General features: G+C 41.0%; 2 protein-coding genes, 2 long non-coding RNA genes and 1 pseudogene across 8 annotated transcripts; 3 read left to right on the forward strand and 2 right to left on the reverse strand.

The window, feature by feature from the left end:
* The first annotated feature begins 1,301 nt into the window (after nucleotides 1-1,301).
* On the forward strand, nucleotides 1,302-17,861 carry TICAM2 (TIR domain containing adaptor molecule 2). Of its 2 annotated transcripts, none has more exons than XM_082455806.1 (2): nucleotides 1,302-2,291; nucleotides 15,107-17,861. In XM_082455806.1, the coding sequence occupies exon 2, from the start codon at nucleotides 15,123-15,125 to the stop codon at nucleotides 15,756-15,758; it is 636 nt and encodes a 211-aa protein (XP_082311932.1). In that variant the 5' UTR covers nucleotides 1,302-2,291; nucleotides 15,107-15,122; the 3' UTR covers nucleotides 15,759-17,861. The 2 variants fall into 2 exon arrangements, with proteins under 2 accessions (XP_082311932.1, XP_082311931.1); XM_082455805.1 differs by having other exon boundaries at nucleotides 1,303-2,291; nucleotides 14,996-17,861.
* Nucleotides 17,862-19,259: 1,398 nt separating this feature from the next.
* On the reverse strand, nucleotides 19,260-56,225 carry LOC309657861. Of its 2 annotated transcripts, XR_014261928.1 has the most exons (6): nucleotides 55,789-56,225; nucleotides 43,318-43,431; nucleotides 31,869-31,937; nucleotides 30,961-31,102; nucleotides 20,527-23,537; nucleotides 19,260-20,217 (listed from the first exon to the last, which is right to left on the reverse strand). It is a non-coding gene; the product is annotated as an uncharacterized lncRNA (long non-coding RNA). The 2 variants fall into 2 exon arrangements; XR_014261927.1 differs by lacking the exon at nucleotides 31,869-31,937.
* On the forward strand, nucleotides 50,407-50,809 carry LOC309657856 (large ribosomal subunit protein eL39 pseudogene; annotated as a pseudogene). The gene has a single exon. The product of its transcript is annotated as a large ribosomal subunit protein eL39 pseudogene (transcript).
* Nucleotides 56,226-56,448: 223 nt separating the features above from the next.
* On the forward strand, nucleotides 56,449-76,795 carry FEM1C (fem-1 homolog C). 2 transcript variants are annotated; one of them, XM_082455781.1, is made up of 4 exons: nucleotides 56,449-56,631; nucleotides 57,478-58,195; nucleotides 72,381-72,467; nucleotides 73,921-76,795. In XM_082455781.1, exons 2-4 carry the CDS (start codon nucleotides 57,652-57,654, stop codon nucleotides 75,228-75,230), a joined length of 1,941 nt encoding a protein of 646 aa, XP_082311907.1. In that variant the 5' UTR covers nucleotides 56,449-56,631; nucleotides 57,478-57,651; the 3' UTR covers nucleotides 75,231-76,795. The 2 variants fall into 2 exon arrangements, with proteins under 2 accessions (XP_082311907.1, XP_082311908.1); XM_082455782.1 differs by lacking the exon at nucleotides 72,381-72,467 and having other exon boundaries at nucleotides 56,450-56,631.
* A 57,066-nt stretch (nucleotides 76,796-133,861) lies between these two features.
* LOC309657873 lies at nucleotides 133,862-142,331 on the reverse strand. The gene is made up of 2 exons (XR_014261940.1): nucleotides 138,340-142,331; nucleotides 133,862-136,718 (listed from the first exon to the last, which is right to left on the reverse strand). It is a non-coding gene; the product is annotated as an uncharacterized lncRNA (long non-coding RNA).
* Between the last annotated feature and the right edge of the window lie 1,848 nt (nucleotides 142,332-144,179).

Genomic DNA, 144,179 nt, shown 5'->3' on the forward strand with positions numbered 1-144,179 from the left:
ATGTATGTGAAAAGAATATGTGTTCTGAAATTGTATTGGGTGCCATAATCTGTATCTGTCAATGAGGTCAAGTTCATTAATCATGTTCAAATCATTTATATCCTTACTGATTGAGCTGTGAGTCTGATGGACATATGTAAGATATCCAGGGAAATGGTAGAGTAAGCGAAAGAGGACAGCGGATCAAGACCCTGAAAACACGAGCATTGAAGGCCAAGGGTTTCAAGGGTATGAAGCCACAGGAAAGACGTTTTACATGTCAGAGAAGCCATCTCTTTCCTGACTTAATTAGCACTCCTCCCCACTTTACTCTGCTTTCTTCCATTCATTCATTCTTTTCAATGAATGGATCTGAAATTGTACACAATGTCTGTCCTCTGTCTCCTGCTCTAGACTGCACAATCTCCATGAGGACTGGGGCCATCTTTGTCTTGTTCACACTGTATCCCTAGTGCCTTTAGAAGACTAAATATTTGTGGCGTAAGTGATTGGTGCATTTTCTTGACATGTATACTTGATAACTTGGGGAGAAAAATTTAACTTGTAACCAATTTGAAATTTTTTTTTAGTACAACGTGAATATTTATGAAGAACAATGCAAAATTTGGAGCAATTTAAAACATAAAATGAGACAATTCAAGTAAATTTGCCCTTGACATTAGTGACTTTAGGTTCACTTATGCATGTGATGTGGGTGATGAATGGGGAAGTAAATGTTTATCGCATTTGTCATTAGTGATATTTCAATGAAAAAGTTTGGAAAGCAGTGGTATGAAGGGTTGCCAGAGGAAGAGGAACAGGCAGAAGAGACTGAAAGAGAAGAATTTTAACAAGTAGGATGAGTATGAAGGCCCCACGGGTTGTTAATATCAAGGAACTAGAGTATCTGGAGGAGACAATGATCAACCTTGTCAATTGCCAAAGGGAGATTAGGAAATGAAGGGAAAATGAAGGCAACAAAAAGTACCAGATTTAGTAACAGGGAGGCCACTGTTTACCTGAAAAAATAGAGGGAGGAGGAGAAACCAGCTGTCACAGTGCATAATGAATTGTGTTGACATGATGCTTAATAGGGCATTTCACCAAGTAATTACTGTCTGCCAGTGCCACCTTCAATGGCCCATCCTCATGCTAAGTAGCGGGGGAGAGGAAGAGAAAATAACTTAGCTCTACCAGTAGTAAGCCTCTGAGATCCAGGTATGGGCCTTCAATTCCAGTGTACTATTCATTGTCTTCTCTGACGTTTAGTAATGGGGTTCTCCTCCTTTGGCAGTGAGTAGGGAGTGCCTGAAAAGAAGGCGGGGGGTGGGGTTGGGTGGGGGGTAAGTGGTTTCTGAACTGGGTTCTTTAGGAATAACTGGGATTGGGAGCCTGAGATAGATATGGTAGGATAACATATTTGGCTTTATCAGGCATTTTATCCTTCTTAGAATTACTTGGTTGCTTTCCTGTTCTCCCTAACTATTCTGCGGAGTTCCAGTCTGTTTCGGCTGTTCAAAAGAATCTGAGAAAGGAATCTTTCTCAAGGTGGCTTTTGGCTGGTGTTGAGAGTGGGGAGGTACTGATACGCCACCACCGCCAACCAGGGATGTGGTTGACTGCAGCAGTAGTCAGAGAACCCCAAAGAGAAAGGAAGAGCCAAGGGACCAACTTGGAGGACCCGGAGAGTCGCTGTACCTCGGGAAGGGTCTTAGAGGGTTTGTTTGGGTGAGACTGGCTGTTTCCTTCCTTTAGAGTCTAGGGGCTTCTGTTGTGAGCCCCGGGCTCCGCTGCAGGCTCCATGCTGGGCGCGCTAGGTAGGCGCGGAGGCAGCGACTGCAGCTCCCACGCCCGCACTCACGTCTGTAAGGAACAGACAGCTGAGTCCCTTTCCTTCCGGGCCTCCAAGTCGGGCCTCAAGGGACATTAAAAAAAACAAAACAAAACAAAAGCAGCGCAGGGACAATTACCCTGCGCGAGTTCCCCTCCTCCGCCCTCCCGCCCTCTCGCCCTCTCGCCCTCTCCTTCCCGCCACCCAGAGACTTCCAGCCTCGTAAAGCCCAGACTCCCTCCGGCGGGGCCGGCCTGCAAGGGTTAAGTGGCGGCGCGTCCCCGACGGGAGGGGGCTCGGCGGCCCCCTGACTTCCGCACGCCCCGCCTCGCGCGGCGCCGGGCCGCGGGCGTGGGGCGGGGTCTGCGGCGCGCAGTGGACCGGCCGCCTCTCCTTCCCGACCCCCACGGGAAGTCGCGCAGCGCTCGGCGGGCGAGGAGGACGGACCCGTGGCGGAGGTGCTGCGCCGCCCGCCTCCCCGGCAAGTAGCGGGCGCCCGGGCGGGTGGGCTGGGGGCCGGGCGGGCGCGGGGGTGGGCGAGCCGGCCGTCCTTCCGGCAGAGTTGCCTCGCTGTGAAGGGAGGACCCCGCAACTCTCTCCTGTCTTGTAAATTTCATTTTGACTAGGAAACCTATCTTTTAGAGAAACCGCAGAACCCTAAGCAAAGAGCCCAGCGTCTCAGAGGGCTTAAAGGTTCTGTGGGAGCCTCCGCCAGGCACACTTGAGCCAGTGCTGAAAGTTTTGGTTTTGGTTTGCTGATTTGGGATCTTGTCCCAAAGCTAATTTGGATAGAAATAATTTGGGCTGGCAGCTGTGAGCTTGTTTTGTTAGTTAGGACCTCTCCAGTTTTTCATGGCAGTAAACTTTGGTTTTAAAAGTCTTTAAAAATAATCTTAAATAGTGCGTGGTTATAGAGATAAGCAACTTCATTTTATGTCTCACTGAAATCAGAAAGTAGATGGGCATATATAGAATAATGCCTTACATTCTCCTGGAACAAAGTAAATGTTATTCAGATGTCCAGCTGTATGTTGGATGTTTTGCACCTCATCTGTTGAATCATTGGCTCCCTGTGGTATTTTTAAATTTATTCGTTTAACAAATACCTGCTGATAAATCACTTGCCTTTAAATAATCCCCGCTAGACCAAATGTCTCCTCCTAGGTACCACCCATTTCTTTGTTCCCTTTTACTTAAAAGGACAAAAGAAAGAAAGAAAAGAAAGAGAACGAGAAAAAGGTCTTTGGAAGACTTGCCTCCAAGCCTTTATTTCTGCTCCTCCTGTTTCCTCCTCCACACTCTCATCTCAGGCTTTTTGTCTCCATCACCCCCATGTCGCTTGTGAAATCCAGTGTCTGTGTACATTTCCACCTCCTATGACACAGTTGTTCGCTCCCTCCTCCTTGATATTTTTTCTGCATTTGGCTTCCAGGTCACCACCACCTTCTTCTGCATTTCCTTTCACCTCACTGGTCACTCTTTCTGTGTCTCCAGGCTTTTCCTTCTTTTCTCAACCACTGTTAGACTGCCACAGTGCTTGGTTCTTGGCCATATTCTCTTTTGAGCCATAACTTTCTCCCAAGGCAATTTCTATCCCAAGCCATATTTCATGACTATAAATAACATCTATAAGCTGATGACTTCCAAATTTTTCTTTCTAGTTTTACTTCTGTCCTGAGCTCTAGACGCATGTGTCTAGCTATTTGCTCAACATCTCCACTGGGCAGTCTGATCAGCATTTAAATGTAGTGTGTCCAAACAGAATTACTGATACACACCCACACAGTCCTCTTCTGTTTGCCCCTCACTTACCTTCCTTATCACACACAGGAAATGTTACTGCCATTCAATGAGGCTGAAACTCTAGGGATCGTCATCGACTCCTCTTTTCAGCTCTGACCCCACATCCAAGCATCCAGCAAACTCTGTTGACTCTACCTTGAAAAGATAGCTCAAGTTCGACCACATATTATGTGCCCTCTCTAACACAAACCACAATTCTCTTTTACTGGACAACTGTGAAGACTCTGATTTGGTCTTCCAGCTTCTACCCTTGCTTCTCTATAGTGTTTCTCCAAACAGCAGTGGTTTTTTTAAAATCTCTAATCAGAACTTTCACTTCCCTTCAAAACCTTCTGGTGGCTTCTCATCAGAATCATAAAAACCAAATTCTTACAATGGCTCAAAGCCCTGTGTCATCTCACCCCTGACTGCTTCCCTGGTCTTATCCTCTGCTTCCCACCCGTCACCCACCCCCCGCCCCGCCCCGCCCCGCCCTCAGCTGGAGTGGCTCTGATCTTGCTGCTGTTCTCCTTGCCTGCAGCAGGCCTCTGCTAGGCCATGGCAGGCTGTACACCTTCACTTTTCTCACTCCCCTGTTCAGATACTGCCTCAGGGGTTACTGCCTTAGTCCTGGTAACATCTTGTCACTGATCCTCTGGGTTGGTGGCTGTTAGATACTGAACGCTGTTCTCTAATATTCCACGAAGCTTATGGCACCGTTAAATCCTTATTGGTTGCTAGGACTCTCTAATATTGAAAGTGCACAAGCAGCTTTCTCTTGAGTCTCACTTTGATAAGATGTACAAGTTTTCCCTTTTATAAAATGTTGTTCCTGGTTTGGAGAAGGTTTGCCCTTTAAGGCTAGTTCTCATTCTTAAATATTGAAAATGAAAGGGAAATACTCTGTTTACTGGAAAGAATATGCAATATTTTTTTTTCAATTCCTTTGCTTCAGTGGGAAGCAGTAGTCTCTGATTCAGAACCTTGTTGAGTGGTACCAGTAACAGGTAGTTTTAATGGGAAGAAGAAAAATGAAGGCACTTGTTCAGAGAATATTATACACATCTTTAAGTTGTGTAGTGACTGAGCCAGTGTCAGAATAACAAGAATCATAGCAAGATTCAGTTCTCTTTTTAAAATATGTGGGAATGGAAATGAAAAGCAATATTTTCATCTTCACGAAAAGCTGTTGGGAAATAAAAGACCGTGTAATTTACATAATGTTTATTTCTTATTTTAATCCCAAAGAACTAGCTCTGTGATGTTACCAGTAGAATAGGTACTATTAAGCTGGCCAAAAAGTTTACAGAAAAACCTGAATGAACTTTTTGGCCAACCCAATACCTTCCTCTCTTTTAAAAGAACAGAAAAAAAATTTTTTTCTCATTTCAGAGTTGGGATTTCAGATGCTTGAATAAACATATACAATAGAAGATTAAATAAAATTTTAAAATAAAGGGATTTGGAATATGGAACAAAGAGTAGGACGGTTAAAGGAAAGCCATGAGTGAAATCATGGTCAGATCTCCCGCCCCAAGCTTCTGTATGTTGATTAGACAGCACTCATCGACCTGGACCTTCCTAACAGCTGAGAAAAGAGACAGGCTCCACAGATGAAAAAGACAGTGCTCAGGGGAAGACCAGTTTGTGTATTTTTGTTTTTCTACCTGATGGAAGCAATTTTTTAAAAATTAGTTAAACATTTACTTGCTCAAGGATCTGTTTTAGGTACTGTGGAGATGAATATTCTGCCTTCTAGTATGTGTAATTAAGTAAGATATTGGAAGACCCCTGTTGGGTTTAGAGTTAGCAAATCCAGAAAATTTGCATATAGATTAAAAAAAACAAAAACAGGAGATCAAACAGAGTTAAACCTGGAGGTGAGCTCAACCCATCCAAAATGTGCAGATATGGCACATAAGGTATATACTATTTGAGGCATTAAGTGAATGTGACCTCTATTTAAAAACAAAATCTAGAGAATAATGTATTTACTAAGAAATCTTTTTTTTTTCCAGATTACATTATCATTGTAGAAAAAGGGTGTATAGATATAGATACATGTACATTCACACATCTACCATACACAGCTAACCAATGTTAACTTTTTGGTATACTTCATTCCAATCTATTTTCTCTATAGTTTGTTTTTACAAAGTTTTACAGTATATTTTATTTTATAGTCTATTTTTTTCACTTATTGTTATGGAAGCATTTTCTCATGTCGTTAAAATAATTCGTAACATTCGTAAACATCTTGATGATTTAATAGGGTTCAATCATATGAAGAATATGACATAGTTTATGTTGCCATTCCCTACTTTTTGAACATTTTGATTGTGTGCCTCCAATAGAATGTTGGCTAGCCTATGCTACTATGTACAAGTTCTCTGATAAGGAAATATAGTCATGTAACTCATACTTCAGAATTGCAATAAAATGTTTCCATAGATCCTGTGACAGGAGAAAGCTGAGCAAGTTTGAGAAACAAAAAAAAGACACACATGTAGGGAACTGGGGGAGCAGAGGGAAGAGAAGCACGAGATAAGCTTGGAGCTGAAGGAGCCAGATCCTGCAGGGCATCCTTGCCATATTAAGAAATTTTGATTCTAAGAGCAGTAGGAACCCATTGCAGGGGTGTAGATGGTAGTAATTTGATCAGTTGTATGTACTTAAAAAAGATCGTTGTGGCTGCTGAGTGGAGAATGGATTAGACTGACCAAGAGTGGCTATAGGAGACCGATTAGGAAGGAGCAGTGTAGTAGACTAGGGGAGAGATGTTGATCTAGAGTGAAAACGCAGTGGGGAGGGAAGTGGAACATTTTGAGATGGGTTTTGCAGGTTGGCTTGCTGACAGCTTGGAAGTGAAAGTGTAGGAATGGAAGGGGAAAGTGTCAGTGATGCCTGAGGTTTCTGGCTGTTGTAACTGGGCAAATGATGGCGCCATTTTCCATGGTGGAGAAGTCTGGGAAAATGAGGTGGAAGCTACCTCCCAGGCCAGCAAGGAAGACAAGTTAAAAGTGCTGTGCGATACATATTATAAGAAATATGAGCAGGATATTATGGGCAGCCGGAGGAGGAGTACTTAACTCAACCTGGAGATCAAAGGAAATGCATTCAGCCAAATATGACCCTGGAGCTGTATCTTGAAATGAATGTACCATATTTATATTCACACCGTTTTTAAAAATGTAATGTAATTTCTCATTAAAAAATCCATACATTTGGATAGGCTGGTCCCTATTCTGATTGAGTCAATAATTTGTATGCTAGGGATGATAAAGAGCTATCTGTTCAGCTATCTCTCAACTTGAAAAACTGTGTTAGGTCTTATATTTGGAATTGTCTAATTCATTCATTCATTCAGAAGGTATTGTTGAATGCTGTCTATGTGCAAGACTCTGGAGATACAGTGACAAGCAAGACAGATTTGGTGTTATCCTGATAGAGTTTACAGTCTAATGGGAAAGATGAGAAACTAAGCAGATACTCAAACATGTAATTAATTGTAGTGTGACTAGAGCCATGAAGGGAAGATATAGGGTTTTAGACTCCTACAGATCCCTAACATTTCTAATGCAAGCTTTGGTACCTAAAATGAAAAATACAGGCACTAGCTTAGTTAGACTGTAAGTATCAATGGGTAATATTTGATAATTAATCCTTTCCTTTATACTGGGCCTTTGCTATCCTTATGGATTCTGTGCAAGCCCCAAAAGAAGAAAATAAATAAATGACAGCTGACTCTCAGTAATGTTATTTCAGTAAAGAACAGGTGGATTCAAATTCTACCCATCCTATTCCTGAAGATATTGATCACCCTAGTTGGGATTTTATTTTAATAAAATATTTCCAGTGTGAAGAAGCCTGAAAGAAAAGTCTACGTGTTCCTTGTCTGGCTGGCTCAGGTCTATTCTGTTGGGTCCTGACAATGAATACAATGGGTGATACAGGCCACACGGCTCCTGTTGGAACTATTCAGTTCTGCCTCTGTAGCATGAAATTTGCCATAGGCAATACAGAAATGAATGGGCATGGCTGTCTTCCAGTAAAACTTTACTTATAAAAACAGGTGGCAGACCATGTTTTGCTGCTGACCTGCTGTAGTTCCCTGGCCTGGATTTGGATGTTGTATCAATCATAGTTTTGTTGCAGAGAACAGAGTCTACTATAGCTAGTTTAAGCAGAAACGTGTACATTAGAGGATATTACAAAATGTACAGTACCACTGGGTAAGTTGAAGAGCTAGAGTCCAGATTGAGTTTCTAGGAATACCTCAGACCACCACCTACCGAACTGGTCTAGTGGCGCTGGAGCTTTTTAAAAATTTATTTATTTATTTATTTTTGGCTGTGTTGGGTCTTCCTTGCTGTGTGCGGGCTTTCTCTAGTTGCAGGAAGCGGGGGCTACTCTTCGTTGCGGTGCGCGGGCTTCTCACTGCGGTGGCTTCTCCTGTTGCGGAGCACGGGCTTCAGTAGTTGTGGCATGTGGGCTCAGTAGTTGTGGTGCGCGGTCTCTAGAGTGCAGGCTCAGTAGTTGTGGCACACGGGCTCAGTTGCTCCGCGGCATGTGGGATCTTCCTGGACCAGGCCTTGAACCCGTGTCCCCTGCATTGGCAGGCGGATTCTTAACCACTGCGCCACCAGGGAAGTCCGGAGCTGGAGCTTTTGCCACAACCACGAAACCTCCTGCCAGATCAGCAAGCTGCCAGCTCTGAATCACACCAACCCTGCTAGAGTCTTAACCAGCAAAGTCACTGCCTCATGCTCTGCCTCCCTTCATATTTAACTCAGACTAGTAAGTACATCTGATTGGCAGAACTTAAATTACATCCAGAACCCTAGCTTCAAGGAAGTCTAGGAAATAGAGCTTTTAGTACTTGTGGTACAGGAAGTACAGGAAGGTTCACTAAAAGGAAGTTGGAATAAGTTTTGCATGAGCAAATCTGCAGGATCTGTTACAGAACGCCCCTTTGGCTACTTAACATCCGTAACTTCCCTTCTTTCCATACCTAAACCTCCAGACGATGATAGCAAGAAATGTGCTCTCTTCCAATATAATGCAGCCATCTCTGATAAAAAAAAGCAAAGTGCACACTCACCTTCTCCCAAAAAGCTAAAACCCAAAGTCCTGTAGGTCACCACATCATCTGCAGTATTCATCACAGACATTAGCCCGGGACCTAGCACCCTCAGGAGTTAGGTGGCCTCTCTCCTCTCCCAGGGAAAGGGGGAGTAGGAGAGAGAGCTGCCCAATGACCAAGAGGAGAACAGCTCGGCTCTAAGAAGCTCCCATCCATACTTTTCATTCTTTCTCTCTACTAGCCAGTTCCCTCCGTTTCGAAGCATTCTGAGTTTCTCCTCTCTTCATGAAATCCTCTCCCCACCCTATGTTCGTTTGTAGCTGTTGGCTTCTTTCCTTCTTAGCTAAGCTTTCCCCTCCCCCGCCCCCTCATCCTCATCCTCTAGACTCTTGAGCATACTGGTGACTCCCACCATCCCCTGGAACTGCTCCGGAGAACCTCAACGGGCTCAATGCCTTGGATGCTGACCACTGCTCGAGGTACTCCTGCCTTGGCTTCCGGATTCTGTGCCTGATTTTCCTGCTCCCCGGGTGCCGCTCCTCCCTCTCCTTTATGGGTCCCCCTCCTCCAGGTGCCCCTCAGGCATTGATTCTGTCTTCAGCTCTCTTCCTTCTCTTTTCTTTCTGCTTGTTTTCAGTTACAGATTTGAGCTAGTGTCAAGCTTTTATCTCCCATCGAGATGCTCTCCTCAGCCTCGGACCTACATGTGTTAAGTACCCATTGGACAGCTCCTGTTCCAGGTCACAGGCACCCTAAGCTCCCTGTGTCCCAAACTGGATGAACTGGTCAACTACATCCAACCCCCACCCTGCTTGTCTCAGCAAACGACTCAGCGAATGTAACAAGGCATAGACTTGGGAAGCATACTTGATCCTTCTTTCTCCGTCACCCTCCCAACCCCTGGCACCTCCTACATATCTTCATCTCCACCATAACTTCCTTAGTTCAGGGCTCTGCTTTCTCATCTAGGTTATTGTAACAGCAAAATGATCCTAATACACTGTGCCCTCTGGTGCTTCAGTGTTTTTTTTTTTTTTGCAAATGGTGCTCCCACTGCCTGGAAACCGTCCGCCTCTCGGCCTTACTGATGCAGTGCTCCCCACTGCGTGTCCATCCTGAGTGCTCTGGTAGCACCTGTTATTTGAATGAAGCACCAGTGCAGTGAGTCCTAATTATCTGCTTATCCTGGGTCCACATCCCTAAAACCCAGCAGGTCTTGGTGCAGAGTAAGTTTTCAACAACCCTTATTAATAATGACAAAACCTATTTATTAATTGAATTAAGCAAAGAAACTATTAATTTTGTATGTACTTCCCACAAGATGGTGCTATTCAGATAGGAAAAAGTTCTCCGGGGCTAAAGGATCCAAGAACTAGATGCCTAAATGTTTGTTAAATGTGTTACATTTCAGAGGCAGTGATTTAAACGCATAAGCTTTTTCTGTGGTAAACACATGGACAGGTTGAAAATGGTTTATGCATATGTATTTTATTATCAAGTTATTACTGATCATTGTTTTACTTACTGCTTTTTGGGAGCCTCTCTTCCCAAGTGGTCAAATTTTTTTTTAAATGGAAACAGTAACTCTTAATTCTAGGGCAACAAACTTTTAAGGAAGGTTGTATTTGGGTTTTTCAGAGATACAGGACCAATAGGTTTTATAGAGAGAGAGGAGGGAGGGTGGGAGATTCATTTTAAGGAATTGGCTCATGTGACTGGCGAGGCTGGCAGGTCCCAAATCTGCAGGGCTAGAAACAGACAGGAGATGACTTTGCAGTCTTGAGTCTGAAGGCTGGAAACTCAGGTGGAATTTCTATGTTGCCGTCCCAAGGCAGGATTCCTTCTTCTTTGAGGAACCTCAGTATTGCTCTGGCCTTCACTTATTGAGTAAGTTCCACCCACACTATTGAGGGTAATCTTTACTCAAAGTCTACTGCTTTATTTATTTTTAAAAATAGAAATATAGTTGATTAATACAGTATTATATTAGTTTCAGGTATACAGCATAGTGATTCATTATTTTTACAGTTAAAGTCTACTGCTTTAAATGTCAGTCTCACCTAAAAAATACCTTCAGAACGACATCTGGGCTGGTCTTTGGCCAAACAACTAGGCACCATAGCCTAGCCCAGCTGACACATACAGTTGACTCTCACAAAGGTCTTGGTGAGGAAAGTAAACTTTGTATGAAAGAGAAATTCACACTGATGTTTCACTTTTTAGTTTGGGACAGGGGAGAGAGGGCTGATGGTTGTAACCACCCTGAGGAACCTCCTGGGAAATTTCTGCATGGAGAGGGGCTGTCCTGGGATAGGACCCAACGGGTGCTGCCCTGACTGTCTTCCAGCCACGGAAGTCTTCTGCTGGGAGCAAGAGTACACACAGACACTAATCAGCATTGGGTAGGGCTGAGGAAGAATAATAACCTTGTGGACACGGTAATCTCACCCCAGTGGGCTCCATCCTGTATCATTTACACTACAAAATGAGATTGAGGTTTGGGGCAGTCCTAAGGAAGGGGTTTTGCTTCCTCTTTTACTGAGAACAATGAAACAGTCAAAGGGAACTTCTGCAGGTGTCCTGTGCCACATCCACTCACCCCCCTGTAGGCACACAGCTTAGTTCTGCCTTCTCTTATTGCTGCTAAAGTAAAACCGTAAAGTTTTCTTTGGCTTCTTTGTTATGTATGTAATAACAATATTAACTGCTAACATTTATGGAACACTCTTCTAAGCCATTTGATCTTTGTAAAAACCTTAAAGGTAGGTATTATAATTATCACCATTTTACACATGATGAAATCAAAGCACAGAGATATACGTGCAGTAATTTGTACAAAGTCTTGCAGTTTTTTTTATAGTAGGGCTGGGATTTACATTCAGGCAGTCTGATTCCGGAGCACGTAGTCTTAACGAGAATGGAATTTTTTATTTGTCTCTTGCATGCTCTGATTCTTCTTTATCTTCTTTCTTATTTCCTGTAACATCTGTGCACACTTGCCCAGTGTGCATATATGCCGTGCTGTTCTTTTCATCTTACTCCTATTGAATGTGGGGGGATTCCTTTGGCACCTTCTTTTGCCTAGATATACAGTGAATACATTCTGGACTCTCTTTCCTTCTTATCCTGGACCTGTTGATCTTCCCTTCAGAACTTCGGTTTAAGGGCTCCATCCTGATGGGTTGTATCTTTCCACATTTCTGTTGCCCTGAAGGGATGTGATTAGCTCAGTTGGGCTGTGGTCAATAGTAATTGGTAGTTTTGGTCTTAGATCTTTTCTGGGGCAAAGGATGGAGGTGGAGGTGTCATTCTGTCAAGTGAAAAGCAAAACAAAACCAAAAAAGGTTCAATCTTACAGAGAGCGATTTGGCCAAATCTATCACTATGACAAATGCATTTGTCCTTTGATACAGAAATCCTGTTTGGGGCAGTTATTCTGCAGATGACCTTGCACATAAATGACCTTTGTACAAAGTTATTCATTGCCACATTGTTCATGATAGTAGCAGACTGGAAACAAATCACGTATTGAAGAACGGGACAGTTATGGTACATTCACATGCTAGACGATTATGTAAATAAGAGGAGGTTCTCCGGGTGCTGCTATGGAAGGCTCTGAGGTTATATTACTAAGGGAAAAAGCCGTCTACTATCTATCTGTCTATCTACCTACCTACCTACTGCTGTTTGGCAGTGTATGTGTATATATACAGTAATACTTTGTTTTAAAAAAAGGAAAGAAAAAATATATGTATTCATGAGGAAATATTGGAAGGATATAGGAAAAACTAATAAAAGCGGTCACCAGTAAGAGGCCATGGGGGCAACAGGATGGATGGGGAAGACAAGGATGGGAGTGGGGCTTTTCCATATAAATATTTTCCAAGTTTACCCTTCTAAAAAAGTAAAGAAAGAAATGTCCACACACACACACACACACACACGTTTTTATTCCTGTGAACAGTGGTCCTGTGTGCCTCTCCCCTGCAGCCACCTTCACTCTCCTCCCGCTTAGCTGAGGGGAAGGAGCTGAAACCTCAGTGTTTTAACCCTGACGCTAACTGTCCCTGATGGAGGAGGAGAGCACGGAAGAGGCTTCACAGGATTCTCCGTGCCAGCCTTCTCCCCTCCCCTATTTCCTTCTGCGTTCCCCCCGCCTTCCTTCTGTTCTCTTTGTTGATGGAGTTAATTGGCTCCGGGTGAACACAGGTTCTCCCCCTTCCTTCCAGCCTTGAGAACGCCTGTGAAGAATCTGGACCACTTCCCCGTCTCTGACTCACGTGGTGGTGGGAAAGGCAGACCTCCAGCGCAAAGCTTCCCGCATCTTTTCCCCTTGGCTAGCTCCTGACTCTCCTCTCCAAATTAGAAGGTTATGGTGAAGTTTTCAGACATTGTCACTAATTTTCTCCTCGCTGGTCTGCTTCGGGTGGGGGTGGGCAGGAGTGCTTGGAAGTTGGAACAGCACATCATAGATTTCTGGAGTATTTTGCTGTTTTTTGCTGACCAGCGTTTAAGAAAAATGAGACGTAAAATTGTAATTTTTCTTCATAATGTAATTCTTTTGTTGTTTATTTTTGTTTATCTCAAAAGATTCTGTGTTTGGACTCAACACACCATTTTACCTTAGAAGTTTTCAACACTTTTTAGTGAAAATCTTTTATATTACTTCACATGCACTCATCTGCAGCAGCTGGTGATTAAGATAATGAAGTTAAGTTGGTTTAACAAACCTATCTCAATGAATAAGTGAAGATCATTTTAATTGACACTTTAATAGATTTCTCTGGATAGTTTTTTTTTTTTTAATTCAGGGGAACCTACTTTCGCAATTCTGCATAGTAAAACTTTTTTAATGATACAATAAAAAAGTCAGCAGTTAATCCTAACCAGTGAAGAGAGTCTGAGTTCATTTAGGTTTATTAATTGGGATATCGATAGCATTGGAGGGTTGTCATGCCTTAGACTACCACTTGGTGGCTGGCACAGTATACTGTGGATCAGAACCTGAAGTACAGACAGAATAAATGACAGGCAATAGCCAGCAATTCCTTCACTATTCACAGGCAGTAGCAAACCCTTTCACTCCTTATATACATTAGAAAAAAATTCCCTGTGTTTTTCCTTGTTTTTTCTTCCCATAACAGTTTTTCACCATTTTTGCTGAATGGTTGCTTCTAAACCTGACATATTTTGGCATATGTAGCTATGTTACTTAGGTCATAATGAATAAAATTCTAATTTCTTCTTGAACTCTGGTCTTTGCCAATGAACAATAAATAAAAATGCTTTAGAATATAGCCTATGGGCCCATAGTTTGAAAACATGGAATTTATAATTATTCTAAATTTTCTGTCTTTTGATAAAAAAGAATCCCCCCCTGAAACTGCCTGTTTGGGGGTTATATTAACAACACTGCCGACATTATCTGAAGATTTATTTAAATTAGATTCACATGGAGTACCTTTCTTTCACAGCTGATCTAATTCTTCCACTCTGAATTTAGGATTTTTAAAATAAAAGGAGTATAGACTACAATGATTGTTTGTTAATTTCACTGGCGAAAATCACAAGGCTTTGTTTCCAGATTTCACTTCCAAACCAAGATGTTAATTTCTCCCTAGGTGAATAAATGTTTTCGTAAGTATTCCCAAGATTAGCTGGAAGAGATATTCCTTACTTTTCACAATCCTTATTATAGTTTCTCCACCAGCCCCACTACAACACGGCCTGATCCTAGACAAACAAAAAAGCTCTGAACCCGTGACTTCTGGGCAACAAGTCGTTTGACATTTCAGATCTTCTCTTCTGAGTCAGTAGAGCTGCTTGCTAGCCATCTTTAGGATATCTGTATTCTGTTTTGTATTTGTGTTTGATACAAAAATAAATTTTGTATTTAATGTTGGAATATTCTGTTTCTTTAGGTTTTCGTGTTTCTAGCTTACACAGTAATTTGGTTATGGAGAAGTTGGATTTAAACGCCATATGGGTAGAGTTGATATGGTACCTTTTCTCTAAAATACCAAAGTAATTTATTTTAATTTGGAGGTTTATAGTGTGATTATAATACCATTTAAAATTTCCACATATCTCCTGTTATATTAAACTGGACCCTCTGTTTAACTTACCCTTGACTACCTGTGGTAGCCCTTGTGAAGCTCAAAAAAGACCAGTGATTTCATTTCCCAATGATCTGTTTGGCAATTCTTTCTTAGAGAACTTTATATTATAATCTTTTTGAGGTTTTCGGGGTGAATGAAATTTTCCATTTTTAATGTTTTGATTAAGTTTACGGTATTCTGCTTTGTTATTTCTCCTTTTAGAATGAAATGAAATGCTGAGAAATAAAGCTTTCCTATTCTGATTTGGATCTTTATAATGGGTATCGGAAAGTCTAAAACGGATCCCTGCCCTCTTTCTCTCTCTTGGGGTAGAAGCCACAGTGTGGATATGAGTCAAAGACATCACAAGTCAGATTCCAAGAAATCTGAAGAAATCTCCCTGAGTAATGCTGCTGCTCATAGCAATACAGCGGAGATGCCAACAGGGGAGCAGGAGGGAGCCAAGGGAGTGGAGGAGATGCCAGAAGAGGAAGAAGAAGAAGAGGTGTTCCTCAAGTTTGTGATACTGCATGCTGAAGAAGACACAGACGAAGCCCTCCGAGTCCAGAATCTGCTGGAAAATGACTTCGGCATCAAACCTGGAATAATCTTTGCTGAGATGCCATGTGGCAGGCAGCATTTACAGAATTTGGATGATGCTGTCAATGGGTCTGCCTGGACAATCTTATTATTGACCGAAAACTTTTTAAGAGATACCTGGTGTAAGTTCCAGTTCTATACGTCCCTCATGAACTCTGTTAACCGGCAGCACAAGTACAACTCCGTCATCCCCATGCGGCCCCTGAACAACCCCCTGCCCCGAGAAAGGACTCCCTTTGCTCTGCGAACCATCAACGCCCTGGAGGAAGAAAGTCGTGGCTTTCCTACACAAGTGGAAAGGATTTTCCAGGATTCTGTGTATAGGATACAGCAAGCTATATGGAAAGAGACCAGAAATACGGTACAAAGGCAATTTATTGCCTGAGATGGAACACACAACACACAGCAGGCTCTTGTTCTGTGAAACAAATGATTTATCTGCACTTGAGAAAGCAGATTTCTAGGAAAAGTTTAGATGAAAGAGAACCTTACTCTTACAGGAACTTATGGAGCCCAAGAAAGGTAAATTTCTGCAGGACAGTCTGTAGAATTGTACTTTTCGATGTTTCCATAAACTTGAAATTGTCAGTTTCAAGAACTCTGTTTCCTCTCACAGTTTTCCTAGTTCATGATTACAACAAAAGATATTTTAAATTCATATTCCTCGTATTGAACTTGATCAAAACCTTCTATGATAGACATTTAAAAAATACAATAACACTTTGATTTTGTTCTCAAAGGAACCGCAGAAGAAAATGGCCTCGAGCGATCCGACCGCCCTCACTTTCGAGGCACCTCTCATGAATGTTGCAATAAAGCGTTCCCGGTGTTGTCACCCAGAAATAGGGATAGCCAGACTAGAACATTTAGAATGTTGAGTGCGGAAAAATATGAAACCCAAAATAGATGTGAGACTGGTAGGGCTCTTTAAAAGAATCCAATCAAATGTGTTTCCTTTCTGCTGGAATTTGTATATTTGGAGGCAGTTCCCACCACTGATTAGTGGCCCATTTGATGGTATTGTGGTCAGGGACTTCGTGCCTGGTGTTGACATGACCCCTGGAGCTGGAAGCTCTCCATTGTTGGTCATTGTGTGTGACCAGGAGCTTCTGAAAGGTGTATGTATCCTTGGCCAGATGTTCTCCTTTAAAATCAATAACCTCTCCTATGGCAGCTGTTAAACATTCCTCTCTCACACAATGCCCTATCAAGGAAATATTTCTCAGCTAGGTGATCACAGAGCCTGACTCTGTGTGTGTATGTGTGTGTGTGTGTGTGTGTGTGTGTGTGTGTGTGTTGTAGGTCACTTTCAGACTTGGGATGGAAGTGGGAGATGCGTTTTCTGGCATCCTCTTCTAGTGCCCCACACTCATAGCAAACCAGAGGCCCCAAGCGGACCGGGTCCTGTCTTTCACAACCCTTCTGCCCCAGCTGAGGTTGAGGGAGAACCATCAGATACAGACCAGGGACGAGGCGGAGTGTGAATCAGGTCACGTTGTAATGAGAAAAGCAGCAGATGGGGATCAGGAGACCTGGTGGTTCTAGCCCAGTCTCTTTCACTGAGGATGAATGGGACCGTGGGCAAGCTATTTACCCTCCTTTATCTGTGAAAAGAAAGGATTGGATTGATGAATCTGTAAAGGCCTTTGTCCTCTCCCAGAATGTGAATAACTAGGAACCAGAAAAGGGAACAAGCAAAAAAAAAGAATTGTGTAACGTGATTTTATAATATAATAGATGCAGGAGGCTTCATATATATGCTCACAAAGAAAGGCTATTGTATATTTTTACAGTGTAATTGATTTCTAATGCTTCCCATTACACTTTTATAGTCACAGAAAAATATTACAGTACGTGCTTACTCAGATTTTTTTTTTTAATTTTAAAAATTTTTTCTAGGGACCCTTGAGCAAAAACATTCTGCCCTGTTTTTCTTTCTCTTTATTCCCACTTCTCCATATCCCTTTCTAACACTAGGGTCTGCTCACAGCTTTCTACAGTCCACCTCTTCATAGTCATGAATCAACACGTTTCATAATCCTGCAAATAAGTCAAACCTCCCCCACTACTAGTACTTATCAAAGATGAGATTCTTCTCATTGTGTGGTGACTTAAAAGTTCCCTTCTATCATATTAGCGTACTACTCACTTTTTTTTTCAGTTCTAATGATAAGCATTCATTTTTTTTTTTTTTTGCCACACTGCTTCCTGTATCTCCAATTTCATATACAAATAAAACATTAACCACCCGCCCTGCCTGCCTGCCAAAGTTGGAGCACTTAATGCTGGATGGTGATTTTTAAATAAGTGTTTTTATTTTTTACCTTTGACTAATAAGCTTATTTCCAAGTCCAGTGAAGATTGTGGAAAAGTGTTTTGAAAAGAGGCATCAATCTGTACTCCTCCACAGAGCACCAGGCGCAATGTCTCACTCGATTTGGAGTTACATATATATATTTTTATGATGAATAAAAATGTTAAGTACTGAGTAACTGTCTATGCTGAAATTAACTGTTGTAATAAGGGATTATCAAAATAGCTAAACTGAGGATGAGAAGAGGTAAAGGTGTGGCCCTGGTCGTGTGAGTGTGTGTATACGCATGTACACGTGTATAGATTCAGACTTACAGGGAAATTCTGTAAAATTTTGCCACATGCTGGAGAGCATCCATTTTGATCGTCTGCGGGTCTCATTGCCCACCCTGGAGCTTCACAGAAGAACCTGAGTTGTGCCTTGTGTGTCAGGATTCTTTCAGCTGTAAGAAACAGAAAAGCCAATGCCATGTGACTTTTGCACTATAAGGAAAACTTACTATCTAACCTAACAAGAGGTCCCCTAAGGTATGGTGCCTCAAAGGTGTCATTAAAAACCCAGTTCTTGGGCTTCGCTGGTGGCGCGGTGGTTGAGAGTCTGCCTGCCAATGCCGGGGACACGGGTTCGAGCCCTGGTCTGGGAGGATCCCATATGCCGCGGAGCAACTAGGCCCGTGAGCCACAATTACTGAGCCTGCGCTTCTGGAGCCTGTGCTCCGCAACGAGAGGGTCGGCGATGGTGAGAGGCCCGCGCACCGCAATGAAGAGTGGCCCCCGCTCGCCGCAACTAGAGAAAGCCCTCGCACAGAAACGAAGACCCAACACAGCCAAAATAAATAAATTAATTAATTATTTTTAAAAAACAACAGTTCTTATATACAGTGGAATATTGTGCCACCTTAAAAAGAAATAAAATTCTGTTACATGCTATGACGTGGATGAACCTTGAAAACACAATGCTAAGTGAAAAAAGACAGACACAAAATGACACATATTGTACGGTTCCATTTATATGAGTTACCTAGAGTAGGCAAATTCATAGAGAAAAAAAAGAGAGGTGACCAGGGGCTGCGGGGAGGGAAGAATAGGGAGTCATGTTTCATGGGTACAAAGTTTCTGTGTGGGATGATGAAAAAGTTCTGGAAAAGGGTAGTGGTGGTGGTTGTATGACATTGCAAATGTATTTAATGCCCCTGAATTGTATGGTTAAAATGGTAAATTTTATGTATATTTTACCACAGTAATTTTTTTAAAACCCATATGGTCTTTCCGTCTCTTTGCTCTGCCATCCTCAGTGTCCCAGCTGGGCTTTCCTTAGAGTTGTACTACGGCTGCACCAATGTTAGGCACAGATATTGAAGCATCCAGCCTAATAAGACAGTGGGAGTGGTTCACCCAAGTGAGGAAAAATATTTCTTCACTGCATTGTTGAAAATTGCTTATGGTGATAATAAAAAGCCATCTGACTTCTAATTGGTTTTATTATTATTTTTAAATTCTCTCCACCTGCATCCAGGTGGACTACTCCCATCACCTCCCCCCTCCCTCACTGTTGTGGAGTCAGACACCCTGGTTTTTTTTTCTTTGATGTTCACCGTGTATCTCTATTCTCAGTTCTATGGTATTTGAGTATTTACATTTTCATCTTTACAGATATCTTTTTAAAATTTTTAAAATTTTATATTGAAGTATAGTTGATTTACAATGTGTTAGTTTCAGGTGTACAGCAAAGTGATTGTTATATATATACATATATCCATTCTTTTTCAGATTCTTTTCCCATATTGGTTACTACAGAATATTGAGTAGAGTTCCCTCTGCTATACCATAGGTCCTTGTTGGTTATTTTATATATAGTAGTGTGTATATGTTAATCCCAACCTCCTAATTTATCCCTCCCCCCATTCCCCTTTCCTGTTTGAAAACAAACCATAAGTTTGTTTTCTATGTCTATGATTTTTTTTTCTGTTTTGGAAATAAGTTCACTTGTATCTTTTTTTGTTTTGTTTTTTTTTAGATTCCACATATAACCGATATTATATGATATTTATCTTTCTCTGTCCGGCTTACTTAATATGATAATATCTAGGTCCATCCATGTTGCTGCAAATGGCATTATTTCATTCTTTTTTATGGCTGAGTAGTATTCCATTGTATGTATGTACCACATCTTCTTTATCCATTCCTCTGTCGATGAGCGTTTAGGTTGCTTCCATGTCTTGGCTATTGTAAATAGTCCTGCAGTGAACATTGGGGTTTGAATCCCACCTGCGTCCTCTATAAATTGTGATGTTACACAAGACACATAATCTTCCTGGGTCTCAGTGTTCTCATCCAAAAATGAAGATAATAATGCCTCCCTGGTAGGGTTATTTTGAGGATTAGATGAAATAATACCTACGAGGTACTCACATAGTACCTCACACATAACTACCATACCAGTTCTATCCTACTAGAACTATTGTTGTGGCCTACACACATTGACTCTGCAACATGGGATGGGGCAGAGGGAAAATATAATTACCCACAACCTTGTTCTTTTTTTTTTTAATTTTTATTTATTTTTAATTTATGGCTATGTTGGGTCTTCGTTTCTGTGCGAGGGCTTTCACTAGTTGTGGCAAGTGGGGGCCACTTTTCATCGCTGTGCGCGGGCCTCTCACTATCGCGGCCTCTCTAGTTGCGGAGCACAGGCTCCAGACACGCAGGCTCAGTAATTGTGGCTCATGGGCCCAGCCGCTCCGCGGCATGTGGGATCTTCCCAGACCAGGGCTCGAACCCGCGTCCCCTGCATTGGCAGGCAGATTCTCAACCACTGCGCCACCAGGGAAGCCCACAACCTTGTTCTTGGAACCATTGTAGCTTGTAAGGAATAGATTTTTAAACAAAGAGGAAGCGAGATGCTGGGCCTTGTTTCCGTGTGCAGGACAGTTCCCGTCCAGGCACTGAACATTGAGAGGAGCGCCCTGATCTGCAGGGGGTGTGTGAGCTATAGCTGTTGGCGTGGAGGAAGCTGGGGGCAGGGTAAACGCGGCAGCGGGGCCCCGTGACTGTAACAAGTTAGGGAAGTTGGGCCATAGACTAGAAAAGCGGGAAAGTGGAGTCTAGAAGTGCCAGCTCTGAAGCCGGTTCAGGGGAGTGGCCCGGGTGCGGATGACTTAAGCTGTGTTTTTTTGTTCTTGATGCTCAGAAGAGGTAGATACAATTTGCATATATTTGCATTTGAGCAGGGTCACCCCTTTAACTCAGCCCTCTGCTGGGGCTCAGGAAGTGCCAGATACTTTTGTTTTGGCTGGGAATACAGGCTGGATGAAGCCTCGTTAGATCGTTTCCCCTCGGGATGGGTGGAGGGGTAGTGAGAAAAGCGCTCATCTGCTTTGCTCCTTCCTGCCCTGACGAACTGGATTTCTGCCCTGAGTTCAAGGTTGCTTGCTGGGCTTAATCCCTTCCAGTGCAAGTCAGGGCTGTTTTCCACTTCAGTCCCATGTCGTTTACTTTTGCAGGTCCTAAAGCCTTAGTCGAGCCTTGGAGTGGACCCAAAACCTGTCAGAGCCTCAGGCCTCCTCATGTAAGGATCAAGGGAACTAGTTACAGAAACAACTTCCTTGGGTCCTCCCAACCCATGCAGCTCATTCCTAAGTCACAGGCCTGCGTAGCTGGTGAGGTGAGATCTAACACGTCTGCCCTGGGTGTCAGCCCCGTGTCTGTGCCTCTCCAACACATCACACTCTAACACTGCCCGGTCTGTGTCACCTGATGAGCTGTCACGGAACATTACTGTGTACTCTGTACTTGTGGGAAGGGCTGAAGGGTGAGGAGGAGAGTTCAGAAAGCTGCCAGGCACCTGATGAAATGAAACCATAGTATCTGAAAATTGACGTCCTTAAAGCAATGACGGAAAGGAATGAATGAATACAAGAGACCAGTGTTTTTGTCCATGAAACTGATGTTTCTCAGGAGATTCCAAGTAGAAAGAAATGTGTTCGATTTTGAACACCTAGTGGCTAGATGGGAACAATATTCTTACCTAAATTTGTATTCCAAGTCATAGTTGGCAACCTGCGTTGACAATTAACACATTAGGTATGAGATGGGGTAAATAATACTTGAAAGTGCCATTAATTAATAACTCAGAGTACAAAAATGATTTGATGAAAAGCACAACAAGTTAACCTGCAGAGGAAAATAGAAGACGGTGGTGGCCCCCCCCCCCCTTTGCCAGTGCCCTGGCTTCCACAACTGTTTACTCCATCCTCTACCCTGGTTCACATCTCCCTCCCTTTCTGGCAGGAGCCAGAATAGTTCTGGGGGAAAAGAGCTCCTTTATTTGGTATAGCATGCCTCCCTTCTCTCCAAATAGAGTCAATTCTGAGTCATTTTACTCTGAGGTGAATAAATAGGAATGCCTTTGTTAGCAAATAACTTGCGTTTAATCAGTTTCGTAACTAATTGGGAATGTGCCTTCCAGCTACCGCCTCAAACAACAGGGTTCAAACAAGGAAATCTCTACAAACTAGCTTCTCCCAGGGGATTTCCGTGGTTACATTGGATAGGACATGTAACCCGCTTTCCAGATTGCTTAAGTATATTTTATAAATAAAAACACTATCACATGAATCTAAAATTATATTGGGCTGATGGTTGCACAAACATGCTAAAAACTGTTGAACTGTACACATTAAATGGGTAAATTTTATGGTCTATAAAATATTACTCAGTAAAGAATGAACAAACAAAACCCCACAAGGTGCAACAACAAAATGCTGTAGTGATTTGGAAAACAATTTGGCAATAGCTAGTGATGTTGAAAGTGACAATATCTTGTGAATCTAGCAGTCCCTCCTCTGGATTTGTACCCTAGAGAAACTCTCTCACAGGTACCCAAAGAAGCACATGTAAGGAGGATGTCTACTGCAATATTCTTTGTAATAGTAAAAAACTGGAAACAATCTAAATGTCCATCAGTAGGAGAACTCAAGAAATACATGATGGATCATATGGTAATTTTTTAAAATTTAATTTAATTTATTTATTTTTTTATACATCAGGTTCTCATTAGTTATCCATTTTATACATATTAGTGTATACATGTCAATCCCAATCTCCCAACTCATCCCACCATCTCCACCCCCGCCACTTTCCCCCCTTGGTGTCCGTACATTTGTTCTCTACATCTGTGTCTCTATCAGAAATACACGGTGGAATGTTCATACAGTTGAATACTATAGAGCATTTAAAATAAATAACAGCTACGTATATCAACATGGGTAAATCTCAGAAGCATAATGCTGGAGAGGGTACAGCAAGTTGTAGAATAATATGGACAAACAGATACCATTTATATAAAGTTATGAAATACAAGATGGCATTTTTTTAATGGAGACACACATAGGTGGTGGTATATTATTTCCATGCTTTTCTGTATGTTTGAAATAGTTAATAATCATTTTTTAAGTTCACACACACTGATGGTCATGTTAAGTCCTGGAGAATTTCCTTACACGTGCAATGATTTGAGGAGTGAAGAAAAGAGGAAGACTCAACAGAGAAATCAATCAATCACATGCTGGTACTAATAGGTTTCATTTTTTATCACCTACTGTGTCAGGCACTTTACTTCCATTATCTTCAATATTCCCCAGTTTCTGTATGGTTGGTCTTATTATGTCCAATATGAGTGACAGGAAACTGAAGCTGGAGACATAAGTCATAAGCCAAGATCAGGAGCTGGTAGTTAGTGAAGTCATTGGAATATCAAGTGGTCTGGCTCCAAGTCTTGGTTGTTCTTAGGCTCCATAATGCGACTTCTCAATGGATCTGTTTTCTCAAAGTGGAGAATCTTAGGAGAGGTCTGTAGTACAAAGAGAAAACCATGGCAATTTCTAAGTAAAAATAAGAAATGACATGGTGAGGTGGCCCTATTTTTAGTCTTCTTTGCCTGGTATGAATAACTCATGACTGGGAGTCAGGAGATACATGTCCTAACTCTACTGTGCTGCTGTCTAGCTAATGTTTCCAGTCTTCAGTCTTCAGGATGGAAGTTTTGACCTAAGTTTTGCTTTGGACTTTTGTTTTGTTTTGCTTTGTTTTGTTTGCTTTCTTTGCTCATGCTAGGTGTTAAATATGGTAAATGAAACACTGCTTTGATTTAAAGGGAAGAAGAAAAAATTAGAGGGACTGATAAGTCGGGATCACTTTTATTTCAGGAAAATTAGTGTTGCAAAGCTCCTGGATACATGTTACTATGTGGTTTTTTGGGTCTTTAAAACAAAAAGGTTGTTCAGCAATGTATGAAATATTAACTAAAGGAAACAAATACAGGACGTTCACATACACTCTGGTCTATGAGTTTCAGAAGGGCCTAGTTTCAACAAAAATTATTTTTGTAATGCTTGGATCATACTATAGGTAAAATTACGATGACATAGAATGCCGTATGTTTTGATGAGAGTGCAGCCTATGGAGCCACATTACCTGGGCTCAATCCTGGTTCTACTATTTACTCCTTGGGTAACTGGGCAAACTAGTTAAACTCTCCATGCTTCAGTTGCCTCATTTGTAAAATGGAGATCACAGTAAAGACTACATCTTAGATTTGTTGTAAAAAGTAAATGGGTTAATACAGGTAAAGTGCTTAAGAAAGGGGGAATAACCCTTTCATCCTGACTTAGCCCATTATTCAAGGCTGACTGCTAAGCTATTAGCTAAGCAATTAGATCCAAATCTTGATAGTTGCTCTATTTTTTCCCTTCCAGACCATATGGGTTCACTTTCCTTTGATAAGTTTGCCTAAAGCCAAGGAACAATCCGTCTGCCACTTAAACAAGAACAGATTTATTGCTTTTAACTTAAAAAACAAAAAAATGTCTGTAAAGATGAACTCCATCTTTGTGGGCCTCATCTACATGCCTCCTTCTAGCCCTGCCTGGGTGGCTGTCAGACTCAGAGACTGTGCTCTAAAGGGGAAGTAACAAAAGGATCAGTAGTCTCTGACCCAGTGACTCTAATACTTTCTTTGCTTCCCTGTGTTTTATATTGGCTAAAGAAAGGGAAGGCTCCCAGCCATTCATTCATTGGTCAGTCTAAGTGTGTGCTATAGTAGCTTCTTCATTCTTCTCTTCAAGCAAAGAGAGGAAGGTGAGGGCAGCTCTAGGCCTGATTGGAACCACTGGGGAGCTTCTGGCATTGGTTAGTGCTCTGCTATATGGTTGGCTTGGGGAGTAGATATTTCAGACTACCCAACAATTGGGGACTTAGAGGAACAATAGGTCCTGGTTACTATCCTTTTGCTAAGATATTTCTTTTATTTTTCTTTGTACTAACTCATTAGGACCCAAGCTGTTTTCTGTGATTATAACAACCTACTCAACTTTAAAAATTTAATGTAGTTCTATTTAATTTTTAAAATACGTAATATGTTCAAATACTTGAAAATTCAAAGGGTACAATGAAGCACTCCAGTTTCCATTCTCAAAGCCAGTTAATATCGTCACCTCTTTGTGTTCACTTCCAAAGATACTCGATGCATGTACAATCAATAACACATGTGCATATGTACATGATTTTACATCTATCTATCATACTTACCAATCAATCTCAGCAGTCATCCCATTTCAATACATGAGGCGCTTCCTCATTTCGTTATTCATATTGACTGTCTAATATTTCATTGCTTTGTTGTATCATTTCTTTTAACCAGCCCCTGTTGATGGGCTTTTAGGTTGTTTTCAATCTTTTCCATTACAATGTTCTTATAACAACCTTGTATATATGAAATTTTGTACATGTATGAATGAATATATCAGGAAGATAAAAGCCTAGTAGTTGACTTGCTGGGTTAATGAACATTTTTTGTGGATTTTGTACTGCCAAAGTGCTCTTCACAAAGGTTGCATCAATTTATACTGCCACCAACATTATGTGAGAGGGCCTGTTTCCCCAGATCCTTCCAAGAATGTGTCACCAAATGTGTCAATCTTTGCCAATCTAATAGGTAAAAGATAGCATCTCAAAAAAATAGTATTGTCCAAGTTTAAGTTGGCATTTTTGAAAAAAGTGAGGCTGAACACCTTTTCATATGTTTAAGAGGCTTTGGTGTTCCCTTTTCTGTGAACTATCTATGTACACCCTTTGCCCAAGTTTCTATTGGGTTATTGGTCTTTTCATATGGATTTCATATGAGTTCTTTATGTGTGGGATAAATTAGCCTTTGTCTATGATTTAAGCTGCAAATATTTTTCTGAGTGTAGGTTTTGACTTTGCTTATTTTTTCCCATAGAAACTTTTTTATTTGAAAATAATAGAATTTATCAGCTTTTTTTTTATCTGGGCTTTTTATTTTTTCTTTTCTTTTTTTTCACGCTTAGGGAGGATTTCCCCATGTGAAGATTATTAAAAATGATCCTCTGGTTTCTTCTAATACCTCTATGGTTTTGTTGTTCACATTAAAGTCTTTAACCACTATGGAATTTATTTTGGTGTAAAGTGTGAGATGTTGGGGTAATTACTTTTTTTCTAGTTGCTCTAACACCTTTTTGTGATAATCTATCTTTCCCCAATAGTTTTAAATTCCACCTTTAATCATATAATAAAAGTTCATGTACGAATTTTGGGTCTACTCCTGGACTTCATAGTATTTCCCGTTCATCTGTCAATCTGTTCATGCACACTTATCATATTGTTTTAATTATTGGCACCTTATAATATGCTTTAATATCTGAGAAAGCTAATCCATGCTTATTACTTTTCATTTTCAGAATTTTCTTTTCCTATATTTCATGAGTACGAAATATTAATTTTAACATATTACTATTAAAATATGTTTATATTGCTTCAAAAATCCTTTTGTACTTTCACATTATGGCTTAGTTTAAGAAGGTTTGATGTCTTTTTTTTGATGTATTGCTGATTTACAATGATGTGTTAGTTTCATGTGTACAGCAAAGTGATTCAGATATATTTATATACATTCTTTTTTATATTCTTTTCCATTATAGGTTATTATAAGATATTAAATATAATTCCCCATGCTATACAGTAGGTCCTTGTTATTTATCTATTTTCTATATGGTAGTGTGTATCAGGTAACCCCAAACTCTCAATTTATCCCTCTACTCCCACTATAGCAAGCATAAGTTTGTTTTCTATATCTGTGAGTCTATTTCTATTTTGTAAATAAGTTTATTTGTATCATTTTTTTAGATTCCACATACAAGTGATATCACATGATACTTGTCTTTGTCTGACTTACTTCACTTAGTATGATAAGAAGATTTGGTATCTTGATGATAAAGATATCATGTGTGTCTTCCTGTCTAGCAATATCTTATGCCAAAGAGCAACATGGATGTACTGTTCTGGGAGCTTTTAACAAAAATGACAAGCTTTTGTATGCATTATGTGCCAAGGTTTTAAAGTAGACCTTGTACAAGTGCACCAGTAATTTTTACTTTAGGACATTTTGACCCTCTGTGTTATGGTTATATCTCTAAAATTAATAGTAAGCATTTTAAATTTAAATATATTTATTAAGAACCTTAAAAATTCATATTCTAGTAGTGTTCCAAAGCAAGAAAGTAGAGATATGTAGAAATGTTATGTACAAGAATGCTTACTATAGTATTTTTTATAACAACAAAAATTGAAAATGATGTAAATGTATACCAGTGGAGGCTTGATTAAATTATGGAAATCTTTATCTTAAAATACCATTCACTGAGTCAAAATTTTTCTTTTCATAAATATTTATTACCATAAAAAATTATAATTTTAAATGAAAAAGCAAGAAACCAAAGTATAATTAGCATGTTTCTAATTTGTTTTTTTTTTTAATAAATTATTTTTGGCTGCGTTGGGTCTTCGTTGCTGCATGTGGGCTTTCTCTAGTTGTGGTGAGCGGTAGGTACTCTTTGTTGTGGTGCATGGACTTCTCATTGTGGTGGCTTCTCTTGTTGCAGAGCACAGGCTCTAGGCACGCAGGCTTCAGTAGTTGTGGCTCACAGGCTCAAGAGCGCAGGCTCAGTAGTTGTGGTGCATGGGCTTAGTTGCTCTGTGGCATCTTCCCTGACCAGGGCTCGAACCCATGTACCCTGCGTTGGCAGGCGGATTCTTAACCGCTGTGCCACCAGGGAGGCCCTCTAATTTGTTTTTAAAAGTTGAATGTGTATATATTATGTATTCTTTGAAAAAAGACAAGAAGGCAGTAAACCAAAATGTTAGCATTAGCCAGCTACAGGGTTGGATTGTGCATAATTTTAATTTTTTTGTGTTTTCTTGTATTTCCCCCTTTTCTACAAGAAGCAGTATTATTTTATAATAATGTAATTCTTAATGAAATCCTTAACAATTAGCTTTCATAACAAGGTTGTGTTTGAATAACAGGCATAGGAAGTGTATCAGTGGTTGAAAAATATTTTCTGAAATCAGAGCAGCCTATAAATGCTGAATGATCCTCCACTTTATGACATAGTCGCCTTCCTGAAAGAACTCTTACTGGAATCATGGTTCCACTATTGAATAGCTGATATATAAAAATATAGCTTTAAAAATGGTGGCTTAAGACTTCCCTGGTGGCGCAGTGGTTAAGAATCTGCCTGCCAACACGGGGGACACCGGTTCAAGCCCAGGTCCGGGAAGATCCCACATGCCGCGGAGCAGCTAAGCCCATGCGCCACAACTACTGAGCCTGCGCTCTTGAGCCCGGGAGCCACAACTACTGAGCCTGCATGCCATGACTACTGAAGCCCGTGCGCCTAGATCCTGTGCTCTGCAACAAGAGAAGCCTCCACTCACTGCAACTAGAGAAAGCCCGCGTGCAGCAACAAAGACAGTGGAGCCAAAAATAAATAAATAGATAAATAAATTTATTTTAAAAAATGGTGGCTTGTAGAAAAAAATGTTTAAGAAACACAATAGTAAAATTAAATGTGCAAAATTAGAATGAAAAGGAATCATTGGGCAATTTTATTATTTGCCAGTAGCTTGACTGCACACTTTTTGTAAAACAAAACAAAATAACAATGATAGAGAAATCAACCACTGTTACAATTATACTGTCAAAAAAAAGTCTTAACCATTTATAAATTAGCAAGAAGAAAAAGAGGCTAATTACATGATTGTGATGTGGATCATGAACAGGTGAGGACGCCAATATATGTTTGCCCTGTTTTTACTGCCACTGAAATACGTATTTCGTGTAGAGCAGCACCTGCTTCCCATAGCGTGTTTATATGCTCTCAGGGTGCGTGTTGTCAACTGTCTGCTGCTAATCCTGTGCTTTGTTTACTATCCTCAGACACAAGTAAACATGGAAACTTACTTGAACTCAATCCTAAGAAATGAACATTTCTTTTCAGTTGGTTCTATTCAAAATATTTATGGAATGCGTTTTCCCTTTATTCCAAAAGTATTTTATTGCTGAGTTTTTAAATGTTATTCCTGAATTTTCTAAGAACTTCACCTTATAAGACACATGGATTTTTTTCTGGAGTCTCGGGTAATTAACTACTGTGAGCTGAAATTTTGTTGACACATTAGTGTAAATTTTAATCAATGAAACAACATCAAGGTTTAAAATGAGAGAAGATTTACAGTAGCAACCCTTTGGGGGTTGGGGAAAATAAACATTTTCTTTAAATATATGTGGTTTTTATTCAGTGCTGAGCCTTGTCATTTAGGCCTTCCCACATGAGATTTTTGTAATCAAATGTTCTTCTAGGAAATGATGATTTTTCTGAGGTTGAGAAATAGGACTCATAGTTCTCAATTGTTGAAGTATAGAATTATTTCCACCCTCACCTACACCTTCATTCAGAATCTTTTATTGAGCACATACTATGCATTACACATTGTGCAAGAGGCTAAAGATATAAAGATAAATAAGACATGATCCCTGCTCCCAGGACGGTTCAGATGAGTGAAAGGCACAAGCCAGGTAAGAGTATGGTCGTAGTAACAGAGTAAACTCCGTTTACTGGGTATTGTGAACGACGGAAGAAGAGCACTTGGACTGAACAACCACCTAGAAATTTCACCCAGTGAGTGGCATTCTCAGTAGAATGGGGTAATAATGCTGCTGCTGATTGATAGCAAAGACAACAGTGATAACAGGGCCAGACATTGTGCTCAACGCTTTATATATACATTATCTGTTTAGGCTTTGCCATAGTTCAAAGAAGTAGGTGATACAATAATTTCCTTTTACAAATGAGGAAACAGGATGCAGAGTCTAGATACAAACCTGGGTCCATCTGATTTAGAGTCCAAGCCCTTAAAAAAGTTTGGGCTTTGAAATTCTGCATACTGGATTTGAATTCTGCACTAAACCTTCTAGCTGAGTACTAATTGGTAAATTACTTCACCTCTTTAAGCTTCCTTTCCTCCTTTGTAAAATGGCGATAATAATAACACCTGTGAACAATGCTGTCTGCCTCCTACCTGACAGCTACCTCTCCTTCCTTCCTTCCATGCTGATAGAGCTCACCTCCAATTATTAAGCCTGAAAATTCCAGATGCTTATGTTCTCAGTTGCCCTTGTAACCACGGCCTGGACACATGACCGAGTCTTGGCCTATAGGACCTGAGGGGGAAATCAATGGGAGGAACATTTCATCTCTAATAAAAATTAATGCTAGGAATCTACTTTCATTTCCTGCGGTGTGAAGCCCAATACTACTCTAGCCAACTTGCAATCCAAAAGAGCCGCCATGGACGCACTGAGGATAGCTTCTGGAAGGCGGTAAGCAGAGAAGTCCGTGTTAACATCATGGAGCTATGTGGAAAGTGCATTTTCTTCCTATTTAAACCACTTTTAATTGGACATTCTGTGACTCCAAATTTATTGAGTTTTAGATGAGCTAAGCTGTATAAAGCACTGAGTATAATACCTGCATAGAGTAAGCGCTCAAGATAGAGGGTCTTATAATCTTCTTGGTCAAAGTTATCTTAAAAGTTTGTAGCTTTTGATCATTAGTAAGATATGGAGTTTTCTCTCTTTTTTAATGACCATTTCTAGATTGACCAAATCTAAGCTTATAAGTAATATATAAACAAAATCATTGATACTGTTTGACTTCTCCAGGGATTAAGCATAGTGCAAAGTAACAACTAGGTGAGTTGGCACAGAGCATTGAACTATTAGATGAGCTGCTGGGTCAATCATTAATTGCTTTCCATGTCCGTTCTAAAACTTGCATTAAAGGATTATAGGCATCCTCATGAAGAGGCTTTTGTCTTTTTAAATTAAAATAACGTACAATTGACCATCAAGAACGCACCTGGAGCTCCACTTTCCACCACGTGAGGATACTAGGAGAAGTCATCAGTCTGCGACCTTGGAAGAGGGCCCTCACCTGAACTTGACCATGCCGGCACCCAGATCTCAAACTTCCAGCCTCCAGAATGGTGAGAAATACATTTCTGTTGTTCATGAGCAAAAATAAGAACACACCTGTAGTTAGACAAGGTAGGTTTTATTACTCACTGCAGAGAGAGAGAACATACATCATGGGGAATGATGGACCATCTCAGTAAAAGGATATTAGAAAGAATGTATTACAGGATTGGGGCTTTGGTTAGTTAATTTAGGGGAGGCTCTAAGGAGGTGGGGGTTTGTTCCAGATCAGAGGCTGTAAGAAAGGAGGAGCAATTCTATGACTGAGCATCAATAAATCTTATCTATAGAGAGAGGAGATTAGATGGAGGATAGAGTTGTAATTGGCTAATAAGTAGCAATCAATCATCTTGGCCAAATAAGGAGATGTTTGGCATTTTGCAGGTAACACAATGCCTTTGTTGCCGTCTGTGCTTAGACAAAATTATAAAGGGACATTATTTTATCTCATTTTATTATGGTCTTAGAGTAACCTTGCCTGAAGTTGATGTTCTGTGAGATGATTCATGTCTAACAGGAGAATAACATGGCCTCGCTGTGAGTATAAGGCAAGTTTTTAGATGTCAGGGGCTGTCATTTTTGGTTTTTTCTCAATTCAAAATGCAAACAGTATTAGACGCACACACGCTTTTCTATATGTAATGCTGTATTTTGAAATCCAGAACCAAAAACAATATGGAGATGGTACTTTAATATAAAGGGAGCAAAATACTGTTGTTGCTATTAATGGTCCATGTTGGGAAAATTCTGTAATTCTTTTTGGCTGCTGTAAGGAAGTTAGACTAGGAATACCCCAATAATAGCAGGAAAATACTTCCTCAGAAGGGGTGTAGTCTCAGACTGGCCACATCTTCCTTCATCCTAAGACAAAAGATAGAAAAGGAATTTCTACTTTATGTTTTATTCATTCACATTTATTTTTTGGCAATCAAATCCCAGCTATCATTCTTATTTTTCTTTTAAATGTGGTACTTACTTTTTTTTGTTTAATATTTATTTATTTATTTGCCCCAGATCTTAGTTGCAGCAGGCGTGCTTCCTTAGTTGCGGCTCGAGGACTCCTTAGTTGCGGCTCGCCTGCTCCTTAGTTGTGGCTTACTGGCTGCTTAGCTGTGGCATGTGAACTCTTAGTTGCGGCGTGCATGTGGGATCTAGTTCCCTGACCAGGGATCGAACCCAGGCCCCCTGCACTGGGAGTACAGAGTCTTAACCACTGTGCCACCAGGGAAGTCCCTGGTGTTTACTTTTAAAAAGACCTTTGTCCTTGGTTTCTCCCTTTCTATCTATTCTTGTTTATATATTTAACAAATGGTTACAAAAAACCATGATAATGATAATAACTTGTTAAGCAATGTACAGGAAATGGTATTATAAGTAAAGATGAGCTTCAGTTGATGTGTTCCAGTTCTGGAAATATTTTAATGCCATGTGGCCAGTTACAAACTGAAAATAAACCATGAAGACATAGGGGTAGGGATAATGATAAAAGCTGCAGTTAGATTCTGGATTAAAAGTTGGAAAATACAGGGAAAAGTCAAGGAGACACTTAATGAAAGCATTTTAGTAAGTGTCATTTCTGAAAAAAATAAAAGTAAATAGTGCTTGGATGATAAAGAGAATAGATGTTCAGCTACTGCCCCAAAATAAGCACAAAACTCTCTCTCACAGGCAGCACTCCTAATATACGTGATTTTTAACTTAGGATTTTCTTATTTTGTTTACATTGCAGAAACAATTTTCTTCATTCAGAAAAACTGTTTAAACACTCGTATTCTAAAATTTTGTTCATGTGAGAGATCTCGAGGGTGAGGATTACCTGCAAGCTTTCTCATTGCTTTGTTGTCCTTCTTTTGTGCCTGGCAATAGTAAGTTACTGATTGTTTTTTCCCCTTCTCTTCTGGAATATATTTAATTCAGATTTGTTTCCACAATAATAATTTGTAATCTATTAGAAACCTGTCTTGAATTAATATGCATACATGCAGCTCAGCAATAATCTGCTTTATGATATACCCGAGATGATAAGGGAAATGAACAGCATTTGACTGTTGCTGCCCTTCCACATGTCCTGACAGAGAGGATCTAGTGTGAAAATAGAGGAAGCTGGCTAATGAGGGAAGAGGAAGCTAGGCTAGTGGTTTGGTTCTACGGCTCTCAAGATGCTTGTCAGTGGGAAGTAAGAGTGAAGACACTATTGCTGGGCTTCTCAAACTTCATTGTGCATCAAAATGACCAGAGGGTGTGTTAAAACATCAGTTGCTGAGCCTTACACCCAAAAGTTTCTGTTTCCTTAGGTCTCAGGTAGGGCTGGAGAAATTGCAATTCCAGTGAATTCCCAGGTGATGCTGATACTGCTGATACAGGAACCACATTTTATTATATTTTAAAAATTTGTTTTATTGAAGTATAGTTGATTTACAATGTTGTGTTAATTTCTGCTGTGCAACGAAGTGATTCAGTTTTATATATATATATGTATATATACATATATATATACTCTTTTTCATATTCTTTTCTATTATGGTTTATCACAGGACACTGAATATAGTTCCTCTGTGCTATACAGTAGGACCTTGTTGTTTATCCATTCTATATAAAACAGCAGTTTGCATCTGCTAATCCCAAACTCCCAATCCATCCCTCCCCTATCCTCCGTACCCCTTGGCAACCATAAGTCTGTTCTCTATGTCCGTGAGTCTGTTTCTGTTTCATAGATAAGTTCCTTTGTGTCATATTTTAGATTCCACATATAAGTGATATCATATGGTATTTGTCTTTCTCTTTCTGACTTCCTTCACTTAGTATGATCATCTCTAGGTCCATCCATGTTGCTGCAAATGGCATTATTTCATTCCTTTTTGTGGCTAATATTCCATTTTATATATTGTATGTATCACATCTTTATCCATTCCTCTGTCGATGGACATTTAGGTGGCTTCCATGTCTTGGCTATGGTGAATAGTGCTGCTATGAACATCGGGGTGCATGTATCTTTTTGAATTACAGTTTTGTCTGGATATATGCTCAGGAGTGGGATTGCTGGATCATACGGCAGTTCTATTTTTAGTTTTTTGAGGAACCGCCATACTGCTTTCCATAGCGGCTGCACCAATTTACTTTCCCACCAACAGTGTAGGAGGGAGGAACCACATTTTAAAAAACCTTGACTTTTCTTGATAAATTTCTATCTGTTGAACCCCCAGCTGTGTGGGTTATAGGTTCCTCCTTTCCCATCTAACCTTTCAACACGCTGAGATAAGTTGGGGGTGACCTAATCTCACGTCCCCTCTTGTTGCTAGCTTCTGTTTCCTGGACCTCTTGTCTAGAGCCTGAGGCTTGGCGTCTTCTTAGGCTGGATCCTGACTAGTTTGGCAGGTTCTTTGCTCATGTCCCTGACCCTTTGTTTCTCTAGTATCTTAGCCTGGACTCTGGACCCTTGAAGCATCTTCTCTTGGCCTTCCCTCCAGACTGCCTCCCACACCCACGTGGCTTACGGTGCCTGACAGCCTTTGTCTGTCTGCATCAGCCATTCTTGGCCTGCCTTGTTCTGTTATCACCTAAGTCCCTTGTGGAACTTACAGAACTCTGATTTCACTCAGTTCCATTGCTGTGATGACCGTGATGAATTAGAGTTCCCCTGGGAATTCGAAGGACACAGAACTGTGTGATTTGATTGAGTTTGAAAGCAGGAGTATGTGGTTGTTAGCTGTTGTCATCATAGCTAATAGGACAATGAGAAATTGATGGTATGAATAATAATTGACTTCAATTATAGAAAGGCATACTTAACATTGTACATAGTCAATACATACTGAGAAATTGTGTTCGTTTTCTCTTGCTGTGCGGTAAATTACCACAAACTTAGTGTCTTCAAGTAACACCCATTTATTAGCTGACCGTTCTTTCTGTCAGAAGTCTGGAAAGCAGAGCTAGTCCACTTCTGGGAGCTGCACAGAGCTGAAATCAAAATGTCAACTGGCTGAATTCTCCTCTGGAGACTTAACCAAGGAAGAACCTGCTTCCAAGTTCATATGGGTTATTGGCAGAAGTCAGTTCCTTGTGGTTATAGGACGGGGGTCCTCCTTTTCTTGCTGACTGTCAGCCAGGGACCACTCTCCACTCCCAGAGGCCACTTGCATTCCTCTTCACAGGCTCTTTTTTTTTTAACATCTTTATTGGAATATAATTGCTTTACATTGTTGTGTTAGCTTCTGCTATATAACAAAGTGAATCAGTTATACGTATACATATATCCCCATATCCCCTCCCTCTCCCTCCCACCCTCCCTATCCCACCCCTCTAGGTGTTCACCAAGCACAGAGCTGATCTCCCTGTGCTATGCGGCTGCTTCCTACTAGCTATCTGTTTTACATTTGGTAGAGTATATATGTCAATGCCACTGTCTCCCTTCATCCCAGCTTATCCTTCCCCCTCCCCATGTCCTCAGGTCCATTCTCTTCATCTGTGTCTTTATTCCTGTCCTGCCCCTAGGTTCTTCAGGACCTTTTTTTTTTTTTTTTTTAGATTCCATATATATGTGTTAGCATACGGTATTTGGTTTTCTCTTTCTGGCTTACTTCACTCTGTATGACAGACTCTAGGCCCATCCACCTCACGACAAATAACTCAATTTAGTTTCTTATTATGGCTGAGTAATATTCCATTGTATATATGTGCCACATCTTCTTTATCCATTCATCTGTCAATGGACACATAGGTTGCTTCCATGTCCTGGCTATTGTAAATAGAGCTGCAGTGAACATTGTGGTACATGACTCTTTTTGAATTATGGTTTTCTCAGGGTATATGCCCAGTAGTGGGATTGCTGGGTCATATGGTAGTTCTATTTTTAGTTTTTTAAGGAACCTCCATACTGTTCTCCATAGTGGCTGTATCAATTTACATTCCCACCAACAGTGCAAGAGGGTTCCCTTCTCTCCACACCCTCTCCAGCATTTGTTGTTTGTAGATTTTATGATGATGCCCATTCTAACTGGTGTGAGATGATACCTCATTGTAGTTTTGATTTGCATTTCTCTAATAATTAGTGATGTTGAGCAGCTTTTCATGTGCCTCTTGGCCATCTGTATGTCTTCTTTGGAGAAATGTTTATTTAGGTCTTCTGCCCATTTTTTGATTGGGTTGTTTGTTTTTTTGTTGTTGAGTTGTATGAGCTATTTATATATATTGGAAATTAAGCCCTTGTCAGTTGTGTCATTTGCAAATATTTTCTCCCATTCTGTAGTTTGTCTTTTCATTTTGTTTATGGTTTCCTTTGCTGTGCAAAAGCTTGTAAGTTTGATTAGGTCCCATTTGTTTATTTTTGGTTTTATTTCTATTGTCTTGGGAGACTGACCTAAGAAAGATTTTTCTTGTTTCTTGAGGTAGGATTGTATTGCTATAAACTTCCCTCTTAGAACTGCTTTTGCTGCATCTCATAGGTTTTGGGTCATCGTGTTTTCATTGTCATTTGTTTCTAGGTATTTTTTGATTTCCCCTTTGATTTCAGTGATCTCTTGGGTATTTAGTAGCGTATTGTTTACCCTCCATGTGTTTGTATTTTTACAGTTTTTTTCCTGTAATTGATATCTAGTCTCATAGCATTGTGGTCGGAAAAGATACTTGATACAATTTCAGTTTCCTTAAATTTACCAAGGCTTGATTTGTGACCCAAGATATGATCTATCCTGGAGAATGTTCCATGAGCACTTAAGAAGAAAGTGTATTCTGTTGTTTTTTGGATGGAATGTCCTATATATATCAATTAAGTCCATCTTGTTTAATGTATCATTTAAAGCTTGTGTTTCCTTATTTATTTTCATTTTGGATGATCTGTCCATTGGTGAAAGTGGGGTGTTAAAGTCCCCTACTATGATTGTGTTACTGTCGATTTCCTCTTTTATAGCTGTTAGCATTTGCCTTACGTATTGAGATGCTCCTATGTTGGGTGCATAAATATTTACAATTGTTATATCTTCTTCTTGGTTTGATCCCTAGATCATTATGTAGTGTCCTTCTTTGTCTCTTATAGTAGTCTTTGTTTTAAAGTCCATTTTGTCTGATATGAGAATTGCTACTCCAGCTTTCTTTTGATTTCCATTTGCATGGAATATCTTTTTCTCCATCCCCTCACTTTCAGTCTGTATGTGTCCCTAGGTCTGAAGTGGGTCTCTTGTAGACAGCATATATACGGGTCTTGTTTCTGTATCCATTCAGCCAGTCTATCTCTTTTGGTTGGAGCATTTAATCCATTTACATTTAAGGTAGTTATCGATATGTATGTTCCTATTACCATTTTCTTAATTGTTTTGGGTTTGTTATTGTAGGTGTTTTCCTTCTCTTGTGTTTCCTGCCTAGAGAAGTTCCTTTAGCATTTGTTGTAAAGCTGGTTTGGTGGTGCTGAATTCTCTCAGCTTTTGCTTGTCTGTAAAGGTTTTAATTTCTCCATTGAATCTGAATGAGATCCGTGCTGGGTAGAGTAATCTTGGTTGTAGGTTTTTCCCTTTCATTACTTTAAATATGTCCTGCCACTCCCTTCTGGCTTGCAGAGTTTCTGCTGAAAGATCAGCTGTTAACCTTATGGAGATTCCCTTGTATGCTATTTGTTGTTTTTCCCTTGCTGCTTTTAATATTTGTTCTTTGTATTTAATTTTTAATAGTTTGATTAATATGTGTCTTGGTGTGTTTCTCCTTGGATTTATCCTGTATGGAACTCTCTGTGCTTCCTGGACTTGATTAACTATTTCCTTTCCCATATTAGGGAAGTTTTCAACTACAATCACTTCAAATATTTTCTCAGTCCCTTTCTTTTTCTCTTCTTCTTCTGGGACCCTTATAATTCAAATGTTGGTGTGTTTAATGTTGTCCCAGAGGTCTCTGAGACTGTCCTCAATTCTTTTTCATTCTTTTTTCTCTATTCTGCTCTGCAGTAGTTATTTCCACTATTTTATCTTCTGGGTCACTCCTCCGATCTTCTGCCTCAGTTATTCTGCTATTGATTCCTTCTAGAGAATTTTTGATTTCATCTATTGTGTTGTTCATCACTGTTTGTTTCCTCTTTAGTTCTTCTAGGTCCTTGTTAAACGTTTCTTGTGTTTTCTCCATTCTATTTCCAAGATTTTGGATCATCTTTACTATCATTACTCTGAATTCTTTTCCAGGTAGACTGCCTATTTCCTCTTCATTTGTTTCATCTGGTGGGTTTTTACCTTGCTCCTTCATCTGCTCTGTGTTTCTCTGTCTTCTCATTTTGCTTAACTTCCTGTGTTTGGGGTCTCCTTTTCGCAGGCTGCAGGTTCATAGTTCCTGTTGTTTTTGGTGTCTGCCCCCAGTGGGTACGTTTGGTTCAGTGGGTTGTGTAGGCTTCCTGGTGGAGGGGACTGGTGCCTGTGTTCTGGTGGATGAAGCTGGATCTTGTCTTTCTGGTGGGCAGGACTGTGTCTGTGACCTTATTATGATTTTAGGCAACCTCTCTGGTAATGGGTGGTGTTGTGTTCTTGTCTTGCTAGTTGTTTGGCATAGGGTGTCCAGCACTGTAGCTTGCTGGTCGTTGAGTGGAGCTGGGTCTTAGTGTTGAGATGGAGATCTCTGGGAGAGCTTTCGCTGTTTGATTACGTGGAGCTGGGAGGTGTCTGGTGGACCAATGTCCTGAACTCGGCTCTCCCACCTCAGAGGCACAGGCCTGACACCCAGCCAGAGCACCAAGACCCTGTCAGCCACACGGCTTTTGGGAAGTCTGAGGTCTTCTGCCAGCGTGCAGTAGGTGTTCTGTAGGAGTTGTTCCACATGTAGATGTATTTCTGATGTATTTGTGGGGAGGAAGGTGATCTCCACATCTTACTCCTCCACCATCTTGAAGGTCTCCCTTCACCGGCTCTCTTCAAACATCGCAGCAGCAGAATTTTTCAAGGCCGACAGGAGAATCTCCAGTCATCCATTGAATCCTGCCATGCTCTGAGTCTCTCTGACTTCTATCAGCCAGAGGAAACTCTCTGCTTTTGTGCAGCTCATGTAATTACATGATTAGGCCCAGCTGAGTAATCTCCCTTTTGACATTTAACATAACATAATCATGGGAATGATATCTCATCACATCCACACTGAAAGGGGAGAGAATTTGGTTATATATATAAGACTGAAAGACATTGGGGTAGAATTCTGACTACTGCAATCTACCCTGTCACCCTCAATGGTCCACATCTGTTCCATATGCAAGATACATGCGCCTCCTCCAAAGGTTCCTAAGGGCCTTATCCCTTTTCAGCATCAGTTCAAAGTCCAAAATCCCATCTAAATATCATCAGCTCAAAAGCCCAAAATACCATCATCTAAATCTGGTGCTGATGAGGCTCCTGGGTGTAATTCATTTGGAGCACAATCCTCTCTATCTGTGGGCCTGTAGAACTACAGAGACAAGTTATTTGTCCCCACACTCCCAACAAACAAAGGTGGGACAGGCATGATAACTGTTATAGGCATTTCACTCAAGAAGGGTGTAAATGGAAGGCACAAAGGAGTTATCAGTTCAAAGCAGTTTTGACATCCAGCTGGACCAACTCATTAGGTTTGAAAGCCTGAGAATAATTCTGCTTGACTCTTTGCTTTACTCTCTTGGCTCTTGGTTCTGGCCTCTGACTGAGGGTCACTGAGTATCATTCTTAGACTAATGCTACTGTAACAATGATTTGATTTTTTGTGTAGACTGCATTTCAAGTATCTTGAGGAATTCATGGCTGATACATGGGGATACATGATATATTAGTAAGCATAACCCAAATGTTTATTTATTTTATTTTATTTTATTTATTTATTTTTATTTATTTATTTTTGGCTGTACTGGGTCTTCGTTGCTGCATGCAGGCTTCCTCTAGTTGTGGCAAGCAGGGGCTACTCTTCGTTGCAGTGTGTGGGCTTCTCACTGCGGTGGTTTCTCTTATTGCGGAGCACAGGCTCTAGGCGCATGGGCTTTGGTAGATGTGGCACGTGGGCTTAGTAGTTGTGGCTCGCGGGCTTAGTCGCTCTGCGGCAGGTGGGATCTTCCCAGACCAGGGCTCGACCCCATGTCCCCTGCATTGGCAGGTGGATTCTTAACCACTGTGCCACCAGGTAAGTCCCCAAATGTTTATGAAGTGAATAAAATGGCACCCCAATTTTTAAGCACAATGATATTAACCACCCTATGTTAGATTATGAGTCATTTCCCAAGCAGTGAGCTCATACTCATGAGATGATGACTTCTAGGAGTAAGGAGCATCTATTAGGAATGGTCATCTGATAGACGATTATCTCAGTGATGAAATATGAGGAAATCAAAGAACTGAGAAAAAAAAAGTTTACAATAAATGCTTTAAACAAAGCCTACTAGCATTTCCTTAAGCCAAGTTTTCTCTAAAAGAGTCAAATGTCACCAATAAGAAAAAGCCAACCAAATGTCATGTAATTGGGTAGTCAAATAGTTAATATAAAATAAGAGCTCCCTAAGACCTAATATAGGCCCAGTGTCCAGCACATGGATGACTCTTTGGGGTTATTTTGGCAGTGGCATTTAAATCATACAACCTCAGAGACCTCTTCCACACAAGGCTGTCCTGAGTGTGACCCTTAGACAAAGTCATGAGAAGGCTGATATGGGCAAAAGAGAGAAAAGCTCTTTAGTCTAATGATTTGTAGCAGACAGAGGCAAGGTGAGGAAGAAGTTATAGTGATAATGTAGACAGTTTCATTCTTCACATGTTAAAACAATGGTCCAAGCCCACTGTGAGCACAGAATGTTCTTTGAGGCGTTTTTCAAGTTGCAGTTGTAGATTTGGGCCAATACAGTCATCATTTCTTGTCTAGTCTCTCCTGTGAACAAGGGCAAGTATTACAGTGGGTTATTGTTATAATTACTACAGTGAGAGGGTTGTGTGAAAACTCAGTTTGTAGTGGGAGAATCAGACACACTTAGCAAGCACAGATAGAACAAGAACTCTGGGTTCTGGCCTACTAGATAATCTAATGGACACCGTTTATTGAGTGCCTCCTGTGTGTAAAACACCGTGTTATGTGTTTTACAAATGTCTCATTTAGTTCTCAAAGCAATCCTTAGGCAGTAGGAACTTTGACCCCATTTTATAGTTGTAGAAACTGGGGCTCTGAGAGAGGTTGCTATTTGCCCAAGGACACACAATTAGTCAGTGATGGTTGCCTCTGTAGTACTCTGCATACTTTTCTCACAGCTTGCCCATTAAATTGAAATTACCTGTTTGAGTGTCTGTTGCCCACAACAGACTATAAAGTCACAAGGAGAGGGATTCTATCTTATTTCGAACCTAGTGCAGGCAATACATGTGTGTTGAACTGAATCGGTGGCCTCTAAAACCTGTGCTCGTATCTGGCATGATGTGCTAACTTCCTAAGCTTAGTAGCCGTGAAACATTATAAAAATGTGGCAGGGACATTATTAGGGCCTGGAGACAGAGAGAGTGCAGAGTTTTAGCATTAGAAGACCTTCTAGAAAGGACCTATGTCCTCTTCAGAAGAATTCATTCTCAAAATTCTTCATTCATGCAAATTCTTTTTGATAAGAAACTAACTCCATGGATACCACATAGAAAATTGTTGTAGAAATTCTCTTCCCCTAATTTCCTCCCCCGTACCCCCTCCCAGAGCACAAAGAATAATAACAGAAATTGGACAAATAGTTTTTTGCATGTTTTCTGTGTTCCTGTCACTGTGTTCTCTGCACAGATTTGGTGAATGGGTAACAAAGCACAGAATAGGTCAAATACCTCTACCATGATGTCTGCCATCTGGCTCCTAGGCCCTTTTTACCTTGTGGGTGAAGTGACCTGGGCAAAAAATATTCCGGATGTACACTGACCACCAACCAAGGCCTGACATCTAGGCCCTGCACTAGCGTGGACACTCCATGGAGGCCTATCACAAGGGGCAAGTTTCAAAGAGTGGAATTTCCTGGGTGTGGTATTTACTCAAAGAAGCCAGAAACAGCAAAAGGAAAGGGGTTAGTGCAAACCATAATCCGTATGAGGCAGCCACAGGTGTTCCAGTGGGACATGGTCACATGTCAGATCTGCAGGGCAAATCAGTCTGCAAATGGGCAGTAAATCCAGAAGCAGGAGTCCTGGAGGAGCCAGGAGTGGTGAGAAGGTGGATGGGAAGCAATGAAGGGATGCAAACCGTGAGCAGGACCCAGGTGGAGGCGTGCTCTCATGGGTGTTTCCCCAGTGGTGGAGGGACAGGCCTGCTAGCTAAAGGCTGTGGGACAGGTCCCAGAGAGGCAGAGTCCTTATAGGAGCCAACTATAAAGCAGAAGCTCAGCCCCAGGACCCGGAGACCCAGGGGGCCAGGAGGGCGGCAACTTGGAAAGCAAACACCCCTTACTGAGGAAGTACATGGCAGAGGCATGTAGCACCATTGTTCAGAACTTGAGTTCTGGAGTCAGATTGTCTGGATACCAATGCCACCTGCTGCTGACTGACCATGTGATTTTGCTTGAGTTACTCAATCTCTCAATCCCTCTGTTTCTCCATCTGTGTAATAGTACTCACTGTGTTTGTTATAAAACTTCAATAAAGCAACAATCCTAAAGCTTTTTTGCACAGCCCCTTACACACAGACACACTAAATAAAGGCTTACTGTATTGTCAGTAGCAGCAAATTATAGTACTAATTATCAACAAAGGAAACTGAGGAACAAATTGGAAACCCATGGTCAGCACTTGAACCCTCAGTGCTAGCTTTCAAGGGCCGCGCTTTGCATAAGATGCTCCAGATGCCTGGAACCACTTCTCCCTCCTCTACAACTGGCTACAGCTTCCATCTCCTTCAGGTCTCAGCTCACATATACCTACCCCCAGGTCAGAGGCTCCTGCTTTTCTGATGAGTAGACTAAGAACATTTGGATTTGTCTGCTCTGTATCTGGTTTGGTCTGGGAACTAGGGCAGAGTCTTCCTGCCCAAGGTCCAACTTGGTACTGGCATAGACTTAGAGATAAATTACATTATTGTAACTAAGGGACCCAGGCTGGTGATTTTATGAAAAAACACACTGTGGATGTTATTGTTTGTTGTGAGGTCAGATGAGGCAGAACTCTAACTGGTGGGGCTCTTCTGAGCAGGAAAAATATGGGATTCTAGCACTGAAACCTACTGAATAGATGCACTGGACTAGAGTTTGGATGTGTGCTTGTTGTGTTTTGAGAGGGAGGTAGAACATGGACAAATTGCTGTTTTTACTCACTAATCCAGAAGGCAGACCTTGAAATCTAAGCAAAAGGCTTGTTCTCAGGATAGCTTCTTGGCTATGGAGCCAGTGACTTAACCAGACAGTTTTCAGCATCGTGTTCAGCTTGCTCTCAGTAAAAGTGGAAGTTGATTTTTACTTGGCACCCTTTAGGCTAGCAGAAGCTGGACCTGGCTCTGCCCCATTTGTTTAGATTCGCGTTCTACCTGAGGGAAGTTATATGGCCACGCCATCAAGTTCAAGTTATTTTATGTGACTTCCTAAGATGCTCCATGACCTGACTCCTCCATAACTCCTTGCCTTCATCTCTCACCAGTCCCTGTTGCAGATTGGTTCCCAGCCATCTGGAACTTCTTTCAGCTCTTCAGCAGCCAGGCTCTCTCTTGCCTCTGAGTGTTTCCACTCTGCCTGAAATTTCCTTCGTTATCACTTCTTCATCTGTGAAAATTCCAACCCACCCCGCAGACTTCTGCTTAATCATCTCTGCCTCTGGTGGGCCCCCTTCCACTGCAGCCTGTCTCCCCAGCCCAAATTAGGTGCTTCCAATGCTCCAGGAGGACACATGAGACATGACCTTGCTCACGTACACTGTGCTCCCAGGCTCATTACTGGGCATAGCACAGAGTCACCAAAAAATAGGTGTTGAAAGAATGAGTGACTGGGGCTTCCCTGGTGGCGCAGTGGTTAAGAATCTGCCTGCCAATGCGGGGGACACTGGTATGATCCCAAGTCCGGGAAGATCCCACATGCCGCAGAGTAACTAAGCCTGTGCGCCACAACTACTGAGCCTGCACTCTAGAGCCTGTGATCCACAACTACTGAAGCCCGCATGCCACAACTACTGAAGCCCGCGCGCCTAGAGCCCATGCTCCGCAACAAGAGAAGCCACCGCAATGAGAAGACTGTGCACCGCAACAAAGAGTAACCCCTGCTCGCCACAACTAGAGAAAGCCTGCACGCAACAACGAAGACCCAATGAAGCCAAAAATAAATAAATTTAAAAAAAAAGAATGAGTGACTGAGTGAATCAGTGAATGAATGGATGGACAAAATATGCCTGTCCTCCGCAAATGACCAACAGAGGGCTGTTTTGAATAGGGACCTAGAAGGCGAGGGATGCTTTTGGTGTTCTTGGATTGGGTATGGTAGAATAAGGAATTGAAACCTGTCCGAAGGCATGGGAAAACACTTAAGTAAAATAATAAAATAAATAAAATAGTAAATTGACTTAGCCAAAATAAAATAAATCATGGTCAACTGATTGATTGTACTGAGCCTCAATAGAATGGATGCACAGCAGTACTCAGCTTCAAGGACACAGCTGCCAGCCTGCTCCTGAGGATTGCATCTATATTTCTCAAGGGGAGGACCTTATGTCTGTAACACAGATCTACCACCAATGTGAGTCTTCAGACAGTTTCTCAGGGGCGCTCCACAAGAGTACTGAACTTACAAAACTGATGCTAAGGGCCTTGTCCCCTTCTGACTAGGAATCATAACTCAAGATTGGATTGTAAGTATGGTGGGCTACTCTGGCCTTACGGGGCAGGAAGAGAGGCTGAGACTTAGCATGAGACCTACCTACTAGCGTGGGACTGGCTTTGAAGAACCAATTTAGCTGTGGAGAATAATGCCTGTAGAAGAACCAGACAGGAGCCACTATTACCAAGAAATAGCTCGGCCTCAGTCACAACTGGAGCAGCGACTTGCAAGGGGGTTTCCAATCAGAAGTATTGAAAGGTTGAAGGTGTGTTGAGTGGTTTTAGCAAGAAAGAGTCAAAGTGACAGGGTCCTCACCATCAGGGTTGAGTTCAGGGCTGGGGCAGGCCCCAAACATGGTGGGTCTGCCAGTTGGTGGCAGGAAAAAGAAGACAGAAACAGGTAGGATTGAGGACAGGGAAAGTGATACTGCTGTGGCACTGGCCTCTGCAGAGAGGGTCGGCAGTAGAACACGCTGGGCCCACGTAGAAAGGACCTAAAGGGGAAGTGGGAGGCACAGAATCAGTGGACACAGTCACTATCTGCACAGGAAGTCAGAAGGAAAGGAAGTGAGGTGGAGCTGAACCTAGGGCAGAATCACCTTACAGAATTCTACACCAGGACATAGTGGATTCCACTGGGAGGGCTGATGGCATGAAGTTCCTAGGACTGTAAATACCAGGGAGGTGTTGAAGGAGCTCTGGAATTTGGGGTCATCACCTTGGCAGAGGTAGAATCATCAGTAATGATTTATCCCAACCGATGGAGCAAAAAGGTCCTTTAAGCTGAGCATCCAAGGAGGTGGCTGGGAGCTCCTGAGTGGGGAAGGTGGGCGTGAAAGAAGGCAGCTTTGAAGTAAGAGTCTGGAACTGATGCAGGATGTGAAAACACCAAAGGAGTGAGGGTTGTGAAAGCAAAATTCATTTCCTGGGCTCTGTGAGAAGTAAGGCACCAGAAGATCATTTGGGTGTTTAGGGCCTGGCCAACAGGGACTTTGGAGTGGTGTCTGAGGCACTGTTCCCAGGGCTGGGAGAGAGGGCAGGAGTGCCCTAGACTCAGGTTGTGTGGCAGCAGGGGACCTAGGGGGACTACTGGGTTAGAAGCCATCTGATTCCTCCCTCTCCAATAAAGTGTGGCTCCTAAGACTTGGGTGGGGTCTCATATGCTTGAAACTGACAAGAACCTGGCCTGTCTGATATCAGTCTGGGTGATGACAGAGAACTCAACAATGGGGTTCTTCACCTAGGGTGGGGCTCATCGGGCTGTAAACCAGGTTGGAAAATTCCCCAATAAGCCATTCTCGAAACACTGCTGGGGTAACCCATCAGCCATAAAGCCATATCCTTGGGCCAGGGCTAAAGAATTCTATAGCAGTTTTGGGTTTTCTGCCCAATGGGTCCTACTGAGAAGACACTGCTGTAATTGGAGGAAACATGGCTGGGAGCCACACCTGTGATGTCACCTCTATTTTATTTTTTATTTTTATTTTTTCTGAATTTTCTGGTTAAGAAAAGATTCCTTTTTATTTTTCTTTTTCTTATCAGTTATCTATTTTATACATATTAGTGTATACATGTCAATCCCAATCTCCCAATTCATCCCACTACCACCACCCACCACACACACTTTCCCCCCTTGGTGTCCATACGTTTGTTCTCTACATCTGTGCCTGTGTTTCTGCCTTGCAAACCGGTTCATCTGTACCATTTTTCTAGATTCTACATATATGCGTTAATATACGATATTTGTTTTTCTCTTTCTGACTTACTTCACTCTGCATGACAGTCTCTTGTTTCATCCATGTGTCTACAAATGACCCAATTTCATTCCTTTTTATGGCCGGGTAATATTCCATTGTATATATATATATATATAACATCTTCTTTATCCATTCGTCTGTCGATGGGCATTTACGTTGCTTCCCTGACCTGGCTATTGTAAATAGTGATGCAGTGAACATTGGGGTGCATGTGTCTTTTTGAATTATGGTTTTCTCTGGGTATATGCCCAGTAGTGGGATTGCTGGATCATATGGTAGTTCTATTTTTAGTTTTTTAAGGAACCTCCATACTGTTCTCCATAGGGGCTGCATCAGTTTACATTCCCACCAACAGTGCAAGAGGGTTCCCTTTTCTCCACACCCTCTCCAACATTTGTTTGTAGACTTTCTGATGATGCCCATTCTAACCGGTATGAGGTGATACCTCATTGTAGCTTTCATTTGCATTTCTCTAATAATTAGGGATGTTGAGCAGCTTTTCATGTGCTTCTTGGCCATCTGTATGTCTTCTTTGGAGATATGTCTATTTAGGTCTTCTGCCCATTTTTGGATTGGGTTGTTTGTTTTTTTAATATTGAGCTGCATGAGCTGGTTGTATATTTTGGAGATTAATCCTTTGTCCATTTATTTGTTTGCAGATATTTTCTCCCATTCTGAGGGTTGTCTTTTCGTCCTGTTTATAGTTTCCTTTGTTGTGCAAAAGCTTTTAAGTTTCATTAGGTCCCATTTGTTTATTTTTGTTTTTGTTTCCATTACTCTAGGAGGTCAGTCAAAAAAGATCTTGCTGTGATTTACATCAAAGAGTGTTCTTCCTATGTTTTCCTCTAAGGGTTTTATAGTGTATGGTGTTAGGGAGTGTTCTAATTTCATTCTTTTACATGTAGCTGTCCAGTTTTCCCAGCACCATTAATTGAAGAGACTGTCTTTTCTCCATTGTATATCCTTGCCTCCTTTGTCATAGATTAGTTGACCTTAGGTGCATGGGTTTATCTCTGGCCTTTCTATCCTGTTCCATTGATCTATATTTCTGTTTTTGTGCCAGTACCATACTGTCTTGATTACTGTAACTTTGTAGTATAGTCTGAAGTAAGGGCGCCTGATTCCTCCAGCTCTGTTTTTTTCCCTCAAGATTGCTGTGGCTGTTCCAGGGTTTTTCTGCTTCTGTACAAATTTTAAGACTTTTTGTTCTAGTTCTGTAAAAAACGCCATTGGTAATTTGATAGGGATTGCATTGAATCTGTGGATTGCTTTGGGTAGTGTAGTCATTTTCACAATATTGATTCTTCCAGTCCAAGAACATGGTATATCTCTCCGTCTGTTTGTGTTATCTTTGATTTCTTTCATCAGTGTCTTATAGTTTTCTGAGTACAGGTCTTTTACCTCCTTAGGTAGGTTTATTCCTAGGTATTTTATTCTTTTTTTTTTGCAGTGGTGAATGAGATTGTTTCCTTAATTTCTCTTTCTGATCTTTTGTTCTTAGTATATAGGAATGCAAGAGATTTCTGTGCTTTAATTTTGTATCCTGCAACTTTACGAAATTCACTGATTAGCTCTAGTAGTTTTCTGGTGACATCATTAGGATTTTCTATGTATAGTGTATCATGTCATCTGCAAATAGTGACAGTTTGACTTCTTCTTTTCCAATTTGTATTCCTTTTATTTCTTTTTCTTCTCTGATTGCCGAGGCTAGGACTTCCAAAACTATGTTGAAAAATAGCGGTGAGAGTGGACATCCTTGTCTTGTTCCTGATCTTAGAGGAAATGCTTTCAGTTTTTCACCATTGAGAATGATGTTTGCTGTGGGTTTGTCATATATGGCCTTTATTATGTTGAGGTAGGTTCCCTCTTTACCCACTTTCTGGAGAGTTTTTATCCTAAAGAGGTGTTGAATTTTGTCAGAAGCTTTTTCTGCATCTATTGAGATGATCATATTGTTTTTCTTCTTCAATTTGTTAATATGGTGTATCACATTGATTGATTTGTGTATATTGAAGAATCCTTGCATCCCTGGGATAAATCCCACTTGATCATGGTGTATGATCCTTTTAATGTGTTGTTGGATTCTGTTTGCTAGTATTTTGTTGAGGATTTTTGCATCTATATTCATCAGTGATATTGGCCTGTAATTTTCTTTTTTTGTAGTGTCTTTGTCTGGTTTTGGTATCAGGGTGATGGTGGCCTCATAGAATGAGTTTGGGAGTGTTCCTTCCTCTGCAATTTTTTGGAAGAGTTTGAGAAGGATGAGTGTTAGCTCTTCTCTAAATGTTTGATAGAATTCACCTGTTAAGCCATCTTGTCCTGGACTTCTGTTTGTTGGAAGATTTTTAATCACAGTTTCAATTTCATTACTGGTGATTGGTCTGTTCACGTTTTCTATTTCTTCCTGGTTCAGTCTTGGAAGGCTAAACCTTTCTAAGAATTTGTCCATTTCTTCCAGGTTGTCCATTTTATTGGCATAGAGTTGTTTGTAGTAGTCTTTTATGATGCTTGTATTTCTGCAGTGTCCATTGTTACTTCTCCCTTTCATTTCTAATTTTATTGATTTGAGTCCTCTCCCTCTTTTTCTTGATGAGTCTGGCTAAAGGCTTATCAGTTTTGTTTATCTTCTCAAAGAACCAGCTTTTAGTTTCATTGATCTTTGGTGTTGTTTTCTTTGTTTCTATTTCATTTATTTCTGCTCTGATCTTTATGATTTCTTTCCTTTTACAAACTTTGGGTTTTGTTTGTTCTTCTTTCTCTAGGTCCTTTAGGTGTAAGGTTAGATTGTTTATTTTAGTTTTTTCTTGTTTCTTGAGGTAGGATTGTATTGCTATAAACTTCCCTCTTAGAACTGCTTTTGCTGCCTCCCATAGGTTTTAAATTGTCGTGTTTTCTTTGTTATTTGTCTTTAGGTATTTTCTGATTTCCTCTTTAACTTCTTCAGTGATCTCTTAGTTATTCAGTAACGTATTGTTTAGCCTCCATGTGTTTGGGTTTCATTTTTTTCCCTGTAATTTATTTCTAATCTCATAGTGTTGTGGTAAGAAAAGATGCTTGATATGATTTCAATTTTCTTAAATTTACCAAGGCTTGATTTGTTACCCAGGATGTGATCTATCCTGGAGAATGTTTCGTGTGCACTTGAGAAGAAGGGTAATCTGCTGTTTTCAGATGGAATGTCCTATAAATATCAGTTAAATCTATCTGGTCTATGGTGTCATTTAAAGCTTGTATTTCCTTATTAATTTTCTGTCTGGATGATCTGTCCATTGGTGGGAGGTGTTAAAGTCCCCCACTATTATTGTGTCACTGTTTATTTCCTCTTTTACAGCTGTTAGCATTTGCCTTATATATTAAGGTGCTCCTGTTGGGTGCATATATATTTATAATTGTTATATCTTCTTCTTGGATTGATCCCTTGATCATTACGTAGTGTCCTTCTTTGTCTCTTGTAACATTCCTTATTTTAAAGTCTATTTTATCTGATATGAGTATTGCTACTCCAGCTTTCTTTTAATTTCCATTTGCATGGAATATCTTTTTCCATCCCCTCACTTTCAGTCTATATGTGTCCCTAGGTCTGAAGTGGGTCTCTTGTAGACAACATATATATGGGTCTTGTTTTTGTATCCACTCAGCCAGCCTGTGTCTTTTGGACGGAGCATTTAATCCATTCACATTTAAAGTAATTATAGATATGTTTAAATTATAGATTTGTTTAAAATGCAGACTCTTGTGCTTCACATTAAAACTTAGTGAATCTGAATTTCTGAGAGTGTGTCCCAGAAATCCTCAGTTTAAACAAGTTTCCTAAGTGATTCTTATTCCTGAGGTTTGTGGGCCACATTATAAGAAACAATAATGTAGTTCTAAACACGTCCTTCTGCTCGATTCCTCCTCTTTTTCTCTTGTCCGCCATCCTATGTGCGGTTGGATTTGCTCCTCGCCATGTCTTCTCACAAGACTTTCAGGATCAAGCGATTCCCAGCCAAGAAACAAAAGCAGAATCGTCCCAGTCCCCAATGGATTCGAATGAAAACTGGTAATAAAATCAGGTACAACTCTAAGAGAAGACATTGGAGAAGAACCAAGCTGGGTCTATAAGGAGCCTCACATATGAAGTGGCACGCATAATCAGAACGTCACTAGTGTCTGGAACAGCTGCCTGTGTTTGATGCTCTCTCCTCTTTTCTTGATCTTTCCTCACCACTGCTCACTGTGTAGCTCAGTAATAAACATGTGAACCTTTTGTTGGGAAAAAAAAAAAAAGAAACAATAATGTAGAGGCTCATTCTGCTGCAGCAAGTGGAGATGGATTTTTCATCTTATGGGGATTGGGTGAAATCTGGCCCGATTCTGTTCATTCATGATGACCTAGATGTGGTTGTAAGGAGTTTGGAGGAGATGTGGTCATCGGACTGTGTTATAACTGATAAAGATGAGATAAGATGGATAGGTGTCGATCCTGGGTAATTTCTCGACTCGTCAGGCTGACTGGGACTGAGGCTAAGGAATTACTGGTGAGATTGAAGCTATTCCTGGTTAATTGGATGGACATCCACACAGACATGGGCCACTAGTCAGGGGCAGGGACAGAAGCTGGAGCAGGAAGGACTCAGACTGAAGCTGCAGCCAAGGTCATCAACACATAGGGATCATTTCCATCTCCTCTTCATGTGCTGACAGGAGTGTGCTGCTGACAGTGGCCTCATATCTGGGGTGACTCTGGCTTCCTTCATCAGTCCCACACCTGGGAGTCTCTTTTCAGCTATATAAAAAAAAAAAAAATCTTGAGAAGAGATTCCCTGCTCTGAGTTACCAACTACACCCTCATCTCTCCAAGAAACTTGGGCTTCTATGCCAGAACTGCTAAACAATACTTGGGTGGGGTGGGGTGGGATGTGAGAGGGGAGACTACCAGTGAGTGGAAGCTGATTCTTAAGAATCTTCAGAATCTTTCTCATCCATTGCTCCTGGAAAGCTAGAGTCAGAGCCCTGACAAGTTCAGGAAAAGAGATAACAAAGAAAGAAACAGATACTTTTACAACGACACAAGATTTCTAGCTTGTGATAGTGTGACAGCATCATACCGAAGAGGGAGACTGTGCCCAGAGAAAACTCTCAGAATTTGGTGGCCGAGTTGCTGCCACCTCATCTTATATTGTTCAGGGAAGTAAAGGGAGGCTAGACCAAAATACACAAGGGGGATCTGGAAATCGCTCAGAAAAAAGAATTCTGCCCTGCATACTTCTACAATTTTAAGATTCATTTGAGCTTACAAGTTTCCTTTTCAAAATGCTAGTACCCCAAGGATGTATTCTTGCTTGAAGTAGGTTACTTTCACCAGGCTGCACTCCTCTAAAAGCCTCTAGGAGAACAGTTGCACTGAGAGATAGTAAATTCTGGTTGAGCTGCAGAAACAGGAAATTGTGAATTATGATGCACTTTGAGGGAGGGGAGTGGAGACTTTGTACATTCAGAAGGTCGCCTAGTTTTCCACTCTGTACCTGGGTGGGAAGTGGGGAAGAAAGAAAGGAAGGGCCACCTCTTGTGTTTTTTCAGCTCCCTGTTTCTCGATGGGGCTTCTGCTCTCTCCCATTGCCTTTTGGCTGGGTGTCCTTCCACTAATCCTTGAAGATCCAGTTTAAACATCACCTCCTTTCCCGGCTTGCCCAAGGAGAGTTAATGGCTCTATCCTTTGAGCTCTCACAATTGTTTATATATATATTTCACTTTGATCTGTTTATTGCTACATTTCTCCCACAGACCATGAATTCCTTGAAAGCAGGGGTCATATCCATTTAGCATCTAACATAGTACACAATAGGATTCAGTAACTATTGACATGATGAATGAATTTATGAAAAACTACTTTGGCGAAACAAATTATCAGTGTTAATAAAATAGATTTCTTTTATAAGAAAGGCATTTCTAAATAGCTTGGGAAGCATACACATTGCTGTACTATTTTTGTGTTATAGTCATTAAAGTAGGTTCCTTTCACACTTTTCTAAATTAAACCAATGCTCAGTTAGTTACTAAAAACAAGAAGTATTTTTTCATTCATCCTATCCTTTCCTGAAACTAGACGAAGTTAACAAAGTTTACCAAAACTGTGCAAGCAGAATCTTTCATTGAGGTTTCTGGTTTAAGCAGAGACCAGCAAGAATGAAACATTTGAAAAATCCCTGGAAGGAAAACTTAAGAAGGAATAGTTTACTAATTATAGGAGATTATATGGACCCAAAAAAAATCACAGGGTGGTCAGGCAAATTTGGGAAATTTTGATGTACTATTTTACACATACCAAAGTAGCAAGAATTTTAAAAATATAATATCTAGTGGGTACAAGTTTCGGCGAATTCAGCACACTCTCTAGCCACTAGTGTAGCAGATTGGCCTAACTCTTTGGGAAAGTGATACAATATGTATGAGAAGCCAGAAAGATGTTCCATAATCCAACTCCTGGAAATTTATCCCAAAGCAATACGTGAAAAGAAGAAAACAACTTAGACCACTTGAAAATGTTTGTTGTTCTAGTAATAAGGGCGCCCGGTCTCTGCTAGTCCAATTCCTTCCCACCACCCTTTCAGGTATGGGGTAGTGTCCCCTCTGGGCTTACAGAGTCTTGGGGGCCTTGCAGGGAGGTGCCCTCCTAGGGACTTGTAGTGCCTTGGGTCTCAGGCAAGGCCAATGAATCAGAGCTGTGGATGCAGTGACACAAGGCTTCCCCTCAGAGGTAGACTGGGTGTTTGCCTTGGCTCCTCAAAGTGGTTTGTCTTTTGCCTGCCGTCCCCTGGGCACTTAACAGAAGGGGTTATCAGAGGCTCCCTCTGGTCCTTTCCCCCTTTTCTACCTCTCTAGTTCTCACCTGTACCACCTGCAGACTCCTTGACCTTGAGTCCATGGTTCTTCTTGTTATATCCCCCAAAATGTTCTGAGGCTTTCAGGACCACAGTAATTGCTGATTAAACCAGAGTCCAAAGCCTTAGCAACCAAACCAATCCAAATCGAACCAAGCAAGCCAAACAAAAAGCTTTTCCTTCCCAATCATAAAAGGTGCCCTAGGAGATGGGTGTTTAGAAACACAATGTAAGATCTTTCGGCAAAACAGAAAACGGAATTTTAGTAGAGTTTCTATTTAAGAAAATAAAAAACTAAAAACAAAGATTGGAAGAACAAATACTGCCAAAATCTTAAGAAATGGAGACAACCTCCAATAGGAGGTTAATGAGTAAATCAGTAGTCTTCAAATATTTTTGTTCACATACATGAAATATGATTTACCCTCTTGCATATTTCTAGGTTAACATCTAAAATTTTTTCGTCACAAGTTTAAGCAGTTGCAAAGGATACAATTTCCTGCATACCATAAAAATGACATTTGAAACTAGAATAGTCACTCTTTTAAATGAATCCAATGAAATCTAAATACCATAGCAATTATGCCTATTATCAGCTATTTACAAAATATATGAACAAGCTCTTCTTTACCTGCAGTATATTTTTTGTAATTTATTTTTCTTTTCACACTTATAGCTCCATTCCACTTTCCCATCCCTCAGGATCATATCCTAGTTTAATGTATTTTTATGTTTGAATGTATTTTATTGATCATCCTATTATATTTATCTGTGATGAAAATATAAATATATTTAATTTTAAAATTTCCTATGACTGAAAGACTATGTGCTAAAACATTTTCTTCTAGATTAAGATATTATTATATTTATTAGTAATGATCAGGTATTCAAAACAATGCAAAATATATTACAAATGTTTATAATTACTAAACATGTAATTTTTTACAATTAGTGCATGCATTTGTTGTTAAATACTACATCTTACAAGAATGAGACAGAGTTAAGCATCAATGTTTTTCTCAGTTTTTCATTTTTACAAATTCTAAGAAAATGTTTTTACATTAATAAGTATATGGGGCTGTAAGAAGTGTTGTCACATCAATTCACTCAATTCTTTGAACTCCTTCCAATTTATAAACTCACTTAGTGATCTTGAGGTCATACTTTGTTGAAAGCAATTATTTGGAAATCACCTGGCTTGCAATAGAATTTGTTATCTAGTCATTAGAAGTATACTGTCTCTGTACAGTCCAATATTTTAAATTGATAAAGAACTGACAAAGGTTGCCTGAGGCGTTATACCCTGGAACATTGCACCATTTTAAGATTCTCAGTGAGTGAAAGTTATGGCCTTTCTTTTTGCAATTTGGGAAATATATGGCTATTGTAAAAGAGTTGGGAAATGGAACAGGGAGATGCCGTACTGCACTCCTTTACCAGCAGATCAGTTTTAGAAAATGACACAGATGCAAGCTGAAGATTCAGAAACTGGTGGCCTTAAAACTAAGTGTGCACCTACCCCTTGAAAATCCCCTGGGGGATGCTCCTGTCAGGTTGAAGACCACTGATGTAAATTTTTACATCATCTTATTGAATTTGATAAGAGAGCTAGGTCAGCTCACATTAGGTCTTGGTTGGGAAACTGTACTCTGGTGTTTACACCTTGGGAGTATAGAACTGTGACCTTTAACACTAGGGATAAAACAGCCAATTCCTCTTGGTGATTTTTATAGATTGCTGCCCTCATCCCTTCTATTCTGCCCTTCTATATTTTCTTCTCAGTGGTAGTAACCTTAACTTCAATTTTGGAGTACTGATGTTGAGCTTATGTACTGACTGCCTGAGGCAAATATAACGCCCCACTTAAAAATGATTATTAAGACCATAAAAAATGAGAAATCTTTAGAGTATAGTAAGGTAAAAAAGCAAAATATGTAGTTGTATGAAAATTATTATTTCAATTATACAAAACTACATAAAATTCTGGATAATACTATAAGTAAATATGCAAAGATTTAGTGTTTTTTTAATAAAATGTCTTTAATGTTGCATTACTTTTTAAGTAATAATGCTAATTACACTTATGATGCTGGGGGTCAGATAATGTCTAATCTAACATTCTCTTTCTCTTAACGGTACCAAAAAACTGTGTGTGAGTTTAAGTTCCCCAAAATAAAGTGTTCAAGAGATTGAAAACTACGTTTTTCAAAACTATTTTCTCATCATGATTCACTATGGGTGTTAAGTCTCCAAACATATTTAAACTCCTCCTCAACCTAGTTTAAAACATCCCATGTGTTAACGTCATGAATTCCACAAGTTTATTTCCTGTTGTACGAGGTAGTAATTCTTTTCATTTATATTCACTTTTTAGCTTCCTCTCATTTCCTGGTTTTACTGTTCAGAGTGAAGAACTCGACCTTGTTGACTTACACTGCTGTTAAGCTTTATCATTCCTTGTAGCTTTATATTTTTTTAGAGTTCATATTTTTAAAAACTAAGCCATGTTTGGCAGCCTCCAAAACTAATCTTTTTCTCAAGTTTGTTGCGTTTTTCTTGTTTTGCTTTTTTGAGGCCTCACAGCGAGGTCGGTATCTTCCAGGGCCCACCAAAGGAAGGAGCCTTAGAAGAGACTAGTTTGAGAGAGTTGATGCCTGCGAGAAAGAAATAATGGCTACCACCCCTTTGGGGGTTATGGCCTTGGGACCCAAAGGTACCCGAAACCAGCGCCCCGAAAGGTGGAGCGCGGAGCAGCCCCCCAGATCTCGGCAGCCTCTCCGCCGGCCGCCTCCGGCGTGGCCCCGCCCCGCCCCGCCCCGCCCCGCCCCGCCCCGCCCCTAGGCGGCTGCTCGCGGCAACCACCGCCCTCCCCCGGCCCAATGGCGAGGCTGCCGCGTCGGTGACGTGAAGCAGTGCTCTGGCTCGTCCGGCCCCCGGCCCGCAGTCCATTACACCATCCGCCACGGCTGCTGCTGCCGCCGCTGCAGCCCGCTCAGACTGGGAGGGCGGGAGGCAGTTCGGCGGGGCGGGGTGGGGCGGGGCGAGCGGCGCGGCCGGATTCATTCCTGTGGGGCGCGGGGTATGGAGGAGCTGTGCGGCCGCAGGCGGAGCTGTGCGGCCCGGACGGTGGCGCGGACAGCGGTCTCATTTTGAGGGGGCAGCCCGAGCCCGAGCGGCCGGTGGCGGCGGGGAGGACTAGCACCCTGGCAGGTAGTGGAGGCGGCGGCGGCGGTCTGGCCGAGCCCGGGCCGCGGCCTGAGGCTCCCGCGGGGAGGCCTGGGCGGGAAGGGGAAGGAGGGCGCTCCCAGGAGCGGAAGGCGGGCAGCGGGCTGGAGGCCACAGGCTGGTCGGCCTGCGGGAGGGGGTCGTGGTCGATGGAGGAGCTTGGGGAGGGGGCTGCCCCTATGGGGAAAAGGTAGATGTGAAGGTTGTGTAGGGGTGGCTGTGGTTTGGGGAACCTACGGACCCCTTTGCGGGGCGGGGGGGGATCAGAATGGGGCGGGCGAAGTTAGCTAAAAGGCAGCCGGATTTCCTGAGAGCCTCGAGTAGTTCTAAAGGGGAGAGAACCTTTCGGGTGAGGGTTTTGGCGTTAGCTGGCCGCGGTTTGTTGGTTCTGACCTTTTTTGTTCCTTCTCGAAAGCCATCCTGGCCACAGCGAGGCCTTGCAGCCTCGCGCCCTTGGCCCGCTCTCCTCTGCAGATGTGAGAGAGGGAAACATTTCTGCACCCGCGTCTCCTGCCTCTTTCGGTTGTACTCTCTCTGGGCGTGTGCAAAGCAAAACTAGCCCGAAGCTTGGCTGGTTAGGAGGCGAGAAATGCGGTTGCCTGTAGTGTTTAAATTTACCGTATATAGAGAAGAGACTATCTCCCTCCATAACATTTGGGTCTCTGTGTGTATCTTTTTGTATTTTTCTTTCCCACCTTTTTTGGGGAGGCGGAGTAGTCCCTAAAGTGTGGCTCCCCCCGCCCCCAGGAGTAAAAATTAAGAAAACCTAGTGTTTTCGCCTTTACCTATGGAAATTTCAAAACCGCTGCTTTTTTTTTTTTCTTTCTCTAGTTTGGTGCTCTGGTTGTCATATGTTGGACGGCAATAGACAGAACATACATCCGTTCTGGGGCGCCGTGATTAACATTGAACTTTGGTTCCTGTAACCCTTGCCTGTGTCAACAGAGTTAAGCTGGAGCTTTGCTTTGAAGGATAAATAAAGCACAGCCTCTCAACTGGACATAAATGGATCTAAAGACAGCAGTATTTAACGCAGCTCGAGATGGCAAACTCCGGCTTCTCACCAAATTGTTGGCAAGCAAATCTAAAGAGGAGGTTTCCTCCTTGATCTCTGAGAAAACAAATGGGGCCACCCCACTCTTGATGGCCGCCAGGTATGGGCACCTTGACATGGTGGAATTTCTCCTAGAGCAGTGCAGCGCCTCCATAGAAGTCGGGGGCTCGGTCAATTTTGATGGCGAAACCATTGAAGGGGCTCCCCCTTTGTGGGCCGCTTCTGCAGCAGGACATCTGAAGGTGGTTCAGTCTTTGTTAAATCATGGAGCGTCTGTCAACAACACGACTTTAACCAATTCAACTCCTCTTCGAGCTGCCTGTTTCGATGGCCATTTGGAAATAGTCAAGTACCTGGTAGAACACAAAGCTGATTTGGAAGTGTCAAACCGACATGGGCATACATGCTTGATGATCTCATGTTACAAAGGACACAAAGAGATTGCTCAGTATTTACTTGAAAAGGGGGCAGATGTTAATAGAAAAAGTGTTAAAGGTGAGTTCATCTTCATTTTAATTTTTTAAGGGTTTACCACTTATTTTCAGGAAGTTTGATACTTAATTATAAGCAGTGGTGTTGAGTAAGCCAACACTGACAGACCTGTTTTGATTAGGTATCCCTTCCAGTATAACCTTGTTGATTGTTTCTTTGGTATTTGATAGTACATGGGACAAATGTGATAAAAAAGACCTCTATCATTGTGTTAAGCAGCATTTTCTCTCTTTATCTGGAGTAACTTCCAATTCATGGGAAGTGGGTTCCCCAAAGTTTAGAGCATGTTAGTGGCAGTTGATCTGAGCCATTAGACTTGTGTTTATTTAAGAATATACTTTGATTTAATATATTTTTCTTAGTTTTATTTTTTTAGAATACCCTTGGAGTAGAAACTACTATATTTAGTGAGTCATTGTCATGTTTGTCTTAGGTAGGCATTTCATTTGTTATTCTGTCAGGGACAGCTAGGCCATACCGACCTGGAAGGATTAATATCAATGAAAAGGAGAAAATCTGTTCCCTTATTCCATACTTACTGTGTGGCCAATAGAAAATCCTTTCATTAAATATAGCAGGAGAGAGAACAGATTTTTTTAAACTGCTACAATGCCCAGAGCAAAACAAGGACTAGGTTAAGCAGATGTGGATTTGCTGACTAGCAACAATGTAAACATCTTTGTCCAGAAGAAGAGTTCAGGTTTATGGTCCTGTATACTGTTCAGATGATAGTTTAGGACTTTTTTAACCCTTAAAAACAAGTATTTTGATAGTATAATATTAATACTTAATGTTAACATTATTTTCCTTAAACTTGTTTATACAACAGCAAAGTAATTCACTGTGTAATATTAAAAAACTATAAAACTAAAGGAGCATACATACATGGTAAAAAAAAAATCACACAATACAAATTGGTGTACAGTGTTTAGTATGGAAAAATATGTCTTAACACCCTTCATTTCTAGACCTCCAACCCACCAGCTACCATTGTTTACAGTGTTTTGTGTGTCCTCAAGATAGTCTATGCAGATACAAGTATACTTGTCTGTATATCTCTCCCTATTTCTTCTTTGTTAATTGATACATACTGTTCTTTTTTTTTAACTTTAATTTATCTTGAATGTCATTCAACTCCAACACACGTGGCTACCTCATTCTGTTTCATGGCTACACAGTATTGCATTGTATGAGTGTGCATAATTTAGTCCCTGTTGACAGACAGGTCACATCCAAAATAAATAATGCTGCTGTGAATATTCTTGAACAAATCTCTAGCTTTGCACACTTGTGTGAAAATAGCTGTATTATAAATAACTGTAAGTGGAATTGCTAAATCAAAGTGAATGTGCATTTATCATTGTGATAATGACTGATTGCCTCTCAGAGTGGCTAAACCACACAATTATGGGGCACCACATAGTTACTGGACATATTTACTGAAGTTAGTATAATCTTTTTTAAAAAGGTTTGTCATAAAAATGATACAGCCTCATTGTGATTTTTTGTAAATTTTTTTCCTGAGGAAATATAAAAATCTCACAAAATTCCAGCACTTAGAGATAATCCTCCCAAAGATACTGAATTTTGCATTTAGATATATGTATGCAATTTTATTTTATATGCTCTTCTGTACTTGTTTTTTAGCTTAATAAATGTTATCCTTAATGTCATTAATTATAGCTTTTTAATTTCAGTAGCTGCATACTCTTCTACTAATGGAGTTTTATATTGCTTCTGCCTTCTCACTATAAGAAATGTTTCTGTAAACATTCTTTCTTATGAATGTTTTATTGTTTCTGATTATCTTTGATGTAGTGTTGGGTGAAAGGACAGCATGACTTTTTTTTTTTAAACAATCACCATTCTTTTAAAGAATGTTTGTTCTAAAAGAACAAATTACTGCTTAATTGACCATGTTAGTATTGGGAATGCTTTGAAATCATACCTAGAAGAGAAAGGGTTAAAAGGTATGGCTGCATGTTTAGGCTTGTTGAATTTTTAGTTTGTTTTGGGCTTTTTATTCATCAGCCTAATGATGTAGAGATTGTTGATAAACTCACGTATTTAAATCAAATTGGGGCATGTTTTAAACTTAGGTCATTGGAGAGATTAGTACTGGTACTATTTTCCCTTCTGTTTTTCAAAGTTGTTTATACTTCTAGAGATATAATGTGTGGGAGAACTATATTGTAAATAGCCCATATTTTAGTGAGCATTTTCCCTTAGTAAACTGTGAACAATATTTAACTTGATTACCTTTGCTATTTCAGAGGTAATAAAACCTTTTAACACCATCATCATATAGTTTTGTACTTGAGGATGTGTATACTCCCTCTTCTGGCTAATTCTAGAGTTTTTTCTTTTTTTACCTCAGTATCAATATCTAGTATTTATGCTGTTTAAAGAAGTACACATAACATAAGAGAAAACAATTATATACGAAAAATTGTTTTCATATAGCTTCAATTTTATATACATACATATATATACATAATACATACGTGTGTGTTATATGTATATATAATATATCACTTTGTGTGCAGTACTTTAACTTTTGCATAGTGCCCTTTAAATTTGACAGTGAGTCTTAAAGAATATTGGGGGCAGATTAAAGTACGTATGTACCTCCCCCACTCTGGTCCTGAAGCTTCCATTCTTTTATAATTACTCCCTCATCGACTTTTCAGATTTTTTTTTTATTTTATGGGTTTGGGGGGGTAATAAAAAAAACAGGAACCATTTGAAACTGAGGCAGGAACACTGGAGAAGGATCTGGTAGAGTGTCAAGAAAGGATTTTTTTCCCCACGTTTTTATCCCCATGCAAAAAATGGAAAAGAGTGATAAGATGAGGGATAAAATGGAATCATTTCTTAGGAAATTTTATATGTCAACTGTTGGAAATGGTTCTGAAGAAGGGAAATGTCAGTAGATTATGCTTGGTTTGCTTAAATATAAAATGCATGTGACTTCTACCTTCCATTACTTTTTAACAGGCAGTTGGCATCTGAATATATTATCTAACCTCTTTCCATTACTTTTTAACAGGCTGTTGGCATTTTGAACATGTTTTAACCTAAGGTGGAATTCATTCATTAATTGAGAGAGCATTTATTGAGTCCCTTGAGTGTGCCAGACTGTTTGACTTAGGATATACAAAGATGAGTAAGACAAGTCCTTGATTCCCTGCACTTCAGGAGCTCATGGCTTGTTTGGAGAGATAGGTTCATAAGCAGATACTTAAATCACAATATGGTAAATGCAGCAGTAGTGCTTTCTTGTCTTAGATTTTTGGAAATACTTTATCCCCAACTAACTCATTACCTGAGGGGACAATGGGTTCCTTTTTTTCCTGTGCCATTCAAAAGGGGGAGAAAAACTGAGATATTTAGAAATGCTGCTCCAGTTTAACACAACAGTTGATTTTTGAGACATGAAAGTTGGTTGCTATTTAAATATAGAGCTCAAATCAGGAGTGATTAGACAAGCCCATCTTAGGGCCATCACACTGATCTCAGTACTTGACGGTTATAGTCATCTTTGGCTTTCTTTGGTTCTTTTTTATTTGAGTTTTTTTTGTTTGTTTGTTTATGTTTTGACCCAGAATAGGACTTTGCAGATCTATGGAAAAGTTACTTAAACCCTCAATTCTGCTTTTACACCCAAATTCGACTGGAAATTGAGCACCTGAAAGTGATTGGTTGAGTACTACAGACCTATATAGAACAGCTCTTTGAGTTGGGATTGGGGAGACTGGCCCCAGAGGACAGGCTATCCTCACGCATGGGTCAATTATTTTAGATACCCAAGGTAATTAAGTAAATTAGTAATAGGATAATTCCTGTGCATTTTCTGTAGACCAGATATTGTGTTGGACATTGTGGAGGCTATGAAAAGATACAGCACATCACATTTGTTCACTGCTAAAGGAGTGGTGTAAATTCATTATATAGGATTTTGGAAGAGTGTACTGACTGGAAAGGCCTCATGGAGTTAACTGGGCTTTGAAAGGATTGTTGGAGTTGAGATCTGCAGAAGGGATTTGATCCAGTTTTTAAGGCTTAGGAAATGGCATAAGGAAAGGCACATTGAGAAATATGCTTGGAGGGTACAGAAATTGGAAAGTAGCATATTTGGACCAAAGGGCAGTCAGGGCTAGATTATAAAAGGACATTGACTTCCAGGTAAAGGAGTTTGACTTTATTCTTTATGCAGTGGTAGGTAAGTCAGTGAATGTTTTCAGCAGAGGAAAGACTGAGGTTTTTGGTTTTTTTTTTAGAGAAACCCATCTTAGTACATTCTAATTCTGTTACATTGTGAGCTCTTTGAGGCTAGAGACCTGGTGTTTGTATCCATGTGTTAGAAAGAGTAATCTGGCCCACAGGGGGCAATTGGTAAATGAGTTTGTTGAATGAATGTGTTGCATTTAAGAGAGGAAAGATTATAAGCTCTTTGATGGCAAGGACTGTGTTTTCTGGTCCTTTTAGTACAGAAATACATACATGAAGACATTAAGACAGTGTGAAAAGTGAGTGGTACAGGTAGAACTCTGTAGGAGCTTAGAAAAGGGAGAAAACCATGTAGGCTCGTAAGTATGGTTAGCTTTAAAAGGGTTTGAGAGAGCTAGATCAGGCAGTTTGTTTGCCTCTTTTAAAATAAATAAATAACTAAGTAAATTTATTTATTTAGTTATTTAGTTATTTGTGGCTGCACTGGGTCTTCATTGCTGCACACAGGATTTCTCTAGTTGTGGCGAGTGGGGGCTACTCTTTGTTGCAGTGCAGTGGCTTCTCTTGTTGCGAGCACGGGTTCCAGGCGTGCGGGCTTCAGTAGTTGTGGCACGCAGGCTCAGTAGTTGTGGCTTGCAGGCTCTAGAGTGCAGGCTCAGTAGTTGTGGCACATGGACTTAGTTGCTCCGCGGCATGTGGGATCTTCCTGGACCAGGACTCGAAACCATGTCTCCTGCACTGGCAGGCGGATTCTTTTTTTTTTTTTTTAAACCTTGGTTTTATTTATTTATTTATATTAATTTAGTTTAAATATTTATTTTTGGCTGCATTGGGTCTTCATTGCTGTGTGCGGGCTTTCTCTAGTTGCGGCGAGCAGGGGCTACTCTTCGTTGCGGTGCGCGGGCTTCTCCTTTCGGTGGCTTCTCTTGTAGCAGAACACGGGCTCTAGGCACACGGGCTCAGTAGTTGTGGCGCACAGGGCTTAGTTGCTCCACGGCATGTGGGATCTTCCTAGACCAGGGCTCGAACCCCTGTCCCCTGCATTGGCAGGTGGATTGCCAACCACTGCGCCACCAGGGAAGCCCACCAGGCGGATTCTTAACTACTGTGCCACCAGGGAAGCCCCTATTTGCTTCTTTATTATGGAAATTTTCTGACTTATATGTAAGTGGAGAAAGTAGAGAGAAGAATACTTTGAACCACTATGTATTTATCACCTTGCTTCAACATTTATCCACATTTGCCTATATATGTTAAAAAATATATTTCTCCCTCCTTTTGTTCTCTGAAGTAGCTCGAAGCAAACCCCAGGCATTCTTTCTCTCCTATAGTATAGGCAGTTTAGGGTATAGATGTATTTCAGTCAAGAGAATGTTAAAAAAAAGAAATCCTTTTTTTCTCATATCCACTGTAAATCCAAAGAAATTTCATGTAAGAAAATCTCCACTGTAAATTAAGAATCGTTGGTATTAAGAGAATGGACAAAGATGACTATTGTCACGTAGGTCGGTTATTTGTATACTTCAGGACTGAGAGTGTTGGAAGCTGAAATTCTCTTTTTCTTCTTTGAGAACTCTAGCTCAGCTCTTGGTTACCTCAGAACACACCTACTAGCAGAGAAGAGTGAAAGAGAGGGATTTAAAATTTCTTTCTGCTCTGTAACATTCCATACTTACTTTGATATGATAATAATGTTTAACTAGTTGAATTCGTTAACATTTTAATCCCAGATCAAGTTGCTCCTGCAAGTTGTTTCTTGTTCATCCTTTTCCCTCCTGTATCTCCTGGCACACTTTCTCTGTGTCTTCAGGGAAACTTGGCATCCTAGTTGGGGAAGCTAAGCTGTAGATGATGTGTCTATTAAGTGCAGTAGGGAAATATCTATTGTGTTCCTCTAACCCTGAAGATTGGATTGTAAACTGTGAATCCTCACAAAATTGAACTGGTGAAAATGAGTAGATCCTGAACACTACTGCTATTTCAGAGTCATCCCCAGCAACACAAACTTAAGGCAGAGGTTAAATTTTACTTACTGATCTTTTAGCTACATATAGTTCCCTCACTGAGTTCATCTTTATGAGATTTTAATCACATTGATTAATTAAACTTGTTTAAAAGAAAATTTAGGAAGCCCATGGCATTTTAAAGATTTATGCTACTGAGACATCGGGAGTGTATGTGTTGGAAGATAGAGGTGGAAGAGTTGGGGAGAGGCCCAGGTAAGGAAGTCACATGGATGCAAGTTTGATTAAAATATCTCTTTTCCTCTTTTTTCCCTCCCTTTGGGTAGAGCTGCAGTTGAATAGAGAGTCTGAACTAGAATGTAAGTCTGAATTGTAAAGTTGATGTTTTCATCAACTTATGTTGTATAATTTTCATCAAATTATACTATTATTAGTTGAATTTAGTCCTGATCCCTTAGCTCAGATCTTAGCTTTGAAAATTCTGCTTGCTGTCAAGACCCATTTCAAAGGCAAGTCCTCGTCCCCCTCGAGTCACATGAATGCATCTTGAGCATTTTTTAGCATTTAACTTTGTAGTGAGCTCAAGGACCTGTATTGTTAAATTTCTCTGTGTTCCTAGCTCACTGCCTTATATAAAGAATTAATGAAGGGAAGGCACGTGGTAATCTTGATACCAGTAGTTTTTTATCCAATTTTTGATTCTTTTTTTTCAAACTCTTGTCCTTGAGTATCTCTGGTGTTACAGCACACATGGGGAAGGGAAATATTCTGAGCAGAGGAACCTCCTAGTGCTCCTTTGATATCCTAAAGTGTTCCTCTTAACCCCTTCCCGCCTGCTCCCTTAATACATACCAATTAGCTATTCCAGGAGTGAGATGCTTGGAATCAGCCTTGTCATGCAGTTGAACTGCACCCCTCCCCACCGGCCCCCATGTTTATAGGTGGACCTCTCTTAAAGACTCAGCTTAGCTCCAGCTGCAAGGTAGAAGAATGGAGGCCAAGCACAGCAGGCTAAAGAGGAGAGATGATGAGCGAGCTGGAGCTGTCGTGTAAGCTGGCTCTGCTTGCCGCCGACAGGCCAATAAATCGGGAGACGAGGTGTTGAGGCAAGGAGTACCACTTTATTCGGAAAGCTGGCAGACCGAGGAGATGGCAGACTAGGGTCCCCAAAAAACCACCTTATGGGGTCTGGATGCCAGTTTTTTTTACAGAATCAGAGGGAAGTAAAGTAAAAAGGCAGAATAGAGAGGGAGAGGTGGGGAGGAAGTAAAGTAAAAAGGGCCATCAGTCTTGGAGAAATTCTCCTGGAATGGCCAGCTTCTGGGAGGGGATGTGTTAATTTCTTTTTTCTTGCAGCCATTCACAGGTGGGTAGGGTTCCCTGAGGCAGGCAATTATGTATGATTATGATAACAAAAGCAAGGAAAAGCAAAGGCTAAAGTCAAAGAAACAGATCCAACATGGAGTCAAAATTGGCTCTTTCCTGTTACAATGAGAACTGTTTTTGTGCATTTCCAGACAAATCTGTTATGATAAAAGACCTTTTAATTGCTATTTCTATCAATCAAAACTTATACTTTACTAAAAACAAATACTTTGATTTTAAAACAGCTTTGAGACATAATTCACATACCATTCACGCACTTAAAAACCACCCATCATTGGTTTTTAATTAATTATTTATTTTTGGCTGTGTTGGGTCTTCATTTCTGTGCGCAGGCTTTCTCTAGTTGCAGCGAGCGGGGGCCACTCTTCATCGCGGTGCGCGGGCCTCTCACTGTCGTGGCCTCTCTTGTTGCGGAGCACAGGCTCCAGATGCGCAGGGTCAGTAGTTGTGGCTCACGGGCTTTGTCGCTACGCGGCATGTGGGATCTTCCCAGACCAGAGCTCGAACCCGTGTCCCCTACATTGGCAGGCAGATTCTCAACCACTGCGCCACCAGGGAAGCCGTCATTGGTTTTTAGTATGGTCACAGATTTGTGCAGCCATCACCACAATTACTTTTTTTTTTTTTTTTTTTGGCTGTGTTGGGTCTTGGTTGCTACGCGTGGGCTTTCTGTAGTTGTGGCGAGTGGGAAATACTCTTCCTTGAGGTGTGCAGGTTTCTCATTGCGGTGGCTTCTCTTGTTGCAGAGCATGGGGTCTAGGCGTGCGGGCTTCAGTAACTGTGGCACACGGGTTCAGTAGTTGTGGCTCGCGGGCTCTAGAGCACAGGCTCAGTAGTTGTGGCGCATGGGCTTAGTTGCTCTGCGGCATGTGGGATCTTCCTGGACCAGGGGTTGAACCCGTGTCCCCTGCATTGGCAGGCGGATTCTCAACCACTGTGCCATCAGGGAAGCCCAGTTCTCTAAGTTTTGAAAAACATAAACTGTAATTTAACCACCACTACAATAGAGGTGGAATGAAAACTCCTGTATGCCCCTTTGCAGTTAACTATTCTCTCAGCACCCCCCCTCTGGCAATCACTGGTCTGTTATCTGTCCTTATAGTTTTTTAGGCATTAATTTTAATAGTGAAAATTCTGAAGGAATGCAGATGTCCATCAAGAGAGAAGTGTTTATGTAAATTATGACATGCCTCCTTACTTGAACTTTAACCATAAAGCCATGAAGAGTGATTATGTAGTATCTATGTAAATAGTTCATGTAGACTATATACATGGAACATGACAAAATGACTAAGATGTAGGTGAAAAGCAGGAAACAGTTGTATATTTTCTGATTACAACTTTATCAAAATATACTATGTAAAGACACTTGGACACATGACATAGTTGCTGTAAGATTATGCTTTTGTTTTGTATTGGGTTTTTTTTTTTTTTTGACCTCTGTTTTCTTAACTTTTAAGTAATGGTCTAGGTTATAATTCAGAAATTTTTTAGGGCTTCCAGGGCATGAAAGTGTGGCGGTTATATACTTAACCTGTCAGAATAATAAAGGTGATCCCCTCCTGCTAAGATTTTACTTTTTTTTTTTTTAATGTATTTATTTATTTTATTTATTTATTTTTGGCTGTGTTGGGTCTTCGTTGCTGCGCACGGGCTTTCTCTAGTTGCGGCGAGCGGGGGCTACTCTTCATTGAGGTGCACAGCCTTCTCATTGCAGTGGCTTTTCTTGTTGGGGAGCATGGGCTGTAGGCTTGCAGGCTTCAGTAGTGGTGGCACACGGGCTCTAGAGCTCAGGCTCAGTAGTTGTGGTGCACGGGCTTAGTTGCTCCATGGCATGTGGGATCTTCCTGGACCAGGGCTCGAACCCCTGTCCCCTGCATTGGCAGGCGGATTCTTAACCACTGTGCCACCAGGGAAGCCCTAAGATTTTACTTTTTCAAGTTATTTTGTCCTTATTTGATTCATTTTTTGTGATATCAAGTATTAAAAATTTAAGAATCTACCTTAGCTTTGATATTGTGCTAACTGCTATCTGGAATATAAAGGAAATATAACATAGGCTCTGTGTACTTTAGGAATAGACAGTTTAGGTAAGAAAACCTATTTGTGAAGCACTAACATATTATGTAAGGTATTACATAAGATTATAATAGTAGATATAACATGAGTACTTACCAGGATGAGTGAAACATTTATTCACCAGGCATTCTCAAAATGATAAATTGACATAGTATAACCAAGAAGGCCTCTTTGAGCAGCTGAAATTTCTGGTGAAACTTGGAGGAAAAGAAGTTAAAAAGGCAAAGAAGAAAGAGTATATTGACAGGAAAATTAAGATAAGAGGCATGGAGGTGGAAGTAAGCGGGACTATTCTAGGGGCTGGGAGAGGTAACTTAGAATACAGTGATGGGAAGCCTAAGCAGTTTCTTTGCCTTGTGTATGGCTGGTATTGATGATGTCTTTTGGGTTAGAGAAGGTGTTGGCAAACTCTGGCCCAGAGGTCAAATCCTGCCCACCCCCTGTTTTTGTACTGCCTGAGAACTAAGATATATTTTTTATATTTTTTAATGGTTGAAAAAAAAAATCAAATGAAGAATGATATATCATGCATGACATGTGAAAATTACACAAAAGCCACATTTCAATGTCCATAAGTAAAGTTTTGTTGGAAAACAGTCATGTCCATTAATTTAACCAATTGCCTACGGATACTTTTTGTTATATGGTAGAGTTGAGTGATTACAACAGAGACCTTATGGACTGCAAAAGCTGGAATACTATCTAGCCCTTTACAGAAGAAGTTTGCTGGCTCCTGGGCTAGATTCACAGAGCAGCATTCATACTGGAGATGACAAGAAATGAGGCTAGAGAGGTAGGTTAGGGAAATATTTCTCTTTTTAAAAATCTGTTTCCCATAGTATATCTTCTTATGTGTATTCCCGCTACCAAGATTAAGCTTTACTTCACATGACATGCCTTCTAAAACTATAGATTTCTGCCTTGTTGCTTTCTCATCCTCACACAGATAGTGCTTTGAGAATCAATGCTGTAGAATTTTGAAATCTTAAAGATTTTCAGCTATTTCTTTAGAGGAAGCATGAAAGCTTTTGAGCTGGAAAGTAATATGATTGGTGGAAGTTTTATTATGAGGCTTGGTTTATATTAGAAATAGCTTATTCACTGGAGTGTAGTATGACTAGCATTTAAAATATGACCTTAGTAATGAGCAATACACTGAAATGGCAATTGGGAGACATGGGTTTTTATTTTACTACCAATTTCTCTGGTTTCTATTTGTAGAACAAGTTTATCTTCTCTACTTTGCATAGTTATTAATATAAGTTCGCAATAGTTAATACAATTTAGGGGAAAAAATGCCGTGCTAGCATACTGGTACCTTTTTTCTTCATTTATTTCTGCTTTTTATTATTTGCTTCTAGTCTCTCTAGGTTTTAATATATTGTTTTTCCCCTATAAGTTCTTGAGATGGAAACTTAGCTGTTTTTTCAAGAAGCCATTCTTTTCTAATGTACATTTAAGCATAGTTTTAGCCATATCCCACAAGATTTTTTATTTAACGTTTTTATTATCATCCAGCTAAAAATATTTTCTACTTTCCATTGGAATTCCTTCTTTGACCCGTGGGCTATTTTAGAAGTATATTTTCAAATTTCAAATATGTGGAGATTTTTCTAGGGTTTTGTTTTGTTTTTTCGCTTGTTTGTTTTTAATCTAACTTGTATTGTGGACTTAGAACATATTCAGTGATTTCAGTCCCTTGACATTTATTTGTGTGAGTCTCATTTTATGGCCCAGAATGTAGTCAGCATTTGTATATGCTCCGTGTGTCCTTAGAAAAAAATTAAATTCTATAGTGTTCATTTAATTTTCAATATCCTTATTGGTTTTGGTCTTCTAAACTGAAAAAGGTGTGTTCAAATGTATTATGAGTGGATTTATCTGATTTTCCTTGTAGTTCTGTTGATTTTTGCTTTATTTATTTTGCTGTTTTTAGGTGAAAACAAATTTAGAATTATATCTTCTGTTGTTTTGAATTTTATGTCATTATAAAATGTTTATCTGTAATCATGCATTTTGTTTTAAAGTCTGCTTAATCTGATATTTTAATATCAGACAGCTTTCTTACGGTTAATTTTTGCATAAAGTATATATACTTTTTCATCTTTTCACTTCAACTTTTTTTTATCCTTACATTTAAGGTATTTCTCTTGTAAGCAGCATGTAGTTGAGTTCTATGTGTTTGTATTTTCAGTCTGACAGTTTTTGTCTTTTAATGGAACATTTAGTTTGCTTGTATTTAATGTAACTACTTATATATTTGGGCTTTAATCTCTTAGCTATTTGCTGATTTTTATTTGTCTACCTGTTTTGCTTTGTTTCTGTCTTTGTTTGGATTATTTTTCATTTTTTCTCTATATTAGAGAATATATAGTAATTATATGCATGCATACCCTCTTTTATTTTAGTGGTTTACTCTAGATAGTACTACTTTGACTTATCAAAGGCTAACATAAATTTCTAATTTTACCTCTTTCCAAGCAAGGCAGAAATCTTAGAATACTTCAACTCCAGTTACCCTCCTTACTTTTATGCTATTGCTGTCAAGCATTTTTCTTCTATATGTGTTTCAAACCCTGTTACAAGATATTATTTTTAACATCAATATTTATTTAGCTATCTCACAAATTTACCCTTTCTGTCAATGTTGATGCTCTCCTTTCCAGGCTTCCATGTGGCTCATCTTTTCTTTCTCACCTGAAACGGTCCTTTACTCCACAGAATTCTAAGCTGGCATTTATTTTCCTTTAGTGCTTTAAGGCTTCTCTTGTTTCTGATTAGAACTTTGCTGTCAGTCTAATTGTTGTTCTTTTGCAGGTCATTTCCACCTATTCTTTGGTTTTAAGATTTTTCTCTTTGTCCTTAGTTTTTAACGGTTCTGTTGTAGAGTGCCTCAGTGTGGCTTTCTTTTTGTCTATCCTTGTTGTTTATAAAACTTATTAAATTTATGGTTAATCTTTGATCAGCTTCAGAAAATTCTCAAACTTTATCTCTTTAAATATTGCTTTGGGCCTATTTTCTTAGTCTCTAATTCTGGTTTTAAGCATGTTATCCCTTCTGACATCGTTTCCTCTGTCTCTTACAGTCTCCTGTTTTTCCATCCTTTCACTTTCATGCTTCTTTCTATGTATTTTCATCTGACTTAATTTTCTAGTTCACTAATTCTCTATTCAGCTGTGTGTAGTCTACTTTTAAAGCCACCCATTGAGCTTTTCAGTTCTAGAATGTCCATTTGGTTCTTTTTTGTAGTTTACATTTTTCTGTCGATAATTCTCAAATTTCTTTTTTAATATCTGAATACTCTAAGCATAATTATTACTTTAAAGTCTGTGTCTGATAACTGTATTATCTAGATCTTCTATTGGGCTTTTCTCTTAGCTCTTATCCTTGGTTTTTGTGTTGCGGTTCCTTGTTTTCTCTTCTGTCCATTATTTTTGATTGGATACCAAACATCATATATGAAGAATATATAAAAATAATTTGAGCTCTAGTATGATAATATGTTCATCTAAATAGTATTTGTATTTGCTTCTGGCTTTTGATTACATATATACTAGCAGTTCTGGATTACTTTAATTCAATATCAAGATGATTTTAACTTGCATTTCAGTGCCTGTGTACGCTGGTTTCTTTGCACTTCACCTTAACTCCTAGAGAGCAGCCCTTCAGAGCTATAACCTAAAGTGTATAGGGATTTCTTAATGGGCTTTGGACTCCAGTTTTCTCCTCTAGCCCTGAAAGGTCAAAAGCTCTGCCCAGTTTTTTAGCTGCCTATTCCAGAATCAGTAGAGGTCATTGGGGAAAGCTTCCCCAAATTCTGGACTTTACTTAACTAATTTTCTTTATTCTCCTGGATGTTGTCTCCCTGTGAGCTCTTACAGGTGGTCATACAGATTTTTTAAAAATGCATTTTTCAGCTTTTCTGGTTCTTAGTGGGAGGGTGATCATGTTACCTCTGCCAATACTAGATGTGAGAGTCTCTTATTCCTTTAAAAAACAAAACAAAACAGAACATTTTTTCAGTATATGGTGTATTCAAAATATATATATTCTGCATTTTTCCAATACGTCAATTCAGTTACTTAAAAGACTGGCTTTTGCTGCATTCTTTTTCTTAATTTATTATTCTGAATAGAGAAGAATGCCATCTAAGCCTTCTCTTTATATTTCTATTATATTGTCTATTTCTTAGAGAAAATGGGAATATTAGGGATCCTTAATTCAAAAGAGTTTTAAAAATATACTTAGTAGTAGTCATGTTTAATTGAAATTATTTTGAGCAAATGAACATTAGTAGTCAGAAGTTCTGGGCTCCCTTAGTGGTTGGTTACCATACACATTGCTAAAACATTCTATCAGACACTCTTCCATTGTAGACCATTGGAATTCTGGGTCACAATTAACATATCCAGATGTTTTAATATAATCCCTATAGATATCATGGAAGACTAATAAACAGGATAAACTTGTGAAGAGATTTAAAGTCCTAATGTATTACAACTTGTGCTTTTTTTGAATTTTATCTGTAGATCTGTTACGTGAAGTATTCAGGTTTAAACAACTTTCTAGTACACATCCTGTGTCAGGGGTCCGCAAGGCCACCCCCATGTTTGCAGGTAACTTAGCATACAGTTGTACTCATGGCTAAGATTTATTACAGTGATATAATAAGGACATGTACCTGGATCATGAGAGGAAAGGCACAGTTGGGGTCTAGAGGAATCTTTGTGCAGGCTTTTTTATGCTCTCTCCTTCCTGTGAGAGGTCGCAAAGAGCAGTCTTCCCCTAGCAACATAAATGCATGTGTGCAATATTCCTGCCCAGGGAAACCCATTTTGGTTGATTAGAGAATGGTTAGAGACTCAATGTCCAGGTTTTTATTGGGCACTGGTCACATAGGCACCCTCTGCTGAGCACATATGCAAAATTCCAGAGTCCCAGAAGGAAAGCAGGTAGTCAGCATAAAAGCCACCCTTATCATTTAGGGAAAGTTTTATGTCTTGAAACTGTTTACCCGACAACATTCCAGATGCCAGCCCAGGGCCATCCTTGCAAGCAGGTCTTTCTAAAGATAGCTGTCTCAGCCAGCTATATTAGTTATTTTTCACACACATGCCTAAAAAGACTGTTGAAATTTTCTGTAAACATTGTATGTAAATATCAAAGGTCTGCATGATAATTTCTGTTTTGATCATTAGTAGAATGTTTATATTAAATTTAGGTAGCTAAAATAACTTGAGTGGCTATGTCTTAATATGTTCCATCCATACGGGCTTTTACTAATGTGCCAGTGTCTATTGTCAGTTTTAATCCATGTGTGGGAAGAATCGGACGGTGTTAGAACATTTAGTACATCTAAAAAGAATGTTTAAGAAAATTAAATTACAGTGGGAAATAACCCATTATGAAAGGACACCTCAGATGTCTCCTTTTAAAGTTCATGTTGAACCACCCATGTGTTTTTTAGGTTTCAGTGGACTTGTTTTTCTTATGTGAGTTTTTTGAAGAAAGTATTGTACTTTGTTACCAAGATTTTTGACTAAAACAGCTGAGGTTCACTTGGCAATCAGAAATACTGAAAAAATAATTTCTGACTCTTAGAATCAAATTGGAGACTCTTAGGTATTACAGACTAGATTTCTTATTTATAAATGTGGAGTCTTACCCAGAAAGTTAAGTGACTGTCAGCAAAACTATAAATAGCTGGTTAATTTCATTTCATCAGTTTTTAGTTGTAGAATATACACTTGAAAACATTATTGAAAAATATCAAGAGGTCGTGGATTAATTTTGAATTTCATTTAGTGACTTTGAATATCTTTTCATGCCTAATTTTGTCATTTCGTTTATTCAAAGAATTTAACCAGTATTTTTTTCCCCCTGCTGTGTGTCAGACATTAGTTTTAGGTGCTGGGGATCATTTTTTCTTATTTGTAATCAAATTAAAGTATGTCCCATTGAGGGCGGCTTGGAGCTGCCTGCTTTTCTTTAGATTCTAAAGTATACATATGTATTACATTGTATCCTGGTCCCTCAAATATGTTATCTCTTTTTTTCCTCCTCCTTAAGGTAATACTGCATTGCATGATTGCGCAGAATCTGGAAGTTTGGACATCATGAAGATGCTTCTTATGTATTGTGCCAAGATGGAAAAGGATGGTTATGGAATGACTCCCCTTCTCTCAGCAAGTGTGACTGGTCACACAAATATTGTGGATTTCCTGACTCACCATGCACAGACCAGCAAGACAGAAAGGATCAATGCTCTAGAGCTTCTGGGAGCTACATTTGTAGACAAAAAAAGAGATCTCCTTGGGGCTTTGAAATACTGGAAAAAGGCAATGAACATGAGGTACAGTGATAGGACTAATATAATTAGCAAACCAGTACCACAGACACTAATAATGGCTTATGATTATGCCAAGGAGGTAAACAGTGCAGAAGAGCTAGAAGGTCTTATTGCTGATCCTGATGAGATGAGAATGCAGGCACTATTAATTAGAGAACGTATTCTCGGTCCTTCTCATCCTGACACCTCTTACTATATTAGATATAGAGGCGCTGTCTATGCAGACTCTGGAAATTTCAAACGATGCATCAACCTATGGAAGTATGCTTTGGATATGCAGCAGAACAATTTGGACCCTCTAAGCCCGATGACCGCCAGCAGCTTATTATCTTTTGCAGAACTGTTCTCTTTTATGCTACAGGATAGGGCTAAAGGTCTGCTGGGCACCACTGTTACATTTGATGATCTTATGGGCATACTGTGCAAAAGTGTCCTTGAAATAGAGCGAGCGATCAAACAAACTCAGTGTCCAGCAGACCCATTACAGTTAAATAAGGCTCTTTCCATTATTTTGCACTTGATTTGCTTATTAGAAAAAGTTCCTTGTACTCTAGAACAGGATCATTTCAAAAAGCAAACCATATATAGGTTTCTTAAGCTGCATCCAAGGGGAAAGAATAACTTCAGCCCTCTTCATCTGGCTGTGGACAAGAATACTACCTGTGTAGGGCGGTACCCTGTTTGTAAATTTCCATCTCTGCAAGTTACTGCGATACTGATAGAATGTGGTGCTGATGTGAACGTCAGAGACTCAGATGACAACAGTCCCCTCCATATTGCTGCTCTGAACAACCATCCAGACATCATGAATCTCCTTATTAAATCAGGTGCACATTTTGATGCCACAAACTTGCACAAACAAACTGCTAGTGACTTGCTGGACGAGAAGGAAATAGCTAAAAATTTGATCCAGCCTATAAATCATACCACATTGCAGTGTCTTGCTGCTCGTGTCATAGTGAATCATAGAATATACTATAAAGGGCATATCCCAGAAAAGCTAGAGACCTTCGTTTCACTTCATAGATGATAATTTGACTGTTGAAGCACGAATTGGTAACAGTTGTTTCATAAATGAGCACTGTTGTGGTAACACCAGCATTCATTTAGCTTGATTTCGTCGTGCTCTCATTGGCTAAAGCATTGTAAGCATCAAATTTACAGGATTGGTTTCCCAGTATTTAATATAAATATACCATATAATATATTGTTTGTGAATTATTGAGAAATGTAATCTCATATTCAGATTTCTAAAATTGTCTGCCAAAGGCTTATCCATTCTGGTTTTGTTTGCTGTTGGGTGTTTGGGACAGAGTTAACCATTTTTCAGTGGTGTCTTTATACTTTTCTGGTTTGTGAATTTTATACAATTGAAGGTCTTTTTTTGTGCTTCTTCCTTCTCTTCTCCGAGCTTTTCCCGTTTCCACCTCATTTTTAACTTAACCATTTCTACTTATCAATTTCTTTCCCCTTATGGATCCATGTTAGGTTGTACAAACTATGGACTTGTTACCATTTGCAGTTACCATAAGTGCTTTATCTTCTCTATGCACTGGCTTCAACTTGACTGTTGTATGTTAGCATATTTTCTATGCAGCAGTTGGTCAACTTCAACTCTGAAACACTGTTAAGTATGTTACAAAGTTCATTTTATGAAAGTACTCTTGTAGCATGACAATTTTTAGAGCTACAGGTTAGCTACCAGAGCTCAAGCTTTTTTGTTGTTTTTTTCTTTACATCTGAGGTTTCTTTCTCTAATCCACTGAAATTATTGTGTGCTAAATTTGGGAAACAAAGCTATTCTAATTCATTAACCCAGTTGAAATTTAGGTCTGTCGTCTTAATATATCATGCAGTAAAAGGAAGAATCTTTATAAAGTGACCCACCTTTCATGCTGCGCCAGCATTGTCCTGCTTGTGCTGATGATGTGATTAGGTGTAGAGAATTTGCTTAAATTTAACCTCAAAGTTTATCACACAGCTTAATGAGTCACACTGAAATATTCAGTAATTGAACTGCAAATCACTTTTATTTACAAAAAAGAGCTGAAGCATGTCAGTGGCATGATGCTTGCCAAGCCAGATCTAGGCATCTAGGATAATTAAGGTATTTTTAGTATGCAATTTACTGCCATAGTATCAAAGGTCAGTAACAGTGTTCCTTCTTTCTTCAAGCTTAAGTATACCTTTGAAGATAACTTGCATGAATTACTTTGGTCTCAATTATTTGTCACCCTAATTAAACACAAAAGGTTGCAGTGCTTCCTCTTCCCTTACTGAAAATTAGCTTTTCTTTTTTCTTTCTTTCTTTTTCTTTCTCTTTCTCTCTTCCTTTCTTTTCTTTCTTGCCTCCCTCCCTCCCTTCTTTCTTTGTTTTTTTTTTTTGGATTTTTTTTTTTCACAGCTTTGCTAATGCCACAGAAAGGGCTCTTTTAACTTAAGAAAAAATAAGTGAAAAGTACTAAAAAAGATTCAGGTAATTATCATTCAGCACTTTATTGTTATTCAGAATAAAATTTATGATGGCATATTTGCCCTGCAAATGTCTTAATGAAATTGTTCTGAATAAAAAGCTCCTTATTGGTTTGAGAAAAACTCAGTTTACCTGTGAGTTTAATGAGCCTGATCACTTGGATTTTTGTGTTGACATTTTATTCTGAGGGTTGACGTAGGGGTATTTAAGGAGTCATCATTGCAAACAGTCACATTAGGTTTATTTCATCTTTACTCAGTAAAAAACTTGTAATGAAGAATGGTAAATAAACAAAAAAGCATTAGACTTACTTTCTGGTTAAATAATTGAAGTTTTATTTTTTAAAAGATATCCTTACTCATTTTACTAGGTTGTATATTTAATTTCACCATTGAAAAAGGTGATTTGGATATAAATGGTTGCTCTGCAACCTTTTGATGAAGAGATTTTAATATCTTGTTTACTATGGGAAAATTTGATGGAATATTTGAACTGCCACATAAATTAAGAATAGTTTGTGATTTAGATAATTATTCTAGAAATATCAGACATCAATTTTTGAAATCATTTGCCTCTAACCTTCTGGTATAAGAATTATATGCGTGAACAACCTTTTTTTTTTTAAAGAAAGGAAAACTTTGCAAGTACAGTAAATCTACATTAGTTGATCTCAGTAATTTTGGGGTGAACGGTGAGCAATTGGATTTTAAGTGATTTAATATTCCTTTTTTTGGGAGGGGGTAGGAGGGCTTACATGCTCTTATAGTAAGGCACATCTCACGCTATTTTATAGGTGAATTTGAATTGTGCAACTCTAGTATAAAATAAGGATTTCTTTACATAGCATTTTCCCACCACTGAATATAGATAACTTAGAACTATTCCTCAGTCTTGATAACTGAAATGCCTTATTTCAATTAAGATACAGTTCTCTGTTTGCCATCTCCCCAAATGATGTTAGGAGCTCTTGAAAAATCAGTTAGTTTAAAAGCTCAAAATTGTCCATTTTATTTTAGAGGAGGTTGTTTCATAAATGTGCCCTCAGACACTGTTTAAGGCCTTTGTCAGAAAGTATTCACAAAATTGTGAGAATGAATTTAAAAAAAAACTTAAGTTTGTGTTTTTTTTTAACCAACAGATGAGTAATTTAATAATGAGCTAATTGTACTCTCAGCTGTACACTGTAGCATGGTAATGTTGGCTGGAGCTAATGTATAAGTTTTGGTTACGTTTCCATAAAAATCCCCTGTCTTAACAGGAGTGTTAAGGGGGTAACAGGAGTGATTTTGCAGTTAAGTGATTGCTCACTTGTAAAGTGACTTAATGTATAATGTTTTCGAGACCCCCATCTCCTGTGACTTGGGAAAACTGTTGAGGTTATATTTGAAAAAGTAGCTCTTTAAAATAATATTGCCCAGCAGAAGCCTTAGGTTGAATTTTACAGGTGTAATAATCCTTGTAATTTCCCCAGAATTGTGGGGGCCGGATGAGATAATAACCATATTCTTGTGCACTGTAACAGCAGCATTATTGCTTGGAACTTTAACCATTTTAGAGTCAGGTACTAAGGAAACTAAAATTAATTGGTTGTCATCTTTTTCTTTTTGCCCTCATACATCACTAAACAACTAGTTTCTCTCCCTTTTGTCAATTCCCATTGTGTATTTTTCCAAAAAGTACTGTATTCAGATGCCAGCCAATAAACTGTCACACAATGGAAAATGATATGCCACAACATTCATTGTAAGGTTTAATAAAATTAAATTTGCGCCAAATACTAGTGTATTCTTATTAACTCAATACTTGATTGATGTTATCTTAAGGCATATGATAGTGGACTCCTTTCTCAAAAACACCTACTGGTAATTTATAGTCAGTTAGAACTCACGAGTTAGCATTTATTATTATACTAGTATGTAAAAAACAAAGATGATTTACGTAGTTTATTCTAATGGTTTTTTTTCCAGTAAAGAGCACAGAAACTAAAGATACAGGAGGATTTTTGTTGTGAGATGCATGGGAGAGGGACTGCTTTTAACTCTTGTTTTTTAACTGGTTTAACTCAGTTTTTTAACTGAGTTTGATATTAAGTATCAGAAGTATATCATAAATATATTACTATGAAGGTAAGTTTTATAAATTTATTTTCATCACTTTTAAATTATAAAATGTAAGTAGTCCTTGTCTTTTCTTTATATGTAAGTTTCCTAATATAAGACGTTTTAGGGCTTCCCTGGTGGCGCAGTGGTTGAGAGTCTGCCTGCCAATGCAGGGGACACGGGTTCGAGCCCTGGTCTGGGAGGATCCCACGTGCCGCGGAGCAACTGGGCCCGTGAGCCACAGCTACTGAGCCTGCGCATCTGGAGCCTGTGCTCCGCAGCGAGAGAGGCCGCGATAGTGGAAGGCCCGCGCACCGCGATGAAGAGTGACCCCCGCTTGCCGCAACTGGAGAAAGCCCTCGCACAGAAACGAAGACCCAACACAGCCAAAAATAAATTAAAAAAAAAAAAGTTTTAAGAGATCCAGAAGATGCATAATTTCTAAACTCCAGGCATAAATTGAAATATTCATTTGTATGGGCTTTCCCCTTTTGAATCATTAACTTATCCATAACAAATACAGGCTTTGTCATAGTTTTCACAGGACCCTTTTAAGTGTTAGTCTTCTTTACCCTCGGTGCTATGGTTGTTCCCAACTACCACCACCAATATTTAAAAGGAAATCTTAGCAAATGTATAAGGCTAAGAATATTTTTAAGGATTTGAACCCCCCAAAAATTATTATATCCTTTTTTCCCCTCCATCTCTGCACTTTTAGAATGTTCTTTCTTGAGTAATATGGGGTTGTGGGAATTGTGAATTGGTTCCTGTGTGCCATATTACGTTTTATTATAAGGCTCTTTTAAATAAGATTTTCTCTCCCTAAATTAACTCAGCTTTTAATAATTATCTCAATTTAGTTTAGTTTCCTAATATAGAATGTCTGATTTAAAAAATAAAACAATACAGTTCCATGCCTTAAATAATTGAAAATTTAAACTTTAAAAAGGGATACACTTCAGACACATACGTTCCCATTAAAGAGGGATTTGATTAGTAGTCCCACTAAAACAACTGGGTGCTTATTAATAACTATACTTTGGTGTAAGTCAGGGAGTGGAGTGGTTTAAAGTATTTCACATTGCCAAAGATGAATAAAAAAAGATAGTCTATAATAAAAACATTAACAAAACTTCCCAGTAATGTCTCTTCTAAAGTGAGGTCTACTTGATTTATTTTAGACATATTTGAGCCTTATTTATTAATTTAATTTTTTCCTTTTCCAAAAGAAAATTGTGTTAATAGCAGGTTCCCCTCTTGTTTACATGATAGTACTAATTGATCCTAGGACTGATAGTTATTTCTAAAATCCTTTCATCCGTATAAACGAATGGGTTTGTAGATTATAAAGTTATAAAGGATACTTGTGATAATACCTAGTTCTAAAACTTGGCACCTGATTCTTTTTTTTTTAAACAAAATGTAGTTAACATATTCATTACAAGGGATTAACTAAAGACAATTGAAAAACAAAACTAAAATGACACCACAGCTTAAGATAACAAAGAAAGGACAGACCATCTAAGGAAAAACCAAGGCAACAGTGAAAGAGGCTGGACAGCTGGAGTCAGGGTTCTCACAGGGAGACCTGCTTTAACTAGACTTTCTTGCAGGTACTTACAGGTTGTGGGTATTTCTAGAACTTAGGAACATGTGTGTTCAGAGAGCTGTTGAGGTTGGGTTCTAGTCGGTTCTGCACGGAGAACAGGTGGTCCTGATGTCACACAGGTGGGTCCACTTGTTCTCGGAGATGTGCAGGCCGACGTGAGCCTGGCGTCCACGTGGCGCTGGTACAGGGCTGAGGAGCTTCACTGCGCACGCGCTGCGATGGAAGCCACCCGGAACCGCGGAGACAGAGACCTCGGGTCTTCGCAGACTGTTCCCGCTGCTCCGTGGATGTTCCCCACCCGTTTGGAAAGGACTGACTCAGGGTAGGTAGAAATTCCCTTGTCCCTAGACTTCCTGGGGGTCACCAGCTCCTACTGGAGCCTCTTGCCCACAGGCTGTCGGCGCCCCAGCTGGGGTCCGTTCTACTCCTTTAAGGGCGGCTCCGATCGATCACCTTGATTCTTAAATAGCAGAAGTAATACCAGTTCAGTATTCAGTCAATAATATTGAATTCCTGCAGTAACAGACACTGTGTCAAATGATTATTCTATTCGCTGTAGAAGATTTTCGAAAATAAAAGAAAACCACCTATCTCATACCTCCCAGTTATACACGGTTAATGCTTAGGTATGTTTTCTTTTTTTTTGTTCTGTTTTAAACCTTAAGTCCTTTCAAGACAAATTCTTAAAGTAATGGGTGGTAGCTAAAATTCGAAAAATAGAATTAGGTCAAGAATGAATTTAGATGAGTGTGACCTGTTTATAATGGAGTGTTAAGGGAAAATTAGGCATATTCTCCATGCTCTTTCAGGGTAATCTTCACGAAAAAATCAGTTAGCAAAATACGTCCACATTCATTGTCAGTAGGTAACAATTCCTTCCTGTTTATCTCTGAAATAGCTGATGTTAGGTTAGGATAGCTTCTATTCCTCTAAATACAACTTATTAAAGAAATTATGGAAGCTTTAGTTACACATAAAGAGCTTATAAAATACATTTAAACCTTTCTGATTTTTCTATAATCTTAAAAATAAGCTGATATTTCTCATATTTAGTTCTTTTTCTACATCACTGACTTTGAACAAGTCTTGATATATTTGAATTATGAAAATTTTATTTTACAGATGAATTATACAAATTAGTAAGAGTTGTAGAATATTTTTATTTCTATGAATACTCCAAAACTTTAAAAAATTTTGGAGTAATTTTAGATTTACAGAGAAGTTGCAAAGATAGTGCAGAGAGTTCCTGTATACCCTTCATCTAGCTTCCCCTAATGTTAACGTCTTACATACACGGTACCTGTTTATCAAAACTTAGTTTGTCAAAACCAAGAAATTAACATTGGTATAATACAATTAACCGAATGATAGATTTTATTTGGAGTTCACAGTTTTCCACTAATGTCCTTTTTCTGTTCCTGCCTGAAATCTAAGCCACCACATTGCATATAGTCATTGTGTTTCCTTAGTCTGTTAACAGTTTCTCAGTCTTGTTTTCCTAGACCTTGACGTTTTTGAAGAGTGCTGGTCAGATATTTTGTAGAATGTTCCTCTGTTCGGGTCTATCTGATATCTTCTCGTGATTTTATTGGGATTGTGAGTTTCTGGGGAGGAATACCACCAGAGGTGAGGTGCCCTTCTCCTTACATCACATCAGGGGTACATGATACCAACAGGACAACACTGATGATAATAACCTTGATCACTTGGTTGAGATGGTATCTGATGGGTTTCTTTCTCTATTCGAGAGTTATATTTTTCTATTCCATAGGCTATTCTTTGCAAGTGAGTTGCTAAGTCCAGCCCTTGTTCAAAGAGGAGAGGAATTAAGCTCCTCTTCCTAGACAGGGGTATACACGTGGAATTCTAATGGAAGGGAGATTTGTCCCGTCTCCCTCATTCAATCATTTTTCAGTATAGGATCATGGATATATATTTTACTTTTGTGTATTATAATTAAATACTATAATTGTTTGTTTTCTTGCTCGGGTTGTTTCAGCTTTGGCCATTGGGAGCCATGGTATTTTGACATGACCCCACTTTTCCTCCTTAGCCTTCCTTACTTTCAATAAATATACTCTAGGCTCATCTTGTATTTTCTCTGCCCCAGCCCTAGAATCATACATTTCTCTAGAGCCCTGTTGCTTTTTTATTTTTAAACATGCTTTTTTAAAAAAATAAATAAATTTATTTATTTATTTATTTGGCTGCATTGGGTCTTCGTTGCTACGCACAGGCTTTCTCTAGTTGCGGCGAGCGGGAGCTACTCTGCGGTACGCAAGCTTCTCATTGCGGTGGCTTCTCTCGTTGTGGAGCACGGGCTCTAGGCACATGGGCTTCAGTAGTTGTGGCACGCGGGCTCAGTAGTTGTGGCTCGCGGGCTCTAGAGCGCAGGCTCAGTAGTTGTGGCACATGGGCTTAGTTGCTCTGTGGCATGTGGGATCTTCCCAGACCAGGGCTCAAACCTGTGTCCCCTGCATTGGCAGGCGGATTCTTAACCACTGCGCCACCAGGGAAGTCCCTAGAGCCCTGTTGCTTTAGTTGGAGAATGGTATTTAGAATCCAAGATTTGATTTTGGATGTACTTGTTGAACGTATATTAACACATGTAAATACACATACCTATAATTATTTCTGTATCCGTATAAATTTAAAATAAATCTGAGTTCATGCTGACATCTCCTACTCCCAATCTAACACTACAGGATTCATTACAGCCTTCTCCCTTTGCTTATTCGTAACTTCTTTCTCTGTCAGTGACAAACCTAACTCCCATTATCTACAATTTATTTACTTATTTTTTCAACCCTATTACATGGTTTTAGAATTGCTAAATCTGGTATCCTTGTGAGAAATTTACCTACGAGTACAGTGCTTATGTATATTTCTTTTTTTCTATTTCTGTTGTTAGCCTTACAGTATTTAGTCAAAACACCATTTTCTAAGATTACTTAAGGCAGCACCTTTTAACCCCAACAAAACTTTTTTAATGACTATTTTGTAATAAGCATCAAAGAGAGTTACGTTCTGACTACAAGCTATAGCTCACCATCAAAAACAAGGAAATGGGGCTTCCCTGGTGGCACAGTGGTTGAGAATCCGCCTGCCAATGCAGGGGACACAGGTTCGATCCCTGGTCCAGGAAGATCCCACATGCCATGGAGCAGCTAAGCCTGTGTACCACAACTACTGAGCCTGTGCTCTAGAGCCAGCGAGTCACAACTACTGAGCCTGCGTGCTGCAACTACTGAAGCCCATGTGCCTAGAGCCCATGCTCCACAACAAGAGAGGCCACCACAGTAAGAAGCCGTGCACCGCAACGAAGAGTAGCCCCCGCTCACTGCAACTAGGGAAAGCCCGCGTGCAGCAATGAAGACCCAACACAGCCAAATATAAATAAATTAAATAAATAAATTTAAAAAAAGAGTTGTTATTAAAAAAGAAAACCAAGGAAATGTTTCAAAGACATAATGTATAACATTTTAAAGTAAAAATATATACATTTAACCTGTTTCTAACTAAAATTGTTCTCTCCTTCCTGTCTCAGCTGATTGTTCAACAAAGCTGACTCTAGTATCTTTTCACTGCTTTTGCTGATTTTCTAGCTTTTTTTACTGTTAAATTTAGAAGCTGAGATTACTGAAATAGAATCAGAATGTCTGTTGGTGAAATTCATCTTCTGATATTTTGAGTAGGCCTTAAAAATGAAGTGATGTTTAAAGATTGTTAGAAGTAAATGGGAGCAAGTTTAGGAAAGAGTCTTAATTATCTTTTTAAGGAAAATTAAAGGAAATTATTAAAAGGAAATTATTCTCTGTGTTTAAATACTGAAACACCTTAATTATTTGTGCTAAAAGCCAAAATAAGAGAGTTGCTGGTAACCACCATAACACCTTATAGGATCCATATTGAATGCACTGGCTTTTCTTTAGGCCCCAATACTTTATCTGTATACAATGACATGAGATCAAAGTTTAAACTTCTCTAGCCTACCAATCTACTGAAAGTTTAGGGGAAAGAGTCCTTATGACTGAAGGGAAATAAATTTGGGAGGAATTTATCATGCAAATTCACACATTCAGTAAATTTATTGACCCTGCAGTGAGTGGGGATATAAGGATTAATAATTCAAACTTGCCATTGAAGAGTGAGCAATATTTTTAAGGAGGCAAACGAAGCTAATTTTCAACTGTATGCTGAAGGGCAGAGAGTTTTTCTGACTTTTAGGTTTAATAAGAATTGAGAAAGATCTCGAATTAATATTGCTTATACGTTACATTGTACACTTTTTTTAATAAACCATCGTTCACATTTTTAGGACTGGCTGGCTATTTCACCTTTTTATCAAAATGAGGTTTAGAGGAGAAGTGCATAGTCCATTGACTGAATTTTCCTCATCTTTTTGACATCATTTTTGTGCTAAAATTTGTACTTTGTATTTTATTTTGAAATGTGCCCTTTACCTTACATAAAGTTGTAGGAGGTATCCTTTGAGTGAGTGAGAGTGTATGTGTGTGCGTTTCCAAGTAACATCTTTTGTATTCTGAACTCATTAAATCTGGCCCATGCTGAGCATTCAGAATTTGTGCTCTCCATGATTGAAAATCAGTCAGAGTCTACCAGGTTCATTAACAAGATCTGTTCTCTGTAGTCTGGAATTTCAAAGAAATTTTTTTTATTATTAAGATGTAGAATTGGCAGAAGAATAAAAATGAGTGAGGGATCAAAAATAGATCTCACAGTTTTAACCTTTTGTTAGTCTTTCAAGCCATCTAAAACTACTTTTAAAAAAAATCTTAAAACTGATCCAGAAAATTTAACTCCTTAGCTACCACTAGAATGGGGGAAATTTGGTTTGAAAACAGTTTTTTCCTTTTTTCTGTTTTGTAACCTCTGTTTATAGTCTGGTCTTAATGTTGTCACAGGTGAAAATGATTTCAGGATATTAATCAAATGAGAATGTACTTCTGCCTTGCTAAACTAAAGTGCTGAGGAAGGTATTAAAGAGAATGGAACCTAAGTATGTGAATATTTTGATCAGCAGTGGTACATGTGGGTTTTGTTTTATTTCATTTTTAATTTAATCTGAAGTTGTCTTTTAATAATTGCAGTTTAACTTATCTACACTTAATTTATAATTCATTTGGACTTAATTTCTAACATCTTATTTTACCATGGTTTTATTTAGCTTTTATTTCTTGTTTCCTACCTTCAAGGAGATTGTTTTCTATATTTCTTTTTTTCCCTCTATTTTTTTAGAATTTATGCATTCCATTAAAGAAAAGACATTTTTAGTGGCTACCTTTTCATTTTTAACATGTGTACTGGGTTGAATTGCTTTCTCAAAAGATACGTCCACTCAGGACCTAGGAATGTGACCTTATTTGGAATAAGGGTTGCAGGTATAACTTAGGATCTTGAGATGATATCATCCTGGATTAGAATGGGCTCTAAATCCAATGAAGAGTGTCCTTATAAGAGACAGAAAAGGAGAACGCATGGAGGGAGACACAGGGGAGAAGGCCTTGTCAGACAGAGCTGCACAGAGTGGAAGGCTCTGTGAAGATGTGGGCAGAGACTGGAGTGATGTAGCTACAAGTTAAGGAATGCCAAGGGTTGCTGGCAGCCACCAAAAGCTGGGAGGGAGGCATGGACCAGATTCTTTCTCAGAGCCTCCAGAAGGAACTAACCCTGTTGACACTTTGTGTTTTGTGGGTTTTTTTAAAAAATTATTTATTTTTGGCTGCATTGGGTCTTTGTTGCTGTGCGTGGGCTTTCTCTAGTTGCAGCGAGCGGGGGCTACTCTTCATTGTGGCGCGTGGGCTTCTCATTGCGGTGGCTTCTCTTGTTGCGGAGCACAGGCTCTAGGCGCGCAGGCTTCAGTAGTTGTGGCACGTGGGCTTCAGTAGTTGTGGCTCATGGGGTTAGCTGCTCCGTGGCATGTGGGATCTTCCCAGACCAGGGCTCAAACCTGTGTCCCCTGCATTGGCAGGCGGATTCTTAACCACTGCGCCACCAGGGAAGTCCCTATATTTTTATTTTTAGAAGTTCTATTTTGTTCACGATTTCCTATTCCTTTTTCAATTTCCACCTATCTCATCATTTTAAACATTTCTACTGTATCATCCCTTGTAGTTGTGCTATCTCGAGTTCCTGGCATGCCAGTCCCCCTGTGCTGCTCTCTTCAGGATGGCTCCTTTCCTCCCAGAGGTTATAATTTTATTTCTGTAGCTGTCCTCAGCATGTGGTATTTCTTCAGGTGGAAGACCTGTGTGTCCGAGGCTTTGGGAATATCCCCATAGAGCAACCAGGACCCCAGGGGTTCCAGAATATCAAATTTTCAACTTGGGCATCCTATATGAAGAGGATGAAGTTAGTTTGGATTCTATGTAGGCATATGTCTTTATATTGTGCTTCGATTAATTGCACTTCATGGATATTGTGTTTTTTCAGAAATTGAAGGTTTGTGGCAACCCTGCATTGTCAGATGATAGTTTACATTTTTTAGCAATACAGTATTTTAATATTAAGGTATGTACTTTTTTTTAGACATAATGCTTTTGCACACTTAATAGACTACAGTATAGTGTAAACATAACTTTTATATGCCTTGGAAACCAACACATTCCTGTGACTCACTTTATTGTGATGTTTGCTCTAATTGCAGTGATCGGGAACTGAACCTGAAATATTTCCAAGGTGTGCCTGTACACAGAATGCAGGTTTACAGTTTCAGTTTCTCATGAAAGCATACTCTTTTTAACAAAATCCATAGTGATGGACAGACAGCAAAGTCTCCTCGCTGCCTAACTGGACTAAAAGGCTATGGTTTTCTTGGCCCCTTAACTCAAGGATAGTGTTTCCTGGGTTCCTTACACTCTATGTAGAATTCAGTTCCAGCTTCCTGTCTAGCTGGGACTCAAGGAGATGCCTTCAGTGGGTGCTAAGCCCTCGCTCCCTAGCCGTTAGACATCCCTACCCCCATCAGTGTTGGCATTAGCATGGCTTTGAATTCCCCTCTTCATTTCTGAAATTTAAGCACTCTCCTTTCTTCTCAGCTCAGCTATGTATTAAAAAAAGATGGGGGAGTTATATTTATCTGCCATTTCCAAGTGTTTGGAATGAGAGAGTAGCCTGCACTAAGCTGGTCCACCCATCTCATTCCACAGTCTGCTGGGTCACAAGTACCAGAGTTATTAAGGGATTTTCAGTTTTGTTTTGTTTTTTGTTTTAATTTAATTTATTTATTTTGGCTGTGTTGGGTCTTCGTTTCTGTGCGAGGGCTTTCTCTAGTTGCAGCGAGCAGGGGCCACTCTTCATCGCGGTGCGCGGGCCTCTCACTATCATGGCCTCTCTTGTTGCGGAGCACAAGCTCCAGACGCGCAGGCTCAGTAGTTGTGGCTCATGGGCCCAGTTGCTCCGCGGCATGTGGGATCTTCCCAGACCAGGGCTCGAACCCGTGTCCCCTGCATTGGCAGGCAGATTCTCAACCACTGCGCCACCAGGGAAGCCCGGGATTTTCAGTTTTATAAATTAAAGTCGAATCAAGGTTATTCTTATATTGATATTCTCCCTAGAAATCAATTACAATTAGTTAATGGACCAGGAAAGCATAGAAATATAACTGTGACCTTGGGCATGTCCATGGAATTCGGTTCTGAATGTGAACATTGTTTTTCCTCTGCCACGATAGAAAACAAAGTTGCTTAGAGCAGCCTGTAATGAGGCCAAGACTTGGGGCTGAAAACCTTTGAGCCACAGAGCGGTCTTCATTTTGTAGTCACAGACTGTAGACTTAGCTGAAGTAAACCCTGCTGCAATTTCCACGGCAAAAAAGAGAATGAGAGTTTGTATAATGCACTTCCTCTAATTTACTAGAAAAATTCATTCATGGGTTATTTTGGGGGTACAAGTACATCTTATATTTTTATTTACATGTATGTGAAGCATTTAGTGTTTAATGGCCCTTTAAGACAATGTCATATGCCTCTAGCAATGAACTAGTATCTCAAGATATCTAAAAGAAGAAATGTGTATTTAATGTATCTTTTCATCATAAGCATTCCATTAATATATGCTATATATTGACCCTCAAGACACTCCATTTAATATACACATATATAAATTTAAATATATACTTACATATGTGTGTTTGTGTATGTGTGTGTGTATATATATATATATACACAGAAAGAGAGTAGAGAAAGATCCTTCCCAAGACATGATTTAATATATAGCTAAATAGTAATGCACTTTGGGCTTCCCTGGTGGTGCAGTGGTTAAGAATCCGCCTACCAATGCAGGGGACACGGGTTCGAGCCCTGGTCCGGGAAGATGCCACATGCCGCGGAGCAACTAAGCCCGTGTGCCACAACTACTGAAGCCCGCGCGCCTAGAGCCCGTGCTCCGCAACAAGAGAAGCCACTGCAATGAGAAGCCCGCGCACCTCAATGAAGAGTAGCCCCCGCTTGCCAAAACTAGAGAAAGCCTGCACACAGCAACGAAGACCCAACACAGCCAAAAATAAACATAAATAAAATAATAATAAAATAAATTAAAACAAAAATAGTAATGTGCTTTGTTGGATTGTGGCAACGGCATAACAGTATATTTGTTGCAGTGCTTGTGTTCACGTTAAGGAGTGGCTTATTTAGTTATAATGGGAATACTGTTTTTAGTCATAGAAAATGACAGCCATTCAAATGGCAGGTGTCTAAGTACAAATTGGGTCCATCAGATGGGAACACACTTTAAATAATTGTGACCACATTTGTTTTGCTTGGTAGTTTCCTAGTTACCCAGGACAGAACTGCAGACACAGGGAAGAGGTGGTAAATTACCCTGATTATCAAACAGCTGAGAGAATAGTTTGGCTCTGGTGTTGAGAAACTTGTTTAGAAAATAAATCAAAGCTCATTGGAGCTTTTTTACTACATTGAATTCATTCAGAATACCTTCTTTGTAACAGACAATTACAGTGTTAAAGGATTAAGTATTAATTATGGATGTGTTCAGTTTCCTTAGGTAACTACTGAATACTGCCTTTTCAAGAAAGGTAAAATTCCATGTGATTTTATTTATTCATTCACTTAGATTCAACAAATCAATGGCAGTGATGAGCAGAACACAAAATTAAAAACTAATAAATAATTTATTAAGGGGTAAAGATTAATATATTACTTGACGCATGGGTCTCTATTACTAGCTGTGTGACCTTGAGCTGGTTAACTTTTCTAAGCTTCAGTTCCGTGGTTAATGAGGGTTAATAATGCCTGCCTCACAAGGTTTTGCTGAGAAGTAAATAAAGCATTTAAAGTGCTAAGTAGAACACCTGGCACATAATAATTTCTTAATAAATGTAGTAGCTATTAATATTATTTGGTGGAAAAGTAGCTAATAAAATAAATGCTGGATTTATTTGGATTTTAATCTTTGAACAAACTTAATAGGTGCAATGAGCTTATGTTATACTTGGTCAAAAATGTAAATTTTTTTTATTTTCTGAAATCTGGAATATAAAACTGAAGAGTGCAGCTGGTATTCAAGACTAATAATTCGTACTTTCTTAAGAGATGAACTTGGAAGGTAGTAGTAGGAGAGGAGAGCCTAGAATTAGAAAAGCTTCATTCTTTTTTTTTTTTTTTTTTTTTAATTTTTTGGCTGCACCACACTGCATGCAGATCTTAAGTTCCCCGACCAGGGATGGAACCCACGCCCTCGGCAGTGGAGGCATAGAATCTTAACCACTGGACTGCCAGGGACGTCCCAAAAAAGCTTCATTCTTAATTTTGAATCGCGAAGAGCAAGGCTGTGAGACCTAATACATTAAAATTCTGTAATATCTTTAAAAACAAGCCCTGCAGTAGCAGGCCCTGGAATGAGAAATGTGCTCGACTTTTCAAAAGCTTTGCTTTGAAGGGTCACAATTGTATTGTCTTTCAAATGTGGAGAACTGATTTCTAATTCTGCGTCTAAGAGAAAATTGGCCATATTTTCAGTATTATGAGCAGATTCCTAATGCCCAAAGGGGATTATGTTCTGTCTTTTATTGCCTGTGGGAGGGGTGTTGCTAAGAAACAGAATTCCTGATACATTCTGAGGAAGGCAGCCTGTCATTTTAGTGATGCACTGAGAATAAAACACACTGAAGGCAATGTATTTTCAAAATCTAAAGCTGTTACTATCCAAAGAAGACTGTATCTCTGGTTGATTAGATGTAACTCATCTGCTTATGTGAGGCTCAGAAAACAAACCTTAAAAGCCTGTATATTGATGCTCTAAAAGTATGTATGGCCTGCCAAATCATTCTTTTATGAGTGTTTGAAGGACAAAAGGAGATGACCTACAGAGTCTGAAGGCTGACAGGAAGCAAGCATGCACTGAGGACTTCCGTACAAGCACTGGGCTGGGCTCTGTCACGGTCGCACCTTGCTCATGATCCGTGATGACCTGTCAAGCAGGAGGCATAATTTCCACTTTACAGATAAGGGAATAAGTTCATCTGAAACTCGACCAGTTGAGTGTCAGGACTCATAACTTCAGACCTATGTTTTCTCACTCCAAGTGTGGAATTCTTGCCACTATGCTTACCATCTATCGGCTTCCATTTTTAGAGACTAAAGTAGGGTCAGGGTTAGACTACAACTGCAAAGGAGATTGGGGGAATTCTATGATTCATGACACAGGCCTAGATACTCTGGAAGGCCTAGATTTCTGGTTCCCTTCGGCTGCTGAAGAACAGGTGCTTCGTCATCATTTTTCATCCTCTGAGTTACTGTACCCTCAAGTGAATATGAATTCTTGCCAGAGATCTTTAAGGTACACAGACCAGGGAAGTACTGACAGCCTTTCAGCGACAGTGTGATCTGGTACAATGTAGGGGTCTCTAGGGGCCCTTCCAATTCTGCTTCTCTTATACCACCACATTTGCAGACATTTATTCTCACCTCTCGGCACTCAGTGCACTCAGGCACTCTCAGCTTTTCATAAGCTTTCTCTGTTACAATAACTGGGATCATAACTAGCTCATGGGAATAATCATTGTATTCAGAAGCAGGAGAATTCATTCATCCAGCAGGTATTGATGGAGAGCATACTGTGTGGTAGGCAGTGTCATAGCAGCTGGGAATCAGCAGTAAAGACAAAGTTCCTATTCTCACGGAGCTTATCTTCCAGTGGAAGAGAGACGTATATAAAATAATTTCAGATATTAATATGTTCTCTGCGGGAAAAAAATAAGAGCAATGTAGAGAGATGAAGAGTGAGTAGGAATGGGACCGTGGCGATGGTTTAGAAAGGAAGGTCTCTGCAGGCCCCTACAAGGGTCTGCCGTTTGCACTGAGTCCCGAGGGCTAGGAAGGAGGGAGCTGTACCACCACCAGGAGACAGGGTGTTCAAGACAGAGATGATAGCAGATGTGAGGTCCCGAGATGGGCTCTAGCTTGGTTATTTAAGGACTGGCAGAGCCATAGCACCTGAGTGGGAGAGGCTGACAGGTGCATTATATCAGGTCTGGGTGGTCGTGTGGAGGAGTTTGGGTCTTCTTTTGGGTGTGATGGGAAGCCATTAGAGAGTTCTGACCTCAAATTGACATGCTATATGTTATTGAAAGATAGCTCTAGCTGCTGTCTGGACAGTCAGCTGTTTGAGTGGAAGCTGGGAAACCTTTCAGAGGCTCTTGCTATAGTCCGGATGAAAGATGGTGGTGGCGGGGGCTAGAGTGCTAATGATGGAACTAGAAGTGGAAGGATACAGGCTCATGCTTAGAGGTGGTCCTTAAAGGTTTGCTGGTGGACTGAATGATGAGTATGAGGGGAAGAAGGAGTCAGGGCCTCTAAAAGCAGATGCTTGGCAACTTGTCACTTTCTTAACAGTTATCAGACAGAACTCCCAGTCATTTCTGCCACTCCCTGAAACACAGCAGCAGTGACTGACAGTATACATTGCATTTGTGAGTGATGACAGGATTTTTCAATTTGAAGCTTTAAAAATTTTTTTAAATTATTCGTTTTAATTTTTCTCAAAAAGGGAAGAGCAGATATTTCTTTCGCTGTCAGAATCTTAAGAAAGACACACACACGTACAAATCCAGACACACACAAACACACACACACCACCACCACCCCAAATGATATTTGAATTCTACTACTTTTGAATACAATACATGGGCTTTTGAAAATAGCTGTCAGAATCTTTAAAAGGAAAAAAACCCCAAAGGCGTAAATAAATGAACTCTACAAATGACTTTGGTTCACATAGAACATAAAAATAAAATCCACAATGAAAAAGCCAGTTTTAAAGATGTTGGCTTGTTTAGAGACTCATGGGAGGAAATGTTAAGGCAGTTTAACCATCCATGATTGGAGTACGTTTTTTCCCGCCCAAGATAACAATGGAGCAAAAGTGCAAAAACAATATAACAATATTCAGTTTATGGGTGTCCAAGGAGTGCAGGGAATTAATACATCTGAGTCATAAAACAGAAAAAGTGAAGCACAAAGTGGTATATGTACTGTGAGAAGTGGATGAAAAGAATTTGTTAGCACGTGGGAAAAGGGAGACAGTACCTTCATTGGAACACAGGATATTCCCTCCGGTGCAACTTCAAGACAATCACCAGGCAAAGTAGCTGTCCTTGATTGCTAAGCCAGTGCATGGAGAAAGAGACTTCTCCTAATATATTAGTATTAAATAATGTATTAAATCAGTCACTGTCATCAAATTAATACTGAGAAGTACATGACCAAGATGAAAACATCTTCCATCAGTAAGTCACTTGGTAATCTAGGATGGACCTTTATCCGTCCCTCCCCCATCCAAACCCCACCCCCAGCCCCCAGCATCATCCAGTCTTATACATTTTTTGAAGTCCCATAGTCAATTTATGTTGCCTTTTCTGTCTTCAGAAGGGTTCACAATTCATTAAAATGCCACTCTTTCCTTTGTGACTTGCTCTCAGGGCAAATGGTAGAAGTTCAGATTGAACACAAGGCACAGATCAAGCCAGGGTGATCAGGCTTACAGAGTCTGACCTGACAGAGGCCTGAGCAGGGATTGGCCCAGCACCCAACACATGGAGAATGATGAGGGTGAGTTTGGGAAGATGGGAGAAAAAGAGGGTGTTTCGTTTTCTTCTTTTTCTCTACTATTTTTTTTTTTTTTTAGCACCTTCAACATGGTGTCATTCTGCACAATAAATCTGTTGCTTCCTTGGTTGAAATGAAGAACCTATAATTTAAGAAAGATATTCACAAAGATACAGAAGGATAATAAAGCCACTGAAGAGAAAGGCAACTTAATTTATAAATGACATGAAAGACAGGAGAAGTAGGATGATCATTAACTTATGTAACCAAGTTCACGTAGAAGAGGTGTTGTGCCTGGGGTAGGGCAGTGTGCGCTTTAATTTGCCATAGGTAAGGTATCAGTAAAGAAGGAGCAATGCACCAGATGAAAAAAAAAAAAAGGTCAAATGCCATCACAGAGACTGCATTTCTTCCAGCATTGAGTCATGGTTGGAGGAGGGTCTTCTGGAGATAAACTAGTCAACTTACTTGCTTTTCAGTCCATCACCTTAAACAATATTTGTTATTACCCTAAATTAAGAGAGGGATCCCAACTCCTCAGGCCTTGTGTTTCATGAAGGGTCTTCTGCTGGCAAGGCCTTCTCTCCATCCCTTACTCCCAAGGAGAAGTAGTATCTGATTGTAGAGCTTGTGACTCAGCCTGGGGGGGTTTCTCTCCCTGGCCAGCCTGCCCTTAAGACAGTGCCTTCTCCTTTCACTCCTGCCCCCATGCAGTCTGCACACCTGGGTCAGGCCCAGAACCTATCTTCTACGTGCACTTTTGGAGACCTTTGTCTCTTTGTCCTTGCTGTCGGGGTTCAATCGGTTATAAGGCTGATTCAATCGGTTATGGTGCTGATTGGGTAAGTTTTGGATAGTCTAGAGGCCCAGTCTCTTCTGCAGGTGGGTCCTAAGATCCGGACCCAGGAAGCAAGTGGTACAAATTCCATCCAGAGGTCACCCTGATTCAAGGCAAGCCCAAGTGCCGTGGAGAAGTCATAGCAGTGTTAGGGAGTGGAAGGTGGGGGAGAAAAGGAGATAGGGTAGTCAGGGAAGACCCTCCGAGGAGGTGAGGTTTCAGCTGACACATGAATAATGGGAGGAGAAAGCCATTGTGAAGATGTGGGGACAGAGTTTTTGGGGCAGAGGGCACAGCAAGTGTAAAGTCCTTGATGGGGAATTAGCTTGGGTGTTCCAGGAATGGCAGAAAGGCCAGCGTGGGAGAGTGGTAGGACATAAGGTCAGAGAGAGGGGCAAAGGAATGTGTGGTGCCTTTGCCCCCTGATTAGGGGTTTGGATTTTATTCTGAGCAAGTTGGAAACCATGGGAGGGTATTGAGTACAGAAGGGATGTTGTTAGGTTCATGTTTTGAAAATGACACTGACAGCTTTTGAAGAATTGGGGGTTTCTGCTTTTTCTCTTTCTTGTCCCCCCACCTCACCCCACCTCCCTCCTCCAGCAAAGAAGAGGAACCCGTAAGTTTTAGGGATGTTTGTGCATATAGACTCTCATCGTATGTAACTTGGTTTGAAGAGAAGTGTTTCCGTTGTAGGTGTGTCTTGCTGTAAATATTTGTTCATATTTTTGTGAATTCAATACTATGTACCACTGTATTATAGTAACTTTTATAAAGCAAACCATAAAAAAAAAAAAAAGAAGAGATGGAGTGGAGCTAGGATGGAGACAGAGAAGGTCGTGAAGATGATGAGAAGTGCACAGATTTGGGATATTTTTTGGATATAACTGATAAGTCTTCCTAAAGTTTTGAATATTGGATATAAAGAAATAAGAGAGAATCAAGGATGCCTCCTCGGTACTGAGCTTGAGCAACTGGGGGTATGGGGGTGCCATTAATTAAGATGGGTGAGTGGAGGGAGAGAGTGGGAGTGGAGGGCAGAGTTCTGTTTGGGATATGTTACGTTTGAGATCTTATTGGGCATCCAAGAAGAAATGTGAAGCGTAGTCCAATCTGCAACTCTGGGGAGAGGTTGGGGCTGGAATATAAAGCCATCAGTGTAGAGATGATGATATTTAAAGTCATGGGTCTGGCTGATCTCACCTATGGGGAGATTTAAATAGGGAAGATTATTGAGGACTGAATGTTGGAATGCTTCCAGTATTTAGATTGGAAAGTGGAAGCTGAGTCAGCAAAGGAGACAGAAAAAGTTGTATTAGTTAGGGTTCTCCAGAGAAACAGAACCAATAGGATGTGAATATATAGAGAAAGAAATTTATTATAAGGAATTGGCTCACACAAGTGTAAAGGTTAGCAAGTCCAAATTTGCAGTATGGGCCAGTTGATTCAAGACCGGGGAGAGCTGACGGTGCAGATGAAGTCCAAAGGTAGTCTGCTGGAGAATTCTCTTTCACTTGAAAGAGGGTCAATCTTTTTGTTCTATTCAGTTCTTCAGCTGATTGGATGAGGCCCACCCACATTAGGGAGAGCAGTCTGCTTTACTGATTAAAATGTTAATCTAGTCTAATGTTAATCTAGTCTAATGTTAAGTCTATGGATTTAAATGTTAATTTCACCCCAAAACACCCTCATACAAATACACAGACCAAATGTCTAGGCATCCTGTGGCCTAGTCAAGTTGATACGTGAAATTAACCATGACAGTGCTGTTTGGCTTCTTGGCTCTTAAATACTTAACACTTTCTCTCATGCATATGCATATGAGCTGAACAGAAGTGGCAAAGAAAAATGGCACATTGGAGTCCACTTTTCAGCAAGAAGCATAGGACCCTGGAAGAGACCTTAAAGGCTGGCTAAGACAACTTTCCATCCAGTGTAGATTTTTCCATCTCTGCTAAAACATTTCCAGTGCTAGGGTGCCCACTACTTTCTAAGATAAAAAGTTCTGTTAATGAGACTCTCTATTTCTTAAAAAAAAGTTATCCTTATATTGAGCAAAAATCTTCCTCATGAAGCCTGACTAGCTCTCAGCTTCCCTAACAGGTAGTAAGAATGCAGAACTGCCACACCACCTCTGCCAAGGACTGTGTCACTTCTGGAGCTTTGCAGAGTTTGGAGAGCTTTATCAGTCCTGGAACACAAGGCTTTTTCTCCTCAGGGCACAGACATGCCACCCAGGTAGTTGGGTGAGGATGGATTCAAGTACTGTTTATCTGAAACCACTTACCAGGCACTCAAGCCTTACTGCTAAATCTGCCAGGCTGCTTCAAAATGGTGAACTTGCTCCCAGACACCTCTCTGACCCCACAAGCTGGCTTCTGTCAAAGCCGGAAGGCTGTCAGCCCTGTCTGTATAGGTCTGAGCCAACTATGGACATGCTTCTTTTTTTTTTTCCTCAGCCTATGTTTAGGTCAGTAGAGGTAAATAGATATGAGGAAGGAGGGGTGTGGTCCAACTCCAAATACCTATGCAAATGTTAGCTCCATTCTGACTGGAGATCCTTTAGTTGGGAAGACCAGAAATTGGTTCTGATTTTGTTCCCTGGTGACACATTCCCTTTTTAAAGCCAGTAAACTCGGATTTGCCCTAATACTAACTCCATCTTTATAAAAATGTAAGTTGTAACCTAGGCAGCGATGAACAAGACTATTTCCTTGTAAACAAAGCCCCTGAATGTAAACCACATTCCAGAGGCTGCCGCACACCCAGCGTTTCCAGTGCCAGTGGAGAAACAGGCCTCAGAACTGTGTAGACACCACTCTGCTAAGAATCTTTGATTGGAAGATTGACCACAAGCCTAGGAGAGAATAGTCATGTAATCCAAAGAATGAGGATTAGTACAGGGTTTGGTCCAATCCCTTTATTTATTTATTTTAAAAAATTTATTTATTTTCTTTATTTTTTTTGGCTGCATCAATCTTAGTTGCGGCATGTGGGGTCTTCGTTGAGGCGTGTGGGATCTTTCGTTGCGGCATGGGCTCTTTGTTGTGGCGTGTGGGCTTCTCTCTAGTTGTGGCGTGCAGGTTCTCTCTCTCTAGTTGTGGCACGCGGGCTCCAGGGTGTGTGGGCTCTGTAGTTTGTGGCACGTGGGCTCTCTCGTTGAGGCGCGCCAGCTCAGTGGTTGTGGCGCGCGGGCTTAGTTGCCCCGCAGCATGTGGGATCTTAGTTCCCCAATCAGGGATCAGACCCGCATCCCATGCATTGGAAGGTGGATTCTTTACCACTGGACCACCAGGGAAGTCCCTTGGTCGAACCTCTTTAAAGTCTTGCTTTCTACTTTAATAAATGAAAGCACTTAGTAGAAAAACTAGTTCTGGAGGGCTCTGACATTCAGAGCACCGCTAAGCAATCTTTTTAGCCTGCTGTTTACAAACACTAGGACATAACGCGAAGATGGAATGTTTGTGTCCCCCCCTACATTCATGTATGTTGAAACCTAATCCCCAGTGTGATGGTATTAGGAGGTGAGGCCTTTGGGAGGCAGTTAGGTCATAAGTCAGAGCCCTCATGAATGGGGTTGGTGCCCTTATAAAAGAGACCTCAGAGAGCTCCCTCATCCCTTCCACTGTGGAGGACATAGTGAGAACATGAGAACAGTCTTTGTACCAGGAAGCAGGTCCTCACTAGACACTGAATCTGCCAGTGCCTTGATCTTGGGCTTCCAGCCTCTAGAACTGTGAGAAATAATTTCTGTTGTTTATAAGCACTCAGATCTGTGGTATTTTGTTATAGCAGCCTAAAGAGACTGAGACATATAACATCTTTTGTCTTTTGTTTCTTTGGAAAATTCAGTGGCCATGACTTTTTTGACGTGTTTTTAATCCTGAAGAGGACTTGTTACACAAATATGCACCAATGATACTTTTGGTTATTGGGTTTTATTAAGGAATTTTGGACACCACTGAACTGAGGTCTGGCAAACAGGAACCACTCTGGATGTGAGTCCTTGTTTTCTTCCCTACAATGCAATGTTTATCCTTCAAATCCTCCCCAACCCCACCTCTCCTCACAGGATAACAACTTTGTGCATCCAAGAATTACATGTGCACATCAGCATTCACAACTCTTTCCTCAAAAAATGGACAGTTTCTCTTAACATAAATTTTTCTAAGAACACTTATGCCTTTTGTAGTATTTGTAATGACATCATTGGTTATTAAATTTTGTTGATTCAATTGTGAACTTGAGAAAAGGATATCTCAAACATCTTTTTAGGCTCATATGTCTTAAATACAGTCCTGTGCTTAATGAACTATAAATATTTAATGAAGGGGTAAAAACAATAAATGCGTTATAAAGAGATTCCTGTGTACTAATATCTTTTGGGAGTAAATTGCTCTCTTTTTAAAAAAGGATTATATATACATAGTATATACAGTCGGCCTTCTGTGGCCACAGGTTCACATCCACAGAGTCAACCAGCTGCGAATAGAAAGTATTCAGAAAAAAATTCCAGAAAGTTCCAAAAAGCAGCACTTTGTACATAGTTGCCAGGGTGTTGTGCCCTGGCAACTATGTACATAGCATTTACATTGTATTACTTATTATAAGTAATCTAGAGATGATTTAAAGTATACACAGGCGGATGTGCATAGGTTATATGCAAATACTATGCCATTTAACACAGTGTAAGGGACTTGAGTATCTGTGGATTTTGGTATCCAAGGCAGTTCTGGAACCAATTCCCCAAAGATACAGAGGGACAGCTGTACATATTTTTGAAATTTTGAAAAGAATGACTGTCATTACAATTCTGCTGTCCAGAAGCAACAATTACTGAAATTTTGGTGTGTTTACTTTGGTCTCTGGTTAGTGGAACTATCACATCAAACAACTTCCATTGTAAGTCAAACTTTCCTTGTATAATTGTGCTGTTTCCAGCTTTTCCCTCACAGTAGTGATCTATTAATAGGTAAAAAGAAGCTAATGTGATTTCTGTGGTTTATTTTGTTTAGAGAGAATCCTCCGTACTCAGGGGCAAGTTGCTTAATTGACCTGGCTGTTCAGATCTGAGAGGTGTGTGCATTGCTTAGAAGAAGCAACTCCCAACCCCTCCCTATTGAACTGCAGAGTTTCAAGATATGTCTACAAGTACAAAAAATGACTTGAGGCGATTATTCAAATTTTAAGGTTGTTTTTTTGGGGGGAGTGTTGTTAGTTTGTTTCTTACCGTTTGCCTTAATGATTAGGCAAAGTTGTTCTGAGATCTGAGTTATCTGGGTAGTCATGCCAGTTCTTCAGTTTTCTACTGTGTGGCTTTCACCAACAAGTTGAAATGTCTCCGTGGTGTCAACCCTCTAGGCAACCTTTGGAGATGCTACTTTTTTTCTAAAAAATGTGGTTATGACACAGATCCTGAGGCTGGAGCTTCCTTGTCCTCTGGAATGTCTGAATGGGTGTGTAGATAAAGGTAAAGAGCTTTGGGCCTCAGGATTCTCATGGAAGATGCTATAAACTGGTTTACTTAGCACCCATTCCAGCACCCTTCTCTCTTGACTTCCTGTTCAAAGGGGTGGAGAGCTGAACATTCCTTTCTCCACCTCCCTTGCCCTGAGGGCTCTGCATGTGACGTTGCATCAGCTAAATCCATGGATCTGTGTGAGACTAGGAGTATGTGCAAACAGCAAGGCAGTGGCTAGGACTGGGAGCGGGATGGGACACAGCTCTTTTGATAGGCATTGCACTAGAGGCATCTATTCTTTGGGGGCAGCTGAGGCAGAGTTTTTGGCATTCAGCCCCTGCTGATGTAGATGCAGTGCAATAGACAGTAGGGGGTGTCCAGGTCTGCCAACACAGTCACATGGTGTGGGGTGGCTTTTTTCCAGTGCTTAGTTCTCTGGTCCTCCCAGATTCCATAAACTGCTAGGATCTTTTCTGTAATCCCTTTGCCTACCCTAAATAGAAAGGACTCTCTTGACCTTAAATAAGAACCAGGTTGTAGAATGAGATCTCTGGGCTACCGCCGTAGTAGTTCTCCACTGTTTGAATTTTCTTGGATAGAAAAAAATTTCCAAAACATATTTTGGAATTCCATTAGTGTTGCCAACTTTTCTTTTTCCAAGAAAGGGGATTAACAATACAAAAGCAATTTACTATCACCATAATTTATCTGAAGAAATATTTTTGAAGACCAAAAAAAGTAGGAAGGACATAGATGCAGAAAAAAAGACAGTTTTTAAGTTGAAAAAATTTAGCTTTATGAAAAACCTCACAGAAACATCCTTATATTTTCTTTTATTGCCCTTGGTGAAATGTATTCTTAGAAAGTCATTGGGTAGGAGACCAGTGGTCTAGAAGCAGTCAGCACGCTTCAACCCACCACTGACTGTTTTTGTGCATATAGTTTTTATTTTAGAACCCAGCCAGGCTCATTCACAAGTGCTCATTCACTATGACTGCTTTCATGGACAGCAGCAGACTTGAGTAGTCGTGGCTGTGACCATGAGGCCCACAAAGTCTGAAATATAACTATCTGGTCCTTTAACAAAAATTTGCCAACTCTGAGTGACCTATGAGACTCCTTCTACCTGGAAGAGTCTAAACCTTGAGCGCTCTCTTTCTGGACAAATCCGTTGTTTGTACTCCCAAGAGTCATTAGGGAATTAATTCCTTCAGCAAACATTGATCGAGTCTCTGTATGTGCCAGACTGTCTTCTAGGTGCTGGGACACAGGGATGAATTACAGAGAGAAGTTCTCTAACGTCATGGAAAGCACGTTCTAAGAAGAGACAGACATTAAATAAATACATGAAAAGATGAACAAAGATTATTGCGTTTAGTAATGAATGTTTCCATGAAATCAAAACAGGTTCAGTGATGATGAAGACTGACCCAATGGGAGGATGGCTGTATACTCACTTAGGGTGGGTACTCAGGGGTAGTTATTGGTTCTCATGTCTCTTTATGCTGAATGGGTTTGACCATAAAGGTACTAGTTGGAAATCATGTGTAAGCGCTTCTGCCTGGGCCAATGCATAACTGTGAGTAGGGCAGGAAAAGAAGATGCGGAAACACATAATCCAGAGAATGTAGTCACAGGCTACCAATAATGTAAAGTCCTCAACCTGGGGAAAATCGATCAAATAACAGAGAGCTACAAAACTAGATCCTAGCTCTAGGTTTTAGACTTTTTTCTTATATCAGGACACAGAAACAAGTTCAAAGTCAAAATGCTTTACTCTGCACAGAACATTGTGATATAGTTTTTGAATTGGGAGGGACACATACTTTTGGGTATTTTTCTATGTGTTATGTGTTTTTGTAAAGCCACTGTGGTGAAGGTGGGGACATACTATGACCAGGTTGGGAATCTCTTAAACAGGAAATTAAAAGCGATACTAAATTGGCAAACAGGAGTATTATAGAAACCTTGTTCTCAGGAGAACAATGGTTGCATACTGTAAGCTATTTCATTTATTTTTCTTTTGTTTCTCATTATTTAATAATAAGGCATGCTCTTCTGCCTAAATCAATGACACAGAATAAACCAGTTTAATTAGACTCAACTATCCCTGCCTGAATTTCTGGTCAGTCAAGTTTTTTTTTTTTTTTTTACAAATTTATTTATTTTATTTATTTATTTTTGGCTTCCTTGGGTCTTCGTTGCTGTGCACGGGCTTTCTCTAGTTGCGGTGAGCGGGGGGCTACTCTTCATTGTGGTGCGAGGGCTTCTCATTGTGGTGGCTTCTCTTGTTGCAGAGCACACAGGCTTCAGTAGTTGTGGCTCGCGGGCTCTAGAGTGCAGGCTCAGTAGCTGTGGTGCAGGGGCTTAGTTGCTGTGCGACATGTGGGATCTTCCCGGACCAGGGCTCAAACCCGTGTCCCCTTTATTTGCAGGCGGATTCTTAACCACTTCGCCACCAGGGAAGCCCCACATTTTCTTGCTTATAGTTTCCTTTGATCAAATTCCTCAAATCATTACCAATACTAAAATACAAACAGTCTTGACTGGAACCCTGCCACAGGGCTTAGGAGTGGTGGTGAAAAGTGGACTTGAAGTGTCTGATCTTTTGCTTGTTTTGGAACAATGAGCCCCATATTGTTAAAATGGCAGAGCTCTTACGGTCCCTGGTTGAGCATAGCTAATTCCCAATCCGTAGGAGCATGTTTGTATTACAGTGATCCTAATTTACCCATAAATAAATTATTCTCCTCTGAAGCCCATAATAAATATAGTTTTAATTGCATGCCAACTGTTAGACCCTAAAATTAGACAGCTTCAGTCTTCCTTTGCCAGTGGGAGGAGATTTTCTGTGGCTCCAGAGGCACTTTGGGAGAGAGAAGAGGCAGAGATATTTTTGATGAATGTCTGAACAGATTTCAGTTGTAGAAGCCTTATTTCGGGGTCAGACAGAAGCCATGTTTGTATGTTTTTCAACCATTTGAAGGGTGGTGTCCCAGCCATGCCTTTTATCATCTCGCTTCGAGTCCCCGGGTCCATTTTCATAGATGAAGCCAAAGAGGGTGAGTCAGAAACTGCTCTGCTGCCTGTGCCAGCCGTCAGTCTGCCTTAATCAGCAGAAACAGTACCCGCTTCGAAAAGATGTTTGTGCCCTTGTGACGAAGAGCCTTCAAATAGAGTCACTCTCTAAAGGACAATCTTACAAATTAACTTGGGCACAAGGGAATACAGGCCAGGTGTGAAATTAGGTTGTCCCCAATAGAAGTGAGGTTAGGAGCTGGGGGCAGATTTCGAGCTACCCTACCCTCGTCACACTCCTTTCCCAGCCCCCTCCCAGCAGAGCAGCTTGTGGGAGCTGAGTGACTTTGGGCAAGTGCTTAACCTCTTGACCCCCGTTTCCTCATTTGAAAAAACAGGGAGCATAACAGTACCTGCCTCACTGAGTGGTTGTAAGGACTGAATCAGATGATGTTTATAAAGTGCACCCCGCCCCACCCAGGAGTGTCAGTAAAAGTTACTAATTGCTTCTCCCCTTTCTTATGTAGTGAGTTATCTCCTAGCCCTGCTTTACCTTTGCTTCCCACTTTTCTCTATACCCACATTTTCTGTCTGTGGAATGTTGAAGGGCAGATGCACCAGGTAAGTTTCTTTTGAGAGAAGGGGACTGTGTACTAATACTGAACCCCAAACCCTGTAGTTCTTGTTTAATGTGGCAGTTGATAGAAATCACAGTTAGAGCCAATCGAGGATCCTGGGGCTGCCTCAGGATCAAGTTGCAATGATGGAAATCAGGGCATTCTTGTCTGTTACAACTGTAGCATTCTAGAAGCATTCTTAACCTGCTTGACTTATTTTGGAGCAAGGCACCAAGTGTCCTTTTATTAGTCAGTTCACATTTTTAACAGATAAGAGCAAATCTTTTAAAACAATTTTTCAAGCAATTTGGAAGATTCCTGTGTTCTTTCAAACTGTATCATCTTTCTCGCCTTTTTTAAAACTTTATTTACTTAGGTATATTCAGAATGTCAATAACATATCTGCAACTCTTTATTTTGCAAGTATAGAGTAGTATTCAGTTAATAGAACAATTATTTGAATTCCTTGTTTCCTCTTTGGGAGGAGTGTAGGTGGTTTTTTTTTGTGTGTGTGTGTTTTTAAGGGTTTTTTTTTTTTTGCCTTTTTTTGGATTAATTAGTGCCTTTTAAAAAAAAATTTATTTATTTTTGTCTCCCTGGGTCTTCGTTGCTGCACGTGGGCTTTCTCTAGTTACGGAGAGCAGGGGCTACTCTTCCTTGTGGTGTGTGGGCTTCTCATTGCGGTGGCCTCTCTTGTTACAGAGCACGGGCTCTAGGCGCACGGCCTTCAGTAGTTACAGCAGGCAGGCTCAGTAGTTGTGGCATGTGGGCTTAGTTGCTCTGTGGTATGTAGGATCTTCCCGGACCAGGGTTGGTGTCCCCTGCACTGGCAGACAGATTCTTAACCACTGCACCACCGGGGAAGTCCCTAGGAGTGTAGGTTTTGATTTCTGTTTCATAATGGTCTTTGTTCACCTTTGCCATGCCTTCAAATTTACTTTCTCTTTGGCAGATCTGCTCTTCGACATTTCTGAGCATGTTTAGGAAATTTCCAAATAGTTGGCTAAAGCATTTGGGTGCTTCTTTTTTCTTGTGCTTCTTGGCTTCTTAGAATTTCCTTTGCCCGTGTTTAATTATTTTTCCAAAGATAAGAAAATATTGTTGCTGATTCTTGTGCTTCCATTATATAAGGAATAAACAGGAAGCAGGAGAAACAAAGGAAATAAATTCTGGAAGCAAATTCCGGTCTCAATCATACATCAGTCAAGCAATTCAGGATTTCCCAATGATTTCTTTTAAAATATCCCATTTGTTCAAGACTTTGCTCGTAGGAGGGTATGTTTTCTGAAAGGGATTGGGGCATCCTCGTTAACCCCCAGCGCTGCAGCTGACTTTCCATTTACAGTTTTGAATAGGTAATACATATACATGTTCTAATCTTTTATGGATCTCTGGGGTAATATTGTGAACAAGTGCACCTCAACGTTTGTTTCCTTTGCTTTCACATCACTTTCCCTCCATTCCCAGTTCCCCAACAACCAGCCCCTGCTACCACTTTCATTAATTTACTCATATACCCTTCCAAGATATTTTAAACATATTACAAGTATGAACGTACATGTAATTCCTCCTGATTTTCATACGGTTGTCACGATACTCATCACAGTGTTCAGCAACTTGCCCTTTCCACGGAACAATACAGTATGCGTAACAAATCGGTACACTTTTCTATGTTTCTAAAGACGGTTTTCTTCCCCTCCTTGTTACCTGCATACATGTGAAGCTTTCATTAAATAATTTTTTTTTAAATTTTTTAATATTTGCTTATTTATTTGGCTGTGCCAGGTCTTAGTTGCGGCACGCGGAATCTTCGTTGCCGCGTGCAGGAATCTTTAGTTGCGGCATGTGTGCTCTTAGTTGCAGCATGCACGCAAGATCTAGTTCCCCGACCAGGGATCGAACCTGGGCCCCCTGCATTGGGAGCGCAGAGTCTTAACCACTGCACCACCAAGGAAGTCCCTACAAATAAACTTCATATTTGATGTCTCTTCTTTTTTTTTACCTTCTCACCCTTTGTTGACCACAGCCACTTCCTCTCTGCTGAAATGCTAAGTTAGTGGTCACCAATGCCCTGCTAGTGATCAAACTCAGTATATTTCTTCTTCATTAAATAATTTATTTTGCACACTTAATGCCTATATCTCTCCCTTTTATAAATAGGGGACTAGACATAGAAACTCAAGGTGCCTGACAGTTTAGTGAGGATTCTGTGATGCTCTAAACTACTTCTCTGCTTGTTACTGAATGCAAATTAGTGTGCCCGACAATGGACAGTGAGACCAAACAAACCGAAACGTCGGAGTTTGGATCAGAGAAAGGTTTATTGCAGGGCCATGCAAGGAGATGGGTGACTCATGCCCAAAAAAGCCCAATTTCCTGGGAGGGTTGGAGCAAGGCACTTTTAAAGGCAAGGTGAGGGAGGGGCGTGGTTGGTTGTTCCCAACCTCTTGGTGTCAGAATCCTTTATTCTTGCAGCTGTCCACGTGGGTCAGGTCGTGATGTTCCTGTAAACCTCCAACAAGACAGATGTTCTTCTCTGTTCTGCAACTTTTTACCTTTCTATGAATGGACTCTTAAAAGTCAGAGCCTTCAGAATAGGCTAACCTGTATATTTCAGGCTACAGGCAACATTCTTTTACAAAAGGTACAGAGCCAGCATGACTAAGCACAGGCAACAGAGCCCAAAGATTAAAGTAAAAGGAGCAGATCTAATAGCGAGTCAGATTTGTTCTTCCCTGTTACCCGCTGTTTCCCTCCCTGCCTTGGGTCCCGGGTATACGTCCAGGACAGTATTTTTGTCGAGAGGGAACCACAGTGGACATGTCTGTTTCAGGTCCCATTCCAGCCCAATCTTGTCCTAGATTTTTAAACTGATAGTCTATGATACCTTTCTTCGTTCTCTTGCTCATTTACATGAGTTCCAAGGGAGTGGAGACTTTGGGGATAGGGGTTGGGGATATGTGGGAAGAAGTAGGAAGGTAGATTACTGTGTTGCCAGCAGTGATTAAATAAACACCCTTCTGTCCTCTGATCTTACAGATAGATATACTAAAAAAATTTAGAATTGACTAGAGATTTGTTTTCTTTTGGGTATAATTGGTGATAGACATGCTCCCAGATCTAGCACAGAGTAAACAGCTATTATGAGTTGAAAAGTCATGAGTCTTAAGCGATGGCCGGAAGTGTTTGTTGCTTTAGGACTATCTAGCCAGTCACCTTTGCCCACAGTGCCCTGATTTTTTTTCTTTTGTAGATTGCCTTTGCACTTCTGTGTGTGGTCTTGGGAGGAAGCCCAGGAACCCAGGTGATGCCTCTTCCTTGGAATAGTCTTGGGGAGGACAGATGACAGGTTTGGCCACTGGATGGTATCTTCCCTAGACCTGGGCAAGAGGACCCCACTTTTATTCCTCTGGCTTCACCTCCGTCCACCCAGAGCCCATACCCTCTTTTCTAGACCATATTCTGGGCATCCTGCCCAAAGTGCCCCAAGCCTGCGAGGGCAGATCAGGCCACAGGGTTCGCACTCCCAGGTCCAAGGGGTGGCTGAGAGCATATTTTGGAGGGAGAGTGGTATATAGAAGGAGCTTGTATGAGAGCTACTCACCAGTGTGTAAAGGCCCCTTGTGGAGTGAAATCGGGCTGCAGCTGGAATGAGAAAGTGGGTGGGTTGTGGGCACAGGCCCTGGGCTCCATTTGAAGGCTTGTCCTGGACCCTGTGAATGTTAAGAGTGAGCCTGGCTGTGATCCTGATGCCTCAGACTCTCTGGAACAGCCTTGATTCCAGCCTATTTTCAGAGCCTGAACTTCAGCTTCCTGTGGATTCTGTGAGTTCCTACTAACCTTCTAAACGGTTTTGCTCGAGACAGAGTTGGTTTCTGCTGTATGAAGAAGCACAAAGAACACAGGCCGAAACAGAAATCTTAAAGGGAATTTCATCCCACCTTCCTTCCAGTAAACACTTTATCTCCCCATCACCCTGGTCAGCATCACATTTTGTTGGGGTTAAACACCCAGGTTAGACGCCACAGTCACCCATCCCACACTCACACCCAGCCACTGCTTCATCTTCAGGCCAGATCAGAAAAGGATAAACAAATGAAACCTATAAGTAGTTACACTTTTAGCAAGTCATCATCTGGGTTTCATCTGCTCTGGAAAAAATGACACAGTCTCAAACATTTAAAATATTAAATGTTGTTAGAGAAACTTCACCTTCTGATGCTTTTTCAGTGACTTCCATTTCAAAACCTGTGAAATTCATTATTCTTTCTAAAAGGCCTTTATTACTTTAAATATTTATTTGAGAAGTATTTATATGTGTAATGTTTACTTAGTCACAAGTCTTCACTCCCAAACTGGAGTAGGTCAGCTCTTTGAGGGCAGGAACTGTGCCTGAGTCATCTCAGTAGCCTAGTGCCCTGCTCATAGTAGGACTTAAGCAAATATTTATTGACATCATATATTTTATTTAGCATTTATAATAAGCATTACTATGTGCTTAGCTAGCATTTTGCATATGCCGATTTAGCACCAGTCCCTGTGAGATGGGGAAAATAGATTGAATTTACAATAAATAAAAAGAATACACGGGACTTCCCTGGTGGTCCAGTGGTAAAGAATCTGCATTCCAATGCAGGGGACGTGGGTTCAATCCCTGGTCGGGGAACTAAGATCCCACATGCCGTGGGGCAACTAAGCCCACGCGCCACAACTATTGAGCTTGTGCGCCTCAACGAGGGAACCCGCATTCTTCAAACTACGGAGTCCACATGCTCTGGAGCCCGTGCACCACAACTAGAGAGAAAACCCGCATGCCACAACTAGAGAGAAGCCCGAGCTTCTCTCAGCTGCAACTAGAGAGAAGCCCACGCGCCGCAACAAAGACCCCGCACGCCTCAATGAAGATCCCGTGTGCCACAAGTAAGATCCAACGCAGCCAAAAGAATAAGGAAAATAAATAAATTAAATAAATAAATATTTTTTAAAAAAAAGAATACACATACATGTATTTACCACCATCCCAGAGTAAAAAGTTCGAGGCATATTGAAGAGGTTATTAGTAATGATGCATAAAGATTTAGGTTGAAGGGAAAATGGAATTATTGGAGATGATGATAAGTAGTGACATAGTAGAGGATAAAGTTCCAGGCAGGAAGCCAAAGAAGAGTATGGGTGATAAGAAAGAATGAGACAAAAACTGGAATTGTTGGAAGTAAGTATAAATAATGTGACATTATATGTTGAGTTTTGGTCTTCAAAACTTTGTATTCGGAGCCTGTCATCTCTGGAGGGGTAGATGGGCTGATCATGTTACTGAAGAAGCACTCAATGTTCAGAGACCACGTGGCTGTTAAGAGAAGGAGCAAGAATTGAAAGCCAGGTTTTTCTCTGCTGCTCTTGTGACAATTTGCCGAGTGAGAGACAGAATAGAATAATGGCATCTTTATGACAAAAGGACAAAACCTGCTAACAATAGCTGACCTTTATTGACAGTTTACATGGCAGGCATTTGTATTAACTCATTTAATCCCACAACTGAATGCCTGTTACTCCATTTTGCAGATGAGAAAACTGAGGCCAAGAGATGGTTCGGTAACTTCCCCAAGATTACATAGCTCCTAAATGGTACCACTGGAAGCAGCTTGGATCCTGTTTGGTTCCACAACTGCATTCCTACATTCCTAATCTCTTCCCCTCATTCTGAACATGCTTCTGCGGCCCCAGAGAAGAAAGAGTCTACTGTAGTAGCACATATAGACATGTTCAATAGCTTCTGTGATTGTTGGCATAGCAACTGATCTGGCTTCTGTGCTTGTTGCTGGCTAGAAGTACTAAAGATAGTTTCACTTATTTATTGAGCACTTACTCTGTGTGGCTTAATTTTATTCTCAAACATCCTTTAGATATTGACCTTCTAAGCTGTGGAAACAAAGGCATAAAGGGTAAATAATTGCACAGGTTCACACAATGAGAAAGTAGCAGAGCCAGGATTTGGGGTAGAACTTTGTGATTCCAAAGATTCTTCTCTTAAGAGTTACAGTAAACAGCTGAAGTGCCTCTCCCCTCTCCCCTCTCCCCCACATACAGCTCTCTCTCCTCTCTCTGTACTCTGTGACCAGAGTTTTCATCATCATTATTGAGGTGATTGATGTTGGTTGCCTTCTCAACAGCCATACCCACCTTCTTCCTTGCTAAGGGAACCATGATGTTGTTCATCTCTTGAGAGGCCAGTGATAGGTTTAGGTGTTAGCGTGTGTATGGAATTCTGGCTAATGAGCTGCTGTTACCCAGTTCAAACTTATGCTGCTCGCCATAGGACAGGCCAATAAATCGAGAGAGGAGTTGTTGGGCGAGGAATAGCGACTATTCAGAAAGCCAGCAGATCGAAAAGATGGTGGACTTGTGTCCCAAAGAACTGTCTTGCCTGAGTTAGAATTCAGGCTTCTTTTATACTTAAGGAGGAGGGAGTAAAGCTCTGGAGGGGTTGTGTTAATTTCTTCCCTCCTGCAGTCATTCATAGTTGGGCCTGGTCAGGATGTTTCCTGTGAGCTAAAAAAGGTATTTTAGCTTTATGCTCATTACCTGGGAGACAGAGTTCCCAGAGATGGGCCATATATACAATTTAAGTTTATAAGCAACATCCCTATAGTGATTAACTTGTAATAGAATACAAAGTTTCTTCCCTATTACACTGTGAGGGAAGGTCTGCTGATAGAGGGCGGCTTCCAGAAAAATTTTCCTTTTTCTTGAAAAGGAAAGACGTGATCTTCTCCACCTTTGGAGATTGTTAGAAGAAGATGTGGTATCCGGAGTGATGTCAGCCATCTTGCACCCATGAGGTTTAACCCAAGTTAGGAAACAGCCTACGTGTTGAGAAGCTCGGAATGAAGGCAGGAAAGAGCATAGCTGCTTGATGCCATTTTTGAGCCAACGAATTACTCATTCTGGAACCTCTTGACCTTGGGACTTTTCATCATGTAATAACATTTCCTTACAGTTTGTCACTTCTGTTTGGGGTTTCTGTCACGTACAGTTGCAAGCACCCTAACTAACACAATTAATATCATCAGCATCACCATCATCATCATTAATACCTGTTAAGTGCTTACTGTTGCCGGACGCTGTTGAATTTGTATGTGCGTTGTCTTATCTAATCCGAACTACAACGCTACGAACTAGGCACTTTTATCATTTTATTTTACAGATGAGGAAATTGTAGCTTAAAGAGGTTAAGGTTAATCTGTCCCAGGACCCATGGTGAGGGAGTGGCAGAACAATAATATGCAGAGCCAGGACTTTCCTTCCTTCCTCTTTATTAATGCTTGCAATAAAATACAAGTTTTATGATCCTTGTTTTATTGGTGACGAACCTGCAGTTTAAAGAGATTAAGTTCTGCCTCCCAGCTATTAAGGGCAGATTTAAGCTGAGGTCCTTCCTTTTTTAGGTTGTACAATGTGATTTTTTTTTTAATGATGTACAATGTGATGATTTAATATACATGTATAGTGAAATGATTACCACAATCGAGTTAATTAATAAACCCATCACCTCATATAGTTACTACTTTTTGTGTGTGGTGAGAACACTTAAGATCTACTCTGTTACCAAATTTTAGCAAATATGGTGCTATTATTAGCTATAGTCACCATGCTGCACGTTAGATTCCCAGAATTTATTGGTCTTATAACTGAAAGTCTGTACCCTGTGACTAAGCCGAGGTCTTTGTGACTCCAAGGCTGTGTTTTTACTGCCCTTCCCCGACTCTGAAGGACACCGTGTCATGAGTCTTTTCTTTAGCTCTTCCTTCCCCACCTCCTACCTGCCCCAATCCTTCCACCCCTTGCCTTCTCCCAGGTGATGATGGATACTAATCTCTGCTTACAAGTGATCTAACTAATCAGCTGCATCTCCTAGTAACAGGATGGCTTAAGTCTGCTACCGTGCACCTGTCTCCTGGCAGCCCTGAAATCTTGATGACAAGTAGGCACATGACAGGGTAAAGCATGAGGACCCTGGGTCTGCTTTGGATCACTGTGTGCTGGCATCCTGTTGGGAGTGCTTTCCTGCACGTGGCTCTGCTCCTTAAACAATTAGAATGCAATACAGAAAAACCTGTATTTAGCCCAAGGTAGAATCAAAATATTGACAATGTTGAAACATCAGAGACAGACAGAAAAGGAAGAGGACAGAACGAGAGTCAGTCACTACTCTCAGTGATGGAGCGTTCATCTGGTCCCTCAAATTCCCATCCATTCTTGCCCGTGTGTCTCCCCCTCTCCTAGGGGCTGATTGCCCTCAGAAGCCGTGGCCCTTCCTCTCTGCCACGGTTCTCACACTTGTGCCAGACTCCTGGCCTTTATTTATGCAGAACTGCATAGTTCCTGCTGCTACCCCGGCCCATCTTTCCATCCAGTCCTGCGCATTCTTCAAGACTTGGTTCAGGGCTTCCCTGGTGGCGCAGTGGTTGAGAGTCTGCCTGCCAATGCAGGGGACACGGGTTCGAGCCGTGGTCTGGGAAGATCCCACGTGCCGCAGAGCAACTAGGCCCGTGAGCCACAACTACTGAGCCTGCGCGTCTGGAGCCTGTGCTCCGCAACAAGAGAGGCCGCGATAGTGAGAGGCCTGCGCACCGCGATGAAGAGTGGCCCCCGCTCGCCGCAACTAGAGAAAGCCCTCGCACAGAAACGAAGACCCAGCACAGCCAAAAATAAATAAATTAATTAATTAATTTAAAAAAACAAAATAAAAATAAAGGAATTCCTTTAAAAAAAAAAAAAAAAAGACTTGGTTCAAGTCCTGTGTTCTCCATGAAATTCATTGGCTCACCCATGTCTCTAAGTTTCCCTGAATTCAGGTTGCCATTTAGGAGTTGTGATGATTCAGCTCATAAGCGTGGATTGCTTCTGAAATTTATTCACCATTCTCTCCAAGGCCTTTGCGCTTATGCGCCACGGACATGACTGATCCTTGGAACTGCTGACCTGTGAGCTGCCCCTGCTTGTACCCTAAGCAGTCTTGGCTACACAAGACCACCACGTGCCCCTGTCGAGGGCATTTCATGTTCTTGTCTGACCTCCATCCTTTCCTTCTTCTGGTAACATCACCTCAATTTTCCTTTGGAGTAGCAGGGCTCCGGAGGGCCAAACCTGGCCAATCAGCTTATTTCATTTTTCAAGTTTCCTGATTTGTTTAAGCAGAGAGAGCATGCCGTGCAGGTCAGTCGATTGTGAACCAGTCCTGGGGCTTATGCGGAGCTATTCAAAAGGAGAGAAGCTCTCTTTCCTTAGTCTAATTGAATGAAAGCCTGGATTCTTTGGGAGTTCCACATGATGGTGTGCTGAGAATGAAGGCAACATAGAGGAAATTAGATGAATAGTTAGCAAGAGAGAGATTGATTCCTGGCATCATTTGGTCTGAATTAGGTATCCAGCCAGAGCCCCCCGTGAAATGTTCGTTTCCCTGAGGCGATAAATTCCCCTTTGCTCATGCCTGCTGAGCAAGGGGATGTTTCTCAGTTGCAACTCAGAGAGTCCCAGCAGATTCATCCACCCAACATGTGGGGTTTCCTGATGTCGTTATTGAACCTGTGCTCTAAGGCCACACCTGCCAGAAAAAAAAACTACTATCATCCTAAAACAACAACAAGTGCTATAGTTCTTCCTTGTTTTCCTCCCTTTCTCCCTTAGAGTGTAGGAAAGCAAGACGGGGCCCAACATGTAGTCTTGAAAACCTTGGCTTTGGACTTGTCCTCAGAACAGCGACTCTGTGCTTAGAAGGAACTGAGCCTGGATCCCCCAGAACTTTATACAACAGCACTCTGAGCCCAGTGAAATGGTTGCACCAAAGGGCCTTTGTTCTTGGGGAATTCTGGTGCTGGGTCTTTCCTGGAAATGCCCAGCGTTCCAGACCCTCTGGACAGACTGGGGTGATTTGGGCACGTTCTGAGCTTGGAGGTTGTTGGAGATTTGGCAGCAAGAAGGCATTTTCAGAGAAAGAACAGAGAATTTTCAGTAGTTTCACTACTATAGTGGTAGGGATTTTTGAACAACTTTTGAACACGTTTGTGTACTCTAGAGGCATGGCGAGTTTCAGGGCTCTCCGTAAAGCAAGAAAGCTAGAGAGGCGAAGCGGAGACGACATTATGGATACTCAAGCAGTTTTCAACCGGAAAATGTAGCAACTGCAAAAAACCAAAAAAACGAAAGAAAACAGAACTGATACTTCCTTGACTGCTCTTGCTGCAGGAGCACTTTTTTTTTTTTTGTGGAACAGAGTTAAAAAATCGAGTCATCAGATTGTTCCAAGGGTTTACCAGGCAGGAGGAAACTCCTTGTCCCTGCGTTGATTCCCAGCAGCCCCTCTGCGTTGGGCCCCAGCCTGAGTCCTGGTGTGGGAGGCACTGGCTATGAGTGGCTGCCTGAAGTCTCCCGGCTCAGCTCGTCCTGTGGGAGAAGGGAGGGAGGGGCAGGAGGTCTCCCGCCAGGGCTTGGAGGAGTGACCCAGAGCACGGATGTTTCCTCACTTTGCTTCATGCAGATGCCCAGACCTCAAATGCGGGAGAAAGGAAGTGAGGCTCATGGTGGGTTTCTAGGTGAGGCAGGTGGGAGGCCACTGTGGCGGGCGAGGCTGGGGAGGCTGCCGGCAGAGATTGCTGGCGTTTTCCTCAACCAGGTGACTCACTGGACGAAAACTAGTCAACTGACCAGTTGCTTTGGCATCTCGTAGGCCCCACCTCCCCCTGCGAGTCACCTCACTGGTATTTAAATCCAGGGCTTTGTTCTTGGGGACTTTTTACTGTGCTTCCCAAGCCTCCCAAATTCCGTGAAGCCTGTTTGAGACTGTTTTCTTTCTTCTTCTGTTGTTGTTGAACTGTCTCCTTAAAATTACACAAAGAATTCATGCTTATTTTAGAAACAGTAGAATATCCAGAAAAACAAAATGAAGAAGTAAGAATAAGCCCAGAGGTCATCTTTGTTAGCATTTTGTAACATACATCTTTCTCTTTTTGTGTTTGTTGCTTGGCAATCTTCTTTTTCTTTGAGTATGATCTAGATACCTTTCTTTGTTAATACACTTTGATACAGTCATTTTAAAGGTTGGCTGCATTGTGTGGTCCAGGAGGTGGAAATTTCCTCCTTACCTGTCTTGAGTTCTTTTGGCTGGTCTGATAATTAAATTGACACAAGACCGATGAACAGGAGAAAAAACCAATTTAATTCATATGCACAAAGGTCTCATAGAAATGGGACCCCTCTCCCCCAAAGTGACCAAAGCAGGCTGTTTATATATTATTTTTAGACAAAGAAACAATTATTTGTGAAGAGTTAACCAAGGGGCTTGTGCTTGGGGTAGCAGACTAATGGAGAAGCAACACAGTCTGTTTATACAGCTTTCTTAGCCTTGAATTCCCGAACTCTGGTGATAAGGATGCTTTCTATCCTCCTGGTATAGGGAGGATACTTTCACAGGGGAGAGTTATTTCCCCCTTTCAGGGGGAAAGAGAGGCGTCAGAGTGTTTTTGTTTTTTTTTTTAATATCATCCCCCCACCCTCAATGGCTGTTTCTGAAGTAACTTTAATTCAAAATAATCAATATACCATTGTGGGATATCTTGGGGCGACCTGCTCTGAGCTCCAACAGTGTCGTATTGTCTGGATATACATAATTTATTTGCATGTCCCTGCTGTTGGATGAGAAGGTGGTTTCTGGTTTTTCTGTATGTAACATCCTTACAGGTACAGGTTGTGTTTGTATACATCTGTGAATATTTCACATAACTCCCTTGACTTGGAATTTTGACGGAAATTGTGCTGGTTTTAAGGTTTTTATGCCCTTCGCACAGTTGCAGGAAGGTTGTGTCGGTTTACGAGTGCTGTCACTTGAACAGCAGTTTTCAGGTACTAATGATAATTCCTCTAGGCTGCACCCGGGGTTCAGCCAACCACACAGACTCGCTTTCTTTTGCCATCTATTTCCATCTTCTTTGTGGTTTCACTTCTCATTGTCCTGGATAGAGTAAGAACTTTCAGAAAAATGGAGACATCGTGCCCCTCCACACATTTAACGAATATCTGCTTGATGCCAACCATGTGCTCGGGCTGCGGGCTCAGCAGAGCCATGAACAGGACCCAGACCCTGCCCTCAAGGAGCTTGCAGCCTATTAATGAGGATCAGAATCTCATGTGAGTGATAACCAATTTGTGCATAGTAATTTTTAAGTTCCCTCTTGATACGTATTACCTCATTTAAATTACACAGCAACACTGATATCGGTATTACTGTCCCCATTTTACGGATGAAGACATCAAGGCAAAAAAATACCAGCTGAAAGCTTATGCAACTAACACACGGCGGAGGAGTCACTGTACAACGCATGCTCCTTCCATTCCACCCGTAAGAGAGCAGGGGGGAAAGAAAAGATTATATTAAGGACAGTAGAAAGGCCTGCTTGCACGGAGTTCTTTGCCTCGTCTCTCTTCGCTGAAAATCCTTCATGCACTTCTTTATGATAAACCTTACCTCTTGAGATGTACCTCTTGTTAAGAGGTAAAGAGGGACTTCCCTGGTGGCTCCGCCTGCCACTGCAGGGGACACGGGTTCGAGCCCTGGTCTGGGAAGATCCCACATGCCGCGGAGCAACTAAGCCTGTGCGCCACAACTACTGAGCCTGCGCTCTAGAGCCCGCGAGCCACAACTACTGAAGCCCACAGGCCTAGAGCCTGTGCTCTGCAACAAGAGAAGCCACCGCAGTGAGAAGCCCGCGCACCGCAAAGAAGAGTAGTCCCCGCTTGCCACAACTAGAGAAAAGCCCGTGCGCAGCAACAAAGACCCAACGCAGCCAAAAAATAAATAAATAAATAATAAATAAATTCATTAAAAAAAAAAAAGAGGTAAAGAGACGTAAAGCCCCAAGAAAAATAACAATGTCTATAGATTTTCTCTTTATAGGAGGGGCTAAGAGTGGAGGTTGGGTTGCAGAAATGGGAAAAAAGATGAGTGTACTTGATGCTACAGAACTGTGCACTTAAAAATGGTTAAAATGGTAATTTTTATGTTATGTATATATGTAAATGATCACACCCCAGGTTTTAAAAACGTAAACAACAAGCAGACAAACAAGCACTGTTATATGTCAGGTTAAAAAGAAAAGAAACGGGGGGGGGGCAGGATTTCAGGAGATGAGCATCCCCTCACCCATGGTTAGCATACATGGACCCTCCCACCATAAGATGTTGGGACTCTAATATGAAAATAATTGTTATTTTAAGAGATATCAATTTTTAGAGTTGTTTGACAGTTCAAGTTCAATAATTCATCTGTATTTCAGAAGTATAACTCTATAAGTTATAACATCATCACATATTCCCTGCATAGAGGTGTACATAAAAGTCCAGAAACAAGACAGTGGCCTTCTGACTCTCCAGTGTTGGCAGAATCAGTTCCCAGGAACAGTAGGTCAGCCCTGACTGTGATTTACTCAAATTGGGAAAACCCAAGATCTGGAAGGGTCACCTTAGAGTTTAGAGACAGGAGAATTTTTGTTTCTGTTAATAAACAAGTATGTTTCCTTTTATTAGGTAAGAATTTAAAAATTCATAGTTTTCCTTTTTTGCCTTGGCTATCAGGAGCACGGAGCTGATTTGGGAGATGATTACAATGATTGTCTGTAGCTTAGACTATATAATTCGGTGCTTTCCTGGTTTTCCAATCCAGGCCCTGGTTCTTCTATTTTGGTTTTAAGGGGTCTGTTGGATTTTTGGCTTTTGTCATAAGCTTCCTCACTTTTTAAAAAGGTGAGAACTAAAAGATCAATAAATGGAAGGAGATATGAAAAACAACCCCTTGGCTGGCAGGCTGAAACCAAAGGACAGAATAAATGTCTTTATCAGTCACCCATCCAAGTTTAGACACCTACCCGGCTACATTTTACCCGAGGCAGCTGCTTTCCTGCCGTCCATTTGCAAGGTGTGTGTTCCCTCATCTGTGACTTGCTGGGGCCCGGCCCATGGAAAGAAGCCCTCTGGTCGTCACTTTGGCTTCTGAAGTTAGTATTCTTATGCTCAGAGAGCCTCTGTTGGAGGAGAAGTGCGGTGTAAAAAGTCTACTCTTCACACACTGTCAGAAGAAATGTTACTCGAGCCTGAGTGGGCAGGGTCACCAAAGTACTGCTGCTGGAGAGCTGAGGCCCCAGGACTTCTAGATGGTAGCAGGCACAAGAAGAAGGGCAGCCACAGAGCTTGCTCTGAAGGTCGAGCCTGAGTTGGGGTGGTCTTCCTCTGAGATGCCATCTTCCAGTGGCAAAGGGTGTGTCTGCAGACCCCTCTGTACCTGAGTGTGATGTAGCTTCTGCTGGTATCCTGATCCCTGAGGGGCTGTCTTGTGTTTTAGGCTGGTTGTTAGAAAGGGTTTTCTGTGTGAGATTTGGAGTGTGATGCATGAGGACAGTAGTGAAGATCTCTGACCCTGTTGAAAGGAAGAGAAATGAGCTACTTGGGCTGGGGGCTGAGTGAGAGCAGGGCCTGTCATTCAGGGTGCGGTCACTTCCTGTTCTTTCTGCCCCTCACCTACCCATCTGGCTTCTGCACCACCCTCGGGCCAAAATGATCTCGAGATCTAGAAGCTCACCAGGGAGCCTCCTGTAAGCATTTGTTTTGATTTTATGTGGGTGAAGTCTCTACAGAACTCTAAACAGTTTATATTGGGATTAAAGAAGTGAGGAAATCATATCAAAATGACTTGTTTTTCTCACTTCTCTCATTTACTCGTCATTCTGGAAAATCACATATCAGTTCAAATATAACAAAAGTTCAAGATCTGTTTCTAGGATTAATTTTAATATGTCCTTAAGAAAAGCTGATTTTTTCCCTTCCCCAAAGCAGATAGCTTCGATTCCCAGGCATTTCCTTTGCAAGTGGGTTTTCTCTCTTTATTTTCAGGGACCACACAAAGATGGCAAAAATGTCGGGAGCAGAGGTTCATTCTTAGCAACTAGGAAAAAGTGTCAGAGGATTTAGAAACATGGAAACTCAGCTAAGAGCAATGACGCCAACTTATTATACTACAAGTGCAGGAGACTTCTTTGTCTGATACTACTTTTTTAGAGGATCTGTGGCCATATATTCTAATTTCTTGTTACTCAAAGTATAGTATGTAAACCAGCAGATATGGCATCACATGGGAGTTTTTCACAGAAGTCTTGGATGCTCTAGATTTACATTAACATTGAAAGAGATTGCATCAACTGTTAATATTAAGAGAACCCAAATTTCCTTTGCTTCATCAGTTTATTAGTCCCAATGAGCTCTCATTACCAGTAGTAATGCAACTTCCCTAGCTCAGATTTCCCTGGCAGTGCCTGAGACCAGATTCCAGTTCACCTTCAAAGTGCCCTTAAGCTTTTCTTGGGTTCCTCAGAAGGTTGCCACATGCTACCCAAGGAGCAGGTTCCCCTCCCCCACTGTTGTCTGTTGCTTACTGCCTGCTGGGGTGTTCCAAGGGAACCCCAAGTTCCCTCCCAGAGACAGACAATGCAAGGGCCATGTTTCCTTCAGTATTCACCACATCAGACTCCTCTAGGTCATGACCAGAAATGCGGAGTGCCACCTCCCCCAATCTCTGACACTCTCTTGTGTATACCTTAGTATCATTTCCAGCCCGACTCTCCATAGATCTAAGACATCATGAAGGCCACAATTTTGATAGACACCTATATCCTCACTTCTCATTTTCATCCAGGCACTCTGGCACCAAGTCCTCTCCACAAGCTATTTCCTCCATGAAAATCACCTCATGCAGACTGGTCACTGCCTATGGGTCACCATTAGTACCAGTTCATCAGATAATCTCAGCCTCTGAATCCCCGTTCAGGCTCAGCTGGAACCACTACTATGAAAAGCAGTAGTATAATGTAGATGGTTTAAACAACAAATCAACAGCCATATCGATAGCCAATGCTTGCTTTTGTTTTGCTGCTAATCAAACCAAAATACTTGGAGAAGTATTCTTCCTGGATCACTGATGATATGCTTAGAGCTATCTGCTGAGATCACAGCAAGGATATACAATTTAGTTTCGGGAACTAGATGTTAAGATGGACATTCATAAACTAGAGAGGACCGGTATAGGCAAGAAGGATGTTGAGGTGTCTGGAAAGCATTTATATACAGAGTGAAAGAAAGTGGAGAGGTTTCACCTGGAAAAGGGAGGCCAGGATAATATCTTTAAATTTTAAACACTGTCATGGGGCCAGGTAAATTCTCTTGTTCTGGATTATTCTGGTGCACAAAGATTAATGAGAGGAAATTACGGAGAGGCAGATTCTAAGACCACAGGTCGACAAAGAAGGAGTGAATGCCTTGGGAAGCAGAGTTCTTTATCACTCATGTGTCTAAGCTAAGAGGAGCATGGTTACATTAGAGCACTTTAGGAGAAATTATTGACTTAAGGGGGGATTTAATCCAGATAGCCTAGTATCTTGAAAAACAAAAGCTAGAAGGAATCTTAGAGATTATTATCAGAGTTTAGGAGACTAAGGCCCAGAGTGCAGATTTGACTTGCCCCAATTTACACTAATTGCTGGCAGAGAGGGGAGTGGAGTCCAGATTTCCTGTCCCTGTCTCAGTGTACTTCTTGTTACATACCATTCTTCCCCACTCTCAACTTCTTTGATGCTGTGTCTCCCCCACGGGGATCAGGTGAATGAATGGGAAAATGGAGAAAAATTTGGTGGAACTTGAAGAATTAATGCTGTCCAGGCTAAACTGTCTACGTATCCTAGGACTAGTGTTTCCCACCAACCAATTGAATCCTTTCATATCTACAAATTGATATATCTTTTCCAGAATATATTAATAGAGTTCTAAGCTATTCTTCATTTACACTTTGACTTTATTTGATAGCCATTACAACATGGGGAACCTAATTGAGATTGAGATGGGGGCATTTAACAGAGAACTCTGAGGTCTTATCAGTGAACGGGAGCTGGTGTGGAGGAGAGCAGAAACGTTTTCCGGGAAGCAGTAACAGCATGAGTCAAGGTCTTGGGGTAGTTTCCTGGTGTCTTGAGAAACTGAAAGTTTGGTGGCCAGTGCTCAGTGGAAGGAGGGAGAGCAATAAGATATGAGTTGGTAGAGGCTAGATGATGTGGAGCTTTTTAAGTCATGATAAGGATTTTGGATTTGATTCTAAGTAGACTTGGAAACAGTTGAAACATTTAAGCACGGGAGTTGCATGACTCAATTTGTGTTTTAAGAAGTGCCCTCTGGCTGTCATTAGAAAGACTGAACAAGATGGAACAAGGGTTGATGTGGAGTCCAGGTGATGGTGGTTGGGATGGTACAGTGATATCAAGACCAATTTGAGTCTATGTTGGGATTAGAGAACAGGATGACTTTCTAATTAGTATCAATCGTATCTGGCTAAGCTGCATTTTGGGTTCTTCTCTTCCCACTTAGTGAGTTTTGAAGAATCTGTAATTTGTTTTTCAGTAATTGTCTCTGATCCCCTTTTCATGTTTTTTTTTTTTGGCCATGCTGTGCGGCTCGTGGGATCTTAGTTCCCTGGACAGGGATTGAACCTGGGCCACCGCAGTGAAACCACCGAGTCCTAAGCACTGGACCGCCAGGGAATTCCCCCATTTTCATGTTTGATCGATATCAACATCAACTCACTCAAAAGTCTCTCGTCCTGGTTCTCACTCCTCAATTCCTGGATTTCCTTTGGCTCCACGGTGCCAAGCTTCCCTGGGCTCTGTCTTCTCTCTGTCCTTCCTTTCCCTGTCTCCTTCCTGTGGGGCAGAAAGGAGTAAGCTGGTGGGAACCTGTCGAAGGAGAAAGGAAGGACTATAGGGGAGGGAGCCAAAATGAGGGCTGGGGTCCAGAGGCACTTTGCTGACCTCTTCCAATCTTTGCCACAATTTTTCTTATTTCTGTCATCTGTGCTGAGAAAAAGAGAAGCTGTGGGCAAATCCCTTTTCACATCCTACCTGTCATACCCCCTCACAGTAGGAATGATGACGATGAGAAGGCTCCTGTGAGCAGAAATATTGCCCCTGAGGCCTGGCATTCAAAATGCCGACAATTATAGGGATTCCCTTGGAAAACAAAACCAACCCCCCCACCCTCGCCAGGGGAAAAGTTTTTTTATAATTTCACTGATGCCTGAAAATCTCTGAGGGAAGTAAGGGAGTGCTGCAATGGGGCAGGACACAGCCCCTGGCCTCTTTGGGGAAGGGGGAACCGACCAGAGCTTCTTGGGGACCTTCCTGGGGAGGGTTTGGAGTGGACCTCATACATCTGTTGCATCCCTGGGCTTAAGCACTTAAGATTTCTATGAGAGATCAGGTGAAGTTCCTGGAAAGCACAGTACATGAATGCATTGACCTTTTAACTCTGAACGCTTTATTAAATTATGGAATGGGGAAGTGTTCAGCATTTTCTTAGTTGACAAGAGCTTCCACTGGACCTTGTGTTAGGAGTGTTTTTTGTTATTCATAATGAGCTCTTTTCAACCTTACCTAAGTTTATGCTGATGGGTTGACTCTTGAGCCATGAGGGGGGTCCTAGATAGTTTCAGGATGGGGCTAGTGGCCAGAAAGACCAAACAGGTGATGAGAGGGTTGGAACTGTCAGCCCCTGCCCACACATTCTTCAGGGGAGGGTGAGAGGTTAGAAATTGAGTTCAATCACCAGTAGCCCATGATTTGATCAGTTGTGCCTACATAGTGAAACCTCCATGAAAATCTCTAAAGCCTGGGCTTGGATAGTTCCAGGAGAGCTCTGATTAACCCACTCTCAACAATGTAAGTTGATCCTGGTCACCCAGTAGTTGTTTTTTTTTGTTTTTTAAAAAAATAAATTTATTTATTTATTTTTGGCTGCATTGGGTCTTCGTTGCTGCGCACGGGCTTTTCTCTAGTTGCGGTGCACGGGCCTCATTGCAGTGGCTTCTCTTGTTGCGGAGCACGGGCTCTAGGCATGCAGGCTTCAGTAGCTGTGGCTCGTGGGCTCTAGAGCACAGGCTCAGTAGTTGTGGCGCACGGGCTTAGTTGCTCCACAGCATGTGGGATCTTCCCGGCCCAGGGCTCGAACCCGTGTCCCCTGCATTGGCAGGCGGATTCCTAACCACTGCGCCACCAGGGAAGCCCCCGCCCAGTAGGTTTGTTAAACATTTTTGTTGACTAGATTTTGCTGCCCAGCATCCATCATCCATTTCCCCTTTCCTCTGATAACAGCATGTTGATTTTCCCGCAGGACACATCCTCCCTCTCTTTCAGGCTGTGGGAAGAGCTACCCTACCCCCAGTAATAGGAGTAGTCTGTAACCCATGGTGGCCAGGCAATAGATTCCATCCTTTTAAAAAGTAATAATAATAATTGTTTCAAGAATGGGCACATGAAACAAGTTAGTTCAGTAAACTCAATCCTTGGATTTTTGCCTGATATAACAAAAGAAAGTTCTCTTTTTCTTTTGAGATTGCTAACCTGGGTGAATGTAAACCAAGACCTTCTGGTGGCCATCCCACCTCCATGAGGGTGGTGTTGCCTGAGAATGGAGCCAAGAAAAGAGGAAATTGGAGACAGGGTTTGGGGGTGGGGGGAGAGAGAGAGAAAGAGAGAGGGAGAGACTTTCTATTATAAGAACCACTAAATTCTTCTTTAGTGAGTTCAAGTTGGGTTTCTGTCACTTGGAACCAAATATAGCCTTCTTAGCATTTCCAAATTCCCCTTCCACTCTAGTCCCAGATGGCCTGGGAGAACATAGACAAAGCTCCTAAGTCTCTTGTCTGAAATTATTTAGGGTCAGGAGACTCAGTTTAAGTCCTGGTACCACCATCATTTACTAATGATGATCAGGACAAGCTATATAATCTCCTGCAAAGCATGGATAAAAATGCCTCCCCTGCCTCCCTCATGGGTTTTTACTATAATGGACTGAGGTGAAGGATGTGCATTTACTATCTTAGCCATGTGAATATATTAAAATGTTAGTATGGAACAGAGGAGAAAAGCACTAATGATTTTTGGTGTCCGCTTGCTCCAGACGTAATGCAAGGCACTTCACATATATAATCGTATTTCATCTTTACATCAACCCAGCACGTAATATATTTCCTGGTTTGGAGAGGTTGCTCAATACATTTTAATTTCCTGTCATAACTGTGCTACCAGCTTAGGGATCTAGGATAAGTAACATCTCCAGTTCTCAGATTTCTTCAACTGTAATATGGGGGCTTGAATGGTATTTAACATTCCATCTAGTAGGCTGAATTGTTTAAGACAGACTTTGGAACTTGGAATTTGGAAAAAGAGTTCTGTGATCAGAAAAGTTTGGGACATGCTGAAATCAAAGGTAAACAGGGTCTTGTCCAAGGTCATGTAGCAAATCTGTAGCCAACTTGGGGTGACTGGGTGTCCTACATCTTGATAGGGGTTTGGGTCACCCAGGTGCAGGCATTTGTCAAAACACAGCACCTATTCTCTTAGTATTTGTGCATTTCATAGTATGTAAATTTTATATCAGAAGGAAAGATCTGTAAAAAAAAATATTGAGCTCCAGTTAATAATATGCATGCTGAAGTATTTAGGGGGAAGGGTATTGAGGCCTGTAGGTCACTTCGAAATGCACCAAAATTAACGTGGAGTAATGGATGGATAGAGGGATAGATGTGATCAAGAAAGTAGTATAGCAAAACAATCAAGATAGAATCCAGGTGGGATTATGCCAGGGTTCCCTGGAAAGTGCTTTCAGCTGTGCTGTATGAGTTTTTTTTTTCGAAATAAAATGGTAAAAAAAATACCCCACAACTAAGCCCAGATTCCTGCCCAGAGCTTTGTATCTCTCTGAGCAGCCCACAGCTTCTGCTTCCCTCTGAACAGACCCAGGAGAAGACCCGCTGCCTACGGGCCTGAGAGCTCAGTGTCTGCAAGGCCTCTAAGCTGAAGCAGGCACAGTGTTTCTTGTGGTGATTCCGCTCCTAGGTAAGATGTCTCGCCCTTTTCCCTAACAAGGGGAGCTAAATTTCCTCATGTTAACAAGAGCCAAAGTGCTCCATAAGCCGCAGTGAGCAGTTCCGCAGCCACCCCTCTGCTTCAGCCGTCATCACTTCTGTGCCCAGGTGTCCCTTGGCCTCGGCACCTCCTCTCCCTCAACAGTCACTCTGTCACCATCACCCCCACCTCAGCTTCCCTCCTGGCCTGGCTTCAGGGCCTTAGAAGCCCTGGAACCTTCTGAGCTTCCTCCTTTGCCCTCTGTCTTTCAGTCTCATCTGAGATGAACCCAGGGCTTTAAGCAGACGGTTTTTAGTTTTCAGATATTTATGCTTTTAGTTTGTTTAACAAATTAATCAGGCACATCAAATCTGCTACTGCTCTGAAACTGACTTCCGTCCGTATTTGCATAATAATAATTCTTTTCATTTGCATATGCTTTTCTTTTCTTTTTTGCATATGCTTTTCTTAATTCCAAGCACCTTCCATCTTTCTCCATAGCTCATTTAAATTTTCACAGGATAGACTGGCAGGTATCATTCAGCTTTCACAGATGGAGAATCTGGGAGAGTGTAAACTAACATTTATTGAGTTCCTACTGTATGCATTCATTTCCTGCATGTTGCCCTGTACGCTGTCCCACTTAAAGCCCACAACTTCCCTGTGAGGCGCTCACTGTATTGGCACCACTTTAACAAATGAGGAAACTGAGGCCCGGAGAATGTTTTTTGAGGTCCAACAACCAGATGACAACCGGCACCAGAAGTGCAGTCCCACAGAATGACAGAGCAGGAAGGGACGTTAGTGGCTTCCTAGGCCAACCGTTATATTTTCCACTTGAGGATCCTGAGGCCGCGGGAGTAGATGTGAGCTATTTAGAGGAGAAGCTAGAATTAGAATTCAGGTCTAAATTTTCTGACTCAATTTAGAAAATGAGAAACTCCATACAGATTTAGACATACGGGGAAGGTTGGAGTGTTTCATGCCCACAGGAAAGCTGTATGCCACTCTAGGCTGGCGTTACAGTTATTAAATCTGGCGTGAGCTGAGTGCCGGGTAGTGGTGAAAACTCAGCCACTCACAGTCTGTGAGACACTTGAGCAGCCCAGACATAATCAATGTTCCTTGTGTGACAATCATCTCATGTGCTAGGAGGCTTCGAAAGCAGGAGCAGAATCAACACTTGCTGTATAAACATTGAAATGAGTAGTAAGGGGAAAAAACATGGTGAGTAGACCCCAGACCAGCCAGGTACCTGGGCCTGCTCTTTTACAGCTTCTTCCTGTCACATCCTGACTCCATTTGACTGGGTCTGATGGTGAATGGCTTGCAAAGGCCCAATTTCCTCTCTGATCTGATCTGCATCACCTTCCTGCAAATAGCATAAGCTTGCTGATCAGATAGATAGCCTTTGGATATTGCCGTTCACACCAAATGTTGCAGACAGAAAGATTTTCACTTCTGAGCTGATATTTGTCTCCATCTCCCAACAGAGTTAGTAGATAGGTGCGTGGTTTATTTGTATATTTAGGTGCTTGTATATCTGCTAAAATTTCTTAGTCCTCCTACATCCGGAGGTCCTGCCATTGAAGGTGAACCATGCTGGGCGAACCATCCTATGGACAAGTGGCTTGTAGTCTGACTGGCCTGTGACAAGGCCAGACTTGAAAGTTCATTTGGACTCCTAATTAGCCTAGCTCACCTCTCACTGGAAGGGTGACTGGAAAGGGACAGTGTTGATCTTGTCATAATGCAAACCTGGATAGGATGGCTGATGTCCCACGCATGATATGTAAGACTGAATGAGCCAGATTTTGGTAAATGTACTACTTGCAGGCAATTGGAGTCTGACTGTTGTCCGGTCCCACAGGGCCTGATCATTCCCTTGGTTCTGGGGATGGGCTTTTCTGGAAAGGAATGGGTATTCTCACTGTCAGTCTTAGAGTAGATTATTCCTAGTCAAGGTGACTATGAAACTTAACATCCAAACTAAGGCTGTTTGGGTGTGGAAGGGGACCTACCAATAATTACCCTGGGACATCAGGTGTGGAGCAGGACGGATGGTTCACGGACGGTTTGCCCTCTCTTTGGGCAGTCAGAGGCAAAATAAGAGAGGATCCGGCCTCCCTGGGCTCTGAGGCGGGAGAGGCCTGGAGCACTTCCCTGCCACAATGGCAGAGGCTGGGCCCTGCGAGGGAGAGGGATGTAAGGGACGCTGAGGGGGGATCTGAGTCTCGGCACTTACTGGAAGCTGTTCCCTGAATTGTACACATCCATTATCGCTGGTGGTTATGTGTAGATTCCTTAGATGTCACTGCCTGGACATTTGTTGTGTGTGTGGAGAATGAAGGGCGGGGCAGGGCTGGGCATAGAAAACCCCCGGGGGGCGGGGACAATTGCCCCCTCCCTTGAGAGCTGAGTGGAGGGAGCAGCGGGGGAGGGAGGGAGTGGAGATGGGGTGTGCAGGGTCGTCTCCGGAAGAGCACAGCTGTGAACAGTCTACAGCAGCCTCTCCGGAGGCAGCAGGACAAGGGGCAGCAGGATGACAGCAGCATCAGGAAGGACAGGGACCAGGTGAGAAGGGGAGGGGAGGGGGCTGGGGGCACGGGTCCTGGCCAGCCCACTAAGGACCTTCTACCTTGGTCTACACAGCCTGGCTCCGGCTCCTTTACTCACCCTCACGTCCATTTCACAATTTCCTGTCTGAGTGATTTTAACAGGGCATTCATTTTGCAGTCACAAGTGAAAATGCTTTTAGATTTTGTTGCTCTTCTCTTCCTTCCTGTGGCTTCTCTTTGGGGAGACAATGGACATCTGTGGGAAGCAGTCTGAGCTCCAGACTTCCTCACACTCTGCACGCACCTGCAGGCTGGCATTTGAGTTCTGCATTGTAATTGCCTGTTGGCTTACCCATCTCTCCCACTCCCTCTGCTAACAGCAGCTTGAGGTTGTCACATACCCAGTGTCCAGTGCCTGGCAAAGAGCCGGCATGCAATCAGCCTTTGAGTAAATGATGGCAAGAGATGGAAAGGACTTTGAAGTGGGATATGGAGGTCAAGATGTAGACTTGATGCTTCTCAAGGTCTCAAATATCCATGCGGGTTTTCCAAGATAATGTAAAAACTCGAATTCTCTCTTTTTTTTTTTCTCTATTGCTTTCAATTTGATTTTGTTGATCTGCTTTGTACCCTACAGAGAAAGAGAAAAAAACATCTTACTATTGGGGCTTAAAAACGATTGGGGCAAGCAGGATTTATTTTTAATTAAATGCTTCCAGAAAAATTTCTCCCAATGCATCTTTTCCTTTGCAGTTCTTACCATTGATAATATATAGGGATGCTTTTTTTTTTTTAAATCTCCATTTTTTCAGTTTCTCTACAGTACAGGAGTCAACTTAAAAATTGCCATTATTGTCTTTGAGTTCTGAAGTCATTTCATATCATAATCTAGAAGGAGTATTTTCCTCTTTTAATTTGGCTTGCAATTTTCTGTAGAAAATTTGCCATATTGAGCCCAGAGTGTTACGACAAATTACATGCTATAACTAGCTCTATGAACTGCACATTATAATCATTCAATAAATGTTGCTTAAAGAGAACATTTCCTATTTAGAAACGCTCAATAAAATTTTTTAAAAAATTAAAGATCAAAGAAGCTTTAGCAGATATAAATATATGCACTTATTCTTGTAGACTTTATGTATAAACACAGTTTTTACAAATTCCCTGGTAAATGATGGATAGATTTAAAGGTTAAGATTAAAAGTTTACTTTAAAATATTTAAAATTTTTCCTTTTGACATTTTTTATTTGAAAAATGAAAAAAAGGAAAAAATGAAAGTAATAATCATCCATAATTTTGCCACATTTTTGAGAAATATAATCCCCTCTGTTATCACCACCATGAAAATCTAGTCACTGATATAAACAATTTGGTGCATGTTCCAGACCCTTTTCATTACACACACAACACACACAAACTCACTCACATATATTTTTACTTGAAAAAATGGAATCACACTAATTACATTGTACAACCATTTTCTTTTTTCACCTAAAAATATTTTATAGGCCTTTTTCAAAGTCAGTACATATAGATAATATCTCATTCTCTTTTTAAAATTTTGTTTTTTGCATTTAGCTTTTCAATCTGTCTGAAATTTATGTCTGTGTGTGGTGTGAGACAGGGATCTAACAACGATTTTCTAAATGATTGACAGGTGTCTCAGCGGATCATCAAATAAATGCTTCTGTACTGATTTGAAATGCTGCTTTTTTCTTGACTTGAATTCCCATGTGAATGTGGATCTGTCTGGACTTTTATTCTGTTTCATTAATCTATTTGTCTATTTCTGTGCCAAGTACTGTTTAACATATATAATTTATGATGTATTCTGATACCTAGCTTTCATTTAAATTTTTATCTGGTTGAAAAAATTCCTCTTATTTGCTTTTATTTTCTGTTTTTAAAAAAATTTTTCATCTGTTAATTTAAAATTTTAACAAAATAATACATGTATATTATTTAAAAGCTAAATAAAATGAGAAGGATTATAATTACAAACAGCATTTGTCCTGATACTCTTCAACTCTTCATTCCTTGTCCTGAGAGGTCCTTTTACTTCTTTTAGCTGATATTTCTAGCGTTAATCTTTATATTTCTAAGTAGTATGATTATACTACTAATTCTTGACTTATCACTTTTAAACATCATTTATTGGCTTCTATTAATAAGTATTCCTCTCTCTTACTCCATTTCCTCTTCTGCTCAACAGAGTATAACAGAAATTTTGGTTAAATCAATAATTAGTGTTTACATTAAGAACAGGCAAACACTTTCTTAAAAGGTTGAAGTATAGTTGTTTTACAATGTTGTGTTAATTTCTGTTGTACAGCAAAGTGATTCACTTTTATATATATATATACACACATTTTTTAAAATATTCTTTCCATTATGGTTTATCACAGGATATTGAATATAGTTCCCTGTGCTATACAGTAGGGCCTTGTTATTTATCCATTCGATGTATAGTAGTTTGCATCTGCTAACCCCAACCTCCCACTCCATACCCCCCCTCCCCCCTTGGCAACCACAAGTCTGTTCTCTATGTCTGAGTCTGTTTCCATTTTGTAGATAAATTCATTTGTGTCATATTGTAGATTTCACATATAAGTGATCTGATATGGTATTGTATTTGTCTTTCTCTTTCTGACTTACTTCACTTAGTATGATAATCTCTAGTTGCATCCATATTCGTTCCTTTTTATGGCTGAGTAGTATTCCATTGTATCCACATACCACATCTTCTTTATCCATTCATCTGTCAGTGGACATTTAGGTTGTTTCCATGTCTTGGCTATTGTGAATAGTGTTGCTGTGAACATAGGGGTGCACGTATCTATCTGAATTATAGTTTTGTCTGGATATATGCCCATGAGTGGGATGGTAATTCTATTTTTAGTTTTCTGAGGAACCTCCATACTGTTTTCCACAGTGGCTGCACCAACTTACATTCTCACCAACAGTGTAGGAGAGTTCCCTTTTCTCCAGACCCCCTCCAGCATTTGTTATTTGTAGACTTTTTAATGATGGCCATTAAGAATGGGCAAAGACTTTTTAATTGCAGAATCAACTAGTATATTATGATTTCATTTCCTTTCTTACATAAATGAAATCCTTTTTTTTTTTTGGAGTTACTCATTGCTTCTGTTTTTACTTGTGTAATTTTTTATAAATCTTTATCTAAATTTTTCCAAATATTCAATCAGAGGTACCATAAACCTATCAGCAGATTTCCCCCCCACCCCGCCCCTATGCTCAGAAACATTAGTTTATCAATGCCCTCCTTTTACCTGGAAGCTTTCTTCTCAGAACCTTCTGTCTTCCTATTCCAGTTCCCTATTTCCTTGATCCCATTTCTTTCTCTTTTTAAATTTATTTCCTCATTTTGTTGGAGTATATTTTCCAGTTGTTGTCAACATTTCTATATGGTTATGTTTTAGATATGTTACTTTTATTTTATTCTTTATTTTATATTTTTAAATTTTTTAATTTAATTTTATTTTTTAACTTATTTTTATCTTTATTTTTTGGCTATGTTGGATCTTCTTTGCTGCGCGTGGGCTTTCTCTAGTTGTGGCGAGCGGGGGCTAGTCTTCGTTGCAGTGTGCGGGCTTCTCATGGCAGTGGCTTCTCTTGTTGTGAAGCATGGCCTCTATGCACACAGGCTTCAGTAGTTGCAGCACGTGAGCTCAGTAGTTGTGGCTTGCGGGCTCTAGAGCGCAGGCTTGGTAGTTGTGGCGCACGGGCTTAGTTGCTCCGTGGCATGTGGGATCTTCCCTGACCAGGGATCGAACCCGTGTCCCCTGCATTGGCAGGCGGATTCTAAACCACTGCACCACCAGGGAAGTCCCTATTTTATTTTTTAAATTCTTTGCGTATATAGCCAATGATGTTTATTGGCTACACACTTTTTTTTTTTTTTTTTTTGGGCCACACCGTAGCTTGTGGGAGTTCCCAACCAGGATTGAACCTGGACCACGGCAGTGAAAGTGCTGAATCCTGACCACTAGATCACCAGGGAACTCCTGATATGTTACTTTTAAATAGCATATATTTGGGATTTCTTTATTGGTTTGTTTTTTGGTCTAGATAGGCAATCTTAGTTTTTTAACTGGAGCAATTAGTTTATCTGCATTGAATGTATTTACTGTACCTTGTGTTTAAATCTACCTTTTTATTTTGTGCTTTCTATTGTGTCAGCTGTTCTATGTTTTCCCCTCTCTTTCTTTGCCTTCTTTTTTATTTGATTGATTGTACTAGTTTGACGTTTTCCCCTCTACTAGTTTGGAAGCTGCACCCTGTTTCTTTTCTCTTGGTAGTTGTCCTAGAAATTACAGTATGCGTTCTTGACTTCTTAAATGTTAATTCATACCTTTACCCTCCTCCTAGACAACACAAACACTTTAGTATTGATTACCAACTTCCCAAATTCCACGCTATTATTACTATTTTTTTCAATTCTTTCTGTATTTACAATACCATAAGGCATAATAGTCATTGTTCTATGTAGTCAATATCCATTTAGATTTACTCACACATTTATCATTGTCTTTGCTTTCCTTTCCCTCCCCCTCAACTTTGCCTTCTGCCTGTGGTCACTTTTCCTTATGTCTGAAGTGCATCCTCTAGGATATCCTTAGGTGCAGATTTACAGAAAGCAAACTCTCTACATTCTACATTTTTACTTGTCCAGTAACGTCTTTGTGTTGCCTTCATTTTTGAAATATATTTTTGTGGAGTATAGAATTCTAGGTAGGTGCTTTTTTTTTTCTCTTAGTATATTGAAGATAATATTCCTGTGTTCTGGCTTTTTATCTTATTTATTTTTTGATATTGAGAAGTCAGCTGTCACTCTGTTACTCCTTTGAGGGTAATCTTTTTCTCAAGCTTCATTTAAGATTTTCTCTTTCTTTCTGCTTTTTCTTAGAAACCAAAGTGTGGATTTTTAGATATTTATCCTGGGGACTTATTGGACTCCTGAATTTGTGAATTGCTGTCTTTCATGAATTCTTGAAAATTCTTAGCGATTTTTTCCTTCAATTACTGCCCTTACCCTATTCCTCTCTATTTTCCTCTGAGGCCTAATTGGAGACATAGCATACTTTAGATCTTTTAATTCTATGTTAAGTGTTGACAAACTATGGCCTATGAATCAGCCACCTATTTTTGTAAGTAAATTTTGAATATAGTCATGCTGATTTATTTACCTTTTTTTTTCAAGCTGCAGTGGCAGATGTGAGTAGTTGCAACAGACATAGTAAGGCCTACATAGCCTAAAGTATTTACTATCTGACATTTCAAGCAAAAGTTTGTCAATGCCTACTCGATGTTTTTTTATCCTCTCTTCTGTTTTCTCTCTCATCCTTTTGGTCTTTCTATGAATGCATTCTGGATACTTTATTCTAATTTGTATTCCAGTTCCCTAGTCTTTGGCTGTATGTGATCTACTGTTAAACCTGTCCATTAAATTCTTAATTATGAATATTGTATTTTTTATTACTAGAATTTCTACTTGATTCTTTTTCAAATCAAAGTCACTTCTTAGTTTTCACTGCCCAACTGAAATTTTCAAGCTTTTCTTTTTACCTTTTATTTTTAATTTATTTTATTTATTTTTTATTTTTGGCTGCGTTGGGTCTTTGTTGCGGTGTGCAGGCTTTCTCTAGTTGTGGTGAGTGGGGGCTACTCTTTGTTGCAGTGTGCGGGCTTCTCATGGCAGTGGCTTCTCTTGTTGTGAAGCATGGGCTCTAGGTGCGTGGGCTTCAGTAGTTGCAGCATGTGGGCTCAGTAGTTGTGGCTCGCGGGCTCTAGAGCGCAGCCTTTGGTAGTTGTGGTGCACGGGCTTAGTTGCTCCGTGGCATGTGGGATCTTCCCGCACTAGGGCTTGAACCTGTGTCCCCTGCATTGGCAGGCAGATTCTTAACCACTGCGCCACCAGGGAAGCCCCGCTTTTTACCTTTTAAGACAGGAAACATGGTTTTGGAGTCTGTGCCCAATACTTTCACTATCTGAAGTCTTCATGTCTTTGTGGGTTTGTGTCTGTTGTCTTTTATCCCCCCCCTGGTTCTCAGCCATAGAGACCTTATGCTCGATATTGAGTTTGAAGTTTTATTTATAGAACTAATTTGAGGCCCAGGATGAAAATATACACCTCTGCAGAGAATTCTCATTTGCTCCCGACACCCTGGGACCGCCTGATTGAAGTTCCAGACCTGAGATTGCCTGAGTCATCCATGTGGGAACAGTGTTATTTCCAATTCACTCTTTCTCCTGTAGTTGTGGTTCCCAAACTCATCTGCACACTGGAACCACCTGGGAAGCTTCAGAATACACGGATGCCTGTGTCCCACCCCTAGAGACTGTGATTTAATTGGTCTGTGGTGTGGCCTGCACTTCGGAATTTTTAAAAGCTCTCCATGATTCTAATGTGCAGACAAGTTTGGGAAGCTCTGCTCTAAGAGTAAAGCCCTTCGGGACCTCAACTTAATGTGTGGGTATTTATCAGACTCTCTACTTGGCAGGCCCTTTTATCTGGTTTGCCCAGCAGGCTGCCAAATACCCCAGCTCCATAGTGCAGCTGTTTCTTCCTGATCACATCAAAACAACTTTGAGTGCTTGGTATGGCATTCACATTTTGGCATGGTAATCCTTTGCCATCTTATAAGCTCTTTGATGCTTTTAAGAAAAATTAAAATATAAATATTGATTATTTATAAAAATATATTTACTTATGTATTTAATATCTTTAAATATATAATATTACATATATATATATATATATATATATATATATATATATATTCTATACATTTTTTTCCATACAACAGTTTTAGTTGACCTGAATGGGAGGACTGGTCTAGCCTGTCATTAGGAGACTTGAAAGTCCTCCAGTTGCTTTTTTTTAAAAAATAAATAAATTTATTTATTTATTTATTTATTTTTGGCTGTGTTGGATCTTCATTTCTGTGCGAGGGCTTTCTCTAGTTGCAGCGAGCGGGGGCCACTCTTCATCGCGGTGCACGGGCCTCTCACTATTGCGGCCTCTCTTGTTGCAGGGCACAGGCTCCAGACCCTTAGGCTCAGTAGTTGTGGCTCACGGGCCCAGTCGCTCCGCGGCATGTGGGATCTTCCCAGACCAGGGCACGAACCTGTGTCCCCTGCATTAGCAGGCAGATTCTCAACCACTGCGCCACCAGGGAAGCCCCCTCCAGTTGCTTTTTAAAAGAAGGAACGGGGTTAGTACTGTAGAGTTCTTACCCTTCTGAAAATATGTGATTTTATCCAGTCTGTGCAGTGATGACTTGGCTGCGATTTGAAGTCTAGGTTGAAACTTAGTTTTCTTTCACTTATTTGAAGGCACTGTCTTACTGATCCCTAACATTCATTGATCTCTAACACTCACTGTAGCTGTTGAGTAATCTTAGTCCTACCTGATGCCTGTTTCCTTGTCAATGACTTTTTTTTTTCCTTTTGGGAACCATTAGGATCTTCTCTTTTCCCCCAGAACTCTCACATCTCAGTTTATGTACTTTGGTATGGGTCTCATTCCATTCATTTTCTTGGGCATGAAAGAGACACTTTCAATCTGGAGATTTTTATTTTTTACTGCTAGGAAATGTTTTTGCCATATTTCATATTTCCCATCTCTCGATTTTCTCTCTTCTCTTTTTAAAGAAATCATTTTGGTTGGGTGATAGACCCCTTGCATTCATCCTCTACCTTAATTATCTTTTCTTTCCTAATTTTTAATGCTCTTTTTGTGCTAGTTCTTAAAAGATTTCCTCAACTTTATTCTAGAACTTTTCTATTGAGTGTTTTATTTTGATTAAATTTTTATTTCCAGAAGAAAATTGTATTTCTTGTTCTTTGATTTATCCTTTTACATAACCTCTATTTCTGGGTGTAAGGATACAATATCTTATTTCCCTATAGTTGTAGATTTTTAAATCTTATATCCTCTTCTGTTTGTTTCCTGTAGATGTTTTTCTTTCCCTTTATTCTCGCATTGGTTTTTCTCTTTCATGCCAGAGGTTTTACTCAGTTGTTTGAGAGCCTTGGCACTCTGTTCATGTTTAAGAGTGAGCCTCTAAATAGTGTTTGGGGGCCCTGAGTGAGTGGGCAGGACGAGTGTACCTGTGGGGCCCGTTTAGGGGTGATTGAACAGGGGGTTCATAAGAAAGAGAGAAAGAGGGAGGGAGGGAAGAAGGGAAAAGAAAACTGGAAGCTTTTTCTTTAGGGCCATTTAGCTTGTTGAAAAAGAATCTTCTGCTGTTCTTTATGTGCCTGTCAGCTTATGGAGGGCAGTTTGGGGAAAGGTAACTATGTAGTTCAACCATTTCTTTTGCAGACTTCCAAGTGCCTCCCCACTGCTGCTCCATCGGGGTAACCCTGAGTCTCAGCCTTTCCCATTAAGTTTTACAGAAAACAACTTTTTCATCACCAGTCTGGGAAATTAGTAACCTGACTGTGTGAGGTGAGGGAAAGGTATGATTACTCCATAAACAAGTTTTCAACAACAGCCTTTTTTGGCTCGTCACTGCAACCCAGCCCTTCAGTGTACCTGCAGTCTCCAAAGCTGAGCATCTCAGGTTTCCCGCTGGGGTGACTTGTCTCACTTACTAGTGATCATGCCCCTCCAGATGACAGACCGTTGCTTCCTCTGCTATGATCAGTCACTTTCCTCTCCTCCATCTGATTCTGTCTTCCAAAATTGCACTGAATTCTCTTGTCTGTTTCTGTCTTTATTCTCTTTGTCTTTTATAGGTTTCTACTTTCTTTTTGTTGTTGTAGTTCCTTTATTACCAATCAGTGGAGTTCAAAGCAGGAAAGGAGATAAAAATCTTTATTCCTAAAACATATCCCAATTAACTTTAGATGGCTTGTCTATTAAAAACAATTCTCCTGTGGTTTTACTAAAATTGCTTTGGATTTATAGGTTAATTTGAGAATTGTCAATTCTATGTTACTGTGTCTTCCTATTCAAGAACATGGTGAATCTCTCCATTTATTTTTATCATTATGACCTTCTGCAAGTTTTCACAGTTTTCTTTATGTTAGTTTTATTACTAAAATATTCCTCTGATGAGGAGCACAAGTGACACAAAGGAAAAGCAAATTTGTGAGCTTGAAGATTGACTGAAAAACTGACCCAGAACATAGTACAAAAGGACAAAGAGAAAAAAATAGGAGGGAAGAGTTAAGAGACTTGGAAACAGATCCAGCAATTCCAACAGCCTTCTAATAAGAGTTTTGCAAGGAAAGAACAGAGAGAATAGAGGGAAGAAACCATCAAATAAATGAAAGAATAAACTTTCCTTACGTTGCAGAATGAGGCGAACACACAAACACACACCCTACTCCACATGGTGGGCAATGTTTCTAAAAGGTAATGAGGAAATTCTTTTTTTTTTAATTTTATAAATTTATTTATTTTTGGCTGCATTGGGTCTTCATTGCTGCACGTGGGCTTTTTCTAGTTGCAGTGAGCAGGGGCTATCTTTGTTGTGGTGCGCAGGCTTCTCGTTGCAGTGGCTTCTGTTGTTGCGGACCACAGGCTCTAGGTGCACGGACTTCAGTAGTTGTGGCACGTGGGCTCAGTAGTTGTGGCTTGCAAGCTCTAGAGCGCAGGCTTAGTAGTTGTGGTGCACGGGCTTAGTTGCTCCGCAGCATGTGGTATCTTCCCGGACCAGGGCTCGAACCCATGTCCCTGGCACTGGCAGGCGGATTCTTAACCACTGCGCCACCAGGGAAGTCTCGAGATGATGAGGAAATTCTAAAGGATTCAAAAGAGTGAAGATAAATTCCATTAACTTATACCCTGAGGACTTTCTCTACTTATCATAGAGAGGTTAGAATCACTGACGATAGAACTGGCAAATAAAAGCTGCAAATATTTGTCTCTTGGGAGCAAGCATCATCTGTCACCAGCACCAGGAAGCATGTGAGCATCAGATTCCTATGTTTATCACTGTACTTGCCACCAGTTAACAGCAGATAGCACAGGGCCCATCTATCTTCCAGGCAGATGTGATGCCTCCACACTCCCTAGTCCTTCATCAAACATGCTCCACTTGGAGAAACACCTTCTCCCCTCATTCTTCCAACATATCAGAACTCCAGAAAACTCTTTGGAAAAGAGCAGGGCTTGAACACATAGAATTGAAATCTCCACTGCATTGGAATGGACGAGGAACATCCCTTACATGAAGGGAGAGCCCAGAGCAAGGCCTGAGGCTGTTCAGTTCCCGACCTCATATTTCCCTACCTTTCCTTCAAAGATCCACGAAGGAAAGATGTTCATTCAAAGACCGTTTTGAGATAAGTGCTCTTCCAGATATGCCGCTAACGAGATGTGATATATTTATATGCAAATGTGATATATATATATGCAAATGTGTTCTAAATGGCAGCCTGAGAGGTGTGGGTGGACAGTCTCACTTGTCATAAGGGTTATGGAAAAGGGGAATTTTTATGCTGATTATGTATATGAGATACCTAATCTGTTCTAGCACAAACTTTGTTTTTTTAATTAATTCATTTATTTATTTTTGGTGTGTTGGGTCTTCGTTGCTATGTGCGGGCTTTCTCTACTCTTCATTGCTGTGTGTGCGCTTCTCATTGCGGTGGCTTCTCTCGTTGCGGAGCATGGGCTCTAGGTGTGCAGGCTTCAGTCGTTGTGGTGCATGGGCTCAGTAGTTGTGGCTCGTGGGCTCTAGAGCTCAGGCTCAGCAGTTGTGGTGCATGAGCTCAGTAGTTGTGGCTTGTGGGCTCCAGAGCACAGGCTCAGTAGTTGTGGCTCATGGGCTCCAGAGCGCAGGCTCAGTAGTTGTGGCGCACGGGCTTAGTTGCTCCGCGGCATGTGGGATCTTCCCGGACCAGGGATCGAACCTGTGTCCCCTGCATTGGCAGGTGGATTCTTAACCACTGCACCACCAGGGAAGCTCCCTAGCACAAACTTTTGAAACCCTTTCCCTTTGCCTCCTTTAGATGCCCCTGATTCCTGCCCAACTGCATGTCTGGGACTCCACAAAGCATAAGCATCAGAGCCATTAGCCTGAGAACCTAGACTAGCCTGAGAATGTGAGCCTGTGTTCGAGACACAGTCCATTCGGTCATTCAGTTGCTCAATAAACGTGAACTTAGTCCTTCAGAAGAGAATGATAAACATGGCCCTGCCTTTAAGGGACTCAGATTTCAAGTCCATCACCTACCAGGTAGGCTCAAGTAGGTCATTTAAGCTCCCTGATCCTTCCGTTCCTCCCCTTTAAATATCAATAGAATGCTGGCTTTGCCTAACTGACAGGTTTTTTTGTGTGGATGTAGTCAGATAATATACACGAAAGTGGTTATGGGAAAGCCTGTAGGACATTTTTTATCATTTTAAAGACATTTACCATGTCTTTGTCCTCATTAATCTGAGTTACTAAGTAAACACTGAATTCAAGCGATGCTTCCATTTCCCACCAGAACAGGCGTGTCTGCTTCTCGGCGTGTGGCGGTTGTATTCCCCTCCCTTCTCATCTCCTATCATCTCTCTTCTGTTGGGGTCTGCAGGGCACGTGTGAGTTACTTCTGCTCTCGGTGACTATAAAATTCTCTGCCCTTCCCTTGAAGCACCCGGAAGGAAGGATGCAAGGCCACTGGATCGCTGAGGTCTCCTGGGTGGTGACATCCACCATCCTCAAGCTTCCCGAGGGGTGTCCTGGCTGCCATATGGTGCTGCTCAGGAAGGGGAGGCTGACTTGCCATTGCTGGGGTTCTAATTTCTGTCCACGGGTCTCTTGGCCACACCACCTATCTTAAATCAAGTTAATGATAGTTAACACTTCAGTGTGCTAAGAACGTCACACCTATTAACTTCACACCTATTTAGTTCTCACAACAACCCTGTATTATCCCATGTCACAGACGAGAAAACTGAGACTCAGACAACCTAACAAACTTGTTCATGGCCACAGGGCTGGTGAATAGCAGAGCTGGGGTTTGATCCCAGGAAATCTCTCCCCTGAGTCTAGGCTCCTAGCCGAATTGTTATCCTAGCTCTTACATTAGATTTGCTTAACTAGCTCAGAGTCAAGAAAATCTCCCAGCATTGAAAGCATCTGGCAGGGTGCTGGCATTCCTTGATTCTTTGATGATTTAAAGAAAAGTCAACTCTGAGGTTCCACCACCTCTGTACCCAGTACTCCAGCTAATTGGACACTGATCTCCCAGATACCTGAGCAGCAAGCTCATGGCAGGTTGAACCATATGAAATTGTCAGTGTTCGGCCATTTTTGACCCAGACAAATGGCAATCACATATCTGGTTCCTAGGGGGGTCCTTTTCCACAGCGCAGCATCTGCAGGCTGAGCCCTGGGGGCTGAGTGCAGCTGCTGCTCCCAGAGGCAAAGCAGAAGGGTCACGTTCAAGTGGCAGGTTCAGGTTATACTAGTTTTGAAATGACACATGAGTCAAAAAGGGGAAATAATGTGACCTCTGGAAAACAGGCAGATATGACTCAACCAGCAGTAAAAGGCTGCTTTGGAAAATTGAGTCAGACCTGCTCGATTTGATTCAATGTGGTCACAGCCACTGGCATCCACAAACTTGTGGTTGTGCTTGCTGCACCTCTAAAGAGAATTTGGGGGTTGGAGGGTGGTTTGCCTAATTGAAGAACTCTGCTGTGGCTAGTTGAGCAGGGAGAGCCCAGATGGAGGGCACCTGGAAGAGCCGGAGGCCGTTGGGTAACAAGTTGAGACAAATACACCTAGAGAACTGAGGGGTAGTTTGGCAGAGGGGCGGGATGGGGAGGTCTTTCGCAAGTACAACCAGAAGAGTGAAAATGTGGGGCTCTCCCCAATCCCTGGTGCTGGCTGAGTTGCCGGGCGCTGGAGAATCCAGTTTAACCGCCTGGAGACCTCTTGGAATGACCTTAGGCTGTAAGGTATGAAACCAGGGCTGGGAAGGGAAGAGGGAGTGTTAAATGGGCACGAACACAGGAGATGTGTTCCAAATAAGGGGACTATTATTCAGGGATAGATGCAGAAATAGTGGGAAAGTGGTTCACAGGCGTTCATTTGAATTCTTTGGTTTTCCTCGGTGGGAAACTACTTTCATCTGATTCTTTTCAATATGGATTGACTCACATCCTCTTTATTGGACACAAGAATATATGTGCCATAAGGATTTTAAAGCATTGAACAATTGCTACCTCATTCTTAGGGCTTTGATTGGGGCAGTCTTGGCTGAGCCGCTGTCTCGCCGAGGGTAGGAATTTGAGATGCATTCCCAGCCACTGGAACAAAAACTACCAAAAGAAAGTAGGAGTGAGTGTTCTGGATCAACACAGATCTTTGTTTTAACTTTTTTCTGGGCAGTCAGGTGTTGGGAGTACAAAGGCTTGCAAGGCTGCCTTCTAAGAGCTTATAATCAATTTGGGGGAAATATGACATATACACAGAACACAAAGACAATGTTTTGTAAATGCTAAATGTATGGTGAAGAATCAATCAAAGTTAGAGGAAGCAAAGAGACTGATATATGAAATGGAGATAATGAGGCAAGGATTCCTGCAGAGGGTAGATTTGAACTAATCCTTCAAGAATGAGTGTTTAGGGGGACAGGGGAGTGAGAGGAAGTCATTGCAGGCAGAGGGAGTGGCGCACACACACACACACACACACACACACACACACACACACACGTGTCCAAAGGTGGGAGAGCCCATATTTGCTTAGAACCTAAGTAGATTGGTTTGAGCAGAGTGAAAATTTGTTGGGGAAATAGTATGAATGCCCCCCTCCTTTTTCCTATATTCATGTTCCCCTGGGTGAACTCATTCAGTCTTTATTTAAATTATGTCCATATACTGATTCCTGGATTTATAACTCCAGCACAGACCTTTCCTCTATGTTCCAGACTTGTTTGTCCAACCACCTACTCGACATCTCCAACTGATAATCCCACAGGAGTCTCAAATTGAACACAGCCACAGTGGAACTCTTGGGTCTACCTTCCTGACTTGTCCCCATCCTCCCACCTCTCATGTCTTTGCCCTCTTGGTGAATGGCATCATGCTTCACCCAGGTATCAAGGCAAAACCCTGGGAATCATGCCTGACTTCTTCTTTCACTTACTCCCCCACCTCGACTCCATCCACAGTAGATGTCAGCTCTTCCACAGGAGAATCTCAAATCTGGCCACATTTTTCTGACTCTCACTGCTATCACCCAAGTACCCAAGCTCAAGGCACCAACCTCCCCTGCATGTCATTCTGTAATACCCCCTAATTTCAACCCTTCCAAGTTTTGCTACTTGGAACCCTTTCTCTGCCCAGTCAAAATGCCAGCAGACCACTCCCTTGCTTAAAATCCTTTGATGGCTTTGTAGGGCTCTTAGCATAAAATCCCAACTCCTTACCATGGTTGACCATAGCCCTGCTTTGTAGATACCTCCTCCACCCCCATGCCTGCCCAGCATCCATGTACCTTCTTTTGATAGCTGCTTCTCCATTTTTCTTTGGGGGCATGACTCCTGCCTTGATTCTTACTGTGAGTGGTCTGGGCGGGCTGACTCCACTCTACTCCCTGTGTCAGGGGGCAGCATGTAACTCTAGTATGGACAATCAGCATATTTTTGCCCTACGTCACAGTGATTGGCTCAGAGATTAGCACATCTCCTGAGTTTATCCAGTAAGACTGAAGTCCAGGTCTTTTGCTAGAACGTTAGGGATTGCTGGCTGTAAAGAAGATGTGTGCCTGGAGCTACAGAAACCCATCCATTGGGAGAAGATTCCTGAGCTAAACCCAACTCAGAACAAAGATGACTGAGAGAAGGAGAAAGGCCACGTCCTGTTGACTCTGTTTGAGGCCAGTTCAATCCCATGTGATGCCTTCACATTTCAGTCGAGCCAATCAATTCCTTTTTAGTTCGGATTTGAGTTGAGTTTCCAGGCTCATTTGTCCTGCAGGATCTGAACACTGCCTAGACTTGAACCTTACCACAGCCCATTCTCCTCTCTACACTCACCTTGGACCTGGGACACATTAAGCCCTTTATCACCTCAGCATCTTTGCCTTTGGTGTCTGTATTGCTGACAATTCTCTTCCCTAGAGTTTTAAGAGGTTGGCATATTTTCATTTCTTAGGTCCAAACTCAATATCACCTCCTCAAAGAGCCCTTGAAAAAGAGACTACGTAAAAGAGACTCCTCCATTTCCCTTCTATCATGTCACCTTGTTTCATTTATAGCAGTGATCAGAATCTGTATCTCAGTTGTTTATTATCTGGCTCCTCCATTGAAAATATTAGCTTCATGTTGGCAAAGGTTTTCTATCTTGTTCAGTCTGTACTCCCAGGGTCTAGCTCAGTGCTTGGTATACACCACGCACTTAATAGGTGCTTAATAAGTGTTTGTTAAATGTGTGAATGAGTGAATGCATGCATGCATGCTCGATGCCATAGATTCATCTTGATGGGGAGGAAGAGATAGGAAATATTTGCCATAAAGGACAACAGGCACAGTTGGAAAATGCAATCTTCCTTTTTCTTGAAGGCTTTACTTGGGATTCATGGAACAGTGTCCTGCAAAGAAGGTGATCGCAGCCAGATGTGGTCAGCACAGACCTGGGGTGAGTCAGGGTAGCAGATGGGTGAACCAGCTGGTGTTCTGTGCTGGCCCCAGGCCAGGGTGCCACCCTCAAGTTTACCTGCAAGTCACCCCTGGGAGCCACATCAGGTCGTGGCCAGGGTTGCCGTGCTGGGTGTAGGTATCAGGTCAGAGTTACACCTTCCTCTTTCTAAGACGAACCACCGTTTATCTGAAGGGTTGTGGAGGGAGGTGGACAGTCAACTGTGAAAGGTGCTGCTTCCCTGATCTTGCCAGCAAGGCTTTTGAATGTACTGCTACTAATAAAGTTATAGCATTGACAGCAAACATGCATGAAAAAAAACAGCTTGCTTCGTGCTAGAACTGTTCTAAGTGTTTTATGTGTACCAACACATTTAATTCCCACAGCCATTGAGGTAGATTAAGGATGGCCACAAATTCTTTGATACTTTTCCTGCCGAGAACTAGGGTCCATGTCCCCTCCTCTTGAACCTGGGTGGGCCCCATAACTGCTTTGATCCATAGAATATGGCAGAAATGCTGATGGGCCCGTTCTGAGCTGTCTTTTGGAACACTCTAGGGGAGGCCAGACACCACGTAAGAGCTTTGTCTACTCTGCCAGAGAAACCATGGGGAGGGCCCCTGAGACCACAAGGAGAGAGGGACAGGGGCCAGTTGAAGCCAGCCTCGAGCTTTTCCTGCTGAGGCACCAGACCTGGGAGAGAAAAAGCCATCTCGAATCCTGCCACGCCAGGTGACACCACATGGATCTGAGAACTGCCCAGCTGAGCCTGCTTAAATTCCTGACCCACGATCTTTTTTTTTTTTTTTAAACTGAAGTGTAGTTGATTTACCGACCTACAATCTTGTGAGCAAACTAAAATGACTGTTCTAAGCCACTACATTCTGAGTAGTTTGTATTCAGCAATGAACAACTAGAACAGCTACCCTACCTCGTAAGTGCTACTATATCTGCATCTTACAGATGAGGAAACTAAAACATGGAGAGGTTCAGTGACTTGCTCAAAGTCACACAATGGTAAGAGGCAGACGTGGAATTCAAGCCCGAGCAGTCTGACTCCAGAGCCTGAACCACTCACGGTAAGGCCACCAGGCTCTACTGGTGCCAGGTCTTAGCTGCCAACGGCAAGTCCTGCCTGACCTGGGCTTCTTAGAGTCAAGATGACTTAGTTCTTAGGGCCTCAGTCTTTGCAAAATGACTAGGGCTGGGCTAGGTTAAAGATCTAAAGCGGAGTTTCTCGACCTGCTTTTTAGCTGGATAATTAGGCCAGATAATTCTTCACTGTGGGCTGTGCTGTGCCCTGTAGGATGTTTAGCTGCATCCCTGGCCTCTACTCACCTTCACTGTGTGGTCCCCTTCCCCTCACTGTGATGAGCCAAACTGTCTCCAGCAGTCCCCAGATCGCCTCCAGCCTTGAGCCATCAACGTCTCTTCCAGCCATGCCTTTGCTGTTTCCCCTCTATGCAGCACTGCCCCGTCCTGCGCCCTTAGCTACGCTTAAATTTTGTTTAAAATCGAGGAGGTGTCATCTCCTCCAGGACTCCTCCTCTGGCCTCTCTGCCCCTTTTGTGCTCCATCATGCCTGGCGTCTTTCCATGGTACTATACAGAGATGGTGATATAG

This window comes from Balaenoptera physalus (assembly GCF_965194825.1).
Source record: "Balaenoptera physalus genome assembly, chromosome: 3".
Classification (NCBI taxonomy): Eukaryota; Metazoa; Chordata; class Mammalia; order Artiodactyla; family Balaenopteridae; genus Balaenoptera; species Balaenoptera physalus.

Excerpts from the sequence above, each read along its gene's own strand:
- TICAM2 (XM_082455805.1), top strand. The coding sequence starts at position 15,051 with ATGGGTATCGGAAAGTCTAAAACGGATCCCTGCCCTCTTTCTCTCTCT.
- FEM1C (XM_082455781.1), top strand. The coding sequence starts at position 57,652 with ATGGATCTAAAGACAGCAGTATTTAACGCAGCTCGAGATGGCAAACTC. Across the intron at positions 58,196-72,380 it reads TAATAGAAAAAGTGTTAAAG|ATCTGTTACGTGAAGTATTC; the intron begins GTGAGTTCATCT and ends TTTTATCTGTAG. Across the intron at positions 72,468-73,920 it reads GGCCACCCCCATGTTTGCAG|GTAATACTGCATTGCATGAT; the intron begins GTAACTTAGCAT and ends CTCCTCCTTAAG.